The following is a 119,930-nucleotide window of genomic DNA, read 5'->3' on the forward strand; positions in this document are numbered from 1 at the left end:
CTACGGGGATTATTATATACAGACCGCCGTAATCTACGGGGATTATTATATACCGACCGCCGTAATCTACGGGGATTATTATATACAGACCGCCGTAATCTACGGGGATTATTATATACAGACCGCCGTAATCTACGGGGATTATTATATACTGACCGCCGTAATCTACGGGGATTATTATATACAGACCGCCGTAATCTACGGGGATTATTATATACAGACCGCCGTAATCTACGGGGATTATTATATACAGACCGCCGTAATCTACGGGGATTATTATATACAGACCGCCGTAATCTACGGGGATTATTATATACACACAGCCGTAATCTACGGGGATTATTATATACAGACCGCTGTAATCTACGGGGATTATTATATACAGACCGCTGTAATCTATGGGGATTATTATATACAGACCTGTTATGATCCCAGTGGTTGAGGATCACAGGAAATACTAGCTAAGTTACTAAACATAGGACAAGCTCTAGGGAGGTGGTAACTGGACTGACCGCAAACCTGATCCTAACCAAACACACTAAAGGTAGCCGGTGAACGTGCTTAAAATCCTGGACGTCTCGACGCAGCCTGAGAAACTGACTACCCCTAGAGAGAAAGTAAGACCTCACTTGCCTCAAGAGAAATCACCCCAAAGAAATAGGAAGCCCCCAACAAATAATAACGGTGAGGTAAGGAGAAAACACACACGTAGAAATGAAAACAGATTCAGCAAATGAGGCCCGCTAATACTAGATAGCAGAAGACAGGCAGGGAACTGTGCGGTCAGTAAAAAAAACCCTACCAAAATATCCACGCTGAGAATACAAGAGCCCCCCACACCAAGTAATGGTGTGAGGGGAGAAACTCAGCCCCCCAGAGCTACCAGCAAGCAAGGAAATCACATATTAGCAAGCTGGACAAGAAACATATAGAACACTGATGATAAAAAAATGATCAAACGGAAACTTAGCTTCTCTTGAAGAGACTGGTAGCAAGGTAGTCAGAAGGAATCAGAATAGCACTGAATACATTGACAGCAGGCATAGACTGAGAGTCCAAGTGAGCTTAAATAGAAAACCAGCCCACAGATAACGAGACAGCTGATGCCAGTCACAAACCTGCAGAAAGACAGCACTCACACAGTACCACTTGTGACCACAAGAGGGAGCCCAGAAATAGAGTTCACAACAGTACCCCCCCCCCTTGAGGAGGGGTCACCGAACCCTCATCAAGACCCCCAGGGCGATCAGGATGAGCCGCATGGAAGGCACGGACCAAATCGGCCGCATGAACATCAGAGGCGACAACCCAGGAATTATCCTCCTGACCATAGCCTTTCCACTTAACCAAATACTGAAGCCTCCGTCTAGAAATACGAGAATCCAAGATCTTCTCCACCACGTACTCCAATTCGCCCTCGACCAGCACCGGAGCAGGAGGCTCAACAGAAGGAACCACAGGCACCACATACCTCCGCAACAAAGACCTATGGAACACATTATGAATGGCAAACGATGCTGGGAGGTCCAAACGAAAAGACACCGGGTTAAGGATTTCCAAAATCTTATAAGGACCGATGAAGCGAGGCTTGAATTTAGGAGAGGAAACCTTCATAGGAACATACCGAGAAGACAGCCATACCAAATCCCCAACACAAAGTCGGGGACCAACACCGCGGCGGTGGTTGGCAAAGCGCTGAGCCTTCTCCTGTGACAACCTCAAATTGTCCACCACATGGTTCCAAATCTGCTGCAACCTGTCCACCACAGAATCCACCCCCTGGCAGTCAGAAGGCTCAACCTGACCCGAGGAAAAACGAGGATAAAAACCAGAATTGCAGAAAAAAGGCGAAACCAAAGTAGCAGAACTAGCCCGATTATTAAGGGCAAACTCGGCCAATGGTAAAAAAGTAACCCAATCATCCTGATCAGCAGAAACAAAACATCTTAAATAAGTTTCCAACGTCTGATTAGTTCGCTCGGTTTGGCCATTCGTCTGAGGATGGAAGGCCGACGAAAAAGACAAATCAATGCCCATCTTAGCACAAAAGCTCCGCCAAAATCTGGACACAAACTGGGATCCTCTGTCCGACACAATGTTCTCCGGAATGCCATGCAAGCGAACCACATTCTGAAAAAATAGAGGAACCAAATCAGAGGAGGAAGGCAACTTAGGCAAGGGCACCAAATGGACCATTTTGGAAAAACGATCACACACCACCCAGATGACAGACATTCTCTGAGAGACTGGAAGATCCGAAATAAAATCCATGGAAATGTGCGTCCAAGGTCTCTTCGGGACAGGCAAAGGCAAAAGCAAACCGCTGGCACGAGAACAGCAAGGCTTAGCCCGAGCACAAATCCCACAAGACTGCACAAAGGAACGCACATCCCGCGACAAGGAAGGCCACCAGAAGGATCTAGCCACCAAATCTCTGGTACCAAAAATCCCAGGATGACCCGCCAAGACCGAAGAATGAACCTCGGAAATAACTCTGCTGGTCCATCTATCTGGGACAAACAGTCTCTCTGGTGGACAACGGTCAGGTCTATCCGCCTGAAATTTCTGCAGCACTCGTCGCATATCTGGGGAAATGGCAGACAAAATCACTCCCTCTCCGAGAATACCAGCCGGCTCAGAAACTCCCGGAGAGTCAGGCACAAAACTCCTAGAAAGTGCATCAGCTTTCACGTTCTTTGAACCAGGCAGGTACGAGACCACGAAATCGAAACGGGAGAAAAACAACGACCAACGAGCCTGTCTAGGATTCAGGCGCTTGGCAGACTCGAGGTAAATCAGATTTTTGTGATCAGTCAAAACCACCACATGATGCCTAGCTCCCTCGAGCCAATGTCGCCACTCCTCAAATGCCCACTTCATAGCCAACAACTCCCGATTACCAACATCATAATTCCGCTCGGCAGGCGAAAACTTTCTTGAAAAGAAAGCACATGGCTTCATGACCGAGCAATCCGAGCTTCTCTGCGACAAAACAGCCCCTGCTCCAATCTCAGAAGCATCAACCTCGACCTGGAAGGGGAGAGAGACATCTGGCTGACATAAGACTGGAGCTGAAGAAAACCGGTGCTTCAGCTCCCGAAAGGCCTCCACAGCCGCAGAGGACCAATTAGTCACATCAGAACCTTTCTTGGTCAAATCCGTCAAAGGTTTAACCACACCGGAAAAATTAGCGATGAAGCGACGGTAAAAATTAGCAAAACCCAAGAACTTCTGAAGACTCTTAACAGACGTGGGCTGAGTCCAGTCATGAATAGCCTGGACCTTGACTGGTAGAAGGAGAAAAAATAAAACCCAAAAAGGAGACCCTCTGTACTCCGAAGAGGCATTTTGAGCCCTTCACAAATAAAGCATTAGCACGCAGGACCTGAAACACCATCCTGACCTGCTTAACATGGGACTCCCAATCCTCAGAAAAGACCAAAATGTCATCCAGATACACAATCATAAATTTATCCAGATATTCTCGGAAGATGTCATGCATGAAGGACTGAAACACAGAAGGAGCATTAGAGAGTCCAAAAGGCATCACCAAGTACTCAAAATGGCCTTCGGGCGTATTAAATGCTGTTTTCCATTCATCTCCCTGCTTAATGCGCACAAGGTTATACGCACCACGGAGATCTATCTTGGTGAACCAACTGGCACCCTTAATCCGAGCAAACAGATCAGACAATAATGGCAAAGGATACTGAAATTTGACTGTGATTTTATTCAGAAGACGATAATCTATACAAGGTCTCAGAGAACCGTCCTTCTTGGCCACAAAAAAATATCCTGCACCAAGAGGGGAGGAGGACGGGCGAATATGTCCCTTCTCCAAAGACTCCTTTATATAATTCCGCATCGCGGCATGCTCTTGTATAGACAAATTAAAAAGTCGTCCCTTAGGGAACTTACTACCAGGAATTAAATTTATAGCACAGTCACAATCCCTATGAGGGGGCAGGGCACCGGATCTGGGCTCATCAAATACATCCTGGTAGTCAGACAAAAACTCAGGGACCTCAGAAGGAGTGGAAGAAGCAATAGACACCAACGGAGTATCGCCATGAATTCCCTGACAACCCCAACTAGACACAGACATAGCTTTCCAATCTAAAACTGGATTATGAGCCTGCAGCCATGGCAGACCCAAAACTACAACATCATGCAGATTATGCAGCACAAGAAAGCGAATCACCTCCTGATGTACGGGAGTCATGCACATGGTCATTTGCGTCCAATACTGAGGTTTATTCTCAGCCAATGGCGTAGCATCAATTCCCCTCAGAGGAATAGGAAATTCCAAAGGCTCCAGGACAAAACCACAGCGCCTGGCAAACGACAAATCCATCAGATTCAGGGCAGCACCCGAATCCACAAAAGCCATAACCGGGTAGGACGACAAAGAACAAATCAAAGTAACAGACAAAATAAATTTAGGCTGTATAGTACCAATGGTGACAGGTTTAGCGACCTTTTTTTAAGCGTTTAGAGCATGCTGAGATAGCATGAGTAGAATCACCACAGTAAAAGCACAACCCATTTTGACGTCTATGACTTTGTCGCTCAATTCTGGTCAGAATTCTGTCACATTGCATAGACTTAGGTCTCTGCTCAGAAAACACCGCCAGATGGTGCGCAGATTTGCGCTCCCGCAAACGCCGATCAACCTGAATGGCTAAAGCCATAGAATCACTCAGACTTGTAGGGGTGGGAAACCCCACCATAACATTCTTAACGGCCTCAGAAAGACCTTCTCTGAAATTTGCAGCCAGGGCACACTCATTCCATTGAGTAAGCACTGACCATTTCCGAAATTTTTGACAATACACCTCTGCTTCATCCTGCCCTTGAGAGAGAGCCAGTAAGGCCCTTTCTGCCTGGTTCTCAAGATTAGGTTCCTCATAAAGTAATCCAAGCGCCAGAAAAAATGCATCTACATTAAGCAATGCAGGATCTCCTGGCGCCAGGGAGAAAGCCCAATCTTGGGGGTCGCCACGCAACAAGGAGATAACAATTTTAACTTGCTGAGCGGAATCACCAGAGGAACGAGGTCTCAGAGATAGAAATAACTTACAATTATTCTTAAAATTCAGAAACCTAGATCTATCTCCAGAAAACAACTCAGGAATAGGTATTTTAGACTCTGACATAGGGCTATGAATAACAAAATCCTGACACACTAGAAGTCAGAGTCTGAACATTCATGTCTGCAGCTGAGCTCAAAACCACCCAGAGTTCAAGGGGATGAGAGAAGCTGGACAGACTGCAGCAAAGGGAGAGGAAAAAAAAAAAATTGTACTCAGGACTTCTCTTATCCCACTTCTGCGATACATTAAACACTTTTAGGCCTGCTATACTGTTATGATCCTTAGTGGCTGAGGATCACAGAAAGTACTAGCTAAGTTACTAAACATTGACACGAGCTCTAGGGAGGTGGTAACTGGACTGACCGCAAATCTGATCCTAACCAACACACTAAAGGTAGCCGGTGAACGTGCCTAAAATCCTGGACGTCTCGACGCAGCCTGAGAAACTATCTACACCTGGAGGGAAAGTAAGACCTCACTTGCCTCAAGAGAAATCACACTGTCATGATCTCTGCAAGCAGAGATCATAGCAAGCCTATAGAGGGACAAGCTCTCGGAAGATGGAACTATACTGACCATGAACTAAGCCTGCCGCGCAACTAGAAATAGCCAGGTAGCATTTCCTATTTATTGCTAGATGCCCAGCTCTGGCCTAAGACCTAAATAGCTAGCAGAGGGAAATATAAGACCTGGCTCACCTCTAGAGAAATATTCCAAAGAAGACAGTAGCCCCCCACATATAATGACGGTGAGTTCAGATGAAACAACAAACGCAGCAGGAAAATAGTCTTAGCAAATTTGAGGTCCGCTTACTAGATAGCAGAAGACAGATAGTATACTTTCATGGTCAGCAGAAAAACACTAACAAAACACCATCCAGAGATTACCTTAAACTCTGGCATTAACTCATAACACCAGAGTAGCAATCCCTGATCAACGAGAGCTTTCCAGACACAGAAACAAAACTTCAGCTGTGAACTGGAACAAATAGGCAAACGAAACATGGACAAAAGTCCAACTTATCTAGTAGTTGTCAGAAGCAGGAACAAGCACTGAGAGGCATCAGATAACATTGTTGACCGGCAAGAAACCACCAGAGAAATGAGCTTAAATAGCGACACCCACTACTGATGGAACCAGGTGAAACAGGAAAGAGGATGACAAGTCCAATTCCACAAGCGGCCACCGGGGGAGCCCAGAATCCAAATTCACAACAGTACCCCCCCCTCAAGGAGGGGGCACCGAACCCTCACCAGATCCACCAGGGCGACCAGGATGAGCCCTATGGAAGGCACGAACAAGATCAGAAGCATGAACATCAGATGCATTGACCCAAGAATTATCCTCCTGGCCGTAACCCTTCCAGTTGACCAGATACTGGAGTCTCCGTCTGGAAACACGAGAGTCCAAAATTTTCTCCACAACGTACTCCAACTCACCCTCAACCAACACCGGAGCAGGAGGCTCAACTGAAGGTACAACAGGCACCTCATACCTGCGCAATAACGACCGATGAAAAACGTTATGAATGGAAAAGGACGCAGGGAGGTCCAAACGGAAAGAAACAGGATTAAGAATCTCCAATATTCTATAAGGGCCGATGAACCGAGGTTTAAACTTAGGAGAAGAGACCCTCATAGGGACAAAACGAGAAGACAACCACACCAAATCTCCAACACAAAGCCGAGAACCAACACGACGATGACAGTTGGCAAAACGCTGAGTCTTCTCCTGGGACAACTTCAAATTGTCCATAACCTGCCCCCAGATGTGATGCAATCTCTCCACCACCGCATCCACTCCAGGACAATCCGAGGATTCCACCTGACCGGAGGAAAATCGAGGGTGAAACCCCGAATTACAGAAAAACGGGGACACCAAGGTGGAAGAGCTGGCCCGATTATTGAGGGCGAACTCTGCCAATGGCAAAAAAGCAACCCAATCATCCTGGTCAGCAGAGACAAAACACCTCAGATATGTCTCCAGGGTCTGATTAGTCCGCTCGGTCTGGCCATTAGTCTGAGGGTGAAAAGCAGATGAAAAAGACAAATCTATGCCCATCCTAGCACAGAATGCCCGCCAAAATCTAGACACAAATTGGGTACCTCTGTCAGAAACAATATTCTCAGGAATACCGTGCAATCGGACAACATTCTGAAAAAACAGAGGAACCAACTCAGAAGAAGAAGGCAACTTGGGCAGAGGAACCAAATGGACCATTTTAGAGAAACGGTCACAGACCACCCAGATGACAGACATCTTCTGGGAAACAGGCAGATCTGAAATAAAATCCATCGAGATGTGTGTCCAAGGCCTCTTAGGAATAGGCAAGGGCAACAGCAGTCCGCTAGCCCGAGAACTACAAGACTTGGCCCGAGCACAAATGTCACATGACTGCACAAAGACTCGCACATCTCGTGACAGGGAAGGCCACCAGAAGGATCTTGCCACCAAATCCCTGGTACCAAAAATTCCGGGATGACCTGCCAATGTAGAAGAATGTACCTCAGAGATGACTCTACTGGTCCAATCATCCGGAACAAACAGTCTATCAGGCGGACAACGATCCGGTCTATCCGCCTGAAACTCTTGCAAGGACCGCCGCAGATCAGGAGAAACGGCCGACAAAATTACTCCCTCCCTAAGGATACCTGTGGGTTCAGTATTACCAGGAGAGTCCGGGTCAAAACTCCTAGAAAGGGCATCTGCCTTAACATTCTTAGAACCCGGTAGGTATGACACCACAAAATTAAAGCGAGAAAAAAATAAAGACCAGCGCGCCTGTCTAGGATTCAGGCGCCTGGCAGTCTCAAGATAAATCAAATTTTTGTGGTCAGTCAATACCACCACCTGATGCTTAGCCCCCTCTAGCCAATGGCGCCACTCCTCAAACGCCCACTTCATGGCCAAAAGCTCCCTATTCCCAACATCATAATTCCGCTCTGCGGGCGAAAATTTGCGAGAAAAGAAGGCACAAGGTCTAATGACGGAGCAGTCGGAACCTTTCTGCGACAACACTGCCCCAGCTCCGATCTCCGAAGCGTCAACCTCAACCTGAAAAGGCAGATTCACATCAGGCTGACGTAACACAGGGGCAGAGGCAAAACGGTGCTTAAGCTCCTGAAAGGCCTCTACAGCATGAGGGGACCAATTAGCAACATCAGCGCCATGTCTGGTCAAATCAGTCAGTGGTTTAACGACATCCGAAAAACCAGCAATAAATCGGCGGTAAAAGTTGGCAAAGCCCAAAAATCTCTGAAGACCCTTAAGAGAGGAGGGCTGAGTCCAGTCACAAATAGCTTGCACCTTGACGGGATCCATCTCAATGGAAGAGGGAGAAAAAATATACCCCAAAAAGGAAATTTTCTGGACCCCAAAAACGCACTTAGACCCCTTCACACATAAAGAATTAGACCGCAGAACCTGAAAAACTCTCCTGACCTGCTGGACATGAGAGTCCCAGTCATCAGAAAAAATCAGAATATCATCCAGATATATTATCATAAATTTATCCAGAAAATCGCGGAAAATATCATGCATAAAAGACTGGAAAACTGAAGGGGCATTAGAAAGACCAAAAGGCATGACCAAATACTCAAAGTGGCCCTCGGGCGTATTAAATGCGGTCTTCCACTCATCCCCCTGCCTGATCCGCACCAAATTATACGCCCCACGAAGATCAATTTTAGAGAACCACTTAGCACCCTCTATACGAGCAAACAAATCAGTAAGCAATGGCAATGGGTATTGGTACTTAACAGTGATCTTATTCAGAAGCCGATAATCAATACATGGTCTCAAAGAGCCGTCCTTTTTTGAGACAAAGAAAAACCCAGCTCCCAAGGGAGAAGAAGATGGACGAATATGTCCCTTTTCCAAAGACTCCTTTATATATTCCCGCATAGCAGCATGTTCCGGCACGGACAAATTAAACAAACGACCCTTTGGATATTTACAACCCGGTATCAAATCTATGGCGCAATCGCACTCACGGTGCGGAGGTAACGACCCAAGCTTGGGTTCGTCAAAGACGTCTTGATAATCAGAGAGGAACTCAGGGACTTCAGAGGGAATGGACGACGAAATAGAAACCAAAGGTAAGTCCCCATGAATACCCTTACATCCCCAGCTCAACACAGACATTGCTCTCCAGTCCAAGACTGGATTGTGAGACTGCAACCATGGCAATCCCAGTACCAAATCGTCATGTAAATTATACAGCACCAGGAAACGAATAATCTCCTGGTGATCCGGATTGATACGCATGGTTACTTGTGTCCAGTATTGTGGTTTATTATTAGCCAATGGGGTGGAGTCAATCCCCTTCAGAGGAATAAGAGTCTCCAAAGGCTCTAAATCAAAACCACAACGATTGGCAAAGGACCAATCCATAAGACTCAGAGCGGCGCCAGAGTCAACATAGGCGTCCGTGGCAATGGATGACAAAGAGCAAATCAGGGTTACAGACAAAATAAACTTAGACTGAATGGTGCCAATGGAAACAGACTTATCAAGCTTCTTTGTACGCCTAGAGCATGCTGATATAACATGAGTAGAATCCCCACAATAGAAGCACAATCCATTCTTCCGTCTAAAATTCTGTCGCTCGCTCCTGGACAGAATTCTATCACACTGCATACTTTCTGGCGTCTTTTCCATAGACACCGCCAGATGGTGCACCGGTTTGCGCTCCCGCAGACGCCTGTCAATCTGAATAGCCATTGTCATGGACTCATTCAGACCTGCAGGCACAGGGAACCCCACCATAACATCCTTAACGGCATCAGAGAGACCTTCTCTGAAAGTTGCCGCCAAGGCGCACTCATTCCACTGAGTAAGCACAGACCATTTACGGAATTTTTGGCAGTAAACCTCAGCTTCGTCTTGCCCCTGAGATAGTGCCATCAAAGTTTTTTCTGCCTGAAGTTCCAAATGAGGTTCCTCATAAAGCAAGCCCAAGGCCAGAAAAAACGCATCCACATCGCGTAACGCAGGATCCCCTGCTGGCAATGAGAAGGCCCAATCTTGAGGGTCACCCCTGAGCAAGGAAATCACAATCCTAACCTGCTGAGCAGGGTCTCCAGCTGAACGAGACTTCAGGGACAAATAAAGCTTACAATTATTTCGGAAATTCTGGAAGCTAGCTCTATTCCCTGTGAAGAACTCCGGCAAAGGAATTCTCGGCTCAGATACTGGAGCATGTACCACAAAATCTTGTAAATTTTGTACTTTCGTGATGAGATTATTCAAACCCGCAGTTACACTCTGAAGATCCATTATTGTCAGGTGCACACAGAGCCATACAGAGATTAGGAGGAGAGAGAGAGAAAAGACTGCAGCAAGGCAGACTGGAGGGAAAAAAAAAAAAAAAAAAAAAAAAAAAAAAAATTCCAGCAGACTTCTTATAACTCTCCTTTCTCAACCTGGGTCTTTAACACTTTATTGGCCGGTCAAACTGTCATGATCTCTGCAAGCAGAGATCATAGCAAGCCTATAGAGGGACAAGCTCTCGGAAGATGGAACTATACTGACCATGAACTAAGCCTGCCGCGCAACTAGAAATAGCCAGGTAGCATTTCCTATTTATTGCTAGATGCCCAGCTCTGGCCTAAGACCTAAATAGCTAGCAGAGGGAAATATAAGACCTGGCTCACCTCTAGAGAAATATTCCAAAGAAGACAGTAGCCCCCCACATATAATGACGGTGAGTTCAGATGAAACAACAAACGCAGCAGGAAAATAGTCTTAGCAAATTTGAGGTCCGCTTACTAGATAGCAGAAGACAGATAGTATACTTTCATGGTCAGCAGAAAAACACTAACAAAACACCATCCAGAGATTACCTTAAACTCTGGCATTAACTCATAACACCAGAGTAGCAATCCCTGATCAACGAGAGCTTTCCAGACACAGAAACAAAACTTCAGCTGTGAACTGGAACAAATAGGCAAACGAAACATGGACAAAAGTCCAACTTATCTAGTAGTTGTCAGAAGCAGGAACAAGCACTGAGAGGCATCAGATAACATTGTTGACCGGCAAGAAACCACCAGAGAAATGAGCTTAAATAGCGACACCCACTACTGATGGAACCAGGTGAAACAGGAAAGAGGATGACAAGTCCAATTCCACAAGCGGCCACCGGGGGAGCCCAGAATCCAAATTCACAACATCACCCCAAAGATATAGGAAGCCCCCAACAAATAATAACGGTGAGGTAAGGGGAAAATACAAACGTAGAAATGAAACAGGTTAAGCAAATGAGGCCCACTAATACTAGATAGCAGAAGACAGGCAGGGAACTGTGCGGTCAGTAAAAAACCCTATGCAAAATATCCACGCTGAGAAATCAAGAACCCCCACACCAACTAACGGTGTGGGGGGAGAAACTCAGCCCCCCAGAGCTACCAGCAAGCTGGGAAATCACATATTAGCAAGCTGGACAAGAAACATATAGAACACTGATGATCAAAAAATGAACAAAACGGAAACTTAGCTTCTCTTGAAGAGACTGGGAGCAAGGTAGTCAGAAGGAATCAGAATAGCACTGAATACATTGACAGCAGGCATAGACTGAGAGTCCAAGTGAGCTTAAATAGAAAACCAGCCCACAGATAACGAGACAGCTGATGCCAGTCACAAACCTGCAGAAAGACAGCACTCACACAGTACCACTTGTGACCACAAGAGGGAGCCCAGAAATAGAGTTCACAACACAGACCACTGTTATCTACGGGGATTATTATATACACACAGCTGTAATCTACGGGGATTATTATATACACACAGCTGTAATCTACGGGGATTATTATATACACACAGCTGTAATCTACGGGGATTATTATATACAGACCGCTGTAATCTACAGGGATTATTATATACAGACCGCTGTAATCTACGGGGATTATTATATACAGACCGCTGTAATCTACGGGAATTATTATATACAGACCGCCGTAATCTACGGGAATTATTATATACAGACCGCCGTAATCTACGGGGATTATTATATACAGACCGCCATAATCTACGGGGATTATTATATACAGACCGCCATAATCTACGGGGATTATTATATACAGACCGCCGTAATCTACGGGGATTATTATATACAGACCGCCATAATCTACGGGGATTATTATATACAGACCGCCATAATCTACGGGGATTATTATATACAGACCTCTGTAATCTACGGGGATTATTATATACAGACTGCTGTAATCTACGGGGATTATTATATACAGACCGCTGTAATCTACGGGGATTATTATATACAGACCGCTGTTATCTACGGGGATTATTATATACCGCTGTAATCTACGGGGATTATTATATACCGCCATAATCTACGGGGATTATTATATACAGACCGCTGTAATCTACGGGGATTATTATATACAGACCACCGTAATCTACGGGAATTATTATATACAGACCGCTGTAATCTACGGGGATTATTATATACAGACCGCCATAATCTACGGGAATTATTATATACAGACCGCTGTAATCTACGGGGATTATTATATACAGACCGCTGTTATCTACAGGGATTATTATATACAGACCGCCATAATCTACGGGAATTATTATATACAGACCGCCATAATCTACGGGGATTATTATATACAGACCGCTGTAATCTACGGGGATTATTATATACAGACCGCCGTAATCTACGGGGATTATTATATACAGACCGCCGTAATCTACGGGGATTATTATATACAGACCGCCATAATCTACGGGAATTATTATATACAGACCGCCGTAATCTACGGGGATTATTATATACAGACCGCTGTAATCTACGGGGATTATTATATACAGACCGCCGTAATCTACGGGGATTATTATATACACACAGCCATAATCTACGGGGATTATTATATACAGACCGCTGTAATCTACGGGGATTATTATATACAGACCGCTGTAATCTACGGGGATTATTATATACAGACCGCCATAATCTACGGGGATTATTATATACAGACCGCCATAATCTACGGGGATTATTATATACAGACCTCTGTAATCTACGGGGATTATTATATACAGACTGCTGTAATCTACGGGGATTATTATATACAGACCGCTGTAATCTACGGGGATTATTATATACAGACCGCTGTTATCTACGGGGATTATTATATACCGCTGTAATCTACGGGGATTATTATATACCGCCATAATCTACGGGGATTATTATATACAGACCGCTGTAATCTACGGGGATTATTATATACAGACCGCTGTTATCTACAGGGATTATTATATACAGACCGCCATAATCTACGGGAATTATTATATACAGACCGCCATAATCTACGGGGATTATTATATACAGACCGCTGTAATCTACGGGGATTATTATATACAGACCGCCGTAATCTACGGGGATTATTATATACAGACCGCCGTAATCTACGGGGATTATTATATACAGACCGCCATAATCTACGGGAATTATTATATACAGACCGCCGTAATCTACGGGGATTATTATATACAGACCGCTGTAATCTACGGGGATTATTATATACAGACCGCCGTAATCTACGGGGATTATTATATACACACAGCCATAATCTACGGGGATTATTATATACAGACCGCTGTAATCTACGGGGATTATTATATACAGACCGCTGTAATCTACGGGGATTATTATATACAGACCGCCGTAATCTACGGGGATTATTATATACAGACCGCTGTAATCTACGGGGATTATTATATACAGCTGTAATCTACGGGGATTATTATATACAGACCGCCGTAATCTACGGGGATTATTATATACAGACCGCTGTAATCTACGGGGATTATTATATACAGACCGCCGTAATCTACGGGGATTATTATATACACACAGCCATAATCTACGGGGATTATTATATACAGACCGCTGTAATCTACGGGGATTATTATATACAGACCGCTGTAATCTACGGGGATTATTATATACAGACCGCTGTAATCTACGGGGATTATTATATACAGACCGCCGTAATCTACGGGGATTATTATATACACACAGCCATAATCTACGGGGATTATTATATACAGACCGCTGTAATCTACGGGGATTATTATATACAGACCGCTGTAATCTACGGGGATTATTATATACAGACCGCCGTAATCTACGGGGATTATTATATACAGACCGCTGTAATCTACGGGGATTATTATATACAGCTGTAATCTACGGGGATTATTATATACAGACCGCCGTAATCTACGGGGATTATTATATACAGACCGCCATAATCTACGGGGATTATTATATACAGACCGCCATAATCTACGGGGATTATTATATACAGACCGCCGTAATCTACGGGGATTATTATATACAGACCGCCATAATCTACGGGGATTATTATATACACACACAGCTGTATCCACATTTGGGGGTCCCCCGGTGATACCATTAGTCACATTTGGGGGTCCCCGGGTGATACCATTGGTCACAGATTTGGGGGTCCCCGGGTGATACCATTAGTCACACATTTGGGGGTCCCCGGGGGATACCATTAGTCACACATTTGGGGGTCCCCGGGGGATACCATTAGTCACACATTTGGGGGTCCCCGGTGATACCATTAGTCACACATTTGGGGGTCCCCGGGTGATACCATTAGTCACACATTTGGGGGTCCCCGGGGGATACCATTAGTCACACATTTGGGGGTCCCCGGTGATACCATTAGTCACACATTTGGGGGTCCCCGGGTGATACCATTAGTCACACATTTGGGGGTCCCCGGTGATACCATTAGTCACACATTTGGGGGTCCCCGGGAGATACCATTAGTCACACATTTGGGGGTCCCCGGGTGATACCATTAGTCACACATTTGGGGGTCCCCGGGGGATACCATTAGTCACACATTTGGGGGTCCCCGGGTGATACCATTAGTCACACATTTGGGGGTCCCCGGGGGATACCATTAGTCACACATTTGGGGGTCCCCGGGTGATACCATTAGTCACACATTTGGGGGTCCCCGGGGGATACCATTAGTCACACATTTGGGGGTCCCCGGGGGATACCATTAGTCACATTTGGGGGTCCCCGGGTGATACCATTAGTCACACATTTGGGGGTCCCCGGGGGATACCATTAGTCACACATTTGGGGGTCCCCGGGGGATACCATTAGTCACACATTTGGGGGTCCCCGGGTGATACCATTAGTCACACATTTGGGGGTCCCCGGTGATACCATTAGTCACACATTTGGGGGTCCCCGGGTGATACCATTAGTCACACATTTGGGGGTCCCCGGGGGATACCATTAGTCACACATTTGGGGGTCCCCGGGGGATACCATTAGTCACATTTGGGGGACCCCGGGGGATACCATTAGTCACACATTTGGGGGTCCCCGGGGGATACCATTAGTCACACATTTGGGGGTCCCCGGGGGATACCATTAGTCACACATTTGGGGGTCCCCGGGGGATACCATTAGTCACACATTTGGGGGTCCCCGGGTGATACCATTAGTCACACATTTGGGGGTCCCCGGTGATACCATTAGTCACACATTTGGGGGTCCCCGGGGGATACCATTAGTCACATTTGGGGGTCCCCGGGTGATACCATTAGTCACACATTTGGGGGTCCCCGGGGGATACCATTAGTCACACATTTGGGGGTCCCCGGGGGATACCATTAGTCACACATTTGGGGGTCCCCGGGGGATACCATTAGTCACACATTTGGGGGTCCCCGGGGGATACCATTAGTCACATTTGGGGGACCCCGGGGGATACCATTAGTCACACATTTGGGGGTCCCCGGGTGATACCATTAGTCACACATTTGGGGGTCCCGGGTGATACCATTGGTCACACATTTGGGGGTCCCCGGTGATAACATTAGTCACACATTTGGGGGTCCCCGGGTGATACCATTAGTCACACATTTGGGGGTCCCGGGTGATACCATTGGTCACACATTTGGGGGTCCCCGGGTGATACCATTAGTCACACATTTGGGGGTCCCCGGGGGATACCATTAGTCACACATTTGGGGGTCCCCGGGGGATACCATTAGTCACACATTTGGGGGTCCCCGGGGGATACCATTAGTCACACATTTGGGGGTCCCCGGGTGATACCATTAGTCACACATTTGGGGGTCCCCGGGGGATACCATTAGTCACACATTTGGGGGTCCCCGGGTGATACCATTAGTCACACCTTTGGGGGTCCCCGGGGGATACCATTGGTCACACATTTGGGGGTCCCCGGATTATCACTACTCCTCAGTGGAGCTGCAGTTCCAGCGCTGCCGCCACCAGGGGGAGCTCTCCGCCGCCCGCTCGCCGTCACGTGACTCCGGCCTGGCTCTTCCAGTCTAGGGAGAGGGTAAGATGGCGGCGGATCCGGAGCCTGGCGCCGCCACCTGTGACTGAGCCCCCCGCTCCCCGTCAGCCTCCCCCGGTGCTCCCCGCTCCGCAGCCCCCCGCCCAGCAGCTCCCGCGGCCGCACCATGAGGGGCCGGAGGGGGAGGCCGCCGAAGACGCCATCGCTGCCTCCCGCCGACACGTCCCCGGGCCCAACTGCCGGACTGCGCTCCAGACTGCGGGGGGTGAGCAGCCGGGGCCGCTGGGCGCTGCACGGAGACGCGTCCCCCCCGGCCCGGGGCCGCCGGAGGAGGAGGAAGGCCGCCCCGAGCTCCCGGGGCCGCAGAGGACGAGGAGGCCGCGCCCCCAGCAAGGTGGTGTACGACGACCACGAGAGCGACGACGAGCGCCGCGACCTGGAGGACTTCCCCGAGGAGGCGGACGACATCGACGACGACGACTACCGACACGATCTGGACGACGAGATCGATGACGACGACGCCAGTTACTGCACAGACAGCAGCTTCAGGAGCCACAGCACGTACAGCAGCAGCACCCCGGGTGAGAGAGCGCCGCCTGCCGGGGGGAGAGGAGAGCGCCGCCTGCCGGGGGGAGAGGAGAGCGCCGCCTGCCGGGGGGAGAGGGTGAGAGAGCGCCGCCTGCCGGGGGGAGAGGAGAGCGCCGCCTGCCGGGGGGAGAGGAGAGCGCCGCCTGCCGGGGGGAGAGAGCGCCGCCTGCCGGGGGAGAGGGTGAGCGCCGCCTGCCGGGGGGAGAGGGTGAGAGAGCGCCGCCTGCCGGGGGGAGAGGGTGAGAGAGCGCCGCCTGCCGGGGGGAGAGGGTGAGAGAGCGCCGCCTGCCGGGGGGAGAGGGTGAGAGAGCGCCGCCTGCCGGGGGGAGAGGGGGAGAGAGCGCCGCCTGCCGGGGGGAGAGGGGGAGAGAGCGCCGCCTGCCGGGGGGAGAGGGTGAGAGAGCGCCGCCTGCCGGGGGGAGAGGGGGAGAGAGCGCCGCCTGCCGGGGGGAGAGGAGAGCGCCGCCTGCCGGGGGGAGAGGGGGAGAGAGCGCCGCCTGCCGGGGGGAGAGGGGGAGAGAGCGCCGCCTGCCGGGGGGAGAGGGTGAGAGAGCGCCGCCTGCCGGGGGGAGAGGGTGAGAGAGCGCCGCCTGCCGGGGGGAGAGGGTGAGAGAGCGCCGCCTGCCGGGGGGAGAGGGGGAGAGAGCGCCGCCTGCCGGGGGGAGAGGGGGAGAGCGCCGCCTGCCGGGGGGAGAGGGGGAGAGAGCGCCGCCTGCCGGGGGGAGAGAGCGCCGCCTGCCGGGGGGAGAGGGGGAGAGAGCGCCGCCTGCCGGGGGGAGAGGAGAGCGCCGCCTGCCGGGGGGAGAGGAGAGCGCCGCCTGCCGGGGGGAGAGGGGGAGAGAGCGCCGCCTGCCAGGGGGAGAGAGCGCCGCCTGCCGGGGGGAGAGAGCGCCGCCTGCCGGGGGGAGAGAGCGCCGCCTGCCGGGGGGAGAGGGGGAGAGAGCGCCGCCTGCCGGGGGGAGAGGGGGAGAGAGCGCCGCCTGCCGGGGGGAGAGGGCGCCGCCTGCCGGGGGGAGAGGGTGAGAGAGCGCCGCCTGCCGGGGGGAGAGGGTGAGAGAGCGCCGCCTGCCGGGGGGAGAGGGGGAGAGAGCGCCGCCTGCCGGGGGGAGAGGGGGAGAGAGCGCCGCCTGCCGGGTGAGAGAGCGCCGCCTGCCGGGGGGAGAGGAGAGCGCCGCCTGCCGGGGGGAGAGGGGGAGAGAGCGCCGCCTGCCGGGGGGAGGGGGGAGAGAGCGCCGCCTGCCGAGGGGAGAGAGCGCCGCCTACCGGGGGAGAGGGGAGAGCGCCGCCTGCCAGGGGGGGAGAGCGCCGCCTACTGGGGAGAGGGTGAGAGCGCCGCCTAGTGAGGGGAGAGGGCGCCGCCTGCCGGGGGAGAGGGTGAGCGCCGCCTGCCGGGGGAGAGGGTGAGCGCCGCCTGCCGGGGGAGAGGGTGAGCGCCGCCTGCCAGGGGGAGAGAGCGCCGCCTAGTGGGGGGAGAGGGTGAGCGCCGCCTGCCAGGGGGAGAGAGCGCCACCTACGGGGGGAGAGGGTGAGCGCCGCCTGCCAGGGTGAGAGAGCGCCACCTACGGGGGGAGAGGGTGAGAGAGCGCCGCCTGCCGGGGGGAGAGGGGAGAGAGCGCCGCCTGCCGGGGGGAGAGGGGAGAGAGCGCCGCCTGCCGGGGGGAGAGGGGAGAGAGCGCCGCCTGCCGGGGGGAGAGGGGAGAGAGCGCCGCCTGCCGGGGGGAGAGGGGAGGGCGCCGCCTACTGGGGAGAGAGGGAGGGAGATCGCCACCTGCCGGGGGGAGAGGGGAGAGCGCCGCCTGCCGGGGGGAGAGGGGAGAGCGCCGCCTGCCGGGGGGAGAGGAGAGAGCGCCGCCTGCCGGGGAGAGAGAGCGCCGCCTACCGGGGGGAGAGGAGAGAGCGCCGCCTGCCAGGGGGAGAGAGCGCCGCCTGCCGGGAGGAGAGGGTGCCGCCTGCCGGTGAGAGAGAGCGCCGCCTACCGGGGGGAGAGGAGAGAGCGCCGCCTGCCGGGGGGAGAGGGGAGTGCGCCACCTGCTGGGAGAGGGGAGAGCGCCACCTGCTGGGGGGGGAGAGGGGAGAGCGCCGCCTGCCGGGGACAGTGGGGAGAGCGCCGCCTGCCGAGGGGAGAGCGCCGCCTGCCGGGGGGAGAGGAGAGAGCGCCGCCTGCCGGGGGGGAGAGGGGAGAGCGCCGCCTGCCGGAGAGGAGAGAGCGCCGCCTGCCGGGGGAGAGGAGAGAGCGCCGCCTGCCGGGGGAGAGGAGAGAGAGCGCCATCTAACGGGGGAGAGGGTGAGAGAGCGACATCTAACGGGGGAGAGGGTGAGAGAGCGCCGCCTACTGGGGGTCGAGGGGAGATTTCCGCCTAACGGGGGGAGAGGGCGCCGCCTACCGGGGGGGAGAGTGGGAGAGAGCGCCGCCTACCGGAGGGAGAGGGTAGAAAGCCTCCTACCGGGAGGAGGGGGGGGAGCGCCGCCTACCGGGGAGAGGGTGAGAGCGCCGCCTACCAGGGGGAGAGGGAGAGAGCGCCGTCTGCCGGAGGGAGAGGGTAGAGAGCAGTCTACCGGGGGGAGAGAGCGCCGTCTACCGGGGGGAGTGGGGAGAAAGCCGCCTACCGGGGGGGAGAGCGCCGCCTACCGGGGGGAGAGGGGAGAGCGCCGCCTACCGGGGGGGGGGGGGGAGAGGGTGAGAGAGCGCCATCTGCCAGAGGAGGGAGCGGCACCTGCCTGGGGGGGGCGATAGTGAAGAGAGTGACACCTTTCTGTGGTTAAAGTATGAAGAGAGCGCCACCTTCAAGGGGGGTGAAGAGAGGGAGAGCGCGCCGCCTACCGGGGGTGAAGAGATGGAGAGAGCGCCACCTACCGAAGGGAGAGGGAGAGCGCCGCCTGCTGGGGGGAGAAGGGGAGAGAGCGCTGCCTGTCGGGGGGAAGAGCGCTTCCTGCCGGGGTGAGAGGGGAGGGAGCGCCACCTGCCGGGGTAGAGGCAGAGAGCGCCGCCTGCCGGGGGGAGAGGGGAGAGAGCTCCTCCTGCCAGGGTAAGAGAGCCCCACGTACCGGGGGGAGAGCGCCGCCTGCCGGGGGGAGAGGGGAGAGAGCGCCGCCTGCCGGGGGGAGGGGGAGAGAGAGCGCCGCCTGCCGGGGGGAGGGGGAGAGAGAGCGCCGCCTGCAAGGGGGAAAGGGGAGGGAGCGCCGCCTGCCGTGAGGGAGAGCGCCGCCTACCAAGGGGAGAGTGCACCACCTGCCGGGGGGGGAAAGGGGGGAGCGCCGCCTACCGAGGGAGAGAGTGCCGCCTGCCGGGGGGAAAGAGCACCGCATACCGAGGGGAGAGTGCGCCGCCTGCTGGAGGAAGAGTAGAGAGAGTGCGCCGCCTGCCAGGGGGAGAGGGGGAGAGAGTGCCGCCTGCTGGGGGTTAGAGAGCCCCGCCTGCCGGGGGAGAGGGGGAGGGAGAGCGCCACCTGCCGGGGGTTAGAGAGCACTGCCTGCCGAGGGGGAGGGAGAGAGCTGCCTGCCGGGGGGAGTGGGGGAGGGAGAGGGGGATGGAGAGCGCCGCCTGCTAGGGGGAGAGGAGCAAAAGTGCGCCGTCTGCCGGGTGAGAGTGGAGAGAGCGCCACCTGCTGGGTAGGTGAAGCGAGGGAGTGGGCGCCGCCTGCCAGGACGGAGAAAGGAGCAGTAATATTATTATCCTCCAGGTGAGAGGTGGTAATGTTGTTATCCTCCAGATGAGGGGCGGTAATATTATTATCCTCCAGGTGAGGGGTGGTAATGTGATTATCCTCCAGGTGAGGGGCGGTAATGTGATTATCCTCCAGGTGAGGGGCGGTAATGTGATTATTCTCCAGGTAAGGGGCGGTAATATGATTATCCTCCAGGTGAGGGGCGGTAATATGATTATCCTCCAGGTGAGGGGCGGTAATGTGATTATCCTCCAGGTGAGGGGCGGTAATATGATTATCCTCCAGGTGAGGGGCGGTAATATGATTATTCTCCAGGTAAGGGGCGGTAATATGATTATTCTCCAGGTAAGGGGCGGTAATGTGATTATCCTCCAGGTGAGGGGCGGTAATGTGATTATCCTCCAGGTGAGGGGCGGTAATATGATTATCCTCCAGGTGAGGGGCGGTAATATGATTATCCTCCAGGTGAGGGGCGGTAATGTGATTATCCTCCAGGTGAGGGGCGGTAATATGATTATTCTCCAGGTAAGGGGCGGTAATGTGATTATCCTCCAGGTGAGGGGCGGTAATATGATTATCCTCCAGGTGAGGGGCGGTAATATGATTATTCTCCAGGTGAGGGGCGGTAATGTGATTATTCTCCAGGTAAGGGGCGGTAATATGATTATCCTCCAGGTGAGGGGCGGTAATATGATTATCCTCCAGGTGAGGGGCGGTAATGTGATTATCCTCCAGGTGAGGGGCGGTAATGTGATTATCCTCCAGGTGAGGGACGGTAATATGATTATCCTCCAGGTGAGGGGCGGTAATATGATTATTCTCCAGGTGAGGGGCGGTAATATGATTATCCTCCAGGTGAGGGGTGGTGTCACGGATCCCTCTCCGTGCTGTCACTAATTTGTCACATACCCGCTCTTAGCACGTGACTTGGGGTTGTGCCTGCAAGGGTTAATCTATCTCCCCACTCTCAGTCCAACATTCAACCTCTGTCCTATGCTGTAATGGGAGCACAAATCACACACCGACCCAGGCCACACACCCGCTCATACACGCTGCCACCACTCACCGAATACACGGGCGATGAGCCCCGGAAATATTACTAATACTGTCTACCACTCATAAGGCTCACACACCTTAGGCTATGGATTCTTTAGAACATACAAGGTTCAACTTGTTAAAGTTTTATACTTTAATACAAAAAGTACAGTAAAGAAAAAGATACAAAAATATGGTAATAAAAAGACATACAGGTATGCAAAACAGTATAAAATAAACAGGAGAAAACTTACAGAAATAGCTAACTTTGTAGTCTGCTACTGCTCCCTGAGGGGGGGGAATAGAGACTGGATCACATCAGCTTCCCAGGCTGCCCTCACATGTGAACAATTTTGAATGTATACAAGCCAAATTTATAGAGTCAAGGCCCCGTCACACTTAGCGACGCTAAAGCGATCCCGACAACGATACGACCTGTCAGGGATCGTTGCTGCGTCGCTATGTGGTCGCTGGTGAGATGTCAAACAGTGAGATCTTCCCAACGACGCAGCAGCGATGCGGCGACCTGTACAACGATGTCGTTGGTTGTTGTGACCCTGTCACATGGCAGCTATTATGACGATTCAGACCTCGATGAGGGACGTCCTGTGTGACGTTGTAGTCAACGAGGTCGTTGGTAAGGTGTCAAACACAGCGATGTGTGCTACCCAGCGGGACCTCAACGATCAAAAAAAGGTCCAGGCCATTCTGACACGACCAGCGATCTCACAGCAGGGTCGGGTCGCTGCTACGTGTCACACATAGCGAGATCGCTACTGAGGTCGCTGTTGCGTCACAAAACTTGCGACTCAGCAGCGATCTCGCTAGCGACCTCGCTTAGTGTGACGGGGGCTTCACCCTGGAGGTCAGATTTCTAGACGAGCCCCTCAAGTTGATATTCTAATTGCTTGTTTTTGATTGGACCACGGCCGCGCCCCCAATGAATATATTAGGGTATGTGCACACGTCCGGATTTCTTGCAGAAATTTCCTGAAGAAAACCGGAAATTTTCTGCAAGAAATCCGCATTTTATTTTTTTTTTGCGCTTTTTCCCGTTTTTTTTTGCGTTTTTTTAGCATTCTGCAAACGTAATTAGCTTGCAGAATGCTAAAGTTTTCCAAGCGATCTGTAGCATCGCTTGGAAAACTGACAAGTTGGTCACTCTTGTCAAACATAGCGTTTGACAAGTGTGACCAACTTGTTACTATAGATGCAGCTTATGCAGCATCTATAGTAAAAGATAGAATGTTTAAAAATAATTAAAAAAATAAAATAATGGTTATACTCACCCAGACGATCTCCTCAGCGGCGTCCGTTCCTATAGATGCCGGTGTGGTTCAGGACCTGTGATGACGTCGCGGCTTGTGATTGGTCGCGTGAGTCACATGAGCGGTCACGCGACCAATCACAAGACAGTGACGTCATCACAGGTCCTGAACCACACCATCTATAGGAACGGAAGATAGAGCATACACCGGAGAGGCGGGAACACTTCGGGGGCCATCAGAGGGTGAGTATAGGACTATTTTTTATTTTAATTCTTTTTTTTGACCAATTATATGGTGCCCAGTCCGTGGAGGAGAGTCTCCTCCACCCTGGGTACCAACCGCACATAATCTGTTTACTTCCCGCATGGTGTGCACAGCCCCGTGCGGGAAGTAAGCAGATCATTGCACTCCTAGGTGTGCGGAATCCCCGCAATTCTGCATTTTTAATGAACATGTTGCTTTTTTTTCCGCGATGCGATTTTTTCGCTGAAAAAAATCGCAACATTTGCACAAAAAATGCGGAACACACTGAAAATAATAGGAGGCATATGTAAGCGTTTTTTTCGCGTTTTTATAGCGAAAAAAACGTGGAAAATCCTGAACGTGTGCACATGGCCTTATTTTCTCTGAGATTGTTTGTGTAAAGCTTCCCACAGATAGTGTCAGGCTGTAATTGACATCTCTCTTCAAAGAGCTAGGTGGTGTCAAGTGTTCCCTTTCTTCTTGGCTTCTAGCAGGACTCCCTGGTGAGATTGGAGACAGAAGTCGGCTGTCTCAGGAAGATACATATTAACACCTGGGTGAGACCTGCAGCCTTCAGGACAGATGTTACATTATTACTAGTCAGACAATAAACCTATACATGGTTCACTGCACACATGTATATCTATACATATTTCACTACAGGCGGTAATATTATTGTCCTCCTGGTGAGGGGCGGTAATAGATTATCCTCCAGGTGAGGGGCGGTAATATGATTATCCTCCAGGTGAGGGGCGGTAATATGATTATCCTCCAGGTGAGGGGCAGTAATATGATTATCCTCCAGGTGAGGGGCGGTAATATGATTATCCTCCAGGTGGTTACCCTGGTTACCATCGTAAATGTAAAAAAAAAAAAACAGTACATACTCACATTCCGGTGTCCGTCAGGTCCCTTGCCGTCTGCTTCCCGCACTGACTGACTGCCGGCCGTAAAGTGAAAGCACAGCGGTGACGTCACCGCTGTGCTGTGCTTTCACTTTACGGCCGGCAGTCAGTCAGTGCGGGAAGCAGACGGCAAGGGACCTGACGGACACCGGAATGTGAGTATGTGTGTGGTTTTTTTTACATTTACGATGGCAACCAGGGTAAACATCAGGTTACTAAGCGCAGCCCTGTGCTTAGTAACCCGATGTTTACCCTGGTTACCCGGGGACTTCGGCATCGTTGGTCGCTGGAGAGCGGTCTGTGTGACAGCTCCCCAGCGATCACACAACGACTTACCAACGATCACGGCCAGGTCGTATCGCTGGTCGTGATCGTTGGTAAATCGTTTTGTGAGACGGTACCCTTAGTATCTGTCCTAGGCTGCAGCTCTTCACAAAGGTCATGACCTATGTTATCCTGAGATAAGACAGTCTTCCTAGTCTCACCCCAGGGGCATGTCCTGAACATGCACAAGTGGAAACATTTCACACCTTCTGACTCTTTTGAACAGACACACAGATTGCAGCAAGACACTATTTACTATGAGAAAGGTCACACAAATAGGTTCAAAGAAAAATAATGTATTCAATGGTAAAATAGCCAGGATGCAGTCACAAACCAAGGATTAGAATATTAACCTGAGAGGCTGGTCTAGAAATCTGACCTCCAGGTTGACTCTATAAATTAGGCCTTTGTGCATAGAAAGCTGTTCACAGATTGAGGGGCAGCCAAGCTGATGTGAGCCATTCCATATTCACTCCCCCCTCAGGGAGCAGAATGCCGGACTGCAAAGTTTAGATATTTCTGTAAGTGTTCTCCCTTTATTTTTATAACTATTTTGCATATTGGTATGTCACTTTTTATTTCCATATATTTTTATTCTTTTTTACTGTAAGCACTGTACCTTTTCTATTAAAGCTTAAAACTTTAATAAGTTTGAACCTTGTATGCTCTAAAGAATCCATAGCCTTAGAGTGTGTGAGCCTTATGAGTGACAGACAGTAGTAGTAATATTTCCAGGACTCATCGCCCGTGTATTCGGTGAGTGGTGGCAGCGTGTACGAGCGGGTGTGTGGCCTGGGTCGGTGTGTGATTTGTGCTACCATTACAGCATAGGACAGAGGTTGAATGCTGGACTGAGAGTTTGAGATAGATTAACCCTTGCAGGCACAACCCCAAGTCATGTGCTGAGAAACGGGTACGTGACAGGCGGTAATACTTTTATCTCCCAGGTGAGGGGCGGTAATATTATCGTCCTTCAGGTTAGGGGCGGTATTATCCTCCAGTCTTTCACCTCCTCCTCACTGTCTTCCTCGCTCTGCTCTTCCTCGCTCTGCTCTTCCTCGCTCGCCCCGTCTTCCTCCTCTTCCTGCCTGAGCTCTCTATGTGATGGCCCCCATACACCGGAGCTGCTCTTTAACTCCTCGTAGCATATCAGGGTTTTCTCTTGTTTTCATTTTGGTCCTTTGCTTTTTGTGACTTTTTTCTTCCTCTTTTCACAGGACGAAGGAAAACCCGTGTGCATCGTCCGCGCTCGCCGATCTTCGAGGAGAAGGACCTTCCCCCGCTGACATTGCCCAAGTCTTCAGAAGACCTGCTGCTACCGAGCGAGCACCTGATGGACGTGATCGCCGTGTACGAGGTGCTGAGGACCTTCGGGATGGTGCTGCGACTCTCCCCTTTCCGCTTTGAGGACTTCTGTGCGGCTCTGATGAGCCAGGAGCAGTGCACCCTGATGGCCGAGATGCACATCGCCCTCCTAAAGGCAGTCCTGCGGGAGGAGGACACCTCCAATACCACCTTCGGCCCAGCCGACCTGAAGGACAGTGTGAACTCCACCTTGTACTTCATAGACGGCATGACGTGGCCAGAGGTTCTGCGGGTGTACTGCGAGAGCGACCAGGAGTACCAGCACGTGTTGCCGTGCCAGGAGACGGACGACTACCCCTATGGACCCATCCAGAGCAAAGTGCAGGTTCTGCTCTTTCTGGTGGATCAGTTTCTAACCACGAACATGGCACGCGAGGAGTTAATGTCGGAGGGCGTCATCCAGTATGACGACCACTGCCGGGTGTGTCACAAACTGGGTGACTTGCTTTGCTGTGAGACGTGCTCGGCGGTCTACCACCTGGAGTGCGTGAAGCCGCCCCTGGTGGAGGTCCCGGAGGACGAGTGGCAATGTGAGGTGTGTGTGGCCCACAAGGTGTCCGGCGTCAACGACTGCGTCGCCGAGATCCAGAAGAACAAGCCGTACATAAGACACGAGCCCATCGGATACGACCGGCACCGGAGGAAGTACTGGTTCCTCAACAGGCGGATCATCATGTAAGTGGCGGTGGCCTCCGAGGGGCGTCCCTGGTGGCGGTGGCCTTCGAGAGGCGTCCCTGGTGGCGGTGGCCCCCGAGGGGCGTCCCTGGTGGCGGTGGCCCCCGAGGGGCGCCCCTGGTGGCCCCCGAGGGGCGCCCCTGGTGGCCCCCGAGGGGCGCCCCTGGTGGCGGTGGACCCCGAGGGGCGCCCCTGGTGGCGGTGGCCCCCGAGGGGCGCCCCTGGTGGCGGTCCTCGGTACTGTGGCTTACATGGGACTTCACATGTCTCCCGTCTGCAGAGAAGAAAACTCTGAGAAGGAGAAGAAGATCTGGTATTACAGCTCGCGGCCTCAGCTGGAGGAGTTACTGGAGCAACTGGACCGGACGCAGTATGAGGCCGACCTGTGCAAGACGCTGGACGACCTGCGGGAAGAAATCCACCGACACATGGACATCACTGAGGAGCTGACCAGCAAAGCCCGGGGCAACAACCGCTCTTACCTGTCTGTGGTGAACGGTAAGGGTCGGGATGGAGGGTAACCCGGGGATGAGAGTCTGGGGTCTCCCACTGCCGTCTCACTTCTCTGTCTCTTTAGAGGAAATTATGGAGCGGCTGAAACCTAAACTTGATGTAGCAGAGCCGAGCAAACTGGCAGCTGAGGGAGAGAAGCCGGAAAGTGCCTCCGAGGGGGAGAGCAAGGAGACCACCGAGACAGGAGAGAAGGGTCCAGCCGGAGGTGAGACTCACCTGGTGGGAGGTGGTCTGGCCTACATGTACTCATAGTGTGCCGCTCTTATTACAGAGAGCGCTGAGGCCAAAAACAGCAGCACAGAGGAATCAGCAACCACTGATGACTGCAAAGCCACAGATGGAGACCCCGAGAAGTCTTCGGCCGCAGAAGAGAAGACTGCAGAGCCAGCAACGTCTGCAGGTACGTGTCGTATGATGGGTTCCGTGTATATGTGTGGTCACAATTGCCCTCCTGCAGGTACTTGTGCACGTGGGGGCCGTGTATGTATACGGTGGTCACCCCTGTCCTGTGGGGGTACTGCTGGATACTGTGTGTGTGTGTGTGTGTGTGTGTGTGTGTGTGTGTGTGTGTGTGTGTGTGTGTGTGTGTATATATATATATATATATATATATATATATATTTTTTTTTTTTTTACCCATATACTACAGGGGAGGACACTATACGTACGTACATACATTAGGGGAGGACACTGTATCCATTTTTGGGGTTTGTGTGAAATTATCTACAATTTTTCTCAGTTTTTTGTGTTGTATCAATAAACGCAAAGGAAATAAACCGGAGGATAAGAAACGCATGGGATTGTGATAATGTTCTGGGGGGGTACGTCATCTTCTGGAGCAATTTCAGGGGTGCCAAAACTTTCAGCCATGACTGTATGTGAGTATACTGGGTGGTCACCTCTGTTGTCCTGCCTTCTCAGACCTCTCAGAAGCTGCCGCTTGTCCCCCTGCGCCACAGTCAGAAGACAGCCCTGCGCCTGATCAGCCGGGGGATAGACCCCTGAAGCAGGAGGACACTGGTGAGTTTGCTGATGGGGTCCCGCCCCCCCGGATATATCCTGTATATCGCTGCAGCTCTACTTTTGTATTTTTAGAACCTGGGGACTGTAAGTTGGAGAAGAGCTGTCCAGAGGCGGCGGACCCCCAGTGTCCGGGGCGGACCCCTTCCAGGATCGTGACGCGGCTGCGGAACCCCGACAGCAAGTTAAGTCTGCAGAGGAGTCTCCGGTGCGGAGCCGCCGTCCAGGAGGCTAATAAGATTTATAAGGAAGGAAGCGAGGTTTGTGTTCTGCGCCGGCCCCCGAGGACGCCCGCGGCTCTGTGCTTTCTTCTCTCTGTGGTGACGGATCTTGTGGACCCCGAGGTTTGCTGCTTTCGTTACGATGGTGGCGTCCTACAACATAAGGATGATTCTCTGTGTTTTTCTACTTACTAAGGTCCGAGTTCCCCAAGACTGCGCACTGGGGTGTCGGAGTCGCCTGGCTCAGATGGCCCATCGGCCCGCTCACCCTAATTACTCGCCCTCGCTTTATCCCTACAGGTGTTGGTGGTGAATTCTCAGGGGGAGATCTCCCGACTCAGCACCAGGAAGGACGTGGTCATGAGGGGCTTCACCAGTGGTCACTTCAAGCTGGGGCAGGAGGGCAAGTACCGCACGTACCACAACCAGTACTCCACCAACTCGTACGCCCTGAACAAGCACCAGCACCGCGAGGACCATGACAAGAGGCGCCATCTGGGACACAAGTTCTGCCTCTCACCCATTGGGGAGTTCAAGTGGAATGGCTCCGTCCACGGCTCCAAGGTGCTGACCATCTCCACCCTGAGGCTGACCATTGTCCAGCTGGAGAGCAGCGTGCCCGCGCCCTTCCTCCACCCAAACTGGGCCTCGCACAGGTAACTGTGGCCTTGGGCGGCTGATGGACCTCGGGCTGGTATCGGGGTCTCGCCCAAGTTAACGGGATTCGGGCGTGTGACTGGCATACGGGCAGGTTATAGCTTTGGACGTGTGACTTGGATTCGGGCGTGTGATGGGGCCTCGGGCGGGTAACAGGCTTCGGGCGCGTGACTGGGATTCGGGCGCGTGACTGGGATTCGGGTTCGTGACTGGGCCTTGGGCGGGTAACAGACATCGGACATGTGACTGGGATTCGGGAGGGTAACGAGCCTCTTTCCCTGGTAGCAGGTGATATGATAGCAGTGTGCCACTTGCAGGTCAAATTGGATTAAGGCAGTGCAGATGTGCAGCAAGCCCCGGGAGTTCGCGCTGGCGCTGGCCATCCTGGAGTGCGCCATTAAGCCTGTGGTCATGCTACCCATCTGGAAGGATTCTCTAGGGCACACAAGGTCAGTCCACCAGACCCCGCAGGTGACGCACGCTCATATCTGTGGTCTGCGGTCCTGGCTGACCACCACTCGTTCTCAGGTTACGGAGAATGACCTCCATGGAAAGAGAAGAAAAGGACAAAGTGAAGAAGAAGGAGCGGAAGCAGGAGGAGGAGGAAACCATGCAGCAGGCAACCTGGGTGAAGTACACCTTCCCCATAAAGCACCAGGTATGGTGGTCCGCGCCCTTTCCCATGGAGGTCCAACGCCCCCACCTCTGGTGGTCCATGTCCCAGACACGTGACCGTCCGCTGCTTGTTTCAGGTCTGGAAGCAGAAGGGGGAGGAGTACCGGGTGACTGGTTACGGGGGCTGGAGCTGGATCAGTAAGACCCACGTCCATCGCTTCCTGCCGCGGCTTCCGGGTAACACCAACGTCAACTACCGGAAGATGCTGGGTGAGTGACAGAGTGTACGCCGTACACTGCAGTGACCTGTATGTACTGGGGGGCACTAACGGCCCAACCTTCATCTCTGTGCAGCTGAAAAAACGGAAAGTGCGATGGAGGAAGAAAGCGGCGACAAGATCAAGGCAGAACCTGACAGAGACAGAACCGTGGAGGAGGACAAGCGTAAGGACCAAAGCGGAGCGACGGAACCGGCGGAGGAGGACTCTGCAGAGAGAGGTGTGTGTATACCGGGACTCCTGCTCTGAGCGGAGCGGTACCATACCAGGACTCCTGCTCTGCATGGAGCGGCGCGTGTATACAGGGAATTCTGCTCTCCTCGGAGCAGTGTGTGTATACCAGGACTCCTGCTCTGCATGGAGCGGCGCGTGTATACAGGGAATCCTGCTCTCCTCGGAGCAGTGTGTGTATACCAGGACTCCTGCTCTGCATGGAGCGGCACGTGTATACAGGGAATCCTGCTCTCCTCGGAGCAGTGTGTGTATACCAGGACTCCTGCTCTGCATGGAGCGGCGCGTGGTATACAGGGTATCCTGCTCTCCTCGGAGCAGTGTGTGTATACCAGGACTCCTGCTCTGCATGGAGCTGCGCGTGTATACAGGGAATCCTGCTCTCCTCGGAGCAGTGTGTGTATACCAGGACTCCTGCTCTGCATGGAGCGGCACGTGTATACAGGGAATCCTGCTCTCCTCGGATCAGTGTGTGTATACCAGGACTCCTGCTCTGCATGGAGCGGTGCGTGTATACAGGGAATCCTGCTCTCCTCAGAGCAGTGTGTGTATACCAGGACTCCTGCTCTGCATGGAGCGGCGCGTGTATACAGGGAATCCTGCTCTCCTCGGAGCAGTGTGTGTATACCAGGACTCCTGCTCTGCATGGAGCGGCACGTGTATACAGGGAATCCTGCTCTCCTCGGAGCAGTGTGTGTATTCCAGGACTCCTGCTCTGCATGGAGCGGCACGTGTATACAGGGAATCCTGCTCTCCTCGGAGCAGTGTGTGTATACCAGGACTCCTGCTCTGCATGGAGCGGTGCGTGTATACAGGGAATCCTGCTCTCCTCGGATCAGTGTGTGTATACCAGGACTCCTGCTCTGCATGGAGCGGTGCGTGTATACAGGGAATCCTGCTCTCCTCAGAGCAGTGTGTGTATACCAGGACTCCTGCTCTGCATGGAGCGGCGCGTGTATACAGGGAATCCTGCTCTCCTCGGAGCAGTGTGTATACCAGGACTCCTGCCCTGCATGGAGCGGTGCGTGTATACAGGGAATCCTGCTCTCCTCGGAGCAGTGTGTGTATACCAGGACTCCTGCTCTGCATGGAGCGGCGCGTGTATACAGGGAATCCTGCTCTCCTCGGAGCAGTGTGTGTATACCAGGACTCCTGCTCTGCATGGAGCGGCGCGTGTATACAGGGAATCCTGCTCTCCTCAGAGCAGTGTGTGTATACCAGGACTCCTGCTCTGCATGGAGCGGCGCGTGTATACAGGGAATTCTGCTCTCCTCGGAGCAGTGTGTGTATACCAGGACTCCTGCTCTGCATGGAGCGGCGCGTGTATACAGGGAATCCTGCTCTCCTCGGAGCAGTGTGTGTATACCAGGACTCCTGCCCTGCATGGAGCGGTGCGTGTATACAGGGAATCCTGCTCTCCTCGGAGCAGTGTGTGTATACCAGGACTCCTGCTCTGCATGGAGCGGTGCGTGTATACAGGGAATCCTGCTCTCCTCGGAGCAGTGTGTATACCAGGACTCCTGCCCTGCATGGAGCGGCGCGTGTATACAGGGAATCCTGCTCTCCTCGGAGCAGTGTGTGTATACCAGGACTCCTGCTCTGCATGGAGCGGTGCGTGTATACAGGGAATCCTGCTCTCCTCGGAGCAGTGTGTGTATACCAGGACTCCTGCTCTGCATGGAGCGGTGCGTGTATACAGGGAATCCTGCTCTCCTCGGAGCAGTGTGTATACCAGGACTCCTGCTCTGCATGGAGCGGCGCGTGGTATACAGGGAATCCTGCTCTCCTCGGAGCAGTGTGTATACCAGGACTCCTGCCCTGCATGGAGCGGCGCGTGTATACAGGGAATCCTGCTCTCCTCGGAGCAGTGTGTGTGTATACCAGGACTCCTGCCCTGCATGGAGCGGCGCGTGTATACAGGGAATCCTGCTCTCCTCGGAGCAGTGTGTATACCAGGACTCCTGCTCTGCATGGAGCGGCGCGTATATACAGAGAATCCTGCTCTCCTCGGAGCAGTGTGTGTATACCAGGACTCCTGCTCTGCATGGAGCGGCGCGTGTATACAGGGAATTCTGCTCTTCTCGGAGCAGTGTGTGTGTATACCAGGACTCCTGCTCTGCATGGAGCGGTGCGTGTATACAGGGAATCCTGCTCTCCTCGGAGCAGTGTGTGTATACCAGGACTCCTGCTCTGCATGGAGCGGCGCGTGTATACAGGGAATCCTGCTCTCCTCGGAGCAGTGTGTATACCAGGACTCCTGCTCTGCATGGAGCGGTGCGTGTATACAGGGAATCCTGCTCTCCTCGGAGCAGTGTGTGTATACCAGGACTCCTGCTCTGCATGGAGCGGCGCGTGTATACAGGGAATCCTGCTCTCCTCGGAGCAGTGTGTGTATACCAGGACTCCTGCCCTGCATGGAGCGGTGCGTGTACACAGGGAATCCTGCTCTCCACGGAGCAGTGTGTGTGTATACCAGGACTCCTGCTCTGCATGGAGCGGCGCGTGTATACAGGGAATCCTGCTCTCCTCGGAGCAGTGTGTATGCCATGACTCCTGCTCTGCATGGAGCGGTGCGTGTATACAGGGAATCCTGCTCTCCTCGGAGCAGTGTGTGTATACCAGGACTCCTACTCTGCATGGAGCGGTGCGTGTATACAGGGAATCCTGCTCTCCTCGGAGCAGTGTGTGTATACCAGGACTCCTGCTCTGCATGGAGCGGTGCGTGTATACAGGGAATCCTGCTCTCCTCGGAGCAGTGTGTATACCAGGACTCCTGCTCTGCATGGAGCGGTGCGTGTATACAGGGAATCCTGCTCTCCACGGAGCAGTGTGTGTATACCAGGACTCCTGCTCTGCATGGAGCGGTGCGTGTATACAGGGAATCCTGCTCTCCACGGAGCAGTGTGTGTATACCAGGACTCCTGCTCTGCATGGAGCGGTGCGTGTATACAGGGAATCCTGCTCTCCTCGGAGCAGTGTGTGTATACCAGGACTCCTGCTCTGCATGGAGCGGTGCGTGTATACAGGGAATCCTGCTCTCCTCGGAGCAGTGTGTATACCAGGACTCCTGCTCTGCATGGAGCGGTGCGTGTATACAGGGAATCCTGCTCTCCTCGGAGCAGTGTGTATATACCAGGACTCCTGCTCTGCATGGAGCGGTGCGTGTATACAGGGAATCCTGCTCTCCTCGGAGCAGTGTGTATACCAGGACTCCTGCTCTGCATGGAGCGGTGCATGTATACAGGGAATCCTGCTCTCCTCAGAGCAGTGTGTGTGTATACCAGGACTCCTGCTCTGGATGGAGCGGTGCGTGTATACAGGGAATCCTGCTCTCCTCGGAGTAGTGTGTGTATACCAGGACTCCTGCTCTGCATGGAGCGGCACGTGTATACAGGGAATCCTGCTCTCCTCGGAGCAGTGTGTATACCAGGACTCCTGCCCTGCATGGAGCGGTGCGTGTATACAGGGAATCCTGCTCTCCACGGAGCAGTGTGTGTATACCAGGACTCCTGCTCTGCATGGAGCGGTGCGTGTATACAGGGAATCCTGCTCTCCTCGGAGCAGTGTGTGTATACCAGGACTCCTGCTCTGCATGGAGCGGTGCGTGTATACAGGGAATCCTGCTCTCCTCGGAGCAGTGTGTATACCAGGACTCCTGCTCTGCATGGAGCGGCGCGTGGTATACAGGGAATCCTGCTCTCCTCGGAGCAGTGTGTGTATACCAGGACTCCTGCTCTGCATGGAGCGGCGCGTGTATACAGGGAATCCTGCTCTCCTCGGAGCAGTGTGTGTGTATACCAGGACTCCTGCCCTGCATGGAGCGGTGCGTGTATACAGGGAATCCTGCTCTCCTCGGAGCAGTGTGTATACCAGGACTCCTGCTCTGCATGGAGCGGCGCGTGGTATACAGGGAATCCTGCTCTCCTCGGAGCAGTGTGTGTATACCAGGACTCCTGCCCTGCATGGAGCGGTGCGTGTATACAGGGAATCCTGCTCTCCACGGAGCAGTGTGTGTATACCAGGACTCCTGCCCTGCATGGAGCGGCGCGTGTATACAGGGAATCCTGCTCTCCTCGGAGCAGTGTGTGTATACCAGGACTCCTGCTCTGCATGGAGCGGTGCGTGTATACAGGGAATCCTCTCCTCGGAGCAGTGTGTATACCAGGACTCCTGCTCTGCATGGAGCGGCGCGTGTATACAGGGAATCCTGCTCTCCTCGGAGCAGTGTGTGTATACCAGGACTCCTGCTCTGCATGGAGCGGTGCGTGTATACAGGGAATCCTGCTCTCCTCGGAGCAGTGTGTGTATACCAGGACTCCTGCCCTGCATGGAGCGGCGCGTGTATACAGGGAATCCTGCTCTCCTCGGAGCAGTGTGTGTATACCAGGACTCCTGCTCTGCATGGAGCGGCGCGTGTATACAGGGAATCCTGCTCTCCTCGGAGCAGTGTGTGTATACCAGGACTCCTGCTCTGCATGGAGCGGCGCGTGTATACAGGGAATCCTGCTCTCCTCGGAGCAGTGTGTGTATACCAGGACTCCTGCCCTGCATGGAGCGGTGCGTGTATACAGGGAATCCTGCTCTCCACGGAGCAGTGTGTGTATACCAGGACTCCTGCCCTGCATGGAGCGGCGCGTGTATACAGGGAATCCTGCTCTCCTCGGAGCAGTGTGTGTATACCAGGACTCCTGCCCTGCATGGAGCGGTGCGTGTATACAGGGAATCCTGCTCTCCTCGGAGCAGTGTGTGTATACCAGGACTCCTGCTCTGCATGGAGCGGTGCGTGTATACAGGGAATCCTGCTCTCCTCGGAGCAGTGTGTATTCCAGGACTCCTGCTCTGCATGGAGCGGTGCGTGTATACAGGGAATCCTGCTCTCCTCGGAGCAGTGTGTGTATACCAGGACTCCTGCTCTGCATGGAGCGGCACGTGTATACAGGGAATCCTGCTCTCCTCGGAGCAGTGTGTGTATACCAGGACTCCTGCTCTGCATGGAGCGGCGCGTGTATACAGGGAATCCTGCTCTCCTCGGAGCAGTGTGTGTATACCAGGACTCCTGCTCTGCATGGAGCGGTGCGTGTATACAGGGAATCCTGCTCTCCTCGGAGCAGTGTGTGTATACCAGGACTCCTGCTCTGCATGGAGCGGCACGTGTATACAGGGAATCCTGCTCTCCTCGGAGCAGTGTGTGTATACCAGGACTCCTGCTCTGCATGGAGCGGTGCGTGTATACAGGGAATCCTGCTCTCCTCGGAGCAGTGTGTGTATACCAGGACTCCTGCTCTGCATGGAGCGGCGCGTGGTATACAGGGAATCCTGCTCTCCTCGGAGCAGTGTGTGTATACCAGGACTCCTGCTCTGCATGGAGCGGCGCGTGTATACAGGGAATCCTGCTCTCAGAGCAGTGTGTGTATACCAGGACTCCTGCTCTGCATGGAGCAGTGCGTGTATACAGGGAATCCTGCTCTCCTCGGAGCAGTGTGTGTATACCAGGACTCCTGCCCTGCATGGAGCGGTGCGTGTATACAGGGAATCCTGCTCTCCTCGGAGCAGTGTGTGTATACCAGGACTCCTGCCCTGCATGGAGCGGTGCGTGTATACAGGAAATCCTGCTCTCCTCGGAGCAGTGTGTGTATACCAGGACTCCTGCTCTGCATGGAGCGGTGCGTGTATACAGGGAATCCTGCTCTCCTCGGAGCAGTGTGTGTATACCAGGACTCCTGCTCTGCATGGAGCGGCGCGTGTATACAGGGAATCCTGCTCTCAGAGCAGTGTGTATACCAGGACTCCTGCCCTGCATGGAGCGGCGCGTGTATACAGGGAATCCTGCTCTCAGAGCAGTGTGTGTATACCAGGACTCCTGCTCTGCATGGAGCGGCGCGTGTATACAGGGAATCCTGCTCTCAGAGCAGTGTGTGTATACCAGGACTCCTGCTCTGCATGGAGCAGTGCGTGTATACAGGGAATCCTGCTCTCCTCGGAGCAGTGTGTGTATACCAGGACTCCTGCCCTGCATGGAGCGGTGCGTGTATACAGGGAATCCTGCTCTCCTCGGAGCAGTGTGTGTATACCAGGACTCCTGCCCTGCATGGAGCGGTGCGTGTATACAGGAAATCCTGCTCTCCTCGGAGCAGTGTGTGTATACCAGGACTCCTGCTCTGCATGGAGCGGTGCGTGTATACAGGGAATCCTGCTCTCCTCGGAGCAGTGTGTGTATACCAGGACTCCTGCTCTGCATGGAGCGGCGCGTGTATACAGGGAATCCTCTCCTCGGAGCAGTGTGTGTATACCAGGACTCCTGCTCTGCATGGAGCGGCACGTGTATACAGGGAATCCTGCTCTCCTCGGAGCAGTGTGTGTATACCAGGACTCCTGCTCTGCATGGAGCGGTGCGTGTATACAGGGAATCCTGTTCTCCTCGGAGCAGTGTGTGTATACCAGGACTCCTGCTCTGCATGGAGCGGCACGTGTATACAGGGAATCCTGCTCTCCTCGGAGCAGTGTGTGTATACCAGGACTCCTGCTCTGCATGGAGCGGCACGTGTATACAGGGAATCCTGCTCTCCTCGGAGCAGTGTGTGTATACCAGGACTCCTGCTCTGCATGGAGCGGTGCGTGTATACAGGGAATCCTGCTCTCCTCGGAGCAGTGTGTGTATACCAGGACTCCTGCTCTGCATGGAGCGGTGCGTGTATACAGGGAATCCTGCTCTCCTCGGAGCAGTGTGTATACCGGACCTCCTGTCCTGCGTGGAGCAGCGCATATATACCATGACTAGAAACCTTTTAATTTTTCTGCTTTTCTCCGCCCAGAATCTGAAAACGCCGAATCCGTGAAGGACGAGCCAATGGAGGTGGACGAGGCCGTGGAGGTGGATGCAGCCTGCGGCGCGGGTGAGGGGCCCTTCCCGGACGCCGATCTCATCAATGTCAGCCTGGGCTTCCAGAGGAGGACATGGTACAAGAAGGTGGTGAAGTCATCCCGCCTGGATGCGCTGCTGGAGCGGAGGGAGCGGCAATTTGCTTACGAGGAAAAGCAGCGACTGGAGAGACTGAAACTTGTCAGCGGCTCACAGCAGCACAGAGGATTACAGGATGGCAGCAAAGCCAGGAGTATCGGCAGAGGCACAGCCCGGAAACTGGACCTGGACGGCGCCAGTCAGGATATGGCCAAGTCCAGCAGCCCGACCCCCAAGGAGGACCCTGCAGAGATGGCAGAAAATGAGACCAAAGAGGAGACCCCCGCCAGTGCAGACTCGCGGCAAGACCACCATCCTTCCAGTTGCCCGGCTGACAAGTCCGCAGAGGGTGAGCAATCGGAAGAGGTCAGCGATAAATCTGTGCCCCCCAACGACGAAGGAAATCCTGAGCCGTCGGCAGAAAGCATGGAAAAAGGCAGTGTCAGCGAGACCCCGGAGGATCGGTCCACAGACGGAGACCAGGAGGACGTCGCCTCCCATACCTGTGCAGACCACCACCAGGAGGGCGAGACCGCCGCCATTGTCATCACCCCGCAGGTCAACGGGAAGTTCCTGAAAAAAAGCCACGGGCAGGAAACCGAGGTGAAGAACATCCCAACGTCTCCGCACAGCTCCACTGACACCGCGTTGAAAGCCTTCATGAACGGAAACGTCAGCATGGAGGAAGAGGATGAGAACGGGGTCTCTGCAGGGAAAGAAGACTGCGTGCTGGAGAAGAGCGCCACGTCCCCCCTGACCTCCGCCGAGGAGTCCAGCCTCAGCAACGACTCCGTACAGCAGAATGGTTTACCCCCCGACACCATGAACGGGGAGAGGAACTCACAAACGGTTGTCACTGAGGTGACCACAACTACCACCACCGTGTCCACCTCCAGGACCGTAGTGGAGGTCTCCAGCATGTCCCCCACGCCAGAGGTGTCCTCGGAGAAAACCTGTTTGTCCAGCACCACCACGACCACCGTGACCAAAGTCACTTCACCGAGCGACCGAGGCGCCCTGTCTGTCAGCGAGCACAGCAGGACCACGGTGACCGCCAGCGACTCCAGCACCACGCAAGCTGGCACCATCTCATCGCTCATGACCATCAGCAAAGAGTACACCACCAAGGACCGCGTGCGGCTCTGCAAGTTCTCCAAACCCAAGAAGTCCCGGTCAGGGACGGCGCTCCCATCCTACCGGAAATTCGTCACCAAGAGCAACAAGAAGAGCATCTTTGTGCTGCCCCTGGACGACCTGAAGAAGCTGTCACGGAGAGGGGGGATCCGGGAGGTGCCGTTCTTCAGCTACAATGCCAAGCCGGTGCACGATATCTGGCCGTACCCGTCACCACGCCCCACCTTCGGAATAACCTGGAGGTAGGTTGGCTACGGGCCCCATGACAACTCTTCCTGTCAGAGATCTGCATCCTGCTAATGTGCAGCAGTAATGCCGCTTGTCCGTTCCACCCTGTACAGATACCGCCTGCAGACCGTGAAGTCCCTGGCCGGTGTCAGCCTCATGCTGCGGCTCCTGTGGGCGAGCCTGAGGTGGGACGACATGATCGCCAAGCCCCCTCCCGGAGGGGGGATCACGCGCACAGGTACGCAGCGCCCTCCCATGGCCGCTCCTGCTCGGCCGCCATGTCCGCCCTGGTATAATGGAGGTCTGTAATTCCAGAGTCTTCGGAAACGGAAATCATCACCACGGAGATCATCAAGAGGCGCGAAGTCGGCCCCTACGGCATCCGCTCCGAGTACTGCGTCAGGAAGATCATTTGTCCCATCGGTGTCCCGGAGGCTCCGAAAGGTGAGAACCCCGAAGCCGAGCGCCGCCGGTCACAGGTGGGTCCGGACAGAGAATGCAAACCGTGACACTAATCTGTTACAGAGACCCCAACACCGCAGAGGAAGGGGCTCCGATCCAGCGCGCTCCGCCCCAAAAGGCCCGAGACCCCTAAACGGACTGGTCCAATCATCCTGGAGTCCTGGGTGACCGAGGACGAGCTGGAGCTGTGGGAGATCAAATGCTTCTCAGAGCGGTAAGTGCCGCGTTCTGCGCTGCAGCTCCCCCGGAGCCGTTTGGCTGCACTATAACTCCCATCATCTGCAGGGTGGAGAAGGAGAAAATCCAGTCCGGAGAGAGTAAAGCCGGGGACCCGAAGAAGGGAGAAGACGGGAAATCCCAGGCGGACACTCAGCTGAAGCAGCAGCGTCTCTCCGCCCAGCAGGTACGGGCAGGACTACAACTCTCAGTATTTCTCATTTCTCTGCCTCTGAGGGCTTGTTGGAAGTTGGGTCACATAATGGAGGGCAAGGGTCTCTGACATGCTGGGGGGGAACCTTGGCCCTTACACTTGGTTTAGGTACAGAGTTTGCAGAATAATGGATGCAGCGAGGATAAGTTTGCACCCCCCCTTCATACATGGCATGTAACAGGTTAATGCGGAGTACCTCCTTCTTTCAGAAACGCTTGGAGCAGCAGAAGCAGTTACCGCTCCCACCCGGCACCACCATTGTGGCCACCACCAGCGCCACCCTGACCACGCTCGCCACGCCACACAAAGTCGTCATGGGCTCCTTAACCACCTCCGTCGCCCCAGGGGCAAAAGTAATGTTGGCCACCAAGATCGGCCCCCCGACCACCGTCTCCTTCCAGCAGAACAAGAACTTCCACCAGACGTTCGCCACATGGGTGAAGCAAGGACAGCCGACCACCGGTAATGGGGGTGATGGTCCCAGGGGGGTCGTAGGGGTCACAGCCCCAGCGTAGGGTGAGACCACGTGGGCACTCACACGGCCCCATGCCTTGTGTCTTGTAGCCTCCAGCACAGAGGTGTCCTCGGCCACTTCTGTCACCACCTCAGGCCAAACCTTCCAGATAAGTGGAAGTCCGGGGTCTGTAGCCGGGAAGGTCCTCACTAAGCTGCCTCTTCCCGCCAATAGCAAGATATTAGCCGTGAACGTGCCCTCGTCCCCGGGAGGTAGGGAGGCCGCCGGCAGCGCTGCACCCCCCCGAGTTAGGGGCCGGCCCGGTGTCATCACCCATCTTCTCCCTTACAGGTGTGGTCCAGGTGCAGCAGAAGGTTCTGGGTATCTTACCGTCCACCACAGGCGTGCAGCAAACCTACACCACGTTCCAGCCGCGGACGGCGACTGTCTCCATCCGGCCGAATAACATAGGGACCACCCAACAGGTGCGGACATTGGATAAGGGTCCCCCGGCCGCTGCATGAAATAGTCCTATACTAATGGCCCCGCTCCTGTCCTAGGTGATCACAGCCGGCACTCAGATCCGCCCCGCGGTGACGGTGATCCGGGCGCCTTCCTTGTCGCAGTCGTCTGTCGGGAAGCCCATTATGCGTACCCCCCTCATGGTGCAGCAAGGGATTCTGCAGACCAGTAAGTGTCTCCTGTGCAGCCGCACCGCCACAGTGTGCCGGGAGTGTAACGGTGTAATGTATTCCCGCAGGTCAGCCGCAGCAGGTCGTAACGCAGATCATAAGGGGGCAGCCCGTCACCACCACTATGCCCTTGGGGACCGCGGTTTCCAGTGGGGGGCTTAAGGTGGGCACCCCAGTACAACAAGCTCAGCCGCAGGCCACCACCCCGCAGACCACCAGACCGCCACAGCAGGGACAGGTGAAGCTGACCATGGCGCAGCTGACACAGCTCACGCAGCAGCAGGTAAGTGTCAGATGTGATGGGCTCGGCCCGTTGTGGGGGCATCGGGGCTTGGCTAACGCTTGTCTGTATATAGGGGGGAAACCAGAGCCTTACCGTCGTGGTCCAAGGTCAAGGACAGACCACCGGACAGCTGCAGCTCATTCCTCAAGGAATGGCCGTCATTCCCACGCCCGGGCAGCAGCTGATGCAGGCTGCCATGCCGAACGGTACCATCCAGAGGTTCCTGTTTACTCCGCTGCCACCAGGCTCCACGCCGGCCGCCACCTCCACAGCTGGTACGTGGCTGCCTGGCAGTTGTCTCGCCGGCTTTGCGCTGTTGTCTCTTGCTCGCTTTGCGCCGTCCCTTGCTCACTTTGTGCCCTCAGACAACTTTGTGATCTCAGCCCGCTGTGTGCCATCGTCCCTCGCCTCCGTCGGCCCTCGCCTGCGTCGCGCCTCCGTCGGCCCTCGCCTGCTTTGCGCCTCCGTCGGCCCTCGCCTGCTTCCGTCGGCCCTCACCTGCTTCCGTCGGCCCTCGCCTGCTTCCGTCGGCCCTCGCCTGCTTCCGTCGGCCCTCGCCTGCTTCCGTCGGCCCTCGCCTGCTTCCGTCGGCCCTCGCCTGCTTCCGTCGGCCCTCGCCTGCTTCCGTCGGCCCTCGCCTGCTTCCGTCGGCCCTCCCCTGCCTCCGTCGGCCCTCACCTGCCTCCGTCGGCCCTCACCTGCCTCCGTCGGCCCTCGCCTGCTTCGCGCCTCCGTCGGCCCTCGCCTGCTTCGCGCCTCCGTCGGCCCTCGCCTGCTTCGCGCCTCCGTCGGCCCTCGCCTGCTTCGCGCCTCCGTCGGCCCTCGCCTGCTTCGCGCCTCCGTCGGCCCTCGCCTGCTTCGCGCCTCCGTCGGCCCTCGCCTGCTTCGCGCCTCCGTCGGCCCTCGCCTGCTTCGCGCCTCCGTCGGCCCTCGCCTGCTTCGCGCCTCCGTCGGCCCTCTCCTGCCTCGGGCCTCGCGCTTCTGTCGGCCCTCGTCTGCCACGCGCCTCGCGCTTCCGTCGGCCCTCGTCTGCCTCACGCCTCGCGCCTCCGTCGGCCCTCGCCTGCCTCGCGCCTCCGTCGGCCCTCGCCTGCCTCGCGCCTCCGTCGGCCCTCGCCTGCCTCGCGCCTCCGTCGGCCCTCGCCTGCCTCGCGCCTCCGTCGACCCTCGCCTGCCTCGCGCCTCCGTCGGCCCTCGTCTGCCTCGCGCCTCCGTCGGCCCTCGTCTGCCTCGCGCCTCTGTCGGCCCTCGTCTGCCTCGCGCCTCCGTCGGCCCTCGTCTGCGTCGCGCCTCCGTCGGCCCTCGTCTGCCTCGCGCCTCCGTCCATCAGTTCTCGCTTGCCTCGCGCCTCCGTCGGCCCCACGCCCACACACTGTGCACGGTCTGACCCCCATCCACTTTGTGCTGTCACTTACAGATTTGCTCTCTCCTCAGCGTCTTCATCATGTGAACAGAAGTCTGCAGCCCAGATTCCCAGCAGCCAGTCCGCTCCTCCACCACTTGCCCCCGCTCAGTTCTCACAGACTCTGCCTCAGAGCACGGACCCTCCAACGCTACCCCCCCAGACATCCGATCAGACCCTGCTCCCATCACAGGCATCTCACCCTGCTGGGACCTCGGAGGATGGGCAGCCGCAACAGTCCGCAGCATCCGAGACAGATCGGTATCCGGTGACCACCGAAGCCAACAGTGCAGCTCACGTCCCCCCGGGCTCTGTCCAGGTGTCGTCACAGCCAGCGACGCAGCTGAGTTGCCCCCAGATACAGACCTTAGCCCCCAGTCCCGGCCAGGCGCACCCCTCCATCCAGATGACCCTCCCGGCTTCATTCCACATCCAGTCACCCCCGCTCCAGACGAAGCCTCCGCAGCACATTCAGACGGTGAACCAAGTGATGGTGCAGTCCCCACCCCGGGGGCAAGTGCAGATCAAGCCGGCCCAGACGCAGGTGATCACCGTCCCCCAGCTCCACCAGCAGGTGCAGGTCCTGTCCCATCTGCCCCCACAGGTGATGGCCCAGATCCAGCAAGGAGGAATCCCACAGCAAATCAAGCTGCAGCTGCCCTTCCAGATCCAGCCAGCCGGGCCGGGCCAGGCCCACCAGATCCAGAACGTGGTGACAGTGCAGGCGTCCAGCGTCCAGGAACATCTGCAGCGGATAAAGCAGATCCAGGAACAGCAGAGCAAGAAGAAGCATCAGGAGCTGAAGAGGGAGCAGACCGTGCAGGGAAGCAGCCAGAGCGAGATGATCCAGAAGCAGGTGACCGTCCTGTGTGCGGGGGTCCGCCGCCCCCACTGAGGGGGCTCCGTCACTAATGTCTATGGCACAGAACATCAGCCTTGTAGTTAGTAACCCTTTGAGAACACCAACATTTTTTTCTGAGCTTTCTGTCTTCAACCGTACAAAAGCCGTTCACTGTACTATGTAATGTGCAGAAAGACGGCGGAGAAATGGGGAAAAATATGGGCGGCTCCTGAGCTCTCTCCCAGCGGCTCCTGAGCTCTATACCAAGCTCTCTGTCCCTTTGGCTCCCTAGCTCTCTCGTAGCGACTCCTGAGCGCGCTCTCTCTACCGAGCTCTCTGATCCAGCTCCTCCTGAGCTCTCTCCCAGTGACTCCTGAGCGCTCTCTCTTCCGGGCTCTCTGTTCCAGCTGCTCCTGAGTTCTCTCCCAGCGGTTCCTGAGCTCTATACCAAGCTCTCTGTCCCTTCGGCTCCCTAGCTCTCTCGCAGCGACTCCTGAGCGCGCTCTCTCTACCGAGCTCTTCCGGCTGCTCCTGAGCTCTCTCCCAGTGACTCCTGAGCGCTCTCTCTTCCGAGCTTTCTGTTCCAGTTGCTCTTGAGTTCTCTCCCAGCAGCTCCTGAGCCGTCGGCTCCCCAGCTCTCTCGCACGACTCCTGAGCACTCTCTCTCTACCGAGCTCTCTGTTCCGGCTGCTCCTGAGCGCTCTCTACCGAGCTCTCTGTTTCAGCTGCTCCTGAGCTCTCCCAGTGGCTCCTGAGCTCTCCACTGAGCTCTCTGTCCCGTCGCCTCCCCAGCTCTCTCCCAGCTGTTCCTGAACTCTCTACCGAGCTCTCTGTTCCGGCTGCTCCTGAGCTCTCTCCCAGTGACTCCTGAGCGCTCTCTACCGAGCTCTCTGTTTCAGCTGCTCCTGAGCTCTCCACCGAGCTCTGTCCCGTCGGCTCCCCAGCTCTCTCCCAGCTGTTCCTGAACTCTCTACTGAGCTCTCTGTTCCGGCTGCTCCTGAGCTCTCTCCCAGCGAGTCATGAGCGCTCTCTCTACCGAGGTCTCTGTTCCAACTGCTCCTGAGCTCTTTCCCAGTGGCTCCTGAGCTCTCTGTCCTGTCGGCTCCCCAGCTCTTTCCCAGCGACTCCTGAGCGCTCTCTCTCTACCGAGCTCTGTTCCGACTGCTCCTCAGCTTCTCTCCCGGTGGCTCTTGAGCTTCTCTCCCGGTGGTTCCTGAGCTCTCTGTTCCGGCTGCTCCTGAGCTCTCTCCCAGCGGCTCCTTAGCATTCTCTCTACCGAGCACTGTTCCGACAGCTCCTGAGCTCTCTCCCAGCGTCTCCTTAGCTTTCTACCGAGCTCTCTGTCCCTTCGGCTCCCTAGCTCTCTCCCAGTGACTCCTGAGCGTTCTCTCGCTCTACTGAGCTCTCTGTTCTGGCTGCTCCTGAGCTCTCTCCCACTGTCTCCTTAGCTTTCTACCGAGCTCTCTGTCCCTTCGGCTCCCTAGCTCTCTCCCAGTGGTTCCTGAGGTCTCTGTTTTGGCTGCTCTTGAGCTCTTTCCCAGTGACTCCTGAGCGTTCTCTCGCTCTACTGAGCTCTCTGTTCTGGCTGCTCCTGAGCTCTCTCCCAGCGGCTCCTGAGCTTTCTACCGAGCTCTGTCCCTTCGGCTCCCCAGCTCTCTCCCAGCGGTTCCTGTGGTCTCTGTTTTGGCTTCTCCTGAGCTGTCTCCCAGGGACTCCTGAGCGCTCTACTGAGCTCTCTGTTTTGGCTGCTCCTGAGCGCTCTCTCTCTACCGAGCCCTGTTCTGACTGTGCCTGAGCTCTCTCCCAAGCGGTTCCTGAGCTCTCTCTACCGAGCTCTCTGTTCTGGCTGCTCCTGAGCTCTCTCCCAGTGACTCCTGAGTTCTCTCTACCTCACTTTCTGTTTCGCCGGCTCTCACTCTGTCCGTCCCGCCGGCTCTCGCTCTCTGTCCGTGTCGCCAGCGAACTACACCAGGAATGTACGCATGGGGTCTTTAAGGGGTTACTTCGCAGAGTCTGTGTCTGACTTGCTGTATCTGCCCAGCAGCTCGTGATGAAGCAGAACGCCGTCATTGAGCACCTGAAGCAGAAGAAGACCATGACGCCAACAGAAAGAGAAGAAAATCAGAGGTAGAGACCCCCGAGTGCAAATGGTTATGGGTAACGGGGATAAAGGGGTCCTCTACCCACAGATGTGATGATTACTGTGGCCTGACATGGCCGCTGATGGCAGTACGGGGTCCTGTCTGACAACCTTGTTTGTAAGGTTATAATGTGGTACAGTTGTCACCCAGATGTTCTGAGAGCAGCGGTGGTCGGCAGAGCGGTTGGGGCGGTAACCAATGTGTCTTTGCCATTCAGGATGATCGTGTGTAACCAGGTGATGAAATACGTCCTGGACAAGATCGACAAGGAGGAGAAGCAGGCGGCGAAGAAGCGCAAGCGGGAGGAGAGCGTGGAGCAGAAGAGGAGCCGGCAAAACGCCAGCAAGCTCTCTGCACTTCTCTACAAGCACAAGGAGCAGCTGAAGGCTGAGATCCTGAAGAAGAGGGCGCTGCTGGACAAGGAGCTGCAGATCCAGGTGCAGGTATGTCTGGGCGGCCGTCGCTGGGGAGGAGAAGATGAAGAGCAGCGGGGTCCGCTGGGGAGGGAGAGGAGGAGTAGCAAGAATGCTGGGGAGGGGGGATGAAGAGCAGCGGGGCCGATGGGGAGGGAGAGGAGGAGTAGCAAGACCGCTGGGGAGGGGGATGAAGAGTAGCAAGACTGCTGGGGAGGGAGAGGAGGAGTAGCAAGACTGCTTGGTTGGGGGGGATGAAGAGCAGCAAGACTGCTGGGGTGGGTGGGATTAGGATCAAGAACGCTGGTGTGAAGGGGAGGAGGAGTGGGACCACTGTGGTGAGCGGAGGAGGACCAACACCGCTGGTGTGAAGGGGAGGGGGATACGTGGGATGGGGGAAAGGAACCGCTGGGGACGGCAGGGGTGGGAGGAGGAGCTGGACTGCCATGTGTACTGTAACCTGTAGCCACTTGACAGGAGGAGGTGAAGAAGGACCTGCACAAGATCAAGAAGGAGAAGGAGCGCGCCCAGGCCGCCGCTGCTGCTGCACCCCCTCCTCCTCCGCCACCCCCACTGCCCTCGCCACCACCACCACCAGTGCACCGACCATCGCCCACTTCCCCGACCACAACCTCCTCCTCACACAAACGCAAGAGGGAGGAGGAGGAGCATCATCATCATCCTCATCATCATCCTTCCAAGCCTAAAAAGAAGAAGCTAATCTCCGCTACCTCAAAGGACTACAAGAAGGACAACAAACTCTACTGCATCTGCAAGACGCCCTACGACGAGTCCAAGTGAGTGACCCCGTGTTACACATACGTGTGTGTGTGTGTATATACATGCATGGCGGAGGGAAAACATGTCCACACGAGGGGGCACTCGGCGGACACGGGACCTGGTCAGTGGTGATGGGGACCAGCACCATGCGGTGGGCTCAGTGTGCACTGCATTACAAAGATAAGCCCCACCCCCAGCTCATGCTATCCCCCTCCGGGCTCCTTCCCTCCTCTGCCTCTAGGCTTGTGTCTATCCCTTCCCTCCCCTCCGGGCTCTTGTCTCTCTGGGCCCTTATCCCCCTCCCTCTGGGCCCTTGTCCCCCTCTCTCCGAGCTCGCGTCCGTCTCCCCTCCCTCCCTCCGGGCTCGCGTCCGTCTCCCCTCCCTCCCTCCCTCCGGGCTCGCGTCCGTCTCCCCTCCCTCCCTCCCTCCGGGCTCGCGTCCGTCTCCCCTCCCTCCCTCCGGGCTCGCGTCCGTCTCCCCTCCCTCCCTCCGGGCTCACGTCCGTCTCCCCTCCCTCCTTCCGGGCTCGCGTCCGTCTCCCCTCCCTCCCTCCGGGCTCGCGTCCGTCTCCCCTCCCTCCCTCCGGGCTCGCGTCCGTCTCCCCTCCCTCCCTCCGGGCTCGCGTCCGTCTCCCCTCCCTCCCTCCGGGCTCGCGTCCGTCTCCCCTCCCTCCCTCCGGGCTCGCGTCCGTCTCCCCTCCCTCCCTCCGGGCTCGCGTCCGTCTCCCCTCCCTCCCTCCGGGCTCGCGTCCGTCTCCCCTCCCTCCCTCCGGGCTCGCGTCCTTCTCCCCTCCCTCCCTCCGGGCTCGCGTCCGTCTCCCCTCCCTCCCTCCGGGCTCGCGTCCGTCTCCCCTCCCTCCCTCCGGGCTCGCGTCCGTCTCCCCTCCCTCCCTCCGGGCTCGCGTCCGTCTCCCCTCCCTCCCTCCGGGCTCGCGTCCGTCTCCCCTCCCTCCCTCCGGGCTCGCGTCCGTCTCCCCTCCCTCCCTCCGGGCTCGCGTCCGTCTCCCCTCCCTCCCTCCGGGCTCGCGTCCGTCTCCCCTCCCTCCCTCCGGGCTCGCGTCCGTCTCCCCTCCCTCCCTCCGGGCTCGCGTCCGTCTCCCCTCCCTCCGGGCTCGCGTCCGTCTCCCCTCCCTCCCTCCGGGCTCGCGTCCGTCTCCCCTCCCTCCCTCCGGGCTCGCGTCCGTCTCCCCTCCCTCCGGGCTCGCGTCCGTCTCCCCTCCCTCCGGGCTCGCGTCCGTCTCCCCTCCCTCCCTGCGGGCCTGTGTCTCCGTCGTGAGCCCAGAGGGAGGGAGTCTGTCTCCCCCCAATTCCCAGACTCCCACTCTCAGACAGCGCACACAGTGTCGGTGTTTTTGTCTTGTCTTGTGGGCCCAGCTTCCTTTGTGGATCCCCACCAGGCCCGGATCACAGGAGCTGCGCAGTTTGTTGCATGGTCATCACCAGGGAGGACTGACCCCTCGGGGGGCCGCTGCATTTACAGGCTTGTGTTTGTGACTAAGTGACCCCCAACCACTGTCAGTGTGTGTATGCAGGGTCTCCTCCCCTCGCAGCGCAGGGGCCGGCAGGTAAGTGGGGATGTTGTGTGTGTCCGCTCATCCTCCGTGTCCCGCTCATTTACTGTGGTGGTCCGGTCATTGTGTTGTACGGTGTCCCCCCGGCACGTCATTGTTGTAGGGTCGTGTTGTTGTGAGGGTTCAAATGGAGGAAGCGATGTCCCCAGTATCGGGGGGTCCAGTCCCCCAGTCCGGGGGTTTCGTCAGGCCCCATCACTGTGTTGTGCATGTGTTTGTGCTCTGATCGCCCTCATGGTGTCCGGTTCTATGCAGAGGGGGCGTACTCCAGGGGGTCGGATCTTATGCAGACAGTTGGGGGCTGCAGCAGTGGGATGCCCCCGGACCACCCACAGTGCACAGATTACATACAGGGCGCCACTGTGCCCCAGAGCTGCGCTCACTGTGCTGCACACATCTCCCAGCACTCCCTGCTGTATCTTTCCTCCCTCTCCGCTGTCCACCAGCTTGCTGACTGTCTCCAGTAACAAGCAGCAGAATGCTGAGTGCAGCTGTGGAGCTCAATAGTGCAGTCAGTCCGGAGGAGTCGGTGACCACAGGAAATGCAGGGGGGGGGGGGAATAATCCAAATTATGGTCACTCCCGGAGCGGGGGTGGATGAGCTGAGATTTCAGGGCAGGGGTGGATGAGCTGAGATTTCAGGGCAGGGGTGTGGATGAGCTGAGATTTCAGGGCAGGGGTGGATGAGCTGAGATTTCGGAGAGGGGGAAATGAGCTGAGATTTTGGGGGTGGATGAGCTGAGATTTTGGGGGCGAGGGGGTAGATGAGCTTAGATTTCGGGAGAGGGGGAAATAAGCTGAGATTTTGGGGGTGGATGAGCTGAGAATTGGGGTGAGGGGGTGGATGAGCTGAGATTTCGGGGCAGGGGTGGATGAGCTGAGATTTTGGGGGCGCGGGGGTAGATGAGCTGAGATTTCGGAGAGGGGGAAATGAGCTGAGATTTTGGGGGTGGATGAGCTGAGATTTTGGGGGCGAGGGGGTAGATGAGCTGAGATTTCGGAGAGGGGGAAATGAGCTGAGATTTTGGGGGTGGATGAGCTGAGATTTTGGGGGCGCGGGGGTGATGAGCTGAGATTTCGGGAGGGGAGTAAATGAACTGAGATTTCGGGGCAGGGGTGGATGAGCTGAGATTTTGGGGGTGAGGGGGTGGATGCGCTGAGATGTCAGTGATGGGGGATAGGTGAGCTGAGACTTCTGGTGTGGATGAGCTATTTCGAGGGTGGGGGTGGATGATCTGAGATTTCAGGAGAGGGAAAATAGCTGAGATTTTGGGGGTGGATGAGCTGAGATTTTGTGGGTGGGGGTGGAGGAGCTGAGATTTCGGGGGTGGGGGGTGGATGAGCTGAGATTTTGGGGGTGGGGGGTGGATGAGCTGAGATTTTGGTGGGGTGGATGAGCTGAGATTTTGGGGTGGGAGGGTAGGTGAGCTGAGACTTTGGGGCGGTGCAGGTGAGCTGAGATTTTGGGGGTGGGGGGGAGATGAGCTGACATATCTGGTCTCCCCCTCTGCACAGACCCCAGTCATGGCTTCCATTCATCGCCCGGGCCATGTCACCGCCACCTGCTCTCGGCGCAGCCTGTGTCGCCCCCGTGCCGCGGATCCACAGAGGAAGCTGAGGGCGTGGTGCGTGTCGCCCCCTTCTGACGGTCGGGTGTCTGCTGTGAATTGTTGCAGGTTCTATATTGGCTGTGAGCTTTGTGCTAATTGGTATCACGGACAATGTGTTGGCATCACAGAGACGGAGGCCAAGAAAGTGGATGTGTACATCTGTAATGAGTGTAAACGCTCACAAGAGGGCAGCAGTGAGGAGTTGTATTGTATCTGCAGGACGCCCTATGATGATTCACAGTGAGTCGGGGTCTTTACTACTAATGAGCTCGTTGGATGTTTGCCGCTTCCCGTTTCTGTAGTGTCCTCATTAACCTGAGCCGAGCATGCTGCCCCCCGATGGGGCGGACTGTCTGGTGCCCCCCAGTACATGTCACCATGACCTCTCTGTGCACCATGTGATGCATGTCCTCCGGACTGATAACTGCGAGCAGCGCCTCTCTCTGCTTCACACCTGGATACTGATGTGCTGGCGGCCCCTGCTGTCTGCTCCTGTGCACTGCAGCGCTGCCCCGCACAGTGCTCAGAGACTCTGCAGCTTCTGCTTTAGGGATGTTTGGTGTCAGCAGCCGTGAGATTGCGCCTGGCGCTCGTCCTGTGCGACGTCTCTGCTCGTCCTGTGCGATGTCTCCGGCCTCAGCTCACCCCTGCTCTTGTGTTGGACTGTGCAGATTTTACATCGGATGTGATCGCTGCCAGAACTGGTTCCACGGCCGCTGCGTCGGGATTTTACAGAGTGAAGCCGAGTATATAGATGAGTACGTGTGTCCCGAGTGTCAGTCCACTGAGGACGCCATGACGGTGCTGAGCCCCCTGACCGACAAGGACTACGAAGGACTGAAACGAGTTCTCAGGTCATTGCAGGTACGAATGCTTCTGCCTGTAAAGTTATACCCCAGAGCTGCACTCACTATTCTGCTGGTGCAGTCACCGTGTACATACATTACTGATCCTGAGTTACATCCTGTATTATACCTCAGAGCTGCACTCACTATTCTGCTGGTGCAGTCACCGTGTACATACATTACTGATCCTGGGTTACCTCCTGTATTATACCCCAGAGCTGCAGTCACTGTGTACATACATTACATTACTGATCCTGAGTTACATCCTGTATTATACCCCAGAGCTGCACTCACTATTCTGCTGGTGCAGTCACCGTGTACATACATTACTGATCCTGAGTTACATCCTGTATTATACCTCAGAGCTGCACTCACTATTCTGCTGGTGCAGTCACCGTGTACATACATTACTGATCCTGGGTTACCTCCTGTATTATACCCCAGAGCTGCACTCACTATTCTGCTGGTGCAGTCACTGTGTACATACATTACATTACTGATCCTGAGTTACATCCTGTATTATACCCCAGAGCTGCACTCACTATTCTGCTGGTGCAGTCACTGTGTACATACATTACATTACTGATCCTGGGTTACCTCCTGTATTATACCCCAGAGCTGCACTCACTATTCTGCTGGTGCAGTCACTGTGTACATACATTACATTACTGATCCTGGGTTACCTCCTGTATTATACCCCAGAGCTGCACTCACTATTCTGCTGGTGCAGTCACTGTGTACATACATTACATTACTGATCCTGAGTTACATCCTGTATTATACCCCAGAGCTGCACTCACTATTCTGCTGGTGCAGTCACTGTGTACATACATTACATTACTGATCCTGGGTTACCTCCTGTATTATACCCCAGAGCTGCACTCACTATTCTGCTGGTGCAGTCACTGTGTACATACATTACATTACTGATCCTGGGTTACCTCCTGTATTATACCCCAGAGCTGCACTCACTATTCTGCTGGTGCAGTCACTGTGTACATACATAACTTCTTCAGTATTATGCTCCAGAGCTGCGCTCACTATAGTGGTGCACTGACGCTTCTGTCTCCTGCAGGCACATAAGATGGCGTGGCCGTTCCTTGAAGCCGTGGACCCGGAGGATGCTCCGGATTATTATGCGGTGATTAAGGAGCCAATGGGTGAGTGAGATGATGAGGGTTGTGCTCCTTCTGTGTGGTGTCGGTTCTTGCTCCGGGGTAACACTGGGAATAGTGAGTTTTCGGGGGCCAGGATCCTGCTGGGGTCCGAGAGCTGCTGTCACTGACCAGCACTTCACATCATAGGGTCTTGGTGGGGGAGGGAAGCTGGAAACAGGAGAATCAGGACACAGAAGGTTCTGGCACCGCTGCCACAGAGAGATTTCACCATTGGCCTCTTGTAGGGTTTTGTTCTCCTCCGGAGCTGCGCTCCTCCCCGGTGAGAGAAGGCATTTGGCACCAGTCACTGATGCCCTCATTCTCCACTGAGCGTAAATAACGAGGTGGCGGAGATGAACCTCACAATCATGTGCGTGTCTCGTCTTACAGCTGAGGCCTTGTTACAGTGTATCCATCCGAGGCTTTATCTCTGATACATTGTGACAAAACCTCAGGACGGAGCAATTCTGATCCTGGTTTTGTGCAGAAGTTTCCCAAGTTCCAATCGCTGCGCTCCACCACTGCCTCATCCCCTCTCTTCCGCTGCGCTGTCTCGCCCGCTCTCTTCCGCCGCCGTCTCGCCCGCTCTCTTCCGCCGCCGTCTCGCCCGCTCGCTTCCGCCGCCGTCTCGCCCGCTCTCTTCCGCCGCCGTCTCGCCCCCTCTTCCGCCTCGCTCCCCGCACTCTCGCCCCTCTCTTCCGCCGCGCCCCCCTCGCTCTCTTGCCCCTTCTCTTCTGCTGCGCTCCCCACGCTCTCTTGCCCCCTCTCTTCCGCCGTGCTTCCCCACGCTGTCTTACCCTCTCTTCCACCGCGCTCTTCACGCTCTCCCTTTCTCTTCCGCCGCGCTCCCCACGCTCTCGCCCCCCTCTCTTCCACCGCTCTCCCCACGCTGTCTTGCCCCCTCTCTTCTGCCACGCTCCCCACGCTGTCTTGCCCCCTCTTCTGCCGCTCTTCCGCCGCGCTCCCCGCACTCTCCCCCTCTTCTGCAGCACTCCCCACACTCTCTCCCCCTCTCTTCCCCCACACTCTCGCCCCCTCTCTTCCACCGCACTCCCTGAACTTTCGCCCCCTCTTTTCTGCCGCTCTTCCCTGCCGCTCTTCCGCTGCCGTCTCGCCCTTTCTCTTCCCCCGCACTCTCCCTCTCTTCTGCAGCACTCTCTCCCTCTCTTCCTCTGCACTGTCTCACCCCCTCTCTTCCGCCGTGCTCCCAGCACTGTCTCGTCCCCCCTCTTCCGCCGCGCTCCCAGCACTGTCTCGCCCCCTCTCTTCTGCTTCGCTCCCCGCACTGTCTCGCCCCCTCTCTTCCGCCACGCTCCCCGTACTGTCTCGCCCCCTCTCTTCCTCCGCGCTCCCCACACTGTCTCGCCCCCTCTTCTCTTCCGCCGCGCTCCCCGCACTGTCTCGCCTCGCCGTTGTCTCACCTCCTTTCTTTCGTCTCGCAGACCTGGCCACCATGGAGGACAGAATTCGCAGCCGATACTACAAGAAGCTGACTGAGTTTGTGGCCGACATGACCAAAATATTCGACAACTGCCGCTACTACAACCCCAGCGAGTCCACATTCTGCCAGAGCGCCGAGGTCCTCGAGTCCTATTTCGTGCAGAAGCTAAAGGCTTTCAAGGCGAGCAGGTGAGTGTTGGCCGGACCTCTGTCCCCCACATTACTTGTATCGGGGTGTGACCTGTTTTCTGTACTGTGCAGGTCCCACAACAACAAGCTGCAGTCCTCCTCCTAGACCGCGGCAGCAGGAAGACGCAGAACTCTGAGGAGTCGGATTAATTTGTCCAAAGGACAAAAGCGACAGAAGAAGCGGAGAAACGGCGAGCGGACGGAGGAGGCCGGACCGCGTCCTCACCGGGGGAGTCTGCCGGGATTGGGGGCGGTGGACCTGGAGTTTCCCGCGATGGAGCAGCGCTCGCTCCGTGCATCATGTCGCATGTTCTTCAGTGAAGAAGCGGTTTAGCGTTCAGAGACTCTTTGACGTATTTATTTATTGCTCAGAGACCTTTTTTTATTCCTGCTCATTTGTCGACTAATTATTTTTTCTTACAAAAATGAAAAAAAAAAAAAAATTTCTAAAACAGAAAACATTTTTTTCTAAAACGAAAAAAAAAACAACATCCCAGCCGCTCTGGACGGATGCAGTTCGGACCCGACGAACTTGTCCTGTGTTTTAACACGATTCCTGAAATTAAATGGAAAGAAAAAGCAAAACACAAAATCCTAAAAAAGTCGTTTCTTTCTATGAAAGGAGAGACTACCGGACGTGTGACCGCAGCGACCGGATGCTCAGCACCGCCGGCTGGACTGTTAGGACTGGTGACTGTTGGGTGAGCAGGCAGGGGTCCCCTCCTCCACTCTGGAATATTCATTTTCGGGTTTCTTTGTAAACTGTTTGTCAATTTGAATTTTCTATGTAAAATTAAAAGTCCTGGATGTAAATGACACAATAAACGGGGACAACACGTCTCCTCGACCATCGTCGCATTGCCTGTGCTGAGTGACCGTCTGGTGCCACGAAACGTCCGGCACGGAGTCTAACCCCCCTCATCTGTGCCACGAAACGTCTGGCGCTGAGTCTAACCCCCTTCATCTGTGCCACGAAACGTCCGGCACTGAGTCTAACCCCCTTCATCTGTGCCACGAAACGTCCGGCGTGGAGTCTATCCCCCCTCATCTATCTGGTGCCACGCTACTCCAAAATCTCCCCTACTATAAAAGACTGGGGGCATCAATGCCGGGCCACCTGGACTCCTCTATTCTCCTCTGTCGTCGTCCTCTCTCTGGGCTCTCGTCGTCGTTCCCCAACACCCCCCCCCCGGCTCTCCTCTGTTGTACTTCTTCTGGGCTCTCCCCGCAGTCGTCCTCCTCCCTCCAGGCTCTCCCCTCTGTTGTCATCGTCCTCTCTCTGGGCTCTCCATTCTGTCGTCCTCCCTTCGGGCTCTCCATTCTGTCGTCCTCCCTTCGGTCTCTCCATTCTGTCGTCCTCCCTTCGGGCTCTCCATTCTGTCGTCCTCCCTTCGGGCTCTCCATTCTGTCGTCCTCCCTTCGGGCTCTCCATTCTGTCGTCCTCCCTTCGGGCTCTCCATTCTGTCGTCCTCCCTTCGGGCTCTCCATTCTGTCGTCCTCCCTTCGGGCTCTGCCCTTTGTTGTCCGCCTCCCTCTGTACTCTCCCCTCTGTTGTCGGCGTTTTCTTTCCTCTGGGCTCTCCATTCTGTCGTCGTCCCTTCGGGCTCTGCCCTTTGTTGTCGTCCTCCCTCTGTACTCTTCCTCTCTGTTGTCATCGTTCTCCTTCCTCTGGGCTCTCCATTCTGTTGCCCTCTTCCCTTTGGGCTCTCCATTCTGTTGCCCTCCTTCTTTTGGGCTCTCCATTCTGTCGTCCTCCCTCCAGGCTCTCCCCTCTGTCGACGTCCTCTCCCCCCTGTCGACGTCCTCTCCCCCCTGTCGACGTCCTCTCCCCCCTGTCGACGTCCTCTCCCCCCTGTCGACGTCCTCTCCCCCCTGTCGACGTCCTCTCCCCCCTGTCGACGTCCTCTCCCCCCTGTCGACGTCCTCTCCCCCCTGTCGACGTCCTCCTCTCCTGTTGTGAGATTGTGTCTGAGTCTCAGCACAGCAGGCGCACGGTGGTGTCGCTAGATGACGCAATGATGTCACTAGATGGCGCGCTGGGTCTTAGAAAAAATTATTATATCGCGTCAACATATTCCGCAGCACTTTACATTTTGGAGGGGACTTGTACAGACAATAAAAGACATAAATCACCAAATACAGGAGCAGTGAGGGCCCCGATCACCAGATACAGGGGCAGTCAGGGCCCCGATCACCAGATACAGGGGCAGTGAGGAAATGGGGGGGGGGGGGCATGAGAGGTGGATGGTTATAATTGCTTTCATTGTACGGTCCGACCATCAATGTAATAAATCGGGTGTTCATGTAATGTTGCATGAACCAGTAACCAACCGGAATGTGTAAAAGTACAGACAGAGTGTGAGAACAAGATAGGAGGGTCCTGGTTATGGTGAAAATTTTGAATGGCCACACATGGATAGTTAGGTTAATGTGTTGAGGCGATAGGTCAGGCTGAAGAAATGCATTTTCAGTGCACTCTTAAAACTGTGGGTATTAGGGATTAATCGAAGTGTCCTGCGTAGTGCATTCCAAAGAATTGGAGCAGTACAAGAGAAGTCTTGGAAACGGGAATGGGAGGTTCTGATTATTGAGGATGTTAACTTCCGGTCAGTAGCAGAACGGAGAGCATGGGAAGGGTAGTAGACAGATGATGGTGGTAGACAGAGGCGAGGGAGATGTAGGGTGGTGCTGAACCGTGGAGGGTCTGGTAGGGTGGCAGACTGAGGCAAGGGAGATGATGTAGGGTGGTGCTGAGCAGTGGAGGGCATGGGAAGGGTGGTAGACTGAGGCGAGGGAGGAGATGTAAAGTGGTGCTGAACCGTGGAGGGCACAGGTAGGGTGGTAGACTGAGGCGAGGGAGATGTAGGGTGGTGCTGAACCGTGGAGGGTCTGGCAGGGTGGCAGACTGAGGCAAGGGAGATGATGTAGGGTGGTGCTGAGCAGTGGAGGGCATGGGAAGGGTGGTAGACTGAGGCGAAGGAAGATGTAGGGTGGTGCTGAGGGCACAGGTGGGCTGGTAGACTGAGGCCAGGGAGGAGATGTAGGGTGGTGCTGAGCTGTGGAGGGCATGGGAATGGTGGTAGACTGAAGCGAGGAAGATGTAAGGTGGTGCTGAACCGTGGAGGGCACAGGTAGCGTGGTAGACTGAGGTGAGGGAGGAGATGTAGGGTGGTGCTGAGCTGTGGAGGGCATGGGAAGGGTGGTAGACTGAGGCGAGGGAGGAGATGCAAGGTGGTGCTGAACCGTGGAGGGCACAGGTAGGGTGGTAGACTGAGGTGAAGGAGATGTAGGGTGGTGCTGAGCCGTGGAGAGCACAGTCAGGGTGGTAGACTGAGGTGAAGGAGATGTAGGGTGGTGCTGAGCCGTGGAGGGCACTGTCAGGGTGGTAGACTGAGGCGAGAGAGATGTAGGATGGTGCTGAACCGTGGAGGGCATGGGAAGGGTGGTAGACTGAGACGATTGAGATGTAGAGTGGTGCTGAACTGTGGAGGGCACAGCTAGGGTGGTAGACTGAGATGAGGGAGAAGATGTAGGGTGGTGCTGAACCGTGGAGGGCATGGGAAGGGTGGTAGACTGAGACGATGGAGATGTCGGGTGGTGCTGATCGTGGAGGGCACAAACAGGAGGGTAGACTGAGGCGAGGGAGTTGATATAGGGTTGTGCTGAGCCGTGGAGGGCACAGGTAGGGTGGTAGACTGGCGAGGGAGATGCAGGGTGGTGCTGAACCGTGGAGAGCACAGGCAGGGTGGTAGACTGGCGAGGGGAGAGTTTGGTAAGAGGGAGACCAATTAGTAGAGAGTTACAATAGTCCAGAAGAATTACTAAGAGAAACAGAGTTTTTTGCAGAGTTGAAAGTAAGAAAAGGTTGAATTCTATGAATGTTTTTGAGGTGTAGATGACGAGAGCGAGCCAGTGATCGGATGTGGGGGGGTGAATGAAAGTTCGGAATCAAGTATGACCCCAAGACAGTGGGCATGCTGCTGAGGAGTAATAATAAAATGACACATGGAGATGGCAAGGTCGGGCACAGGTAGGTTAGTGGAGGGAGGAAACACAGGGAGTTCACTTTTTGACAGATTCAGTTTCAGAGGGAGGACAATCCGGGGTATCTGTAGTAATGGAGGGGTGATGTCGGGAGACAATGTGGATAATTGGTGTCTCCAGCATAGAGATGGGACTGGAAACAAAATCTACTGATGGTTTCTGCAATAGGAGCAGTATACAAAGAGAAGAGGAGGAGGGCTAGGACTGATCCTTGAGGAACTTCAACAGTAAGAGGAGGGACCCTAGGACTGACCCTGAGGAAACGGCAGTAAGAAGAGGGGGCCTAGCATTGACCCTGAGGAACCCCGACAGTAAGAGGAGGGGACCTAGCACTGACCCTGAGGAACCCAGACCTTAAGAAGAGGGATCCTAGGACTGAGCCTCGAGGAACCCCGACAGTAAGAGGAGGGGGCCTAGGACTGACCCTGAGGAAACACGACAGTGAGAAGAGGGGAAAAAACAAAAATTGAGCTTGACTTAAGTTGGTACACATGCAGCACATAAATGCATGCTCAAACCGGCCATAAAACACAAAAAAACTACAAGAGAAAAAATGAGCAAAAACCCTGCTGTAAAATAAGTAAAAAGCAAAAAGTGCATTTAAATAACAGAGTTTTTAGTAACACTGTTTTTGATCAAAAATAGCATAAAAGCCATCCCGCCACGTCACGGTAACTCTGATCGGGACGGTCCTACACTGTCTAATATTAAAAACCTTACTATGTGTCAATGTTGACCTCAGTGAGAATAAGGGCAGACAAAAGGGTGCACTCTTTGCTTTTTACTTATTTTCAACAGGGTTTTTGCTCATTTTTTCTCTTGTAGGTTTTTTTTTAGTAAGAAGAGGGGGACTAGTACTGACCCTGAGGAACCCCGACAGTAAGAGGAGGGGACCTATGACTGAGCCCTGAGGAACCCGGACTGTAAGAGGAGGGGGCCTTGGACTGATCCTTGAAGAACCCTGACAGTAAGAGTAAGAGTCCTAGGACTGAGCCTTGAGGAACCCTGACAGTAATAGAAGGGGACCTAGGATTGAGCCCCAAGGAACCTCGACAGTAAGAGGAAGGGACCTAGGACTGAGCCTTGAGGAACCCCGACAATAAGAAGGGACCTAGGACTGAGCCCCTAGGAATCCCGACAGAGGAGGGGACCTAGGACTGAGCCCCTAGGAATCCCGACAGAGGAGGGGACCTAGGACTGATCCTTGAGGAACCCCGACAATAAGAGGAAGGGACCTAGGACTGAGCCCCTAGGAATCCCGACAGAGGAGGGGACCTAGGACTGATCCTTGAGGAACCCTGACAATAAGAGGAAGGGACCTAGGACTGAGCCCCTAGGAATCCCGACAGAGGAGGGGACCTAGGACTGATCCTTGAGGAACCCCGACAGTGAAAGGAGGGGACCTAGGACTGATCCTTGAGGAAGCCGAACAGTAAGGGGAAAAGGAGAGGAAGAAGAGCCAGCAAAAGACACAATGAAGGAGCAGTTAGAGAGGTAGGAAAACCAGGAGAGGACGGTGTCATTGAGCCCGATGGAGAGGAGCATAGTGAGGAGGAGCTGATGATCTACAGTGTCGAATGCTGCGGAGAGATCCAGGAGAATTAGCATGGAGTAGTGACCTTTGGATTTAGCTGTTAGTAGGTCATTATAGACTTTAGTGAGGGCAGTTTCGGTAGAGTGTAAAGAGCGGAAACCAGATTGAAGAGGGTCGAGAAGAGTTATCTGAGAGATAGCGGGTAAGACGGGAGTGGACCAGGCGTTCCAGGAGTTTATAGATGAAGGGAAGATTAGAAACAGTTTTGGTCAAGGGATGGATTTTTAAGTAATGGATGTATGATGGCATGCTTAAATGACGAGGGAAAGATACTGAAAGAGAGAGAGAGGTTGAATAATTTTGTTAGGTGAGTGGAGACAGCTGGGGAAATGGACTGGAGGAGATGTGAGGGAATAGGGTCACTGGTGCAAGTAGTAGGGCGAGAAGATGCCTGATCACTTCTTCCATGACGTCATTACACTGTGCGGGGGGAGGCCTCTTATGCTGTGGGGGAGGAGGGGGTCTCTGTGGGGGGGTCCATTCCTCCGGCCATGTCTGTACTCCAGAGCAGATGCCTATAACTTACTATCACACTCGGTGATTTCTCTGGATTTCCTGTGATCGGTGCAGATACATGTAACAAACATCGCCATGGTAACTGGTGCGGATACATGTAACAATCATTGCCATGGTAACCAGTGTGGATACATGTAACAATCAACCCATGGTAACTATTTTCGTCCGCAGAAGACTCCAGACCTGACTCTATAGTCAGTGATACAGCAGTCAGGGGTCTCATGTGGCCCCTCGTAAAAGTATCTGCCCACCTATGGTTTGTCCTGTCCCATCAGCTCCAGACATCATCTGCTGGAGGAGGGTCCGGGACCCCAATACATTTTCTCCTCATTTCACAGTATTGGGGAGAGTCGCGCACGCTGTGTCCCGGACCACGGGTTGTTCTGTGTCCCAGATCTGGGTCCTCGGGGTTATGTACATCTGGAGAGGGCGGCCCGCAGCCCCCGGCCATCCTTCCTCTGGTTGAATCTCCTGGTGAAGCTGCTGCCACTCCTCACCAGCCCGTCACCAGCGCGCAACCGGCCGCTGACAACACGCAGCACCGCCGGCGCTAACTGCATTCCCCGGCGGTAGATCTGCCCCATCATAATGTAACGGCCCCCTACAGTGGGAGAAAAGCAGGGACTAAGCAATGTGGTACCATGTATCTAATCCTATCCTGTGTGATACTGACTGCTGAGCCGTGTATCTAATCCTATCCTGTGTGATACTGACTGCTGAGCCGTGTATCTAATCCTCTCCTGTGTGATACTGACTGCTGAGCTGTGTATCTAATCCTATCCTGTGTGATACTGACTGCTGAGCCGTGTATCTAATCCTCTCCTGTGTGATACTGACTGCTGAGCCGTGTATCTAATCCTATCCAGTGTGATACTGACTGCTGAGCCGTGTATCTAATCCTATCCTGTGTGATACTGACTGCTGAGCCGTGTATCTAATCCTATCCTGTGTGATACTGACTGCTGAGCCGTGTATCTAATCCTATCCTGTGTGATACTGACTGCTGAGCCGTGTATCTAATCCTATCCTGTGTGATACTGACTGCTGAGCCGTGTATCTAATCCTATCCTGTGTGATACTGACCGCTGAGCCGTGTATCTAATCCTCTCCTGTGTGATACTGACCGCTGAGCCGTGTATCTAATCCTATCCAGTGTGATACTGACTGCTGAGCTGTGTATCTAATCCTATCCTGTGATACTTACTGCTGAGCCATGTATCTAATCCTCTCCTGTGTGATACTGACTGCTGAGCCGTGTATCTAATCCTATCCAGTGTGATACTGACTGCTGAGCCGTGTATCTAATCCTATCCTGTGTGATACTGACTGCTGAGCCGTGTATCTAATCCTATCCTGTGTGATACTGACTGCTGAGCTGTGCATCTAATCCTATCCTGTGTGATACTGACTGCTGAGCCGTGTATCTAATCCTCTCCTGTGTGATACTGACTGCTGGGCGGTGTATCTAATCCTATCCTGTGTGATACTGAGTGCTGAGCCATGTATCTAATCCTAAACTGTGTGATACTGACTGCTGAGCCGTGTATCTAATCCTATCCTGTGTGATACTGACAGCTGAGCCGTGTATCTAATCCTCTCCTGTGTGATACTGACTGCTGAGCCGTGTATCTAATCCTATCCTGTGTGATACTGTCTGCTGAACCGTGTATCTAATTCTTGGTGGCGGTACACTACTCACCCAGTTGGAGGTGTGGGGTGTTCAGGGCGAGGACAGTAACCCTGGAGAAGGCTCCGCTGTCGGGGGTGAGGTACAGTCGTCCCGTCTTGTACAATCCTCCACTGCTCACCAGGACGGTCAAGATCCGGGCTCCTCCGCCGACCACTTCCACATCATGGATGATCCCGTTCACAGCTGTGAGGGAGGGAGGTCTTGGTACAAGGTAGTCATGGTATTGGGCAGTCCTGGTACTGGGCGATCTTGGTATTGGGCAGTCTTGGTTCTGGGCATTCTTGGTACTGGTTGATCATGGTATTGGGCAGTCTTGGTACCGGGTAGTCATGGTATTGGGCAGTCTTGGTACCGGGTGGTCATGGTATTGGGCAGTCTTGGTACCGGGTGGTCATGCTATTGGGCAGACCTGGTACTGGGCAGTCTTGGTATTTGTCAGTCTTGGTTCCGGGCAGTCTTGCTATTGGGCAGTCTTGGTACCAGGTGGTCATGGTTTTGGGTGGTCTTGGAAGTGCAAAACGAAGGAATGAGGGGAAGGAAACCCAGACAGTAGAGAAAGGGGGAGTGGAGACCCCTAGGTAGTTCTAATAGCACCCTGCCTCCCCTACTGTCCCTAAATTGGTTTCTCACCAATCGCCAAGCAGGAACCTAAGCCCTGTATATCCCTAGAGCCAGGCCCAGGATGGGGAGGGGGGATGAGCACTGGTCAGTCCCCACTGTAAACTAAAGACAAAAAAGGTAGACAGACAATCGGAATGAACTTACCTTGAGCGGTCGGTCTTGGTAACGGGTGGTTTTGGTACTGAGCGGTCTTGGTATTGGGCGGTCATGGTATTGGGCTGTCTTGGTACTGGGAGGTCTTGGTATTGGGCGGTCTTGGTACCGGGTGGTCTTGGTACCGGGTGGTCTTGGTACCGGGAGGTCTTGGTATTGGGTGATCTTGGTATTGGGTGGTCTTGGTACCGGGAGGTCTTGTATTGGGAGATCTTGGTACCGGGTGGTCTTGTCAAGGTGAAAATATATATCTTTATACTCTTTTTGTACTTTTATATATCTTATACTGTGAAACAATAAGTTTTTCCTATCTGCTAGCTAATGCAAATGTAATTGTATCTAAAGATGGCTGCCAGTGTTCATTCTTCATTTCAGTTTAGAATGTGAAGGGTTAAGAATTATTTCTCCTGAAAAGATAACTCTGGAATGTGAAGAAAGAAGTAACCACTGGGAGATGTCCTGACGAATCAGAGAGAGAGACTGAGCACTAGATGTATGCTGCTTAAACTCCGCCTAATGCATTCCTTTTCCTAGAACAATATAGTGCTGTGTATTTGGAAATAAACGCAGTTGCTGTGACGGTTACACACGTGTGTGGATCCACGAGCATGCACTGAGATTGAATCAGCTACCTGTCTGACTCATTCTTACCCGGTACCACATGCTTATAGTTTAATTTGGAATGACTGGTGAATGAGGGTATATTGTCGTTTACGACCCCGACAATTGGCAGCCCAACGGGGGGCGTGGCCAGCGATCCGAGACCCCCTAGACCCATGCCTGGATGTCTGTGGATGATACCCGTAGTGGCTGACCTCGAGGACTGATCACCCTCCGCACACGGTAAGTGGCGATCATATACATTGTATGTGTCACACTTGCTAGTGTCTCAGCCGTTATTGGTTTGTCTGTGGTCTCTTTGGGTCTGGGGAGTGACCGGTCGAGTGGTGAGATCGAACGCGATCCTGTGCCACGCTCTGAACCAGCAACTGAGAGACGTCGCATCCGGTGCGTCCTCTGTACACCACACCTCCTCCACCGGTCATTGTACTCCGTTCAACCACCCTACCCGTGACTGTTATCTAGTAGTGAAGTGAAAGATTGAGAAAGTTGTAGAGTGTGGGGCAGCTTAGAGGAAGGGATAGGAGACGCAGCCTCTGTGATATTGTACCAGCTAGGTAATTAAGACGTCCCGGAGGGGGACAACCTGTATTTCTGTGGAGGGCTCTCACTAGGAGACCGCCTCCCAACGGTTTGGAATATCGTGGCAGGATAGCCTGTTAATCACTGTTGTTCTAGTTTAGGGACAGGAAATATTGAGCGCGAGGCTCTTTTCCTGGTACGTTGAACGCGAAGTTCCGTGGTATAGAACGCAGTGTTGGTATCGCTGCCAGTGGCCTACTGCAGGAGGACACAGTATTCTGTAAGAGTCATGCTGCGTATCTTAAAGCAGAAGAAGTCTGTGCCCCACAAGTTAGATGAGGATTCTGTGGAAGTCAAGGCAATAGTGGAGTCACGGGAGGGAAAGAAGGCAGTCAAGAATGTTGAGAGATTGTATAAGTATGTAGGATTGCCCTCGTCAAGGAGATTGCAGCCGGCTATGTGGCCCAATCTCATAGAAAATAAAAGGGGCATGTTGAAAGATAAAGGATTGTTAGAACAAGCGCAAGCTCATCTGCGAGTTGCGCGAAGCTTAAAGAACAAAGGATGAAAATAGGTTGATGGAGAGGAAGGATCAGATAATATAGAACCCGTATTTGGTTATAAAATGCCTTTGAACTGTGATCTTACAGATTGTAAAATGGCCGCCGTGCCACTGATGATGAAAATGCAGTCTCAGCCAGCGCCCTGTAATGGCGACGGGATGAGCTTTCCAGAAGCGTAGGTGTGTCCTGTTTGTGTTGTGCATTATCCAACCTGGGTGGAAACCTGCCGTGTGTGTGCATACGGGCCGTCCTTGGGGCTCCGCCCTGACCACGGAGGATCACAGGAAAGTTTTGTAGAAATTAAGTCTAAGAACTGCTGTGATTCTGTTTCTGTGTTTGTCTCTAAAATATCCGATGGGCAGGGGGAGTCATACAGCTGCGTTATGGCTTTCTTCTGTGCTGAGGAATGTTGTGATTTTTCCTATCTCTGTGTTCTAGTAGGGAGGGGCAGCAGCATGTGGCTGCACTCTTGAGTCTCTATTTTCTCAGTGTAGTACACGCTGATAGATCTGTGTTTTGTTTAAGGCGACAATATTGTTTGAAGTACAAAGAAATATAATCTGGAAAATTGAAAGTGAAATCTAGTGTCTAGTTTTAGAAGGAAATTTGTAAGTGATTGAAAGATTGGTAAAAGCAAGTTTAGTGGTTGATATATAGCAAATTGAGGATCAACAGAGGAAGTGAATTCTGATGAATAATGTGTCAGAAAGACAAACTAATAAAAATGATGATCTGGAACAGGGGTCTCCCTGCTTGATGATAAGGTCCCTCCCCAGGAAATCAAGCCTCTTCTCCCGACTGTAAGCTCTGTGCCCCTCAATCCCAAAGCACCAATATACACTCACCGGCCACTTTATTAGGTACACCATGCTAGTAACGGGTTGGACCCCCTTTTGCCTTCAGAACTGCCTCAATTCTTCGTGGCATAGATTCAACAAGGTGCTGGAAGCATTCCTCAGAGATTTTGGTCCATATTGACATGATGGCATCACACAGTTGCCGCAGATTTGTCGGCTGCACATCCCAAAGGTGCTCCATACAAGGCAGGATGGATCCATGCTTTCATGTTGTTTACGCCAAATTCTGACCCTACCATCCGAATGTCGCAGCAGAAATCGAGACTCATCAGACCAAGCAACGTTTTTCCATTCTTCTACTGTCCAATTTCGATGAGCTTGTACAAATTGTAGCCTCAGTTTCCTGTTCTTAGCTGAAAGGAGTGGTACCCGGTGTGGTCTTCTGCTGCTGTAGCCCATCTGCCTCAAAGTTCGACGCACTGTGCGTTCAGAGATGCTCTTAGGCCTACCTTGGTTGTAACGGGTGGCGATTTGAGTCACTGTTGCCTTTCTATCAGCTCGAACCAGTCTGCCCATTCTCCTCTGACCTCTGGCATCAACAAGGCATTTCCGCCCACAGAACTGCCGCTCACTGGATTTTTTTTCTTTTTCGGACCATTCTCTGTAAACCCTAGAGATGGTTGTGCGTGAAAATCCCAGTAGATCAGCAGTTTCTGAAATACTCAGACCAGCCCTTCTGGCACCAACAACCATGCCACGTTCAAAGGCACTCAAATCACCTTTCTTCCCCATACTGATGCTCGGTTTGAACTGCAGGAGATTGTCTTGACCATGTCTACATGCCTAAATGCACTGAGTTGCCGCCATGTGATTGGCTGATTAGAAATTAAGTGTTAACAAGAAGTTGGACAGGTGTACCTAATAAAGTGGCCGGTGAGTGTATATACTGGGTTGCCAAAACTTAGTGCACCTCTATTCTATGATCCTGTCGGGTGGATTTGTGATGTATGCAGAGTTACTAATTCTCAGTGTAGAGAGGTCCGTTACAATTGTGAAGCAAGAAGACCCGGAGTTGTAGCCCCCACCTTTCCTTTGCTAAACGCTGACAGCAATTCCCCGCTCCAAATACAGCCCCCCTTTCACAGCTGCGAGGACAGCAGCGTTTCTTATCAGCTCCAGCCCTCCCCCCTTACACAAATCCAGTCTCATACTAAAATATCCCTTTTAACCCTGTCTGGGAATCTCTCTCCCCAGCCCCACCATGCAAATTCTCAGATCAAGAGCTTGTTTTAATTAGAGTAGATGACAGACCCAATAAATATACTCTTATAAAATCTATCCCTGTGGGACTTTTCCCTGAAGTTACTGCTCAGTTCGTAATCTTTTCTATATGTTCGGTAAATTTACTGGGGGCAGATTTATTATCACAGTTCTGCTCCAGGATATAATTCCAAGATGATGGTCAGATGGTCCTTGCATTATATAACTCCTATGCAAATGAATATAAAGAGATGTGTATCCTACTTGCCCTTCCTACGGTTATGATGGTCCTGATAGACCCAGATTCTCCCCCAATCCCCCAATAATGCCTGTAGAACCAGTAAAAGTGTTTCTCAAACCTGGTGCCCCTTTTTCTAAAGTCCATCAATACCCTTTGAAATATGATCAGGAGCAGTGTCTCAAGGGGCAAATACAACTGTTATTCGATAATGGTGCCCTGATACCCTGTGTTTCCCCATGGAACACACCCTTGTTTCCCGTTAAGAAAAAGACCCCACCCGGCCAACCCCCTGTGTACCGGCTGGTACAAGATCTACAGGCATTTAATGCAGTTACTGTTCCAGAAACTCCGGTGCCTAATCCACATACTCTTTTGTCCCAGATATCTCAGGATGCCGCTTGGTTCATAGTCATCGATCTTGCCAATGTTTTCTTCAGCATTCCATTACACCTAGATTGCCAGTTCTGTTTGCATTCATTTATCAGGGATGACAATTGACGTGGACAGTTATGCCAAAGGGGGGCCCATCCATAGCCCAAGAGTGCCAGGCCTACCTTGCCACTTATGGCCCCTTGCATCCAGGAGATGCTATGACTACCCAAAGAGGGAATTTGCCCTGTGATATAGTGTTACACACTGCAGGCCCTATATATGATTACAAGACACCCGAGCACTGCCGTACAGTATTGCAGACTGCCTTGCAGACAGAGCTCACCTATGCAGGACATGCTACAGGTGTGCTGATTCAGTTTTATGGAGACAAATAGAGATCTGTTGCTTATTACAGCGGCCGCCTGGATACGGTGGCAAGAGGAAGTCCCTTATGTGTTTGGGCTGTGTTCTCTGTCCAGCTGTTGCTACACAAATCTTCAGATATTGTTTTGGATTACCCACTGATGGTCCATACCCCCCGCATGATGTACATAGTATCCCTAACCAAGTATAATCTAGCCACATGTCCATGACCAGACAGCTGTGACTTCGGTGTGCTATTCTCATGCCTACTAATGTGACTTTGAAAAGGTGCGCTGTCCTAAACCCCGCTACTCTTCTCCTAGTTCCCCTGGATCCAAAGGGGGGAGGAGTAGGTGACATGAGCAAGGACACTCTTTTTCTTTCTAGAATGGATCCAGAGGAACAAGATTAGGTTTCTAAACCACATGATTGTCTGGAATTGATGTCTCAGGAAACGGCTGGTCTCTAGTGTGCCTATTCTAATGCTGATTTTGAGCTTTTTGTAGATGGATCCCGTCACCAAGATGACCAAGGACGCTTCTGTACCAGATATGCTGTGGTCTCAGAACATGAGGTAATCAAGGCAGAGTTAATGCCAGCTCATATGTCTGCACAAGCAAACTAGCAGAAGGTAAGACTGTAAACATCTACACTGATTCCAGGTATGCTTTTGGCATTGCACACGGTTATGGGCCTATCTGGAGAGCCAGGGCTTTCCTGACAGCAAATGGCCACCCCTTTAAACATGCTGAGGCAGACCAGCAACTTATGAATGCACTACAGTTTCCCACCCAAGCAGGCATCATAAAGGTAAAGGCACATACCAAAGGCACTGATGGACGAACAAAGGGTAACGCACTGGCAGACCAGGCTGCCAAGAAAGCAGCAAGCACTCCTGTAGCCTCTCAAGTATGTCACCTGGACACCCCACCATCTCCACTTGTGTTGAAAGACATCTTAGCCCGGTTACAAGAACAGGCAAGTAAGGAGGAGAAAAATAGGTGGCAAAGGATAGGGGCTTGCTCTGATACCGTTACCGGACTATGGGGGAGGGGTGAAAAGGTCTGCCTACCACAGGTACTGTACCCAATGATGGCACAGGTTCTGCACGGGAATGTGCACCACTCGAAGACGGCCATGTGTGACACCCTAAAGAGACAATGGATTGCCCCCTGGGTTTTCCACCTGCGCAGAAAGGCAGGTACAGAGCTGCATGATATGTGCCACACATAATCAGGGTAGGACAGTGAAAACCCCATCCAAACACACTCCCCGGCCCCTTTACCCATTCCAGAGACTGCAGATTGATTAAATTCAGTTACCCAGGGTAGGGACGTATGAGTATGTGTTGGTCTGCATTGATTTATTTTCAGGTTGGCCAGAAGCCTACCCAGTTGCCAAAGCTACGGCTAAGACAACGGCGAAGAAACTGATGGCTGAGATCATATGCAGGTATGGAGTTCCTGAAGTCATTGAAAGCGATCAGGGTTCCCATTTTACTGGAGAGATCATGTCAGAGGTAATGGCAGCACTGGGGGTAAGTCAAGCATTGCATACTCCATACCATCCGCAGAGTAGTGGAAGAGTGGAGAGACTAAATGGAACTCTTAAGCTTAAAATCCAGAAGGCAATGACAGAGACTGGTAAACCATGGACAGAATGTTTCCCTCTAGCTTTGTTTTTAATAAGACATACCCCAAACAGGAAGACAGGACTGTCACCGTATGAGATTCTGTTTGACAGGCGCCCCAATCTTGAATGTTTCTTTCCACAACAGTTGCAGCTCAAGTACCAGGACTTGACTAGCTATGTGCAGGCCTTACATGGACACCTTGCCAAAGTGCATTTAACTGTTTTCAGTTCTCTTCCAGACCCAGACAAGGTTCCTGGACACCATCCCTTTGTGCCAGGAGACCTGGTGTATGTGAAAAAGTTTGTGCGCAGAGATTGTCTCCAGCCGAGATTTGAAGGACTTCACACGGTGATCCTGGTCACCCCCACTGCAGTAAAACTTGAAGGAAAGAGCACTTGGATCCACGCCTCATATTGTGAAAGAGACCGAACCAGCGTTTAGTCACAGTAGTGACTGAAGGGAAATGTTGCTGTTGTTTTTGATCCTGGAAATGGGGGCCATCCTCGCCCCTACCTCTTCGGCCCCTAATGTAAATGAAAATACTAAGGTCCCACTATACTCTGGGTAAACCTGACAGCCCCGGTGAATATCTGGCGATTTGATTTCTGTGATGTAGTCAAGTGCCTCGAGACTGAACGGGTGGTAGAGGGAATCTGTTGTGGATTCTGTTTGTGGGCTCCCTCTGGTGGTTACTGCTGGTACTGGGTGACTTTGGTGGGTTGCGGCCTTTGGTTTCCACCTGTCCATCAGTGGCTGGGTGTTTCCTATTTTACCTGGCCTTTCTGTCATTTCCCTTGCCGGCTACCAATGTATTCAGATGTGCTCTGTTTGGTTCCTGCCTACCTGCTCCCAGATCTTTCAGGATAAGCTAAGTGCTGATTTTCAGTTGTTTGGTTTTTTGTCCAGCTTGCTTATTATGTCTCTATGCTAGCTGGTAGCTCTAGTGGACTGAGGTTCTCCCCATGTGCCATGAGTTACATAGTTACATAGTTAGTAAGGCCGAAAAAAGACATTTGTCCATCCAGTTCAGCCTATATTCCATCATAATAAATCCCCAGATCTACGTCCTTCTACAGAACCTAATAATTGTATGATACAATATTGTTCTGCTCCAGGAAGACATCCAGGCCTCTCTTGAACCCCTCAACTGAGTTCGCCATCACCACCTCCTCAGGCAAGCAATTCCAGATTCTCACTGCCCTAACAGTAAAGAATCCTCTTCTATGTTGGTGGAAAAACCTTCTCTCCTCCAGACGCAGAGAATGCCCCCTTGTGCCCGTCACCTTCCTTGGTATAAACAGATCCTCAGCGAGATATTTGTACTGTCCCCTTATATACTTATACATGGTTATTAGATCGCCCCTCAGTCGTCTTTTTTCTAGACTAATTAATCCTAATTTCGCTAATCTATCTGGGTATTGTAGTTCTCCCATCCCCTTTATTAATTTTGTTGCCCTCCTTTGTACTCTCTCTAGTTCCATTATATCCTTCTTGAGCACCGGTGCCCAAAACTGGACACAGTACTCCATGTGCGGTCTAACTAGGGATTTGTACAGAGGCAGTATAATGCTCTCATCATGTGTATCCAGACCTCTTTTAATGCACCCCATGATCCTGTTTGCCTTGGCAGCTGCTGCCTGGCACTGGCTGCTCCAGGTAAGTTTATCATTAACTAGGATCCCCAAGTCCTTCTCCCTGTCAGATTTACCCAGTGGTTCCCGTTCAGTGTGTAATGGTGACATTGATTCCTTCTTCCCATGTGTATAACCTTACATTTATCATTGTTAAACCTCATCTGCCACCTTTCAGCCCAAGTTTCCAACTTATCCAGATCCATCTGTAGCAGAATACTATCTTCTCTTGTATTAACTGCTTTACATAGTTTTGTATCATCTGCAAATATCAATATTTTACTGTGTAAACCTTCTACTAGATCATTAATGAATATGTTGAAGAGAATAGGTCCCAATACCGACCCCTGCGGTACCCACTGGTCACAGCGACCCAGTTAGAGACTATACCATTTATAACCACCCTCTGCTTTCTATCACTAAGCCAGTTACTAACCCATTTACACACATTTTCCCCCAGACCAAGCATTCTCATTTTGTGTACCAACCTCTTGTGCGGTACGGTATCAAACGCTTTGGAAAAATCGAGATATACCACGTCCAATGACTCACCGTGGTCCAGCCTATAGCTTACCTCTTCATAAAAACCGATTAGATTGGTTTGGCAGGAGCGATTTCTCATAAACCCATGCTGATATGGAGTTAAACAGTTATTCTCATTGAGATAATCCAGAATAACATCCCTCAGAAACCCTTCAAATATTTTACCAACAGTAGAGGTTAGACTTACTGGCCTATAATTTCCAGGTTCACTTTTAGAGCCCTTTTTGAATATTGGCACCACATTTGCTATGCGCCAGTCCTGCGGAACAGACCCCGTCGCTATAGAGTCCCTAAAAATAAGAAATAATGGTTTATCTATTACATTACTTAGTTCTCTTAGTACTCGTGGGTGTATGCCATCCGGACCCGGAGATTTATCTATTTTAATCTTATTTAGCCGGTTTCGCACCTCTTCTTGGGTTAGATTGGTGACCCTTAATATAGGGTTTTCATTGTTTCTTAGGATTTCACCTAGCATTTTATTTTCCACCGTGAATACCGTGGAGAAGAAGGTGTTTAATATGTTAGCCTTTTCCTCGTCATCTACAACCATTCTTTCCTCACTATTTTTTAAGGGGCCTACATTTTCAGTTTTTATTCTTTTACTATTGATATAGTTGAAGAACAGTTTGGGATTAGTTTTACTCTCCTTAGCAATGTGCTTCTCTGTTTCCTTTTTGGCAGCTTTAATTAGTTTTTTAGATAAAGTATTTTTCTCCCTATAGTTTTTTAGAGCTTCAATGGTGCCATCCTGCTTTAGTAGTGCAAATGCTTTCTTTTTACTGTTAATTGCCTGTCTTACTTCTTTGTTTAGCCACATTGGGTTTTTCCTATTTCTAGTCCTTTTATTCCCACAAGGTATAAACCGCTTACAGTGCCTATTTAGGATGTTCTTAATCATTTCCCATTTTTTATCTGTATTCTTATTTCTGAGGATATTGTCCCAGTCTACCAGATTAAGGGCATCTCTAAGCTGGTCAAACTTTGCCTTCCTAAAGTTCAGTGTTTTTGTGACTCCCTGACAAGTCCCCCTAGTGAAAGACAGGTGAAACTGTACAATATTGTGGTCGCTATTTCCTAGATGCCCGACCACCTGCAGATTTGTTATTCTGTCAGGTCTATTAGATAGTATTAGGTCTAAAAGTGCTGCTCCTCTGGTTGGATTCTGCACCAATTGTGAAAGGTAATTTTTCTTGGTTATTAGCAGAAACCTGTTGCCTTTATGGGTTTCACAGGTTTCTGTTTCCCAGTTAATATCCGGGTAGTTAAAGTCCCCCATAACCAGGACCTCATTATGGGTTGCAGCTTCATCTATCTGCTTTAGAAGTAGACTTTCCATGATTTCTGTTATATTTGGGGGTTTGTAACAGACCCCAATGAGAATTTTGTTACCATTTTTCCCTCCATGAATTTCGACCCATATGGACTCGACATCCTCATTCCCTTCGCTAATATCCTCCCTTAAAGTGGACTTTAGACAAGACTTTACATAGAGACAAACCCCTCCTCCTCTCCGATTTTTACGATCCTTTCTAAACAGACTGTAACCCTGTAAGTTAACTGCCCAGTCATAGCTTTCATCTAACCATGTCTCGGTTATTCCCACTATGTCAAAGTTACCTGTAGATATTTCTGCTTCTAGTTCTTCCATCTTGTTTGTCAGGCTTCTGGCGTTTGCGAGCATGCAGTTTAGAGGATTTTGTTTTGTTCCAATCTCCTCGCTGTGGATTGTTTTAGAAATGTCCTTACCTCCCTTCTGAGTATGTTTTCCTGGGTCTTCTTTGTTCGAGTCTAATGTTTTTCTTCCCGTCCCCTCTACTTCTAGTTTAACGCCCTCCTGATGAGTGTAGCGAGTCTTCTGGCGAATGTGTGTTTCCCAGGTTTGTTGAGTTGTAGTCCGTCTCTGGCGAGGAGTCCATCGTACAAGTAATTTACACCGTGGTCCAGGAATCCGAATCCTTGTTGTCTGCACCATCGTCTTAGCCAGTTGTTCGCATCAAGGATCCTGTTCCATCTCCTGGTGCCATGCCCGTCTACTGGAAGGATAGAAGAAAAAACTACCTGTGCATCCAGTTCCTTTACTTTCTTCCCCAACTCTTCAAAGTCCTTGCAGATTGTCGGTAGGTCCTTCCTTGCCGTGTCATTGGTGCCAACATGTATCAGCAGAAATGGGTGGACGTCCTTGGAGCTGAAGAGCTTTGGTATCCTATCGGTCACATCCTTGATCATCGCACCTGGAAGGCAGCATACTTCTCTTGCGATTATGTCCGATCTGCAGATGGCTGCTTCTGTGCCTCTCAGTAGTGAGTCTCCCACCACCACCACTCTTCGTTGCTTCTTGGCTGTACTTTTTGCTGTCACTTGTTGCTGTGTGCCCTTTTCTTTTTTGCTTGCTGGTATTGCTTCATCCTTAGGTGTGCCATCTTCATCCTCTACAAAGATTTGATATCGGTTCTTCAGTTGTGTGGTTGGTGATTTTTCCATGGTCTTCTTGCTTCTTTTGGTCACATGCTTCCACTCATCTGCTTTTGGAGGTTCTCTGACACTTTTTTCACCTTCTGTGACCAGTAGAGATGCTTCTGTTCTGTCTAGGAAGTCTTCATTCTCTTTGATGAGTTTCAAAGTTGCTATTCTTTCTTCCAGGCCTCGCACCTTTTCTTCTAAAAGGGCCACTAGTCTACACTTCTGACAGGTGAAATTGGATTCTTCTTCTGGTCGATCTGTAGCACATGCTGCAGCTCACCATGTAGGTTGTCACATCTGCCATGTTGCTCCTAGATCCTGCTGACTTGCTGTGTGTTTTCCTTCTTGTGTAATCTACTCAGCCAAGCTTTCTTGCAATAATGTCCTACAGGCAAAAATTCTTGCTGAGGGAGACTCTTTGCTTTTCCCAGAAGGCACCTGGAATATGCAAATTATCCTCCTCAAGCTTGAATCCCTGGTTTGGTGATGCTTTCCAAGCAGCTGGTCCCGGCTGTACCCAACGATCTTCTTGCTGAGGGAGACTCTTTGCTTTTCCCAGAAGGCACCTGGAATATGCAAATTATCCTCCTCAAGCTTGAATCCCTGGTTTGGTGATGCTTTCCAAGCAGCTGGTCCCGGCTGTACCCAACGATCTTCTTGCTGAGGGAGACTCTTTGCTTTTCCCAGAAGGCACCTGGAATATGCAAAGTATCCTCCTCAAGCTTGAATCCCTGGTTTGGTGATGCTTTCCAAGCAGCTGGTCCCGGCTGTACCCAACGATCTTCTTGCTGAGGGAGACTCTTTGCTTTTCCCAGAAGGCACCTGGAATATGCAAATTATCCTCCTCAAGCTTGAATCCCTGGTTTGGTGATGCTTTCCAAGCAGCTGGTCCCGGCTGTACCCAACGATCTTCTTGCTGAGGGAGACTCTTTGCTTTTCCCAGAAGGCACCTGGAATATGCAAATTATCCTCCTCAAGCTTAAATCCCTGGTTGGCACATGGGTTCTTGTAATCTCAGGATGGTTTTTTTGATTAGGGTTTTTTGCTGACCGCTCAGTCCCCTTTTGTATCGTTCTGCTTTCTAGTTTACAGCGGGCCTCAATTTGCTAAAACTATATATATCATCTCTATGTGTGTGCCTTCCTCTCATTTCACCGTCAATACATGTGGGGGGCAACTATATCTTTTGGGGTTCATTCCGCTGGAGGCAAGTGAGGTCTTTATTTTCTCTGCAGTGCTAGTTAGCTCTTAGGCTGGTGCGTGGCGTCTAGAACCAACGTAGGCACGCTCCCTGGCTATCTCTAGTTGCGTTTGTCAGGCGTAGGGCAGCGGTCAGCCCAGGTTCCATCACCCTAGAGCTCGTCCGTAATATATTTGTACTTTGCTTGTCCTGTGCTATCCCTAGCCATTGGGATTCATGACAGTATAGCCGGCCCACAAAGTGTTAATTGTTTGGGCTGAAGCAGGAGAAAGAGAAGTGTTTAAGGGAAATTTTTTTTTTTTTTTTTTCCCTTCAGAGTTTTGCTGCCTAGCCCTTAATTGCTGTCTAGCTGCTTCTTACCTCCTCTTAACCCTTGAATGGCTCTGATCTTAGCTGTTTAACATGGATGTCCAGAGTTTGGCTTCCAGCCTGAGTAATCTCGCGGCAAAAGTTCAAAACATACAGGATTTTGTTGTTCACACTCCCATGTCTGAACCTAGAATTCCTATTCCAGAGTTCTTTTCTGGAGATAGATCTACCTTCCTGAATTTCAGGAACAATTGTAAATTGTTTCTTTCTTTAAAATCTCGCTCCTCTGGAGACCCTGCTCAACAGGTCAAGATTGTAATATCTTTCCTGCGGGGCGACCCTCAGAATTGGGCATTTGCATTGGCACCAGGGGATCCTGCATTGCTCAGTGTGGATGCGTTTTTTCTGGCATTGGGATTGCTCTATGAGGAACCTAACCTGGAGATTCAGGCTGAAAAGGCTTTATTAGCCCTCTCTCAGGGGCATGATGAAGCGGAGATATATTGTCTGAAGTTTCGGAAATGGTCGGTGCTTACTCAGTGGAATGAGTGCGCCCTGGCTGCAAACTTCAGAAATGGTCTTTCTGAGGCCATTAAGGATATTATGGTGGGGTTCCCTACGCCTACAGGTCTGAATGAGTCGATGGCTATGGCCATTCAGATTGATCGGCGTTTACGGGAGCGCAAACCCGTGCACCAGTTGGCGGTGTCTTCTGAACAGGCACCTGAGACTATGCAATGTGATAGAATTCAGTCCAGAAGTGAACGGCAAAATTATAGGCGGAAAAATGGATTGTGTTTCTATTGTGGTGATTCAGCTCATGTTATATCAGCATGCTCTAAACGCACAAAAAGGGTTGATAAATCTTTTGCCATTGGTACTCTGCAGCCTAAGTTCATTTTGTCTGTGACTCTGATTTTTTCACTGTCTTCCATTTCCGTCGATGCCTATGTGGATTCGGGCGCTGCCCTGAGTCTTATGGATTGGTCATTTGCTAAACGCTGCGGTTTTAGCCTGGAACCTCTGGAAGTTCCTATTCCTCTGAAGGGAATTGACTCTACACCATTGGCTATGAATAAACCGCAGTATTGGACACAAGTGACCATGCGCATGACTCCCGTTCATCAGGAGGTGATTCGCTTCCTTGTACTTTATAATTTACATGATGTACTAGTGCTTGGTCTGCCATGGTTACAAACTCATAATCCTGTCCTGGACTGGAAAACAATGTCTGTGTTAAGCTGGGGATGTCAGGGGGTTCATGATGATGCACCTCCGATTTCTATCGCTTCATCTACTCCTTCTGAGATCCCTGCGTTTTTGTCTGACTATAGGGATGTTTTTGAGGAGCCTAAGCTCAATTCGCTCCCTCCGCATAGAGATTGTGACTGTGCTATAGAATTGATTCCTGGCAGTAAGTTCCCTAAGGGTCGTTTATTTAATCTGTCACTGCCAGAGCATACTGCTATGCGGAATTATGTTAAGGAGTCCTTGGAAAAGGGACATATTCGTCCATCTTCATCCCCTCTGGGAGCAGGTTTTTTTTTTGTGGCAAAAAAAGATGGTTCCCTGAGGCCTTGTATAGATTATCGCCTTCTGAATAAGATTACAGTCAAGTATCAGTATCCATTGCAATTATTGACTGATTTGTTTGCTCGCATTAAGGGGGCTAGGTGGTTCACTAAGATAGATCTTCGCGGTGCGTATAATCTGGTGCGGATAAAACAGGGTGATGAGTGGAAAACCGCATTTAATACTCCTGAGGGCCATTTTGAGTATTTGGTAATGCCTTTTGGACTCTCCAATGCTCCGTCAGTCTTTCAGTCCTTTATGCACAATATTTTCCGTGAATATCTGGATAAGTTTATGATTGTGTATTTGGATGATATTTTGGTGTTTTCTGATGACTGGGAGTCTCATGTTCTACAGGTCAGGAAGGTGTTTCAGGTTCTGCGGGCCAATTCTCTGTTTGTGAAGGGCTCAAAGTGTCTCTTCGGAGTCCAGAAGATTTCTTTTTTGGGGTACATTTTTTCTCCTTCTACTATTGAGATGGATCCCGTCAAGGTTCAGGCGATTTGTGACTGGACACAACCTACATCTGTTAAGAGCCTTCAGAAGTTCTTGGGGTTTGCTAATTTTTATCGTCGGTTCATTGCTAATTTTTCCAGTATTGTTAAACGTTTGACTGATTTGACTAAAAAGGGTGCTGATGTTGCTGATTGGTCTCCTGCGGCCGTGGAGGCCTTTCAGGAACTTAAGCGCCGGTTTTCTTCTGCTCCTGTGTTGTGTCAACCAGATGTTTCACTTCCTTTTCAGGTTGAGGTTGATGCTTCCGAGATTGGAGCGGGGGCGGTTTTGTCACAGAGAAGTTCTAATGGCTCGGTGATGAAGCCATGTGCATTCTTCTCTAGAAAATTCTCGCCCGCCGAGCGCAATTATGATGTGGGTAATAGGGAGCTTTTGGCCATGAAGTGGGCATTTGAGGAGTGGCGTCATTGGCTTGAGGGTGCTAAACATCGTGTGGTGGTCTTGACTGATCACAAGAATCTAATTTACCTTGAGTCTGCCAGGCGTTTGAATCCTAGACAGGCTCGTTGGTCGTTGTTTTTTTCTCGTTTCAATTTCGTGGTTTCATACCTGCCAGGTTCAAAGAATGTGAAGGCAGATGCTCTTTCCAGGAGTTTTGTGCCTGACTCTCCTGGAGACTCTGGGCCTACTGGTATCCTTAGGGATGGGTGTTGTGAATTTGGATTCTGGGCTCCCCCGGTGGCTACTGGTGGAATTGAACTGGTGTTTTCATCTTCTCTGTTCACCTGTTCCCATCAAGATGTGGGAGTCGCTATATAACCTTGCTGCTCTGTTAGTTGCTTGCCGGTCAACAATGTTATCAGAAGCCTCTCTGTGCTTGTTCCTGCTCCTAGACAACTACTAGATAAGTTGGACTCTTGTCCATGTTTGTTTTTGCATTTTTGTTCCAGTTCACAGCTGTAGTTTCGTTACTGTGTCTGGAAAGCTCTTGTGAACAGGAATTGCCACTCTGGTGTTATGAGTTAATGCCAGAGTTTTAAAGTAATTCCTGGATGGTGTTTTGATAGGGTTTTCAGCTGACCATGAAAGTGTCCTTTCTGTCTTCTGCTATGTAGTAAGTGGACCTCAAATTTGCTAAACCTATTTTCATACTACGTTTGTTATTTCATCTTAATTCACCGCCAATACATGTGGGGGGCCTCTGTCTCCTTTCGGGGTATTTCTCTAGAGGTGAGCTAGGACTAATATTTTCCTCTGCTAGCATTATTTAGTCCTCCGGCTGGTGCTGGGCATCTAGAATCAACGTAGGCATGCTACCCGGCCACTGCTAGTTGTGTGTTAGGTTTAGTTCATGGTCAGCTCAGTTCCCATCTTCCAAGAGCTAGTTCCTATATATGCTGATGCTATGTTCTCTTGCCATTGAGAACATGACAGTTTGACCGGACCGCAAAGTGTTAATTGTTTGGGCTGAAGCAGGAGAAAAAGAAGTGTTTAAGGGAATTTTTTTTTTTTTTTTTCCCTCAGAGTTTTGCTGCCTAGCCCTTAATTGCTGTCTAGCTGCTTCTTACCTCCTCTTAACCCTTGTATGGCTCTGTGTCCACCTGTTTGTAATGGATCTTCAGAGTGTAACTGCAGGTTTGAATAATCTCGCCACGAAGGTACAAAATTTGCAAGACTTTGTTTTTCATGCACCTGTATCTGAGCCGAGAATTCCTTGGCCGGAATTTTTCTCGGGGAATAGATCTGGGTTTCAGAATTTTCGAAATAATTGCAAATTATTTTTGTCCCTGAAATTTCGCTCTGCCGGAGACCCTGCACAGCAGGTCAGGATTGTGATTTCCTTGCTCCGGGGCGACCCTCAAGACTGGGCTTTTTCATTGACACCAGGGGATCCTGCGTTGCTCAATGTGGATGCGTTTTTTCTGGCCTTGGGGTTGCTTTATGACGAACCTCATTTGGAGCTTCAGGCAGAAAAAACTTTGATGTCCCTATCTCAGGGGCAAGATGAAGCGGAAATTTACTGTCAAAGATTCCGTAAATGGTCTGTGCTTACTCAGTGGAATGAGTGCGCCCTGGCGGCGACTTTCAGAGAGGGTCTCTCTGATGCCATTAAGGATGTTATGGTGGGGTTCCCTGTGCCTGCGGGTCTGAATGAGTCCATGACAATGGCTATTCAGATCGATAGGCGTTTGCGGGAGCGCAAACCAGTGCACCATCTGGCGGTGTCCACTGAGAAGTCGCCAGAGAGTATGCAGTGTGATAGAATTCTGTCCCGAAGCGAGCGGCAGAATTGTAGACGGAAAAATGGGTTGTGTTTCTATTGTGGTGATTCTACTCATGTTATATCAGCATGCTCTAAGCGCACTAAAAAGCTTGATAAATCTGTTTCCATTTGCACCTTACCGTCTAAATTTATTCTATCTGTGACCTTGATTTGCTCTTTGTCATCTATTACCACGGACGCCTATGTCGACTCTGGCGCCGCTTTGAGTCTTATGGATTGGTCCTTTGCCAAACGCTGTGGGTATGATTTAGAGCCTTTGGAGACTCTTATTCCTCTGAAGGGGATTGACTCCACCCCATTGGCTAATAATAAACCACAATACTGGACACAAGTAACTATGCGTATTAATCCGGATCACCAGGAGATTATTCGCTTCCTGGTGCTGTATAATCTACATGATGATTTGGTGCTAGGATTGCCTTGGCTGCAATCTCACAACCCAGTCCTCGACTGGAGAGCTATGTCTGTGTTGAGCTGGGGATGTAAGGGGGCTCATGGGGATGTACCTGTGGTTTCCATTTCATCATCCATTCCCTCTGAAATTCCTGAGTTCCTGTCTGACTATCGTGACGTCTTTGAAGAATCCAAGCTTGGTTCGTTACCTCCGCACCGAGAGTGCGATTGTGCCATAGATTTAATCCCGGGTAGTAAATACCCAAAGGGTCGTTTATTTAATCTGTCTGTGCCTGAACATGCTGCTATGCGAGAATATATAAAGGAGTCCTTGGAAAAGGGACATATTCGTCCATCGTCATCTCCCTTAGGAGCCGGTTTTTTCTTTGTGTCAAAAAAAGACGGCTCTTTGAGACCATGTATTGATTATCGGCTTTTGAATAAAATCACTGTAAAATATCAATACCCATTGCCGTTGCTGACTGATTTGTTTGCTCGCATAAAGGGGGCCAAGTGGTTCTCTAAGATTGACCTTCGTGGGGCGTATAATTTGGTGCGAATCAGGCAGGGGGATGAGTGGAAAACCGCATTTAATACGCCCGAGGGCCACTTTGAGTATTTAGTGATGCCTTTTGGTCTTTCAAATGCTCCGTCAGTTTTCCAGTCCTTTATGCATGATATTTTTCGCGATTATTTGGATAAATTTATGATTGTGTATCTGGATGATATTCTGATTTTTTCGGATGACTGGGACTCTCATGTCCAGCAAGTCAGGAGGGTTTTCCAGGTTTTGCGGTCTAATTCTTTGTGTGTGAAGGGTTCTAAGTGTGTTTTTGGGGTACAGAGGATTTCCTTTTTGGGATATATTTTTTCTCCCTCTTCCATTGAAATGGATCCTGTCAAGGTTCAAGCTATTTGTGATTGGACGCAGCCCTCTTCTCTTAAGAGTCTTCAGAAATTTTTGGGCTTTGCTAACTTTTATCGTCGATTTATTGCTGGTTTTTCGGATATTGCTAAGCCATTGACCGATTTGACTAAGAAGGGTGCTGATGTTGCTGATTGGTCCCCTGACGCTGTGGAGGCCTTTCGGGAACTTAAGCGCCGTTTTTCCTCTGCCCCTGTGTTGCGTCAGCCTGATGTTGCTCTACCTTTTCAGGTTGAGGTCGACGCTTCTGAGATCGGAGCTGGGGCAGTGTTGTCGCAGAAAAGTTCTGACTGCTCCGTGATGAGGCCTTGTGCCTTCTTTTCCCGTAAATTTTCGCCCCCTGAGCGGAATTATGATGTTGGGAATCGGGAGCTTTTGGCCATGAAGTGGGCTTTTGAGGAGTGGCGTCATTGGCTTGAGGGGGCCAGACATCAGGTGGTGGTATTGACTGACCACAAAAACTTGATTTATCTTGAGACCGCCAGGCGCCTGAATCCTAGACAGGCGCGCTGGTCATTATTTTTCTCTCGGTTTAATTTTGTGGTGTCATACCTACCGGGTTCTAAGAATGTTAAGGCGGATGCCCTTTCTAGGAGTTTTGAGCCTGACTCGCCTGGTAACTCTGAGCCCACAGGTATCCTTAAGGATGGAGTGGTATTGTCAGCCGTTTCTCCAGACCTGCGGCGGGCCTTGCAGGAGTTTCAGGCGGATAGACCGGATCGTTGCCCACCTGATAAACTGTTTGTTCCTGATGATTGGACCAGTAGAGTCATCTCTGAGGTTCATTCTTCTGCGTTGGCAGGTCATCCTGGCATTTTTGGTACCAGGGATTTGGTGGCAAGGTCCTTCTGGTGGCCTTCCCTGTCACGAGATGTGCGAGGCTTTGTGCAGTCTTGTGACGTTTGTGCTCGGGCCAAGCCTTGTTGCTCTCGGGCTAGTGGATTATTGTTGCCCTTGCCCATTCCTAAGAGACCTTGGACGCACATCTCGATGGATTTTATTTCAGATCTGCCTGTTTCTCAGAAGATGTCTGTCATCTGGGTGGTGTGTGACCGTTTCTCTAAGATGGTCCATTTGGTTCCTCTGCCCAAGTTGCCTTCTTCTTCCGAGTTGGTTCCTCTGTTTTTTCAAAATGTTGTTCGTTTGCATGGTATTCCTGAGAATATCATTTCTGACAGAGGGACCCAATTCGTGTCTAGATTTTGGCGGGCATTCTGTGCTAGGATGGGCATAGATTTATCTTTTTCGTCCGCTTTCCATCCTCAGACGAATGGCCAGACCGAGCGAACTAATCAGACCCTGGAGACATATCTGAGGTGTTTTGTGTCTGCTGACCAGGATGATTGGGTTGCTTTTTTGCCATTGGCAGAGTTCGCTCTCAATAATCGGGCCAGCTCTGCCACTTTGGTGTCCCCGTTTTTCTGTAATTCGGGGTTTCATCCTCGATTTTCCTCTGGTCAGGTGGAATCTTCGGATTGTCCTGGAGTGGATGCTGTGGTGGAGAGATTGCATCAGATCTGGGGGCAGGTGGTGGACAATTTGAGGTTGTCCCAGGAGAAGACTCAGCTTTTTGCCAACCGCCACCGTCGTGTTGGTCCTCGGCTTTGTGTTGGGGATTTGGTGTGGTTGTCTTCTCGTTTTGTCCCTATGAGGGTCTCTTCTCCTAAGTTTAAGCCTCGGTTCATCGGCCCGTATAAGATATTGGAGATTCTTAACCCTGTTTCCTTCCGTTTGGACCTCCCTGCATCCTTCTCTATTCATAACGTTTTTCATCGGTCATTATTGCGCAGGTATGAGGTACCGGTTGTGCCTTCCGTTGAGCCTCCTGCTCCGGTGTTGGTTGAGGGTGAGTTGGAGTACGTTGTGGAGAAAATCTTAGACTCTCGTGTTTCCAGACGGAGACTCCAGTATCTGGTCAAGTGGAAGGGATACGGCCAGGAGGATAATTCTTGGGTGAATGCATCTGATGTTCATGCCTCTGATCTGGTTCGTGCCTTTCATAGGGCCCACCCTGATCGCCCTGGTGGTTCTGGTGAGGGTTCGGTGCTCCCTCCTTGAGGGGGGGGGTACTGTTGTGAATTTGGATTCTGGGCTCCCCCGGTGGCTACTGGTGGAATTGAACTGGTGTTTTCATCTTCTCTGTTCACCTGTTCCCATCAAGATGTGGGAGTCGCTATATAACCTTGCTGCTCTGTTAGTTGCTTGCCGGTCAACAATGTTATCAGAAGCCTCTCTGTGCTTGTTCCTGCTCCTAGCCAACTACTAGATAAGTTGGACTCTTGTCCATGTTTGTTTTTGCATTTTTGTTCCAGTTCACAGCTGTAGTTTCGTTACTGTGTCTGGAAAGCTCTTGTGAACAGGAATTGCCACTCTGGTGTTATGAGTTAATGCCAGAGTTTTAAAGTAATTCCTGGATGGTGTTTTGATAGGGTTTTCAGCTGACCATGAAAGTGTCCTTTCTGTCTTCTGCTATGTAGTAAGTGGACCTCAAATTTGCTAAACCTATTTTCATACTACGTTTGTTATTTCATCTTAATTCACCGCCAATACATGTGGGGGGCCTCTGTCTCCTTTTGGGGTATTTCTCTAGAGGTGAGCTAGGACTAATATTTTCCTCTGCTAGCATTATTTAGTCCTCCGGCTGGTGCTGGGCATCTAGAATCAACGTAGGCATGCTACCCGGCCACTGCTAGTTGTGTGTTAGGTTTAGTTCATGGTCAGCTCAGTTCCCATCTTCCAAGAGCTAGTTCCTATATATGCTGATGCTATGTTCTCTTGCCATTGAGAACATGACAGATGGGGTAATATTGTCCGCCGTATCCCCAGACTTGCGACGTGCATTGCAGGAGTTTCAGGTGGATAAACCGGATCGTTGTCCACCAGAAAGACTGTTTGTTCCGGATGATTGGACCAGTAGAGTCATCTCCGAGGTCCATTTTTCTGTGTTGGCTGGTCATCCTGGAATATTTGGTACTAGAGACTTGGTGGCCAGGTCTTTTTGGTGGCCTTCCTTGTCTAGGGATGTGCGTACCTTTGTGCAGTCTTGTGAAGTGTGTGCTCGAGCTAAGCCTTGCTGTTCTCGGGCCAGTGGGTTGTTGTTATCCTTGCCCATCCCGAAGAGGCCTTGGACGCACATTTCCATGGATTTTATTTCTGATCTCCCGGTTTCACAGAAAATGTCCGTTATCTGGGTTGTGTGTGACCGCTTTTCTAAGATGGTTCATTTGGTGCCCTTGCCTAAGTTGCCTTCCTCCTCTGAGTTGGTCCCTTTATTTTTTCAGAATGTGGTTCGTTTGCATGGGATTCCGGAGAATATCGTTTCTGACAGGGGATCCCAGTTTGTGTCTAGATTTTGGCGGACGTTTTGTGCCAAGATGGGCATTGATTTGTCTTTCTCGTCTGCATTCCATCCTCAGACGAATGGCCAGACGGAGCGAACTAATCAGACCTTGGAAACCTATTTGAGGTGTTTTGTTTCTGCTGATCAAGATGACTGGGTTGCTTTTTTGCCACTGGCCGAATTTGCTCTTAATAATCGGGCTAGTTCGGCCACGTTGGTCTCTCCTTTTTTTTGTAATTCGGGGTTTCATCCTCGTTTTTCCTCTGGTCAGGTGGAGCCTTCGGATTGTCCTGGAGTGGACGTGGTGGTGGACAGGCTACATCAGATTTGGAATCAGGTGGTGGACAATTTGAAGTTATCTCAGGAGAAGACTCAGCAGTTTGCTAATCGCCGTCGCCGCGTGGGTCCCCGACTTCTTGTTGGGGATTTGGTGTGGTTGTCTTCTCGTTTTGTCCCTATGAAGGTCTCTTCTCCTAAGTTCAAGCCTCGGTTCATCGGTCCTTATAGGATCTCGGAGATTCTTAACCCTGTATCTTTTCGTTTGGATCTCCCAGCATCGTTTGCTATTCATAATGTGTTCCATCGGTCGTTGTTGCGGAGGTATGAGGTGCCCGTTGTTCCTTCGGTTGAGCCTCCTGCTCCGGTGCTGGTGGAGGGAGAATTGGAGTATGTTGTTGAGAAGATCTTGGATTCTCGTGTTTCCAGACGCAAACTCCAGTATTTGGTTAAGTGGAAGGGTTATGGTCAGGAGGATAATTCCTGGGTGGTCGCCTCCGATGTTCATGCGACTGATTTGGTCCGCGCCTTCCATAGAGCTCACCCTGATCGCCCTGGGGGTTCTCGTGAGGGTTCGGTGACCCCTCCTCAAGGGGGGGGTACTGTTGTGGATTCTGTTTGTGGGCTCCCTCTGGTGGTTACTGCTGGTACTGGGTGACTTTGGTGGGTTGCGGCCTTTGGTTTCCACCTGTCCATCAGTGGCTGGGTGTTTCCTATTTTACCTGGCCTTTCTGTCATTTCCCTTGCCGGCTATCAATGTATTCAGATGTGCTCTGTTTGGTTCCTGCCTACCTGCTCCCAGATCTTTCAGGATAAGCTAAGTGCTGATTTTCAGTTGTTTGGTTTTTTTTTTGGTCTCTATGCTAGCTGGTAGCTCTAGTGGACTGAGGTTCTCCCCATGTGCCATGAGTTGGCACATGGGTTCTTGTAATCTCAGGATGGTTTTTTTGATTAGGGTTTTTTGCTGACCGCTCAGTCCCCTTTTGTATCGTTCTGCTTTCTAGTTTACAGCGGGCCTCAATTTGCTAAAACTATATATATCATCTCTATGTGTGTGCCTTCCTCTCATTTCACCGTCAATACATGTGGGGGGCAACTATATCTTTTGGGGTTCATTCCGCTGGAGGCAAGTGAGGTCTTATTTTCTCTGCAGTACTAGTTAGCTCTTAGGCTGGTGCGTGGCGTCTAGAACCAACGTAGGCACGCTCCCTGGCTATCTCTAGTTGCGTTTGTCAGGCGTAGGGCAGCGGTCAGCCCAGGTTCCATCACCCTAGAGCTCGTCCGTAATATATTTGTACTTTGCTTGTCCTGTGCTATCCCTAGCCATTGGGATTCATGACAGGAATCATCCAGTTTTATATGTGTGTTACCAGAAATGACAACAATAACTGTTATTATTAGACAGATGCTGCCTGGAACACGGGAGATGATTGGGGATATAAACCTAGTGAAGCCATGTTCCCTAAGGATGGGACGGGTAGGAGTCTTCGTGGGAGAAGGCATCTAACAGCCCTTCTGCAACCACTTAGGGGCTGTAAATGGGGTAAAAGCTGTCACCCCCTCCTCCTGAATCTTGAAAACCCCCAATCTGCTGATCTGCAGACGTATGTATTGGGAAGGCATTATAATTATGTATTTAGTGCTGGACCCTATGGGTATTTAGGCCATGTACAGCTCCAGGATATTAGCTTCAGACCTACCATGACCCCTGTTACCAGTACAGCTAAAATAGGCCCAGGTGAGCGTTTGCGAAATGTAGTTAATGAAGTGATCCCCATTCCAGGTCTCAGTTGGCGAGAAGTTTTCTCCATAGAAACACAAACAGCCCCAAGGAAAAACCTGTGGTTAGAATGGGTGAGATACAATGTAAGAGTCCAGAATATCTCTGTAGGATGTATTGCTTGTGCTGCTGCGAATACACACCTATACACACATGCATTGCTTTTTCCTGATGACAACACCACTGCCTGTGTCATGAATTTGTTGAGAGGTTTGAAGTCCACTGATTGCCCAGATTATGTCCCACTATTTCATAAGGAACCTAAACTAAAGGTCCCAGGAGAAGTAACCGTATTAGCTGACAATTACACCTGCTATAATTCCCACGACACCACAGGTACACCAGTAGAAATCTGCGAGACAGGTTTCTGCAAGGAGAACAGTTCTCTAGATACTGATTTGCTAATCAAACATACACAATATATGTACGATATTTATTGGTTATGTGGAAATGGTAAGCTCCGTCCTAGGTTGCCTAATGCCTGGATAGGCCAATGCACCCTTGTTAAACTAGTTATGCAGTTCAAGATTTTACCTTGGGATCCAGAGGTACCTGATGAACCTACCAGAAAGAGGAGAAGTCTCAATCAGCTCCACATGAGTTATGAAGAAGATCCACTAGTATATATTGATGCCATTGGGGTGCCAAGGGGGGTGCCTGACCAATTTAAAGCCCAGAACCAGATTTATGCCGGCATTGCTTCTATAATCCCACAGATGCAGATTAATAAAAATGTTGAATGGATCAAATATATATATTACAGAGAACAAAGATTTGTCAATTATAGCTGTGATGCCTTCCAGGGTATAGTTGAGGATTTGGGCCCTAACACTTGTATGACCCGTGCGGCAACCCGACCTAAGAGAATTACACTGAATCCTGTCCAGACAAGATCACATGTAGTGATATAAGAAGCTGACACAGGATTGTGGTTGGCGGATAGTGGGGACATTAACTTTTAGGAGTAGGCTGACAGTAATCCTTTTGGGAAAGAGCTGTAGATCAGCATGTCATGTCACTCCCCACCACCAGAGAACCAACCACATCAGGTAGGGTAAGACAGATACAGGAGTATTATCCCTGGAGGCCCTCTGACTAGCTAGCTACACAAAAACATTTGGCTGACCCTGAGAACCAACCTTTCTCATTCTACAGACAAATAATGATCATATGATGGACGTATAAGTGCACCTAGGCAGGCCTAGGTAGTTAGTGAGCACGAAAACAGGTGACGTGCTAGGACACAAATTAAGATTTTCTACAGATGTGACAAAGGAGAGAGTGTAGAGCTATACTTTGGACGGTTACAGCTGAAATGGGAAGACATGGAGTACAGTCCCATAAACCCACTTGATGTTAGAGTATTGGTAAATACATTCATTGACGGTATGACCAAAGACTTACGAGATGAAATATAGACAGCCAGACCTGAATGGCGAAATGTAGATCCGAAAGATCTCCTGAAGGTTGCGAAAAGAAGTTGAACAAATTAGGACAATAAAACGACGTGTCATGTATGCTGGAGTGGACACATCTTTCTTCTCCAATTGGTTAGGTGGGATCAAGGGATTCCTTCAATAAGTTTGATTAGTACTAATTGCTCTCCTTATAATTGAATCGACAATTCTCTGTTGTGTTATTCCCTTGTACAAAAAGGTTATTGCCAAAGCAACTCCGACTGGCACCTTCCTCAATCAAGAAGTAGACCCACCAGCAGGGCCGGACTGGCCATAGGGCACTTCTGGCAAATGCCAGAAGGGCCGGTGCCAGTGGTGGGCCGCTCAATCCGCCGCCCCCGCCGTCGCATTCAACTATACCGGCGTATAGACGCCGGTACAGTTGAATGCAATGATGGAGGAGAGAGCGTCTGCAGACGCTCCTCTCCCATCATTCCCCGCTCTGCCTCTGACACTGCGGGTGCGCGATGATGTCATATCATCGCGCACCTGCTGTGTCCCGGGCAGACTGCAGCTGCTGAGACAGGAGCAGGAACCAGGAAGCAACGCTGGGCACGAGGAGAGGTGAGGAGAGTTGTTTTTTTTTCTGGACTGTGGGGCCATTCTCGGAGGAGGTGAGGGGAGGAAGAGAAGAGATGTGGGCTGTATATAGTCCTCTGTGGGCTGTGCTCTGTGCTGTATACTGCTGTGGGCTGTATATAGTTCTCTGTGGGCTGTGCTCTGTGCTGTATACTGCTGTGGGCTGTATATAGTCCTCTGTGGGCTGTGCTCTGTGCTGTATACTGCTGTGGGCTGTATATAGTTCTCTGTGGGCTGTGCTCTGTGCTGTATACTACTGTGGGCTGTATATAGTTCTCTGTGGGCTGTGCTCTGTGCTGTATACTGCTGTGGGCTGTATATAGCTCTCTGTGGGCTGTGCTCTGTGCTGTATACTACTGTGGGCTGTATATAGCTCTCTGTGGGCTGTGCTCTGTGCTGTATACTACTGTGGGCTGTATATAGTTCTCTGTGGGCTGTGCTCTGTGCTGTATACTGCTGTGGGCTGTATATAGTTCTCTGTGGGCTGTGCTCTGTGCTGTATACTGCTGTGGGCTGTATATAGTTCTCTGTGGGCTGTGCTCTGTGCTGTATACTACTGTGGGCTGTATATAGTACTCTGTGGGCTGTGCTCTGTGCTGTATACTGCTGTGGGCTGTATATAGCTCTCTGTGGGCTGTGCTCTGTGCTGTATACTGCTGTGGGCTGTATATAGTTCTCTGTGGGCTGTGCTCTGTGCTGTATACTGCTGTGGGCTGTATATAGTTCTCTGTGGGCTGTGCTCTGTGCTGTATACTGCTGTGGGCTGTATATAGTTCTCTGTGGGCTGTGCTCTGTGCTGTATACTGCTGTGGGCTGTATATAGTTCTCTGTGGGCTGTGCTCTGTGCTGTATACTACTGTGGGCTGTATATAGTACTCTGTGGGCTGTGCTCTGTGCTGTATACTACTGTGGGCTGTATATAGTTCTCTGTGGGCTGTGCTCTGTGCTGTATATAGTTCTCTGTGGGCTGTGCTCTGTGCTGTATACTACTGTGGGCTGTATATAGTTCTCTGTGGGCTGTGCTCTGTGCTGTATACTACTGTGTGCTGTATATAGTTCTCTGGGCTGTGCTGTATATAGTACTCTGTGGGCTGTGCTCTGTGCTGTATACTACTGTGTGCTGTATATAGTTCTCTGTGGGCTGTGCTCTGTGCTGTATACTACTGTGTGCTGTATATAGTTCTCTGTGGGCTGTGCTGTATATAGTACTCTGTGGGCTGTGCTGTATATAGTACTCTGTGGGCTGTGCTGTATATAGTACTCTGTGGGCTGTGCTGTATATAGTACTCTGTGGGCTGTGCTGTATATAGTACTCTGTGGGCTGTGCTGTATATAGTACACTCTGGGCTGTGCTGTATATAGTACTCTCTGTGCTGTGCTTTATATAGTACTCTGGGCTGTGCTGTATATAGTACTCTGGGCTGTGCTTTATATAGTTCTCTGTGGGCTGTGCTTTATATTGTTCTCTGTGGGCTGTGCTGTATATAGTTCTCTGTGGGCTGTGCTGTATATAGTTCTCTGTGGGCTGTGCTGTATATAGTACTCTGTGGGCTGTGCTGTATATAGTACTCTCTGGGCTGTGCTGTATATAGTACTCTCTGGGCTGTGCTGTGTATAGTACTCTGTGGGCTGTGCTTTATATAGTACTCTGGGCTGTGCTGTATATAGTACTCTGGGCTGTGCTTTATATAGTTCTCTGTGGGCTGTGCTGTATATAGTTCTCTGTGGGCTGTGCTGTATATAGTTCTCTGTGGGCTGTGCTGTATATATTACTTTGTGGGCTGTGCTGTATATATTACTTTGTGGGCTGTGCTGTATATATTACTCTGTGGGCTGTGCTGTATACTACTGTGTGGACTGTGCTGTATACTTCTACGTGGGCTGTGCTGTATACTACTGTGTGGTCTGTGCTGTATACTACTGTGTGGTCTGTGCTGAATACTGCTGTGTGGGCTGTGTTATCTACTACGCGAGCTGTGCTATAGTATGCAGGCTGTGCTGTATACTATGCGGTTTGTGCTATATAATATGCGGGCTTTGCTATATACTATGGGGAGTATATTATATTCTATGGGGGAGGCCATGTTATGTACTATGTGGCTGTGTTATATACTATTGTGGGGGTATATTATATTCTATGGGGGAGGCTGCGTTATATACTATGGGGGGCTGCATTATATTCTATGGGGGGCTACATTATATATTATGGGGAGGTGGGCTGTATTATATTCTATGGGGGTTACATACTCTGGGGTGGCTGCATTATACTCTGGGGTGGCTGCATTATACTCTGGGGTGGCTGCATTATACTCTGGGGTGGCTGCATTATACTCTGGGGTGGCTGCATTATACTATATGTGGGCTGCATTATACTGTATCGAGGACTATGGGGAATACGTTATACTATATGAAGAACTATGGGGTGCATTATACTATGGGAAGTGAATTGTACTACATGGATGACTGTGGCGGTGCATTATACTATATGGAGCACTATGAGGATTGTATTATGCTATATGGAGGACTATGAGGAGTGTATTATACTATGTGGAGGACTGAGCAGTGTATTTTAATATATGGAGGACTATAGGGAGTGTATTATACTATATGGAGGACTATGGAGCACATTATAATATATGGAGGACTATGGGGTGTATTTTACTAAACAAGTAAAATGCTGCATATTCGGATTGTTTTTGCTGGAACAAAAAGCCTTGTTGTCAGCAGCACATTGCCAGTGTAAACTGTAGATGTGCTGCTGAAAACATGATACTGTATGGTGATCTATTAGTGATCGTTCTGTCTCATCATTATTCCTCAGCTGGTGGAAAGAGGCCGGGAAACAAGCGTTGAACAACTTCAGTATTGTCGATCAAACTCGTTTAGCGGCCTGAACTCAGCGCACGTAAATACAACAGAAAGGCTTCTGTGTGATGTGCAATATGTTAGCATTTGGGGACCCATTTTAAACTTTACCTAGGGCCCCACTTTGCCTAAAACCGGCCCTGCCTACAAGTGTACAAAGATATTATACAGTCACCATGTGACAAGTGGGCCTGTGTAACTTCAAATGCCAGGGCTGAATTTTAGTCCCAGTCCGGCCCTGCCCACCAGAGTACAATGGTATTGATCCAGGGGAGATCCCGAAGTACATTCCCCCTCAAGAGAGTAGACAAAACCCCCCATTCTCAGATGATGCTAAGAGATTTAGTTTAGGGACAGTGGGAGAACTCCATGTGAGGTTAGTGAAGGGTTCAGCTGCCTGGAGGCCTCTCGCTAGGGGAGAGTTTCTGAGGTGTCTGGATGAAGAAATCCACCTCCCCTTTTCCCATCACATGGACAGTCTCAAAGGATCTTTCTTTAAGGGAAAAACTTTGTGTTTAGGGGGGATTGTCAAGGTGAAAATATATATCTTTATACTCTTTTTGTACTTTTATATATCTTATACTGTGAAACAATAAGTTTTTCCTATCTGCTAGCTAATGCAAATGTAATTGTATCTAAAGATGGCTGCCAGTGTTCATTCTTCATTTCAGTTTAGAATGTGAAGGGTTAAGAATTATTTCTCCTGAAAAGATAACTCTGGAATGTGAAGAAAGAAGTAACCACTGGGAGATGTCCTGACGAATCAGAGAGAGAGACTGAGCACTAGATGTATGCTGCTTAAACTCCGCCTAATGCATTCCTTTTCCTAGAACAATATAGTGCTGTGTATTTGGAAATAAACGCAGTTGCTGTGACGGTTACACACATGTGTGTGGATGCACGAGCATGCACTGAGATTGAACCAGCTACCTGTCTGACTCATTCTTACCCGGTACCACATGCTTATAGTTTAATTTGGAATGACTGGTGAATGAGGGTATATTGTCGTTTACGACCCCGACAGTCTATATTGGGCGGTTTTGGTAACGGGTGGCCTTATTATAGGGCGGTCTTGGTACCAGGTGGTCTTGTTCCCAGGTGGTCTTGGTACCGGGAGGTCTTGGTATTGGGTGGTCTTGGTAATGGGCGGTCTTGGTAACGGGCGGTCTTGGTATTGGGTGGTCTTGGTACCGGGTGGTCTTGGTACCGGATCGTCTTGGTACTGGGTGGTCTTGGTATCAGGAGGGCTTGGTATTGGGTGATCTTAGTATTGGGTGGTCTTGGTACCAGGTGGTCTTGGTACCGGGAGGTCTTGTATTGGGAGATCTTGGTACCTGGTGGTCTTGGTATTGGGCAGTCTTGGTACCGGGTGGTCTTGGTAATGGGCGGTCTTGGTAATGGGCGGTCTTATTATTGGGTCGGTCTTGGTACCGGGTGGTCTTGGTATTGGGTGGTCTTGGTAATGGGCGGTTTTGGTAATGGGCGGTCTTTGTATTGGGTGGTCTTGGTACCGGGTGGTCTTGGTACTGGGTGGTCTTGGTACCGGGTGGTCTTGGTACTGGGTGGTCTTGGTACCGGGTGGTCTTGGTACTGGGTGGTCTTGGTACTGGGTGGTCTTGGTACCGGGTGGTCTTGGTACTGGGTGGTCTTGGTACCATGTGGTCTTGGTACCGGGAGGTCTTGGTATTGGGTGGTCTTGGTAATGGGCGGTCTTGGTAACGGGTGGTCTTGGTAATGGGCGGTCTTGGTAATGGGCGGTTTTGGTAATGGGCGGTCTTTGTATTGGGTGGTCTTGGTACCGGGTGGTCTTGGTACTGGGTGGTCTTGGTACCCGGTGGTCTTGGTACTGGGTGGTCTTGGTACCAGGTGGTCTTGGTATTGGGTGATCTTAGTATTGGGTGGTCTTGGTACCAGGTGGTCTTGGTACCGGGAGGTCTTGTATTGGGAGATCTTGGTACCTGGTGGTCTTGGTATTGGGCAGTCTTGGTACCGGGTGGTCTTGGTAATGGGCGGTCTTGGTAACGGGCGGTCTTATTATTGGGGCGGTCTTGGTACCGGGTGGTCTTGGTACCAGGAAGTCTTGGTATTGGGTGGTCTTGGTAATGGGCGGTTTTGGTAATGGGCGGTCTTTGTATTGGGTGGTCTTGGTACCGGGTGGTCTTGGTACTGGGTGGTCTTGGTACCGGGTGGTCTTGGTACTGGGTGGTCTTGGTACCAGGTGGTCTTGGTACTGGGTGGTCTTGGTACTGGGTGGTCTTGGTACCATGTGGTCTTGGTACCGGGAGGTCTTGGTATTGGGTGGTCTTGGTAATGGGCGGTCTTGGTAACGGGTGGTCTTGGTACCGGTAGCTGTGCCATAGTCCAGGCAGGTACTCACCAAAGTCGCTGTGGCAGAACGCCTCCCGCTCCTCGCGCTCTCGGTGACACTCCGCAGTACACCTCCGCTCCGCACCATCTAGAAGACAGGAGGGGTGAGATGTAGTGCAGCGTCGTACGGTAAAGATCACTGTTTGCTGTCAGAGAACGTCCATTATTTCTATCTCCATCTCACAGCTGAGGGGTTGTTACATTTGTATCCCGATCTGGCAGACTGTCTGCCCTGATACATTGTGACGAGGCCTCTGCTGTGAGAGGTCCGTACCTTTCCTGAAGACCCTGCGGTGGGGAAGTGGGCCCACCGGGTGCCGGTTAGTCAGCTGGGCCGCCTCCCAGGCTTGTGGACGGCTTTTCCCAGGCCGATTGCTCTCATGGTGCGGGACCCCTTTGGTGTGATTATGGGGGGCCGTGAGGACAGAGTCCAGCTGGTAGTCGGCAGAGGGGCTGTCACGGTGCCGGGGGTCCGCCTTCTTGAAGCCGGTGTGATTGTCCAGCGGTAGCTTAGATGTCATCATCTTCCCACCCTCCAACATCGAGAAACCAGACCGGGGTGCGCTGCCAGGAAGGACCCCCACCTCTAGAGATGAGTCCGGGGTCCGGCCCTCCACACCATCTGAGGAACCAAACGTTACTGTATCCTCCAGTCACATCCAGAGCTGCACCACCGAGGACTATACTCCAGTCACATCCAGAGCTGCACCACCGAGGACTATACTCCAGTCACATCCAGAGCTGCACCACCGAGGACTATACTCCAGTCACATCCAGAGCTGCACCACCGAGGACTATACTCCAATCACATCCAGAGCTGCACCACCGAGGATTATACTCCAGTCACATCCAGAGCTGCACCACCGAGGACTATACTCCAGTCACATCCAGAGCTGCACCACTGAGGACTATACTCCAATCACATCCAGAGCTGCATCACAGAGGATTATACTCCAGCCACATCCAGAGCTGCATCACAGAGTATTATACTCCAGTCACATCCAGAGCTGCACCACCGAGGATTATATACAGTCACATCCAGAGCTGCACCACCGAGGACTATACTCCAATCACATCCAGAGCTGCATCACAGAGGATTATACTCCAGTCACATCCAGAGCTGCACCACTGAGGATTATACTCCAGTCACATCCAGAGCTGCATCACAGAGGATTATACTCCAGTCACATCCAGAGCTGCACCACCGAGGACTATACTCCAGTCACATCCAGAGCTGCATCACAGAGGATTATACTCCAGTCACATCCAGAGCTGCACCACCGAGGACTATACTCCAGTCACATCCAAAACTGCACCACCGAGGATTATATACAGTCACATCCAGAGCTGCACCACCGACGATTATACTCCAGTCACATCCAGAGCTGCATCACAGAGGATTATACTCCAGTCACATCCAGAGCTGCACCACCGAGGACTATACTCCAGTCACATCCAAAACTGCACCACCGAGGCTTATACTCCAGTCACATCCAGAGCTGCACCACCGAGGACTATACTCCAATCACATCCAGAGCTGCACCACTGAGGATTGTACTCCAGTCACATCCAGAGCTGCACCACCGAGGACTATCCTCCAGTCACATCCAGAGCTGCACCACCGAGGACTATACTCCAGTCACATCCAGAGCTGCACCACCGAGGACTATACTCCAGTCACATCCAGAGCTGCACCACCGAGGACTATAATCCAATCACATCCAGAGCTGCACCACTGAGGATTGTACTCCAGTCACATCCAGAGCTGCACCACCGAGGACTATCCTCCAGTCACATCCAGAGCTGCACCACCGAGGACTATACTCCAATCACATCCAGAGCTGCATCACAGAGGATTATACTCCAGCCACATCCAAAGCTGCACCACAGAGGATTATACTCCAGCCACATCCAGAGCTGCATCACAGAGTATTATACTCCAGTCACATCCAGAGCTGCACCACCGAGGATTATATACAGTCACATCCAGAGCTGCACCACCGAGGACTATACTCCAGTCACATCCAGAGCTGCACCACCGAGGACTATACTCCAGTCACATCCAGAGCTGCACCACCGAGGACTATACTCCAATCACATCCAGAGCTGCACCACTGAGGATTGTACTCCAGTCACATCCAGAGCTGCACCACCGAGGACTATCCTCCAGTCACATCCAGAGCTGCACCACCGAGGACTATACTCCAATCACATCCAGAGCTGCATCACAGAGGATTATACTCCAGCCACATCCAAAGCTGCACCACAGAGGATTATACTCCAGCCACATCCAGAGCTGCATCACAGAGTATTATACTCCAGTCACATCCAGAGCTGCACCACCGAGGATTATATACAGTCACATCCAGAGCTGCACCACCGAGGACTATACTCCAATCACATCCAGAGCTGCATCACAGAGGATTATACTCCAGTCACATCCAGAGCTGCACCACTGAGGATTATACTCCAGTCACATCCAGAGCTGCATCACAGAGGATTATACTCCAGTCACATCCAGAGCTGCACCACCGAGGACTATACTCCAGTCACATCCAGAGCTGCATCACAGAGGATTATACTCCAGTCACATCCAGAGCTGCACCACCGAGGACTATACTCCAGTCACATCCAAAACTGCACCACCGAGGATTATATACAGTCACATCCAGAGCTGCACCACCGAGGATTATACTCCAGTCACATCCAGAGCTGCACCACCGAGGACTATACTCCAGTCACATCCAAAACTGCACCACTGAGGATTATACTCCAGTCACATCCAGAGCTGCATCACAGAGGATTATATTCCAGTCACATCCAAAGCTGCACCACTGAGGATTATACTCCAGTCACATCCAAAACTGCACCACTGAGGATTATACTCCAGTCACATCCAGAGCTGCATCACAGAGGATTATACTCCAGTCACACCCAAAACTGCACCACCGAGGATTATATACAGTCACATCCAGAGCTGCACCACCGAGGACTATACTCCAGTCACATCCAAAACTGCACCACCGACGACTATACTCCAGTCACATCCAGAGCTGCATCACAGAGGATTATACTCCAGTCACATCCAGAGCTGCATCACAGAGGATTATACTCCAGTCACATCCAGAGCTGCACCACTGAGGATTATACTCCAGTCACATCCAAAACTGCACCACTGAGGATTATACTCCAGTCACATCCAGAGCTGCACCACCGAGGATTATATACAGTCACATCCAGAGCTGCACCACCGACGATTATACTCCAATCACATCCAGAGCTGCATCACAGAGGATTATATTCCAGTCACATCCAAAACTGCACCACTGAGGATTGTACTCCAGTCACATCCAAAGCTGCACCACCGAGGACTATACTCCAATCACATCCAGAGCTGCACCACCGAGGATTATACTCCAGTCAAATCCAGAGCTGCATCACAGAGGATTATACTCCAATCACATCCAGAGCTGCACCACCGAGGACTATACTCCAATCACATCCAGAGCTGCACCACCGAGGACTATACTCCAATCACATCCAGAGCTGCACCACTGAGGATTATACTCCAGTCACATCCAAAGCTGCACCACCGAGGACTATACTCCAGTCACATCCAGAGCTGCATCACAGAGGATTATACTCCAGTCACATCCAGAGCTGCACCACCGAGGATTATATACAGTCACATCCAGAGCTGCACCACCGACGATTATTCTCCAATCACATCCAGAGCTGCACCACTGAGGATTGTACTCCAGTCACATCCAAAGCTGCACCACCGAGGATTATACTCCAGTCACATCCAAAACTGCACCACTGAGGATTATACTCCAGTCACATCCAAAACTGCACCACCGAGGATTATATACAGTCACATCCAGAGCTGCACCACCGACGATTATACTCCAGTCACATCCAGAGCTGCATCACAGAGGATTATACTCCAGTCACATCCAAAACTGCACCACTGAGGATCATATACAGTCACATCCAGAGCTGCACCACTGAGGCTTATACTCCAGTCACATCCAGAGCTGCATCACAGAGGATTATACTCCAGTCACATCCAAAACTGCACCACCGAGGATTATACTCCAGTCACATCCAAAACTGCACCACTGAGGATTATACTCCAGTCACATCCAAAACTGCACCACCGAGGACTATACTCCAATCACATCCAGAGCTGCACCACTGAGGCTTATACTCCAGTCACATCCAGAGCTGCATCACAGAGGATTATACTCCAGTCACATCCAAAACTGCACCACCGAGGATTATACTCCAGTCACATCCAAAGCTGCACCACCGAGGATTATACTCCAGTCACATCCAAAGCTGCACCACCGAGGATTATACTCCAGCCACATCCAAAGCTGCACCACCGAGGACTATACTCCAATCACATCCAGAGCTGCATCACAGACGATTATATTCCAGTCACATCCAAAACTGCACCACTGAGGATTATATACAGTCACATCCAGAGCTGCACCACCGAGGACTATACTCCAATCATATCCAGAGCTGCATCACAGACGATTATATTCCAGTCACATCCAAAACTGCACCACCGAGGATTATATACAGTCACATCCAGAGCTGCACCACCGACGATTATACTCCAATCACATCCAGAGCTGCACCACTGAAGATTGTACTCCAGTCACATCCAAAGCTGCACCACCGAGGACTATACTCCAGTCACATCCAGAGCTGCACCACTGAGGCTTATACTCCAGTCACATCCAGAGCTGCATCACAGAGGATTATACTCCAGTCAAAACCAAAACTGCACCACCGAGGATTATACTCCAGTCACATCCAAAGCTGCACCACTGAGGATTGTACTCCAGTCACATCCAGAGCTGCACCACTGAGGATTATACTCCAGTCACATATGGAGCTACGTCACTGAGGATTATACTCCCATCACATCCAGAGCTGCATCACCAAGGATTATACTCCAGTCACACCCAGAGCTGCGACACTGATTATACTCCAGTCACATCCAGAGCTGCACCACTGAGGATTATACTCCAGTCACATCCAGAGCTGCATCACAGAGGATTATACTCCAGTCACATCCAGAGCTGCACCACCGAGGATTATATACAGTCACATCCAGAGCTGCACCACCGACGATTATTCTCCAATCACATCCAGAGCTGCACCACTGAGGATTGTACTCCAGTCACAACCAAAGCTGCACCACCGAGGATTATACTCCAGTCACATCCAAAACTGCACCACTGAGGATTATACTCCAGTCACATCCAAAACTGCACCACCGAGGATTATATACAGTCACATCCAGAGCTGCACCACCGACGATTATACTCCAGTCACATCCAGAGCTGCATCACAGAGGATTATACTCCAGTCACATCCAAAACTGCACCACTGAGGATTATATACAGTCACATCCAGAGCTGCACCACCGACGATTATACTCCAGTCACATCCAAAACTGCACCACTGAGGATTATATACAGTCACATCCAAAACTGCACCACCGAGGACTATACTCCAATCACATCCAGAGCTGCACCACTGAGGCTTATACTCCAGTCACATCCAGAGCTGCATCACAGAGGATTATACTCCAGTCACATCCAAAACTGCACCACCGAGGATTATACTCCAGTCACATCCAAAGCTGCACCACCGAGGATTATACTCCAGTCACATCCAAAGCTGCACCACCGAGGATTATACTCCAGCCACATCCAAAGCTGCACCACCGAGGACTATACTTCAATCACATCCAGAGCTGCATCACAGACGATTATATTCCAGTCACATCCAAAACTGCACCACCGAGGATTATATACAGTCACATCCAGAGCTGCACCACCGACGATTATACTCCAATGACATCCAGAGCTGCACCACTGAAGATTGTACTCCAGTCACATCCAAAGCTGCACCACCGAGGACTATACTCCAATCACATCCAGAGCTGCACCACTGAGGCTTATACTCCAGTCACATCCAGAGCTGCATCACAGAGGATTATACTCCAGTCAAAACCAAAACTGCACCACCGAGGATTATACTCCAGTCACATCCAAAGCTGCACCACCGAGGATTATACTCCAGTCACATCCAGAGCTGCGCCACCGAGGATTATACTCCAGTCACATCCAGAGCTGCACCACTGAGGATTATACTCCAGTCACACCCAGAGCTGCACCACCTTGGATTATACTCCAGTCACATCCAGAGCTGCACCACCTTGGATTATACTCCAGTCACATCCAGAGCTGCACCACCGACGATTATACTCCAGTCACATCCAGAGCTGCACCACCGAGGATTATACTCCAGTCACATCCAGAGCTGCACTATTAAATTAAGGGCAGGACAAGTGAGCTGTAACATGCTAGTGCTCTCTGTTATCAGGCCGTTATGCGCAGGAATGTCCTGGGTCACTGGGGTCTTTTGTCCCTGGAGAGAAAGAGCCCCTGAAATACGGTGGGTACGGAAAGTATTCAGACCCCTTTAAATTTTTCACTCTTTGTTTCATTGCAGCCATTTGGTAAATTCTAGAAAGTTTATTTTTTGTACCATTAATGTACACTCTGCACCCCATCTAGACTGAAAAAAAACCCAGAAATGTAGAAATCTTAGCAAATTTATTGAAAAAGAAAAACTGAAATATCCCATGGTCATAAGTCTTCAGACCCTTGGCTCAGACACTCACATATGTCCCATGCTGTCCATGTCCTTGTGATCCTCCCTGAGATGTTCTACTCCTTCATTGGAGGCCAGCTGTGTGTAATTACACTGATAGGACGTGATTTGGGAAGGCGCACACCTGTCTATATAAGACCTCACAGCTCACAGTGCATGTCAGACCAAGAATCATGAGGTCAAAGGAACTGGCCAAGGAGCTCAGAGACAGAATGGTGGCACAGATCTGGCCAAGGTTACAGCAGAATTTCTGCAGGACTCAAGGTAAAAGCGGATCATGTGCGGTTGGTACCCAGGGTGGAGGAGACTTTCCTCCAGGTACAGTTGATGAATTGCCGCAGGAATTTCGGCAGCAATTCTGGACGTGTGCACTTAGCCTCAAAGGACTCCTTCGGAATGTAAGTTCAATATCCCGGTTAGACGGAAGAACCCTGATGATACCTGCAGCACTTCACTTCTGTTTGGCATGAAATTGGTTATATAGATCGCACATTTACCAGCAGGACCTTAGTAGCTAATTTCCCCAGTTCCCTGGTAATTCCCAGTTCTTCTCCTTCCTGATCCTCTCCTTCCTGATCCTCTCCTTCTTCCCTCCCTTCTGTTCGTATTAATATTGCTTTGTATTGTATTATAAAAACTTCAATACAAATTCAGTTGAAAACAAAAGAAGCTTCTCCTCAATACTGAGCAAAGGGGTCTGAAGACTTATGACCATGGGATATTTCAGTTTTTCTTTTTTAATACATTTCCAAAAATGTCTACATTTCTGGGGGGGGGGGGGGGTGTTTCAGTCAAGAATCTGAATACTTTCCGTACCCACTGTATAACTCTGACCCTCACTGCAGAGCATCTCCACCCACCCGCAGATACACAGCAATGTGCTGCAGAGCATCTCCACCCGCTCTCACCGCTGCCACACACGCAGTGTATGTGACCTCTGCAGCACACGGACCCCAAAACATCAACCAAATCAGATACTCTTTCAAAAGAAATTTCTCCTCCTCAATGGACATCAGTTTCGGTGTCCTCCTATCGGTGGGCAGAGGTGTCGGGGCACTCACACCCAGCCCCGAGCATCGCTACAGATCTATGGGGCAACACTCACCTTTGCGGGCGCCTGACATGATGATGATGATGGTGGTGATAATGAGGAGGATTGGAGTGCGCCCGGCCCCTGGTGTCATCCTGGTGCTGCTGCTCTGCTGCCTCCCTTCTCGGCCCCCGAAGCCTCATGGTAATGAGGGGCGTTCATGGGGGGAGGAGACAGAGAGCCACACATCCTGTACTGACCCACAAACCCATTCATACTGCCCCCACTCCCCCGGCCCCATCCTGGCCCTGCACCCCCCATCCTGCCCCCGCTCTCCCCAGCCCCATCCTGCCTCTGCCCTCTTCAGACCCCACTCTCCCCCGGCCCCCACTCCCCTTGGCCCCACTCTCCCCAGCCCCATCCTGCTCCCGCTCTCTGGCTACAACCTGCCCCGACTCTCCCACGACCCCATCCTAGCATCGCTCTCCCCAGCCCCATCCTGCCCCTGCCCTCTTCAGACCCCTCTCCCCTGGCCTCCTCCTGCCCACACTCCCCTCGGCCCCACTCTCCCCAGCCACATCCTGCCCCGACTCTTCCCCAGCCCCATCCTGCCCCGCTCCCCCCAGAACCCATCATGGCCTTGCATTCCCCATCCTACCCTATCTCTCCTCCACCCTATCCTGTTCCTGCTCCCCACAGGCCCCACCCTGGCCATGCACCACCGACCCCATCCTGGCCCTGCACCCCCCATCCTGCCCCCACTCTCCCCCAGGCCCATCCTGCCACTGCTCCCCCAGCCCAATCCTACCCCTGCCTGCTCCTCCTGACCCCATCCTGGCCCTGCACACCTCCATCCTGCCCCCCTGGCCCGATCCTGCCCCCACTCTACCAGGTATCATCCTGTCTCCACTCTCCCGCGGCCTCATCCTGCCTCCACTCCTCCAGCCCAATCCTGGCCCTGCACCCCCCCTTCCTGCCTCCAACTCTCCCCTGGTCTCATCTTGCCCCCCACCCCCTGGCTCCATCCTGGTCCGAACCACCCCATCCTGTCCCCACTCTCCCTCAGCCCCATCCTTTCCCTACTCCTCCCGGTCCCATTCTGGTCCTGCAAACCCCCAATTCTGCCCCACTCTCCCCTGGCCCGCCCCATCCTGCCCTTGCACCCCCCGGACCATCCTGCCCCTTGCTCAGCCGGCTCATCCTGCCCCTGCCTGCTCCCCCCTGACCCTGCACCCCCTCATTCTGCCCACTCTCCCTTGTCCCCATCTTGCCCCCACTCCCCCTGACCCTATCCTGCCACTGCTCCCCCTGGCTCCATCTGGGCCCCTGCCTGCTCCCCTTGACCCCATCCTACCCCCACTCTTTTCAGCTCCATCCTGCCCCCACTCCCCCCTGACCCATCTTGGCCCTGCACCCTCCCCATCCTGGCACTGCACACCCCATCCTGCTCCTGCTCCCACACAGCCCCATCTTGGCCCTGCACACCCCCATCCTGCCCCTGCTCCCCTGCCCCATCTTAGTCCTGCATCCTCCTCATCCTGTCCCTGCTCCCCCAGCCCCATCCTGGCTCTGCACACCCCCATCCAGCCCCCAATCTCTCCTCCAGTTCCTGTTAATTCCTGGGCTGTCTAGCATGAACTGTGCGCTTGAGATCTCCCCAGAGTGGCTCAATGATATTGAGGTCAGGAGATTGAGATGGCCATCCAGAACCTTCACTTTGTTCTGCTGTAGCCAATGACAGGTCAACTTGGCCTTGTGTTTTGGATCCTTGTCATGTTGGAATGTCCAAGTACGTCCCATGTGCAGTTTCCAGGCTGATGAGTGCAAATTTGCCTCCAGTATTTGCTGATGACATGCTGCATTCATCTTTCCTTCAACTTTGACCAAGTTTCCTGTGCCTTTGTAGCTCACACATCCCCAAAACATCAGCGATCCACCTCCATGCTTTACAGTAGGAATGGTGTTCCTTTCACCATAGGCCTTGTTGACTTATCTCCAAATATAACGCTTTTGGTTGTGGCCAAAAAGTTCAATTTTGGTCTCATCACTCCAAATTGTTGCATAGTTTGGTCATAGAAGAAACCTGTGAGAGTAGATTATATGGGGTAATTCAATTTTTATCTTCACAGAACATGAGGTACATGCATTAGCTTCTTAATACAGCATAACAAGAAGTCTGAAGGACCTTTTACCAAAGAGAAAGTGAAACCAAAGTACAACAAGTATATGCATTACAATCAACTAAGCATAACAGTAAGGGTACCGTCTCACATAACGATTTACCAACGATCACGACCAGCGATACGACCTGGCCGTGATCGTTGGTAAGTGGTTGTGTGGTCGCTGGGGAGCTGTCACACAGACCGCTCTCCAGCGACCAACGATGCCGAGGTTCGCTGGTAACCAGGGTAAACATCGGGTTACTAAGCGCAGGGCCGCGCTTAGTAACCCGATGTTTACCGTGGTTACCAGCGTAAAAGTAAAAAAAAAACAAAAAACGTACATACTCACCATCTGATGTCCGTCAGGTCCCTTGCCGTCTGCTTCCTGCTCTGACTGAGATCCGGCCGTACAGTGAGAGCAGAGCACAGCGGTGACGTCACCGCTGTGATCTGCTCTCACTTTCCGGCCGGCAGTCAGTCAGAGCGGGAAGCAGACGGCGAGGGACCTGACGGACATCAGATGGTGAGTATGTACGGTTTTTTTTTTTTTACTTTTACGCTGGTAACCACGGTAAACATCGGGTTACTAAGCGCGGCCCTGCGCTTAGTAACCCGATGTTTACCCTGGTTACAAGCGAAAGCATCCAGTGATGACAGCGGGAGATCCAGCGACGAAAGAAAGTTCCAAACGATCTGCTACGACGTACGATTCTCAGCAGGGTCCCTGATCGCTGCTGTGTGTCAGACACTGCAAGATCGTAACTATATCGCTTGAACGTCACGAATCGTGCCGTCGTAGCGATAAAAATGCCACTGTGTGACGGTACCCTAACAACTGTCAGACAAGTGTAAACACCTCCTGCACATAAATAAGTCTGTATCTGTTGCATATCTGCCAACACCCTTTCTCAACAGTAAGGACTTATTCAGTTAAGCCTAATTTCTTCATCAGTCTCTGATGTTTTTCAGCATTCAATGCCTTTGTGAAAATATCTGATGTCAAATCTTCAGTTGGGCAGTACTCTAAATTTAGGATTCCTTGTTCCTGGTGATCTCTCAAGAAGTGAAACTTCACATCAATGTGTTTAGTTCTTGGTTTAAGTCTTTCCAACTGAGCAAGAAATGGACATCCTTGATTGTCCTCATATATCTTTGTTGGTCCCAATTGTTGTTGTCCTAAGTCTGTTAGCAGGTGTCTTAACCATAGAACTTCTTGACTGGCATGTGCAGCAGCGACATATTCTGCTTCTGTTGATGACAGTGTTACTATAGATTGTTTCTTAGTAGTACAACTAATTGGTCCGCCTGAGAGCAAGAGAAGATAGGCACTGGAGATTTCCTGTCAATTGGATCTCCAGCCCAGCCTGCATCAACGTATCCAGTTAAAATGCATTTCTCACTTTCAGGTACTTTCTGGTTAACATTGCTAGTCCCTTTAAAAGAACGGATTACTCTTCTCACTGCATTCCAATCCATTTTGTTTGGCTTTGACACCTTCCTGCTCAAAATTCCCTCTGCTGCTGCAATGTCTGGCCTTGTAACAGTCATAAGGTATAATAATTTTCCCATTGCGTTTCTGTATTGTTCATTGTGATGGTGTGATATGCTATGTGGGTATCATTTTTGTGTATATTCCTATTTTACTGATTATCATGGTGTTCTCTTGTAGGATGAGTTATTTGCTAATTGATGAATGGCTGTGGTTGCCATCTGATATCAGCCCCACAGTACTGTATTGTTGTCTTCTCACAGGATCAGTGAATAATCCTGTGTATATGCCAATGACATATTGACCTAGCTTGTTGAAACAATGAGCCCCTGCAATCTTCCCCCTCCTGACCTGTGAATGAGGAAGGGGACTTTTAAAATATCAGTGAGGTGAGACACAGATCAGATCCTGTGTGGAACTATGTGAACACAGCACCTCAGAGAGAAAGAAGAGTATATGGACTGTTATATCCTCTGTCTTCTGGACTGTTGGACTTTTATTCTGTTACTGAACTGCATTCGGCTTCTGGACTATCTTATCCTTTGTGCTGTGGATCGTATATGGACCTTTTGTATTTTTGCCTAATTAAAGGTCTTGGAATTGCTCACTATTCTCTTGCTCTGTTGATTGTATGATACCGGAGAAGGACCCCATGACAACTGGTGGCAAGCAGCAGGATCAACAGAGCGTAACCTAATGGAGAACCACCCACAGAGTGAGTACAGAAATTGGACCGTATCCAGTTTACAGGAGAGAGCCAGAGACCTGGGCCTGAACTACCAGGGACTGACTAAAGAAGCCTTAATTGACCTACTGGTGGGTGCTAGCCCGGCCACCTCCTCCCATATGTCTGAAGGACAAGCCAGGAGTTGAGGACCCCCACCCCAAAAAGCCAGTGGGTGGTGTGGTACGAAGAAGAGATGGCAGTTCTGGGTCCAGGTATATCTCAGGAGTATTAGGAGGAGGCTGCCCGCCGGGCACAGCGGAGACAAGAAGCAATGGAACTTGAAAGAGGGAGTAACGCAATGTGGAATGTAAACCCAATGATCCGGGAGCCTGTACGGCTCACCCGAACAGAGTTTAAGCCATTTGATGAGGCTTCCGGAGATGTAGAGGGGTTCTTCAAGGACTTTGAGTAGCAGTGTGCTGTGATGGAGGTGCCCCACTCTGGCTGGATGCGTTTGTTAATGGGAATCCTGAACGATAGCTTGGCGGAGGCTTACCGAACCATTGACTCACAGCGGAATCGGGATTATAACATTGTAAGGCAGACTATCCTGGATTACCATGCTATCACCCCAGACTCATATAGGGCCAAGTTCCGAGACCTCCCATGCTCTACGGGAGATCGTTTAGGATGTATGCACATAAGATGTCCCAGGCATGTCGGAGATGGCTTGAAGCAGAAAATGCCTTTACTGTGGAAGATGTTATACAGGCGTTCCTTATAGAACAATTTCTTGCCAAGCACCCTGCAGAGGTACGGGAATGGGACCGGGAGCGTGCGCCGTGGATAGAGCTGCAGCCCTGGCCGACGAAGCCCTTACTATCCTACCGCAATGGAGGAGGCTGCTGGACAATGAACCATGACCTGCTCCCATGCCCCATCCCCCTCCGATTATATCTGCCCTTCCACCTAGTCGCAAGCCGATGACACTCATGCCTCACAATCCTGGGCCCCAACAGTTCCTACCACGACCTGGGGGTATCACAGAGAGATGTTATGGGTGTGGGCAACCTGGACATTTGCAGTCTGGCTGTCCCTCAAGGATTCGGAGGGAGCTGTTGTGAATTCTGCCCTTGGGCTCCCTCCGGTGGTTGTAAGTGGTAGCACTGCTGTCTCTGAATCGCAGCATTTATCAGGTGTGTTCACTTTTTGCAATTTTGACTGGGCTATTTAGTCTTCCTTCACCCTTTTAGTCAGTGCCAGTTGTCCATTGTTCCTGGAGGATTCACATCCCTGCCTGGTCTCTTCTGCTTTGCAGTTCATTTCAACAAAGATAAGTTCTGGCCTTGATTTTTGCTGTCCACATGCTGTGGACTTATTGTTCAGTTATTTTCCATGTTTTTGTCTTGTCCAGCTTGGTCTGTATAAGGATTTGTTTAGCCAAGCTGGTATCTCTGGAGATGCAGATATACCCTCCATATCTCTAGTTAGCTGTGGAGATTTTGTATTTTCTGTGGTGGATATTTTCTAGTGTTTTAATACTGACCGCATAGTACTCTGTCCTATCCTTTCTATTTAGCTAGAAGTGGCCTCCTTTGCTAAATTCTCATTTCAGTCTGTGTATGTTTTTTCCCTCTCCTCTCACAGTCAATATTTGTGGGGGGCTGTCTATCCTTTGGGGATTTTCTCTGAGGCAAGATAGTTTTCCCTTTTCTATCTCTAGGGGTAATTAGTCCTCCGGCTGTGTCGAGATGTCTAGGGAGCGCTAGGTACATTCCACGGCTACTTCTAGTTGTGGTGTTAAGTTCAGGGTCTGCGGTCAGTACAGGTACCACCTTCTCCAGAGTACATCTCATGCTGCTCTTAGGCCACCAGATCATAACAGGGAGCCCCACCTCGTCCAGTGCATCCTGTACACTCCATCCCGCCTGAGGAAGAGCTACCACCACCTCCACCAGAGGGGCCACCAACTACGGCACCATAGATACCCCTCCTGGAGGGTACCGACTCCGGCCTTTGTCCATCAGAAATATAGAGCAACGGCATTGCCACCTGCAGGATGTCTTAATTGATGGATACAAAGTGTCGGGATTTAGAGACACGGGGGCATTCCTGACTATCGCTGACCCCTGTGTGGTTCGACCCGAGGCAATTCACCAGGGCCCAGGAATTCCCATTGTCCTGGCAGGGGGTGTCCACAAATATATACAGCGAGCTTTGGTACGTTTGGATTATGGTTTTGGAGAAAAACTGTGTTGGATTGGAGTTATGGGAGGACTTCCTGCAGATATCCTCCTTGGAAATTACATTGGGGAGTTACAAAGTCATTTTGTGCTGTGAAGGGACAAATTAAGAAAGATTCTCCATTTTGTGCTTTTCGACTATTTTGCTGTTCTAAGATAAATTTTGTTAGTAGGCTAAAGTTTACAGCTGTTACGAGACCTTGATTGTTGCAATCTAAACAGAACATGAGACTGAGGGTGTATTGTTCTACGAAACTTTGACACACAGACTGTTCCTGCATTCTTATAGGTTAAGAACTGTGAGCGTGTTCTTATGCTGATTGGTTGAAGTATAATTTCTATGACTATGAAAAGTCATACACAATAAACGGGGGCCAGAGAGATCTGCTTGATCCCCCCCCCCCCCCAGAGACACAAGTCTCCGTCTGGTCATTTTCAGATGCCGGCAACGCCCTGTAAATTAATTTGGAAATCACTGAGTTAACCGTGAAGGATCACTTTAGATCCTCCCTCAACAGTTGGCGCCCAACGTGGGGCCCCAAGCAGGAATGCCTCTGCCCCCCGGAGGACAACAAGACAAAGGACCCTCGGACCGGACACAGGTACTGGAAAATTGGGACTGATCATCCCCCACAACAACCACGGTAAGCTGGCAGTTACACTGCCCAGACTGACCGTTTGGTGTGGTTTTCCTGTGTTTGTGCTGCAAAGAGGATCTGAGGTTTGTCCCCGATGGTGGGGTGATTCTTGAGTGTAATCATATTAAGGTGTAGTTCCATTGGGAGCCCAGTGCTCGAACCGTACCTCATAAGGGACGGACACCCCGGATTGACCAGTGATGTAATTCTCTTTATAGTCAAAATATCCTGAATTCCTGATCACTGTTAGAATCAGGCGCGGTGAGGTGATGGAAGATGGGTAGGATGCGTAACTCAGGAATATATAGATATATATGTGTATTTCCAGAGGTGTCCGGAGGGAAAGTCTGAGACGCCCTCCTCCTTTCGCTGAGTACCGCGTTTTTGGGTTGTCCCAGAGGGGGACAGGTAGACCCAGTGGAATAGACTATACGGCCGCTCTAGTACTATGCACGACAAAGTAAGGATATTTAGCTCTAAAGGAGAATCAGTTTCCGTGGAAGAAGAAGACTTTTAATTTGTGTGATGAATCTGATACTGTTAGCACAAAGATGGGGAAAATATTCTCAATCATTGGTTTTTCTAAGGTGTTCTGGCATGTGAGTTGCGTGATGAAGGTTTTGTAGAAATCAATTAAGTCTGAGAACTGCTGTATTCTGTTTCTGTAAATTTCTAAAATACCTGATGGGAGGGGTCAAACAGCTGCGCGCTATTGCTTTCTTATTTCTGTGCTGAGGAATGCTGTGATTTTCTTATCTCTGTGTCTCTGGTATGGAGGGGGCACGTAGCTGCGTTCTAAGTTTCTCTGTATTTTTAATCCTTGGTGTAGAACGCGCTGGGAGATTTGTGTTTTGTTTAAAGCGACAATATTGTTTTGAAGTACAAAGAAATATTGTAAGTTGAAAGTGAAATATGGTCCCTCCCCAGGAAATTAAGCATCTACTCCTGACTGTAAGCCCTATGCCCCTTAACCCCAAGGCACCAATATATCCTGGACTGCCGAGAAATTCTATGGGTGTCTTATGGTAGTATTTAAAGATCTGGGATTCTCATTGTAAAATAAAGCCCATACACACCTTTTGTAGTAGCTTTAATGTCCGGCCTTAAATCTGAATTGAAAGAGGCAATAATGTCAGTTAGACCTGATATCGAGACTTCCACTCCAGATGATGCATTAAAAGTAGTAAAGAGTTTTCAAAAGAACTTAGCCCGTTCTGCATCAGCAGGGAAATCAAAAGGTTAAACCAGTAGCCACAGTGATTCCAGCACCAACCCCAGCCCCCCCCACATTTACAAGGACGATTCCTGCTCCAATCTCAGCCCCCCCCCCACAAGCTACAAGGACGCAGCTCCGTTCCTTATCAGTGGTTCATGTAACAGACTTCAGCTCCAGCCCTCCTCCCATACACAAATCCAGTCTCATACTCCAATATCCCTTTTAACCCTGTCTGGGAATCTCCCTCCCAAGCCCCCCAATGTCAATTCTCAGACCAAGAGCTTGTTTTAATTAGAGTAGATGGCAGACCGAATAAATATACTCTTACAAAACCCTGTGGGTCCTTTCCTTGAGGTTACTGTTCAGTTCCTAATCTCTCCCGTATGTCCGGTAAATTTACTGGGGGCAGATATATTATCACAGTTCCGCTCCAGAATACAATTCCAAGATGATGGTCAGATGGTTCTTACATTATATAACCCCTGTATCCTACATGCCCTTCCTACGGTTATGATGGCCCTGATAGGCCCAGATCCACCCCCAATAATGCCTATAGAACCATACTCTTTTGTCCCAGATATCTCAGGATGCTGCTTGGTTCACAGTCATCGACCTTGCCAATGCCTTCTTCAGCATTCCATTACACCCAGATTGCCAGTTTCTATTTGAATTCACTTATCAGGGACAACAATTGATGTGGACAGTTATGCCACAAAGGGCCCAAAATAGTCCCAATCAGTTTGAAAAAAATATGGGCGAGTGTCTTTTACTCAGGCAGTTAAATCACCCCTATGTCACACCACTTCAGTATGTGGCTGATCTTTTGTTGTGTGCACGAACAGAGCAGGAAGCCATTGCTGCCACTGTTAGCCTCCTCAAGTATCTGGCAGATCTGAACTGTTGGGTTTCGGGCCTCGAGACTTCGGTTCTGTCTTGGTCATGTGATATTTTTGGGTCACTGTCTCCTTCAGGGTGTCAGACACCTCACAAAAGAAGGAATAATAGCCGTCAGCTCCCTTCCTTTTCCGAAAGATGAGACTGAACTCCAGCGTTTTCTTGGACTATGTACTTATTGTCGTCAGTGGACACCGGACGCATCCCAGATAATGCAACCTTTCTACAATGCCCTGAAAGATGGTTCAAGATATGCTGATGATTTTGGCAGATTCCACACTGGATACGCTGTTACTACGGAAGACACTGTAGTGCACGGAGCTGCACTCCCTCCCTCACTGTCAGCAAAAGCAGAACTTCAGGCTCTGTCTACTGCATGTATTCTGGCCAAAGACAGGCGGGCTAATATATACACGGACTCACAGTATGCATTTGGTATTGCTCATGATTTCGGAGCCCTATGGGCCAATCGAGGGTTTATTACCACCGCCGGGACTCCAGTGAAGAATGCTGAAGCTGTTAAAACCCTCATGGACTCAATCAAATTACCTACCCAGGTGGCCATTATCAAAGTTAAGGCGCACGGTCCTAGGAACAGTCCACAGACTGTTGGTAACACCTTTGCGGATATGCAAGCAAAAGCTGCTTCTCTCCTACCCGTTGAACCGACCATATCAACTATGGTGACCACACGCTCTCAGCGTAAACAGTTACAAGAAACACAGACTCTACAGGAACCTGATGATCCACGACAGACTGAGGTTTTCTGTCAGACCCCGCGAGACCGCTTAATGACGATGCAGAGAATGTCTCCAAAGGAAGAAGTGAAGCGGTGGAAGGCTGATGGAGCACGTATGGACATGGTCTCTGGAAAAAGGACCAATTTGTGTGTCTCCCTAAGCGGATGTATCCTGCTATTGCCATGTAGGCACATGGGCCCACACATCGAGGGGAAAAAAAAAAAAAAAAAAAAAAACAGGCCCTAGCCCTGGTACAAAAATTCTACTGGGCTCCAGGTATTTCTACAGTCCCGACAGCAGTCAACCGTGCATGTAATATCTGTCAGGCCTGCAATCCCGGTCAACTTCAACATGTACCCCCGAAGCACCTTGCTAAGCCCGACTATCCTTTCCAAAGGCTCGGTGGACCACATCACGTTGCCTAAGTCTGGAAGGTATGAATATTGTCTGGTGGTTGTCAACATGTTCTCCAGTTGGCCTGAAGCATTCCCCGTTACCAACATGACTGCAAAGACTACAGCAAAGAAACTGGTGATGGAAGTCATATGCAGATATGGTTTTCCAGAAGTCATCGAAAGTGACCAAGGCCCGGCCTCTTCTTCTCATGTGTATCAGGAGGTTTTGATAATGCTTGGATCCACTGTAGCCCTCCATACTCCGTACTATCCACAATCCAGTGGGAAAGTTGAGAGGCTGAACGGCACACTGAAGGGACAATTGACCAAAATGATGCAGGAGACTACAGCTCCATGGCCAGGGCTCCTACCCATTGTACTGTACCACATTCTTACTACCCCTAAGGCAAATCATGGCCTGTACCCATATGAGATACTGTTTGGTGCTAAGCCCCCAGTTGCAAATTTCCAGCCTCAGTAGCTATCAAAAGAAACTGACCGTGCTGTTCAATATGTTATTCAGCTTAGTAAAAATCTTGCTAACACCCATGTTTTAGTTTCTTCTTCCCTTCCAGATTAAGCCGAAACCGATACTTGTCACAACTTGAAGTCTGGTGGTTTTGTGGTCGTGAAAAGGCATGTCAGAAAATACGGACTAGAACCCTTGTATGACGGTCCCTACCAAGTCCTCAGTATCACTCCTATGTCAGTAAAGCTGGAAGGAAGGCCGACGTGGATCCACGTATCGCACAGCAAGCTGGTCAAACAGACTAGTAGCAAATAAGGGGACATAATGTTTTGGTTTTTCGTATTTCCATATAATAATATTGGTAACCACATGGGACAGCCCAAATTCCCCAACATTCTTGAATAATAAGTTTGTACAATATCATGAAAGATTAGTAGTACAGATGGGTATAGCCAATAAAATTGTTAGTTCTATTTTCATTTACCCTATGATTACACAAATGTGGGATAAATTGCTTAGGGCCATAGATTTTCTAGATGATCAAATTTGGGATATATTGGATATATTTAATACTACTGTTGCTGTCCAAAACCAATTTATTAGTCACTAATTAATACACTGTAGTACTGAACTATTTAACAGCAGCACAGCGTGGTACGTGTCAGGTTATTGGACCTGCATGCTGTCATTATACAGATCCCAATAGCACTATGAAGTTAAAGTTAGAAGATATTCAAAGACTCAGAGATCAATATGATAAAGACAATGACCATAATAAGGACAGTTGGTGGGCAGACACCTTCTCCTTTTTTAATCCGGCCAATTGGTTTGAGGGACTTGGGGGCTGGATAGCTGGAATCTTGCAAAGTTTGTTATATATTGTTGCCTTTATCCTTGTTATGTATGTAATACTAAAACTTGTTCTTTGGTGTACTTCTGTATGTATTAGGAAATTCTGCACTAAGACAACTAATGATGAAACCAAAAGCGTTGCCACCCCTGCTCTTCTCTACACCGATTTCACAAAGTTATCTGATGAAGATGTTGAAGCCAAGCACATGGCCATCTTCAAAAGATCCCCACCACTGTTATCAATAATTGTTATTCGTAAATTCTAGTATACAGGGGGGACGGGTGTTATGACCCCAATGGCGAGGGTCTCAGAGGAACGTGGAAGTCTGCAGAATACAAAAATCCAGCTCATAGGGCAGTGGTAACTGGGTTGACCATATATCTACTCCTAACGCCCACACTAGAAGTAGCCGGGGATCATTCCTACGTTGATTCTAGATGACACGCGCCAGCCGGAGAATCTAGCTACCCCTAGTAGAGGAAAACAAAGACCTTTCTTGCCTCCAGAGAAGGGGACCCCAAAGCTGGATAGAAGCCCCCCACAAATAATGACGGTGAGGTAAGAGGAAATGACAAACACAGAAATGAACCAGGTTTAGCACAGAGAGGCCCGCTTACTGATAGCAGAATAAAGAAAGGTAACTTATATGGTCAACAAAAACCCTATCAAAATCCACACTGGAAATTCAAGAACCCCCGAACCGTCTAACGGTCCGGGGGGAGAACACCAGCCCCCTAGAGCTTCCAGCAAAGGTCAGGATATAGATATGCAACAAGCTGGACAAAAATACAAAACCAAAACAAATAGCAAAAAGCAAAAGGCAGACTTAGCTGATATAACTGGAACCAGGATCAGTAGACAAGAGCACAGCAGACTAGCTCTGATAACTACGTTGCCAGGCATTGAACTGAAGGTCCAGGGAGCTATATAGCAACACCCCTAACTAACGACCCAGGTGCGGATAAAAGGAATGACAGAAAAACCAGAGTCAAAAAACTAGTAACCACTAGAGGGAGCAAAAAGCAAATTCACAACAGACGGGTACACCGCAACAGCCATGGCTGGTAAGATGGCACTAGCCTTGTGAAGACCAGTACCCCTCGAGCTTGGGATAGTACCTCTGATGCTGGACATTAATTAACAAAATTTATCTAGGGGGGGAATGTGAAGGGACAAATTAAGAAAGATTCTCCATTTTGTGCTTTTCGACTCTATTTTGCTGTTCTAAGATAAATTTTGCTAGTAGGCTAAAGTTTACAGCTGTTATGAGACCTTGATTGTTGCAATCTAAACAGAACATGAGACTGAGGGTGTATTGTTCTACGAAACTTTGACACACAGACTGTTCCTGCATTCTTATAGGTTAAGAACTGTGAGTGTGTTCTTATGCTGATTGGTTGAAGTATAATTTCTATGACTATGAAGTCATACACAATAAACGGGCGCCAGAGAGATCTGCTTAATCCCCCCCCAAACAGAGACACACGTCTCCGTCTGGTCATTTTCAGTTGCCGGCAACGCCCTGTAGATTAATTTGGAAATCACTGAGTTAACCATGAAGGATCACTTTAGATCCTCCCTCAACAGTGCGAGAAGTCACCCGACTACAGGCCCTTCAAGCACCACGACATCCAGACCTCACCGGGGAGCAATCTGTTTGGCCAGAACGTCCATGGGCCTCTCACTCTTCTGAATGAACAATTGGAGGGAGATATCGCAGATACCGGAACGCCCATCATACGTTCTAGAGTTCAGAGACTGTCTCGCCCAGCTAGCTACCTTGGCTAATGAACATCAGCGAACGGCCCAGTCCAGTCAAGAAACCTGGTATGGCCATAAAGCCAGGACCCGGGAATTTATGGACAAGTGCTCATGATTATTGCAACCTCTGCCACAGTACAAGGAACTATAAACAGTGGAGCAATGTGGACTAAAGTGAGCAGGCAAGAGGTCTGTGTCGACCTCATAGCGTGCTCACTTATTATGAGGGGGAGAGGTTGTGATATGCTATGTGGGTATCATTTTTGTGTATATTTCTATTTTACTGATTATCATGGTGTTCTCTTGTAGGATGAGTTATTTGCTAATTGATGAATGGCTGTGGTTGCCATCTGATATCAGCCCCCACAGTACTGTACTGTTGTCTTCTCACAGGGTCAGTGAATAATCCTGTTTGCTAATATGCTAATGACATATTGACCTAGCTTGTTGAAACAATGAGCCCCTGCAACCTTCCCCCTCCTGACCTGTGAATGAGGAGGGGGACTTTTAAAATATCAGTGAGGTGAGAAACAGATCAGATCATGTGTGGAACTATGATTTGAACACAGCACCTCAGAGAGAAAGAAGAGTATATGGACTGTTATCCTGTCTGCTGGACTGTTATTCTGTTACTGAACTGCATTCGGCTTCTGGACTATCTTATCCTTTGTGCGGTGGATCGTATATGGACCTTTCTTATTTATGCCTAATTAAAGGTCTTGGAATTGTTCACTATTCTCTTGCTCTGTTGATTGTGTGATACCGGAGAAGGACCCAGTGACATTCATTATTCGGTAACAAATTCTGTTCGCTATTTATTTCCATCAGATAGTTGGGTTCCATTGGAGACTTTACTGGTTTTGCATCTTTCAATCCAAATGTTTCGATTATGTCTTGAATCATGTGATTTTGATTAAGAAGGAAACTCCCGTTTTCTCTTTCCATCTGTATTCCTAGGTACTGTTTCACATTTACCAGATCTTTGATCTCAAAGTGTTGATACAAAGTTTTCACTATCTCCGCTTCATACCTTTTTTTTTTTTCAAAACAAACTTGTCATATGTACTTTTGCCCTGTCCTGTATTTGAAAATATGCCATTTGATGTATGTAACTGTTCTCTGGCTTCTATTAGCTGTAATTTATGTATTTTCTTGTGCTGGGAGTCACCTGTAACAATGTCTCCTTCCCCCAATGCTTGCAGCCCTAAGCTTTAATGTTATTAAGCTTTGTCAACTAGTGAAGGAATAGCCATTCTTCCTCACAGCAGGTGGCTAGTCAAATGTACATACTACGTAGACTAAGCGGAGCCGACCAGAATAGAATCTTCTGGTGGACCCAACCATTGAACAGAAGGTGTGACCCCTACCCCCTTCATGGGCGGATCCCAGGAGCTCAGACAATCCATTCTTATTTTTGAGATCAGATGTGAGTTGACCTTTGAAGGAGGAGTGGGGATTCTTAGCTGAGGCAAGACCCCATGTCCATCTGTGACTGCGGAAGCGAACGGGGCGAGACTTGAGCTGAGGACATATCTCGTCGTTCGTGGGATTGTTTTGGGATCCCTTGGACTCGTGTGGACTATTGCTTTGTTAGCTGGCACAAGGATTATCGGGAGGTGCCCCCGAACCTGTTCCGTTGGACTAATTGTCGACTCTGTAGATCTACCTGCATGTGTTGTTCCAGCGTTCTTGATAAATCTGTGGAATCATCCCTTGGCCTGTTGTCCTTCTTGCTCTGCCGTACACCCTGTCACAAAACTAAAATATCAACCACATATATCAGCACAAAGATCCATCTGTCAGTCTCTTTGTATATAGACAAGGATCTGCTTTGCTTCTTTGAAAATGTTCATTTAGGAGTACTTCTGTGATGCATTAGTGGCTTGTTTTAAACCATATATACTTTTCCGTAGTTTACAAATCTCATTTGGTTTCCCTTTTATCCTTGAATCATGGGGGTTGTTCCATGTAAATGTCTTCTGTTAAGTCACCATTCAGAAATGCTGCCTTTACATCCAGATGTTTCAACTGCATTTGTTTCGTTGCTGCAACTGCAAACAAAGTTCTGATTGTGGTGTGTTTCACAACTGGAGCAAATGTCTCATCATAGTCTTCTCCATGTTTCTGAGAATAGCCTTTAGCTACGAGTCTTGCTCGGTATCGATCAGCTGTGCCGTCTGCTTGGTATTTTACTTTAAAAATCCATTTACATCCTATAGCCTTTTTTCTTTTTGGTAGTTCTGTCAGTGACCGTGTTTAATCATGCATGGATTTTATTTCTGTTTCTGCAGCCTTTAGCCATTTGTTGGCCTTTTCTTCTGAATGTTGAGATATGTTCTCCCAAGATGTAGCTTCATACATTTTATTTGTATTTGTCTTGTATGAAAGACGCCGAGGTGGTCTTCCCTTGTTTTCTCTTATTGAGCGTCTTGGTTCTGTGTCTGTATGGAGCTGTATCTCTGGACTTTCAGTTTTTTTATTTTCATCTTTTTCCACTTCTTTCTCATCAGATGTTCCTGCAGTTATATCACTGTCACTTCTCTAACTTTTTCTTTCCAGTGATGTCATCATTTAGATCTTCAATGAATGTTACACTGTTACTCACTGTGATTCTGTCTTGGGATCTAGGATTCTGTATCCTTTGCAATTGTCACTATATCCGACAAATTATTCCTTCAATGGCTTTGTTTTGAAGTTTGGAGTGTTTTTCTTCTGGAATAAACACAAAAACTTTGCAACCAAAAACTGTTAAATGATTCACACCTGGTTTCTTACCTTGCCACAGTTCATATGGTTTTTTTCAGTCTGTTTTGTATATAAGTAGCTGTCATTGCTGCTTCACCCCAGTATTTCTCTGGTAGCTTGGAGTCTGTTAGCATACATCTTATCATTTCAGTCAGAGTTCTGTTTTTCCTTTTTGCTCCCCCTTCTGTTCAGATGTGTATGGAAGTCTTTGGATGCTCTATTCCATTCTGTCTTAGGCTACTTTCACACTAGCGTTTTTTCGGCGGACGTCGCAATGCGTCGTTTAGGAGAAAAAACGCATCATTGAAAGTTGTCTGCAGGATGCGTTTTTCCCCCATAGACTTACATTACTGACGAATTGCGACGTATCGCCACACGTCGTAACCGTCGTGCGACGGTTGCGTCGTGTTTTGGTGCACCGCCGCCACAAAAAAAGTTACATGTAATGTTTTTTTGTGCGTCTAGCCGAAACTCCTCCCCAGACCTTACAATAGGGCAGCGGAAGCGTCGTAAGACTGCTTCCGCTGCCCCGTTGTGCTTTTCTTTCACAGCATGTGTCGGTACGTCGGCCCGACGCACTGCGACGGGCCCATACCGACGCTAGTGTGAAAGCAGCCTTAAGTAGTTTTCTATTTGGTGTCCTGTAAATTCAACTCCATTATAACTTCTGATGGTGATTGGCTTCCTCTGTAACTTGTTATTTGACTTTGTCACAGTCTTCAAATTTTTCAAAAACTTCACTTTTGTTCTTTATCAAGTATGTGACTGTGTATCTTGAGTAGTCATCTATGAAGGTCACCATATATCTATTACCTCCTGATGTGGTCATTTTCATGGGTCCACATACATCAGTGTGGACCAAGCCAAGTGGTTTTGTGCATTTTGTCTCACTCTCTTAGGTATGGATACTCTTGTAGCTTTAGATTTTATACAACATTCACATTTTACGGTAATCGAGCAATCAGATATCAATAGGTCTTTTGTCAAATTCTTCTTTTGTAACGCCATTATACTCTCAGGATGTCTAGACGTCTACGCCACATGTGAATACAATTCTTGTGATCAAGTGTACATAACTTCATCTGTTCCTTTAATGTGTCTAGATGATATAATTATTCTCCTGCTTTGACATTAATTGTTACCTTATCTCCCGCTAGGATTGTACAATTATCATCTTTGAATTTTACAGTAAGTCCTTTGGTTGTCAGATGCTTTACGGATAGCAATCCTCCTTCTAGTCCTGGAACATATAACACATCCTTTACTAGTAATTTTGAATTATGCCCAAATCTATCAGGACATATTAGCATTCCTTGTCCAATACCTTCTGCGGTTATTTTACTCCCATCTGCAAGATAAATTGCTTTCTCCTTATTTTAATCAAGCTCAGTAAAAAAGCTTTTATCACTAGTCATGTGACTTGTTGCTCCTGAGTCAAAAAAACAGCCTGAATCAGTTACTTTAAATGTACCATTCCAGTGATCTGCATGTGGGTTAAAAATTGTGCTTTTTACTTTCTGTTTATTCTTTTTTTGGTGTAATTTCTGTTGTTCTGCTTTCCATACAGTACAGTCTTTCTTTAAATGTCCCTTTTTCTTACATCTGAAACATTCTCTTGTCTCTGTATTATGGGGCTTCTTGTTTGTCAATTTAAGAGCATTTTCACTATCCCTTTCAGTGGAATCCTTTGTTTGCTCTTTCCTTCCATGATATTCATGTATAAGTCTGGTCTTTACAAACTCTAGTGTAATGTCTGCTTCAGGTCTAATCTCTAGTACATTAATCAGAGCAGTGTATGAATTTGGTAAACTGCACAATAATATTGCTGATATATGGCTTTCCGTAATGACTTCAGAGACTGATCTCAGCTGTTACCACCTCCATCAAGTGTATATGCTCCTGCTTGTCTTTCCTTGCACTTAATCTCATCTTGTAAAGTTTTCTAAGGCTACGTTCACATTTGCGGCCAGCGCCGCAGCGTCGGGCGCCGCAGCGGCGCCGCATGCGTCATGCGCCCCTATATTTAACATGGGGGCGCATGGACATGCGGCGCACTTGCGTTTTGCGCCGCATGCGTCGCTGCGGCGCCCGCGTCGGGGCGCAGAGGACGCAGCAAGTTGCATTTTTGCTGCGTCCAAATTCAATGAAAAAAACGACGCATGCGGCGCAAAACGCAGCGTTTTGCTGCGTTTTTGTTTGCGTTGTGCGCTGCGGCGCCGACGCTGCGGCGCACAACGCAAATGTGAACGTAGCCTAAGCAGGAATAGTTTGTGATTTAAGATGGATCTTTCATGTAGCTTTCTCAATGCTTCCCACATTCCCTTTGCTGTATTCTCATTCCATACGTGGATTAACTGATCATCCTCCACTAATAAGTTGATAGTAGCTCTTGCTTGTCTGTTTTTCTTATCCCATGTCTGATTGTTATCATTGGGTCTGTCTCTAGTGATTACCTCCCATAAATCATCTTTAGACAATAACACCTCCACTTTGAACTTCGATAACTGACAGTTCTCATTGTTCAGATTAGCTACTGTGAGTCTCAGCTCTGAACTGCTGCTCATCTTTAACCCCTTCACCCCGAAGCCTGTTTTCAACTTCCTGACCAGGCCATTTTTGTCAATTCTGACCACTGTCACTTTGTGAGGTCATAACTCTGAAACACTTCAACGGATCCTGGTGATTCTGAGAATGTTTTCTCGTGCCACATTGTAGTTTATGATTGTTACGGCTAGCGGAAAGCACCTAATGAATGTATATATTTTATTAGGATAGATGCGTTCGCAGCCCGGGGTCCACCGTGCAGGAGAACCTGCTGCTAGCAAATAGCGGAACTAATGGCGGTGTTAGCTAACTCTGTTACTTCACAGAGCAGCCGTGAACTCAAAGCACTGCGCCCTGTTAGACGCCACAGAGGCACAGGCTAACTGTCTAAACAAGAACAGTCAGTGCTCTTGCATGCACACGAAACTCCTCGCCGGAGGTGCCAGCATCCTAGGGGCTTATTTCAGCCGGGTCCCTGAACACACTCATACAAGACCACACTGGCGCAAAGTACATAAATGAAAGCAATAGTAGCACATGGCCGTGCGGCCATGCGAGCCTTAAATAGCTGCAGCACGTACAGGACCTTCCAAGAAGGACCAATGAGAGGGTGCCACAGAGCGTGAGCACCTACAGGACCTTAGCTGCAGTGTCTGATCATGTGACCCTCGATCTCCACTGAGAGATCTTACTCTGGGCATGCTCAGAACGAGAAAAGCAGGACTTAGTCCCAGAAGCGTCTGCTCGCTGCTGCCCAGCACTGACTTCAATGGCAGAAGCAGGAAAAGCAGCAGCAACTCTCTGTACAGAGCCAGACTGAGCGAGACGCTGGGACCGACGTCTCCGCTGAGCAGACTCCACTGCGGCAGGAGAAGAATGGGAG

At 50.9% G+C, this 119,930-nt stretch overlaps 2 protein-coding genes across 9 annotated transcripts; one reads left to right on the forward strand and one right to left on the reverse strand.

Annotated features, from left to right (window-relative positions):
- The first annotated feature begins 16,408 nt into the window (after positions 1 to 16,408).
- On the forward strand, positions 16,409 to 53,923 carry BPTF (bromodomain PHD finger transcription factor). Of its 8 annotated transcripts, none has more exons than XM_077254699.1 (32): positions 16,409 to 17,019; positions 25,684 to 26,506; positions 26,787 to 27,004; positions 27,084 to 27,224; positions 27,291 to 27,419; positions 27,941 to 28,039; positions 28,115 to 28,299; positions 28,561 to 28,916; positions 29,235 to 29,366; positions 29,446 to 29,575; positions 29,670 to 29,802; positions 29,887 to 30,030; positions 36,854 to 38,375; positions 38,475 to 38,599; positions 38,677 to 38,805; positions 38,887 to 39,037; positions 39,109 to 39,226; positions 39,463 to 39,715; positions 39,818 to 39,979; positions 40,059 to 40,192; positions 40,268 to 40,397; positions 40,468 to 40,682; positions 40,756 to 40,957; positions 42,117 to 42,940; positions 44,967 to 45,052; positions 45,284 to 45,509; positions 45,957 to 46,276; positions 49,507 to 49,680; positions 50,112 to 50,304; positions 51,361 to 51,445; positions 52,885 to 53,071; positions 53,144 to 53,923. In XM_077254699.1, exons 1-32 carry the CDS (start codon positions 16,605 to 16,607, stop codon positions 53,175 to 53,177), a joined length of 8,175 nt encoding a protein of 2,724 aa, XP_077110814.1. In that variant the 5' UTR covers positions 16,409 to 16,604; the 3' UTR covers positions 53,178 to 53,923. The 8 variants fall into 8 exon arrangements, with proteins under 8 accessions (XP_077110814.1, XP_077110815.1, XP_077110817.1 ...); XM_077254700.1 differs by having other exon boundaries at positions 44,970 to 45,052; XM_077254702.1 differs by having other exon boundaries at positions 28,115 to 28,222; positions 28,559 to 28,916.
- A 1,189-nt stretch (positions 53,924 to 55,112) lies between these two features.
- C4H17orf58 (chromosome 4 C17orf58 homolog) lies at positions 55,113 to 100,471 on the reverse strand. The gene is made up of 5 exons (XM_077254708.1): positions 100,307 to 100,471; positions 92,777 to 93,124; positions 92,513 to 92,590; positions 60,925 to 61,098; positions 55,113 to 59,826 (listed from the first exon to the last, which is right to left on the reverse strand). Exons 1-5 carry the CDS (start codon positions 100,383 to 100,385, stop codon positions 59,636 to 59,638), a joined length of 870 nt encoding a protein of 289 aa, XP_077110823.1. The 5' UTR covers positions 100,386 to 100,471; the 3' UTR covers positions 55,113 to 59,635.
- Positions 100,472 to 119,930: the final 19,459 nt, after the last annotated feature.

Source organism: Ranitomeya variabilis, chromosome 4 (genome assembly GCF_051348905.1).
Source record: "Ranitomeya variabilis isolate aRanVar5 chromosome 4, aRanVar5.hap1, whole genome shotgun sequence".
Taxonomy (NCBI): domain Eukaryota; kingdom Metazoa; phylum Chordata; class Amphibia; order Anura; family Dendrobatidae; genus Ranitomeya; species Ranitomeya variabilis.

Coding starts and splice junctions, on each gene's coding strand:
- BPTF (XM_077254699.1), top strand. CDS start 16,605: ATGAGGGGCCGGAGGGGGAGGCCGCCGAAGACGCCATCGCTGCCTCCC. Junction 27,225..27,290: donor AGAGAAGGGTCCAGCCGGAG/GTGAGACTCACC, acceptor CTCTTATTACAG/AGAGCGCTGAGGCCAAAAAC. Junction 46,277..49,506: donor ACGCCCTACGACGAGTCCAA/GTGAGTGACCCC, acceptor GAATTGTTGCAG/GTTCTATATTGGCTGTGAGC.
- C4H17orf58 (XM_077254708.1), bottom strand. CDS start 100,385: ATGACACCAGGGGCCGGGCGCACTCCAATCCTCCTCATTATCACCACC. Junction 93,125..100,306: donor CATGTCAGGCGCCCGCAAAG/GTGAGTGTTGCC, acceptor TTGGTTCCTCAG/ATGGTGTGGAGGGCCGGACC. Junction 61,099..92,512: donor GTTCTGCCACAGCGACTTTG/GTGAGTACCTGC, acceptor CCTCCCTCACAG/CTGTGAACGGGATCATCCAT.